This window comes from Accipiter gentilis, chromosome 25, assembly GCF_929443795.1.
Source record: "Accipiter gentilis chromosome 25, bAccGen1.1, whole genome shotgun sequence".
Taxonomy (NCBI): Eukaryota; Metazoa; Chordata; class Aves; order Accipitriformes; family Accipitridae; genus Astur; species Astur gentilis.
Window position 1 is genome coordinate 14,212,872 of NC_064904.1, and position 144,179 is coordinate 14,357,050.

General features: G+C 41.0%; 1 protein-coding gene across 1 annotated transcript; it reads right to left on the bottom strand.

The window, feature by feature from the left end:
- Window positions 1-326: 326 nt before the first annotated feature.
- NUDT14 (nudix hydrolase 14) lies at window positions 327-62,186 on the bottom strand. The gene is made up of 5 exons (XM_049828867.1): window positions 62,001-62,186; window positions 32,528-32,571; window positions 17,429-17,493; window positions 12,597-12,837; window positions 327-701 (listed from the first exon to the last, which is right to left on the bottom strand). Exons 1-5 carry the CDS (start codon window positions 62,079-62,081, stop codon window positions 461-463), a joined length of 672 nt encoding a protein of 223 aa, XP_049684824.1. The 5' UTR covers window positions 62,082-62,186; the 3' UTR covers window positions 327-460.
- Between the last annotated feature and the right edge of the window lie 81,993 nt (window positions 62,187-144,179).

Below are 144,179 nucleotides of genomic sequence, written 5' to 3' on the forward strand. Positions count from 1 at the left end.
ATAGTTAGGGTATCTGCGACTATTGCAGTTTGCTGCACACACACCACCCCCCCCCCCCCCCCCCGCCCCCGAAAAATAAAAATCAGAAACTACAGTAAATACACAGCTGCCAGTAAGTACAGACCACAGTGACAGGCTCGTATAGCAGCTGCACTGAGGTCCTGAGCAACTCTTCAAAATAGTGGTAGAGCAGTGTCATGAAAAGGGAGAACTGGACACATTTAGTCTGCCTTTGTGCAAAAATCAACATTTGCCTTTCAGACGCAAATACTGCCCCCAGTGAAGCCAGTGTTTTGCTAATGATGGAAACTGGCTCAGGATGTTAATTCAGATTTTACTTCCAAATTTATTTCAAGAAAGATTTGCTCTGTGAAAAGTTGATTGAGGCAGGCAGATTTGCAGTTTCCTGCATCCACAGAATCAGCAGGAGAGCTTTTCTTAAAATCATGGTGCTTTGATTTTATTTTTTTGGTAGCTTAGGTGCTATGTTGTTTTGAAACCACATGAAGCTGAAGATGACACCCATCGTCTTCGGGAGAGTCTCATCATAAGCAAACTTCATGGAGTCTTCTAAAGGTATTTCTACAACTTCAATCAGCTCTCCTTCTTCAGGCTGGCCACCTCCTTCGCCAGTTCTCATCTGGTCTGTTACTTCTACATAAAATAACGTCTGCCTAGAACCTGTCACACCAACTCCAGACCTGGAAAAAGGCAGAGAAGAAACTTTGTTTTAGATAAAAAGAAGGTAGCTAGGAACTAAGAATGGAAACCTGTGTCCTTCACGTGTGTCACTAAGCAGCATCAAAATCCATGTTGCTACTCTCTGCTAATGCCATTTAGAACCTATAAATGCAAGTTCATTAATACGGAAATTGACTGTAACTTTCACACAGAAAGCCCAACACTTTTGAATACAGTTGCATATGAAATGGATCTGTCTTCAAATATATTCTGCAACTGTGGAAAAAATGTTAGTTTGGGAGAAAATAAAAAAGTAGGTTTTGAATTGGTGAACTGTTGTTCTACATATACCGAAGTCAACAGAAGTTCTTCCAACTGACCTTAGTGAGAACTGGACTTACAGAGATTTACAAACAACAGAATGAAGCTCCTCAGTGTATCTGTGTGCTATCATGCTACATTTGTTTGCTTGTTTTTACACAAATATTTAGATTCTTTACTCTTAAGAAGATTATGTCCATTCACAGCTGGAGTCCTCTACTCATGAACTGGATAGGTACAAGAACAGAAAGGCAGCCTGAGAGTCTCTATCCCTCCTGAACTTTAGCCTTGACCCAAATGGACCACTGTAAGCACGCATGTATCTCAAGTAATTCAGTCTCCCTGCTAAATTTGCTACAGTGGATTTAGTTGAGGATATTTCAGATTATGTCGTCTTTCTTCAGCTAGACTGCTTGCTGTGTATTATACTTCTTATTTGTTAATCCTCTATTCCCTTAGGACTATTTCATTTAGGTATTATTAAATAAGGGATAAGGACATAATCCACTCATTTGGTCCTTCCAAGAAAATACTCACATCGTAATCGCAACTTCTTCATTTCACATGATTACAAGTGACTTTTCACATTGAATCTGGACCCAAAGTCCACTGAAACTATGAATGAGGCATTAGGGCAAGCTGAAAAATTAGCTTCCATATTATTATACATACAGAGGATTCTAAGATTTGTAGCACTGTTATGATCTTAGTAGATCCATACTTACCCACTCATTAGTCAACTAAATCTTTCAATTAATCCAGCATACATCACACCCCATAGCAGGAATTAATAATTTGTCTCTCAATTTTCTAAGAATACTGGCAATTATTTTGTTTGAAGAATTAATAATGATTATTGAAGTTGGTTTCTTACACCAATATACACTCTTTTTTTAAACACAGAAAAGGGAGCGAACATGTGAGTTCTTTTCCTAAAATTACTTCTGATACGTTCTGTGACTTTGGACAAGATGTTTCATCCCTCCAGGATCATTCCTGTATATCTAAGAAGAGAAACTTAAGCATCTTTGGCACTTCCAGGAACTTTGAAGGCTGCTATGCGATTTCTTTCATTCTGGGCTCATCCCTCTATTTCAGTGCCAGTAGTGGTGTTTTTGATACTCGTTTTAACCAACAAAATGTGACGTACTAGGAGGCAGCAAAAGGCCAGAATAAGAGTTTCCCCTCTCTATTCCACTTTCAGCAAAGTACATGAGCTCCTTCCTCAGTCAATCTGATTCAGTATTTACTTTCCCTAAGGACTTCTTTTCTGCAACCACTGTCCTTGGTATTTGTACGCTATTCTGACGACCATCAGAGATAGTTTGCCACTAAAAGAGCCATCCAGGGCTGACAATCACCCACAGACTGTCCATGCCACGGGCACCAGATCAAATGTCTTCTCAGGATTCCTTGTGCCACACTCCCTTTTCCCTTCTCTGCTGGGAAGAGTAATGCCGTTCGCCAGCCGTGCTGCCATTCATCTCACCTCAGCTGAAGATCCAACCAGCCGACAGCACAACACAAATGCAGCCTTTGAAAGCGGCAGGAGTTGCGCACTGGGCCCAGCATGCTGGCTTAATCATTCTGATCTCATTATAAAAGTAAGGTAGATTCATCTTTCATCGAGTTGCTATCAGCAACCAGCTTGCAAAAGTTGGAATGTCATTTTTTATGCTCGTGCTATCAGTGCCCTTTCTGCCATGAGGATGGTGGCACACTTTACTAGATTCCCTTTGTGTTAAAATACAATATATTTTTCTTGGTATTATCACGCAATAATATATAATGTTAAAAAGCAACGCTGGAAATGAAATACCGATTAAGAGCAAAGAGATCTATTTCACAATCCATCACAGCTGGCTATTTAAGCTCTAGTCATTCAGTGAACAGTCTCCCTCAGCTTAGTCACCTGGATATCTGTCACTGACCCGTGTGCTACCCACCCCTCACTGTTGTACCCATGTCCGTTGGAAGGAGCCTCACTGACAGAATGTATTTGTGATGGAATAGTAGACTCCTTGTTCAGTTTTTGTTCCCCCTTTTCCTTCTTCTTTTCTTGTGTGAGGAGGCAGAAAGGATTTTATTATTTTATCAACTAGAGATGCAGATCTGTTTTTCTCTGTAAATAGTGATTGCTTGTTCTTCAATTGTTTCTGCAAGAATTGCATTTTTAGTAATTAAATAAATATAGGAAGCCTGGGGTTCAGGGATTGTTTTTTGGTAATTGATAATAAGAATTAAAAACCCACGTTAATTAATACTGTAAAAATTGTAAGACAAAGAATGCAGCTCGCTAGTCTCCACAGGTACCATGAAAAAACACAAGACTATGCGTAATATATTTAATGTTCTGTTATTTCTGGTAAGTGTCAAGTTTGAGCTTCATCTGGGGTGCCCCACCTGGAGGATGGAAATGATCCTAAATTGGGTATACCCCAAAACCATATCCACTTGATATTATGTAAAGATTATATACAAAAACATAGAGCCTTTATTTAAGAAGCCCTTCTATAAGAACATTCTGGCTTGATTATTTACAGCATAATCTCCTTCTATACCACCTGTGACCATTTACTTATGAGTTAGCTGCAGTTGTGGAAATCATAGGAGTTCACTTTCCACACATCTTTTCTTTAAAGTAAAGGAAAACTGCTTTCCCAAGGTGCTACACTGCAAGATTCAGTTTCATGCCGCTGTAGCTCAAATAGCATAGAGTGATTTCAATATGCTGATATTTCATTGTATTTACTCATATGATACTTCTAATAAATCAGTGTTTCTCTTCTTACAAACTAAATACATGAAGAGTGGCTACTACACTGAATATACTTTAAAAAATGAAAGCACTGGATATCAATGTCTTTCCTTTGTTACGACATCCAAATTTATGATATTTCTTCACGTATACCAGCATGTAATTTGCCACGGAAACCAACAAAAAATTTGCAACAATGCATATTCAAAGGAGGACATACCCACATATTCATTCTTTCTTATTTGATTACCTAACTTATCTTTCTCTAGTGCAACTCTGCCATGAGTTGTTCATTAAAAACTAATAAAAACTTCCAAATGACCTATAAATAAAATCAAAGAGAGCTGGTATTAATACTCATGTTGTTCTATTCTCCTCTTTCCTCCCCCCCCAGCAAACTGAACATTTATAAGACTACTTAGAATCCCCTCACTGTTTATTGTCTACCTAAATGTCCATTTCAAAAAGGTTCAGAAAGAATTTGAAAGATACAGGAATATACTTTAATTCATAAAAAAGGCAAGATTCTTACCTTTCTTAATTTGATCTTTCTCTAAATGCTCTGGCTGACTATGCCAGTTGATCATTTTTGCATGGATCCACCTGGAATGCCCTTTACTAAATTAAACATTCTCCAAAATTGCTACCGCTGTCTTTCACAACATTTCCAGGCTCTTAGATATTAATGTATCCTGCCTCTCTTTAGAAAATTGCCCCAAAATCAATGCTATTGACATTGCATTTGTCTTAGTACTTTTGATTTTTATAGAAATCAAAAGTTAGCAGGTTCGTTGCTTTGAAGCTCTTCTGAGCTTCCATCTGGTTGAAGTAATAAGGTGATTTAACACATACCCTTGGAAAATGTGTATACATTTCAGTGATTTGGGGTACTGGGGCTGGAGGAGGAAGAGAGCAGAGAGGGAGAAGGTAGGTCTCACTGGTAAATAGGCAGCTATTATGCTTTCAGTATGCTTTCAGGTTTATCTGTTGCTAGGACCTTCCTATGCTTTTGCACACTTACTTGCACTTTCCGAGTATGTTTAAGGACTTTTGCTATGGCTTTAATCACAGTTATATTCCTTTTTCTGCTACCTTCTCCCTCTATGCCAAGTCTGTGACATATGCTTTTCCTTGCCCTAGTATTTCGCATTACAAATAAAATGCTTTTGCCGTAGTCTGAAATGAGTCACCTATTAACAGATTACAGCTATATTCATTAGCTTTTCATCTGTGGAAATCGCAGGGGTCAGCACACCCGAACTGCAAGTGATGAGTTTCACCCTGGGAAAACCACCTTCCTGATAAAGGTGTCTCCCCTTCCCAGTACAAGAGAGGCTTGGTTTGGGGGAGGACAAGCAGCACCGGCCCACGGTGAGACTTCAGGCTTCAGTCTCACTCCACGGGTTTAGCACCATGCTGCCCAGACCAGGCATTTCATGGCTCTTACTGACCCAGACCTACTAAGCCTGGCTTGACCTAGCTGAGCGTTCCAGATGTATTTTGATGTGTCTGTAAGGTGCTTGACTCCTATTTACCACTGTGGGACAAATGCAAATGATCTATACAAAACACAGCTCTGTTTTCACAAGGATCAGTTTCCTCTGAGAGGTTTATAGCTGTTTCAATTAACAGCTACATGGCTGACAAATACTTTGTCAAATCATTAGGGCTTAAGCTCACAAACCCTGTAACTTCAACAGAGAGGTATTTTTAAAATCAAAAGTCTATTAGGACTAAACTTTTAGCGTTGCTTCAGAGAGAGTTAGAAACCTCCATTACCTTTGACAACAGCAAGTCTAAGAATGTGAGCACGTCAAAGTAAGGATACCAAAGTGGTATGGTTTTCATCACAATAGTAACTTAAATATAAGTTTAACACATCAAAACAAGATAGTATGCTGCATTCCCATATTTCATTTTAAAGAAAACATTGAAACACTCTGATTAAATCATGCTAAGGCTTTCAAAGCTGTGGGAAACACACTTGTAGGCAACAGCATAGCAGAAAAGCAGTTTCTGCAGAGTGACTGCAAAGTGCTTCTCTTCACCTCCTGCCCAGGGGTGGGACTGGCTGGCAGAATGAGGCTGTAACTACAACATTTTCTATCTACTTCCTTCTTAGACCAGGGAAAACACGAGAGAGAGAGAGAGAGAGAGAGAGAGAGAGAGAGAGAGAGAGAGAGATTGTCACTCCAATTTGTTTTGGAAACATGGCAATAGCAGCTATCACAAAGCCTTTGTTTAGCTCTTCCCTTTTATTAAATGCATGAGGAAATATATAGCTGATGAAATAGAGCTCACAAAATGGCACTTTTCATTTGTCATATCTAAGTTCATAAACATAAAGATACATTAAATTTTTTATCACGAGTGGATAACAGTATCTTACTGCTTTAAAAAAAAAGAAAAAAGTTTAGTAGTGCCTAAAAGCAACAAGTGAGATTGAGTCCACTTTATACGTTTGCTGATGTTCAGTAACAGTGAGTTTCTTCTTCAAACTGAGTGTGTGAGCACGTGTGCATGTATGCAGGCGTGCACATTTATAAGCACATAGGTCGGAATTCAAAGCACATACTCAAGATTAGCTTTGCTGCCTTCTCATGTCTGGATGCTCACCTATGCCAACCAATTATTACATTCATGATTATTACATTCATAAATATTACATTTTTAATTTGAAGGAACAAACTTGTATGAGAAAACAAACAATTTCTTATACTCTACTCCTCTGCTGCAATGTGGGGAACAAATAAATTGACTTACCATTGTGAAGACTTACAAGTTTAACTCAGTTTTCTGATAGACAGCAATTAAAAGCTAAATTTCCCATAGTTTCTTAATATTTAACAAACATAAAATCTATAAACAATCAACATTTACCTGTTCCTATCAACACAGAAATACATTTTTTGGTTTTAATCTGACATAGTTAATCTGAAAATTCCTAAATGCAATGTACCCTTTTATAAGATGTAAGCCATCTGGATGCAGAATTTGGGTATATAGTATATACATAATTCATGTTTACAAATAAATGCAACACAAATCTCTGTTATTTATACTGAAATCAAGATCTATTTAGGCATGCAACATGTAAACTGATGAACAGTGACATGCAGTTCCTATTGTCACTTCTTAGGACCTTTGTACAGTTCTGACATTATAAGCAGCAGGTGCAGGAAAAAAGCAGAGAAGTAATTAACATAAAATTATATTACATTATGCCATCACCCAACAGGTGTACTAGCAGGTGATCTTTCTAATTATAACACACTCCAACATTTTCAAGGCTATTATTCTTTCTACATAATAACCTGTGAATACAAACCATTTTTACCTCATTGCACAGAGACTAATAGCCATAGCACGGTAATTGGAACATCCAATATTAATTCTGTGAATGCTCTTCTTTGTTGTATACTTTTGGAAAAAAATCAAATGTAGGAAGATTAAAGTAAGTACCTATGTTAATATAGTTAGGCCCTTAAACTAATCCATCTGATTTTTTTGCAGCGGGGCTAAGAACCTGCAGCTCCTATTGTATCCAGTTGATAGCCTAGAGTTTATTACAACCCTGGGAGAAAATAAGATGGAATGAAGGGAAAAGGAATTTGAACCAGAAGCTCTGGTTCAACTTTATCCTGATGCTCTGAGGTGTTATTTGAGTCCAACTAATTTTATATATATTCTTCAAGAAGATCAACATTTTCAAGAACTAGAAGAAAATACTGTAAGTTGCAATGGCAATGATAACATCTTTAACACAACAACAACAACAAATCTCCCCGCCCCTGTCTTTTAAGGAAACAAGTCTCAAGGAGGATAGCTGGAAGTACTTCAACCTAAGAAACAAACTCGCAGCTGAATTTCACATGGGATTCAAACTGAAAACTGCTGGGATACCATGACAGATAGAAAAATTGTTATATCTAATACATGAATAAGTCCAAAGTCATTCACTTACAAAATTTTGCATTTAGAGAAAAAACATCCCCAAACTGGAGGGAAGCTCACACATTTCTTTCAGAGCTTTTAAAAATGAACAATTTAACTGCCAACCATTTTCATGAAGCCTCAGTTTACAACTGTACTACTATAGTATTAGCTTCATTTTGTTATTGAGCTAAATGGTTCCTTTATACCCATCGCATCTACCACTATGCTATTTTTGACTGAGGCCATACGTATAGTTGACGAGAACTCAACATACCAGTAGGCACCAAAACTTTCAAGAAGCCTCCAAAAATGGATTAGCTGCTGCCAGAATAAAGAACAAACTTTTTGTAATACCAAAACAAGGTTACTTATTGTACGCAAGCACAAAAATAGCAATTTGTGTAGCCCCGATGAGAAGAGGAAACTCACCACACAGGTTGCAAACAATACAGATTTTTTTTTCAGAATGATTCCTGCCTCTATCTACATAGCAAAACGAACCACTTAACATTTAAATTCACCTTCTGGCTGGCATTTTACTATGGTAGGAACAGATACTTCTGATTCTTCAAAGTGTGATTCCTCTGACCTCCTCCAGTCAAGTCCCTCTTAATATGTTTGTCTTTCTCGTTATCTACCCCCAATTCAGTCTCCTTCATTCACCCATGCCTTACTGTCCTCCTGCTGCTTGGAACAGCTTGTTCCAAAGACTCTCACTCAACTAGCATAGTTCCCAACTCCTGGCTTCTTTCCTGGTTTTTCATTGACTCCAAAGCTACTCTGTGGATCATTCAAGGTAAGTAAGTCTGAGATCTGCTTAATGCAGTGCCTGACTTCTACCTGATGAGTATCATGTCACAGGAGCTTTGACACAGCTTAAGAAGGGGGTCCAACAGCTTACTTGTATGTGCTTTTGAAATATCTGTAGTAGTATTGTAGTTAACCTTTTCCAGTTAGCTGAGAAACATAAAAAAAAATTCTCCCCAAAGCCACTGCTCCAAGCCCTGATAATAAATGAGAAAAAAAAAAAAGCTGTCTTCAGATTACCTCCAATCTTTACTGCTTCCAGTGCTTGAGAACAGAGCAAAGTTCTGCTTGGTTACAGTCTAAGTACTTTCCTCATTTTGTTAAAGAGAATTCTTCTCCACCACAATGAACATACTTTCCCCAAGTCCATCTAGTTCTCAGCCCATGTTTTTTCTCTCCGCTGTTCTTTCATCTCTTCTTCCTCTTTTTCTTCTCAAGGGTTTTCTATTCCATTTTTCCCCCTAGGCTAAGTTCCCCCTATGCGTTGTCCATGCCCTCCCCTCTTAATCCATTAGCCACAGAACTGTATTGACCTGCCTAGCCAAAACCATTTCTCCCTTTAAATTTGATGTATCTTCTGCTTTTCATGTCCTTCTGTCAGGTCTAGCTCTAGTCCTGCTTTTATTCCAGTCAGGCAATTTTCCTCTCATAACCATGATTCCAGAAAGGGGTGTCATTGGGAATAGAAGACAACTTCTTGCTTTCAGACCAAAGGGTATGATGACGCAGAAACCCATATTTGTACGAAAGCCTTTTCACCATGCACACAACTCTGTGCGTTTTTATCTACAAAAAATCTAATAGACTTAACTCAGTAATTATTAATGACAGTTATCTAAATATTTTAAGGCGGTTTTATTTGCATCAAGAAAGGAAAAACAGCTAACGTTTGTCAGGAATATACCAAGTGCGGTCAAACAAATATCAGCTGTAATAGAGTAAGAGGTCTTGTGGATCGGGGCAGCAACACAAATGATATAACTTCTGTTCATCAAGGCTTTGAACGCTATCTAATGTGGCAGTTTCATTAAGAAGTTAGGAGATTATGATATACTTAGAAATCAAGGAAACTGTGAAATAGGTGAAAAACTAGTATGAGAATGATACTCATGGAATGGATATCACTGTCAAATTGGAAATACAAACGAAATAGGATTCCACTGGGGACCATCCTCCATTCAATATAATTCAATATTTTGTTTTAGAACTTGTATGTTGAAATACAGACTGCAGGTAGCAAAGCTGAGATAGATTATTTATAAGAAGCTAGAGATGAATATTAAAATTCAAAATCATCCCAACAACTTGGAGAAATGGTCTAAAAAAATAGGATGCAATTCAGTAAAGGCAAGTTCAAAGCTCTGTGTTCAGGCAGCAATAATGAACAGCACAAATACAGACAGGAGGTGAATGACAGTGCAGTACTGCTGCAGAAAACAGTTTTGAGACAGGGGAAGTATTGTGGACCGTAAGTCAACAACATAATGCCGCTGCAAAAAAGGCAGTCATACTATAGCATATAAACAAAATCATCTGCAAGACGAGGGAAATAATGCTTCCACTCTATCTGACACTGGTAAAGCCACCACAAAAATACTGTGCTCCACTTCAGGCACTATGTTGTTAAGAAGTACGCAGACCAGATGGAGAGAAAGCAGAGGACAGAAGAAGGAATGATCAGACATCTAGAAAACATGGTCTAAAGAAAAAGCTTAAATCAACTACGACAGTTTTGCATAGGCAAAAATAAAATAAAGGGGAGACATGTTCAAACGTATACATGTAAGGAGCAGAAGTACTTCATGTCCACTGGGAACAGGGTAGTAAGTCTCAGACTTGAAGTACTGAAAGGGAAATTTAGGCAAGACAGAAGGAAAAACTTGCTCATGGTACAGATAGTTAAGACACTTCAGATAGAATGCTGAAACCCTCCAAGAGAGGCTGTGAAATGACCAGATTTTAGAGAAAGCACAGATGCACATTTTTCAGAAGTGATTTAAATCCAGCTGAGCCTGATCTTTGGAAGAGGAGCAATCTAGAGGAGATCCTCCCAAATTTCCTTCCAATTCTGTTTTCTAAGGCTTCTTTCTGACCTGATGCACTGGATCAATAAATAATATAGAGCAACTATTACACAGATCACTGGGATTGCAGGTAACAGTAGAAGTGCATGATATATTGTAATTATTTACGGCATGCATATGCATTAATGTAACGCTTTATGTCAATGCTCTGTATTGACAGTCACAGCAGGAAAACAGCAGCATAAACCATTTGGAAAAACCTGTTACACTTAGAAAAAGGCCAGAAATTCTTATATTTAATATAGCGATTACAGAAAAAATGTCCTTCGCAGACCATAGGGGAACTAATTACTTCCTGTCTTTGCATTAAATCCTCAAGGATCAGACAGATATGCCAGTCTTTGGCTGAAGGAAGAAGAACAGGACACTCCTAGTAGGAAGACCATAACATTTAGAATAAAATTGTAATATGGAGCACAGGAAGTCCAACAAAAGAAACTAAAATACCATCTTTGAGGCTTCAATCTTTCATATTAATCTAAAGAAGTAAATACTATACAGGCCCTTCTGACTTCAGCACGGATCTCAATGGGCAGAAATCTGTGCCCACATAGACAAAGCAGGATCGGGGGGGTAATATATTAAGTGGCTTTTGCATTGGTCTCAACTGTATACTCTCCTCACAAGTCAATGCAATTAAAAAAAAAAAAAAGGCAACTGAAAGAACAACCAGGTGTAAGATACAAAGACACTCATCAACCAAAAAAGATAAGGTGTTTTAGCCAAGTGTAAATCGTTACTATTAAGTCAAACTTCTACACTGAAGCTACAAACTTCTACAGCTACAGAAATTATATTCTACTTTTCCTATTTTGTGTTGGTATACGCATACATGTGTATATACATGTATGTATATACATGTATGTATGTATATACATGTATGTATGTATCTGCATGCTATAGTGTGCCCGTGTCACCCAATCTATGAAATTCTACAGCCAGCTTTTGCTCATAAATCTAGAAGGCACTTTTTCTTTCAGTAGAACAAACCCTTAATCTAGTTTCAAGGAGTTGTAAAAGACAGCTCCTGTGATTCACCCCCTCCCCTCAACAGAAGCACTGCTTGTTAATCCAGCAGGAAATAACATTTGCCAGGATTGACAGCTGTGGATTTGTATTCAATTCCCAAATTAAAAACCAATGACAGGGCCTAGTTCAATGGCGATATCAAGCAAAATACAGAAAGTAAAAAACCTGCTGCTTTCTCTGTAAAATACAAACATACATACATTTTGGATGACAATACTAAAAGCTGGGACGGAGATATAATGGGGTTAAAGCTGTGTGCAAAATTTCCTCTGAGGGTTTTTGGTTTTGTTTTTTTTTTTCCCTACAACAACTCACATTTTGTATTCTTCCTCTTACATATTAAGTTTTCCTCTTACTCCTCATAATTGTTTTAAAACATGTTAAAATCTGTTTCAATAACTATTTGAAACCCTGCAAAAAATATAATGTAAAAATTTTCATAGTGAAATCAGCAAAACCTTCATATATAACATTCATTATTGTCAAATTCAAAGAAGGCTTCATTACAACCCAAATGTTATGAAGAGATCTAATGGCACAGGTTCTCATGCTTCTGCAAAATTTTGTTAATGGTAAATCAGAGTCCATCTTGGGCAGCTTCTATTGTTAATCAGAATAGTAAGAATCAGAGACGGAAAACGCCTGACACAGTAAAGACAGGCTGTTTTCTAGTGCTGTTACAAACTCCTCTGAAGGGCCCAATGCAACTTTTCCCAGTTCTAATAGTCTTTGGAATAAATCACAATAGTATCATTCTTACTGGGAATTCAATCCCGTAATTATGAGTTTATAATTCCTTAAGTCTCTGTAAATACTCCTCTCACTTGCTGAAAATTACACATTTCATATACTTTCAGATGTTCATGTTCCTCCAACACGCTGCTTTAATAAGGGAAAAGGGACCATAAATTTACATTCAAGCCACTTCAGCAATCTGTGAAACAACAAAATGCAAAGTGTTTTAACTTACTGCTATTTACCTGTAAGAAGTGATCCTCCGTAGGTCTGTGACGGGAACACGATAGCCACACTCTTCTAAGACTTCCCCGCATGCAATTTCTTCTAAAGAAAGGTCTGGTTTGTCTACAATGCCAGCACAGAGTTCATAGGTCACTCCTACCACCGCAGGTAAGGGATCCTCTAGACGAGAGAAGCTTTCCTCCTTCTCCTGATTCTGAAACACTTCAGGATGATGCCTTTCTACTTCACACATGTATACAGCTTAAAAAAAAAACAAACCACAAAAGAAACAAGGGGGGGATGAGGGGGTGGGAGGGTGTTAGCGTGTTCGTTCAATCATATGAAAGAGAAAGAAAGATGGTGCACAAATTTTGCCTGGAAATTTATAACCATCAGAGTACTTGAGAGTAACAAGGAATTCAGTCGTGTCATCTGTTAAAATTATGACACACTGAAATTGGAATTTTAGAGAACATTGCCATTTCTGTAAAATTATTCTTTAAGTCTATTTGTGCTTACATCATCTGGAATTAATTCACGCACACCTTAAAATAAATAAAAACTAAAAAAGGAAGCAGTTCATCCAAGAAGTCTAAGTACCAGAAGCACCATACAGCTTCCATTTGTTGGGCAATGTGGCTATCAGGATTTAATTTAAACTATGCAGTTATCTTGCAGGAAAGTTGGGTTGCACATTATGTACCATGTGCACAACGATGAGTCTTTCAGCCTGTCAACTCAGCTGTTATTTAGAAAGGGTATGAAAAGCATGTATGTTTGTTTGAAAAAAAATAAATCCTCTTTTGAACATATAGTTCCTTGCACAGATTCCTGTGTGGAGTCTGAAAAAGACTTCTTGAATTAATCTACAAACAGCTGCCACTGTAATGCTCTCCTAAAGAAAGTGCAAATGCCAGATTTTAGTCCTTATTTAAGCAAAACCTCTCACTGATGTCAACAGAAATTTTTTCTGAGTGAGAACTGCAGGACTGGATGTTACAAAGAATCCACTACTGACAATTCTAGATCATTTTAACTTTAACTTACAGGTATAATCCCACTTGTTTCTTTGAAATTTCCTCATGTCTATCCCCTTGCTTTTCATGAAAGGTTACCATAAGGTTGTTATAAAACAACCTGAATAAAACTATTTTAAAATTTGAACTTATTTTTAATCCATTAAAATATTCTACATGCATATTTCATATACACGTAACATGGTTTCAAATGAGCTTATCTTTTATATCCCATTCTAAATCTTGCAGAACTGGTACATAAAAAAGCTCAAGTTTAATGGACAACCTTTTGTTCTTCCAGTTACTGGATTTAGCTTATTGTTTCTTAAAGCTGTGATATACAAGCTCTCTAGAGAAATGTTGTTGCATAGAAGTAAAGTACCACAGTGACTTCTCAAGCACATGGTCTCTGAGGAAGAGTCTACACCCCAGAAATCTGTGCCTAGGCTCCTTCTGCAATGCTTCTTGTGACACCTCAGAAATGTAGTATAGCAAGATCAGCACTTGAAAGGGAGATGTCTAGATCAGTCTATTGTCCAAAACCTAATCTTTCTCCAGAATTTAAAACTTTCAAAGCTGTTTGTAGTAGGTGCATCTAGGCCTTTGAGAGTCAAACAGTTAAGGAAAGGAGGCACCACTTCTGACTTGAAAGACATGACTAGAGCTCAGTTTTCTTTTTAAAATGTAGCATGAAGGCAGCAAAAAAAATATTCCATGCAGACTTTGAGGGACAGATCCTTGAAGGGTGCCTATTGTCCTTATTCCAAAAGCTTCTAAAAGCTATGACAATTATCCTAAATGGCAACTACCTCCAAGATCTTTCTGATGAGCCAAATACTCTTCAGGTTTTATTGCCTTTTTAGTATTGACATCCATATCAGTAAATACAAAAAGGAACAACACATGCATCCTACTAAAGGACTTGGCATCAAAACAGGATGCAGGTAAGAGTGTAGGGTACAGAAACGTGATTAAAATAACTCTCTGTTACAAGTCTGTTAAATCACCGAAACCCATCCTGTCATTCCAGCAGGCACCTGCTGTTCTCCTTCTCCCTCAGCACAACTGGGCTCCACTTAGATCAAAACCTACGCTCCCAGAAGGACCTAATCCAGCAGTCCACTTCAGAGCCAAGACCTGCAATATGCCAACACTTAAAGCCCAGTAACAGGTTTTCTCTGTAGATAAGGAAGAAGCGGTACCAGCCACTTCTGTAAGAGAGTCCGAGTATTAGAGCATTCACCAAGGAGTCAGAGCATGAATTCAGTATCACCAGGCTCGCCAAGGTTCAAACTCAATTAATCTCTCATAGATAAGCAAAGCCTAGGAAACCAAGCTGCCTGCTAATATCAGGGAACAGAGGAGTCCCCCATAGCTCTCCTGAAGGTGCAAAGTTGACTGCACAAGTGATGTGCCAAGGGAGATAAAGTACTGGATGGAAAACTAGTCTGTGACCTATTGGCTAGGGCACACTTTTTGGAGGAAAACCTGTGACTCTCCTCTTCCTCATCACAGGTTGTCAGCTTATCGCAAATGCACAAAGAATCTGGAGAGCAGAAACTAGAAGCGAGCTCAGCTCCCAGCACAGTCACCCACCCACTAGTCCCATGTTTGACTGCTCTCTTGTCTTCTGATGGCTTATGCTACTTTGGTCAGAAACTGTCACTTCATCATTACTGGGCAGTCTCCTCCATCATCAGATGGACGTATCCAATGAGCAGCAGCACAGTGAGGACTCAGACAACCATCTAGTGCTCATTAAACATCTTGAGTAATTATCTCGGAACCACTCAGCTATAAGAAGTCTCAGAGTGGAAACTCCAGTAGAACTGACGTACTTGCCTTCCTTTCTGCAAAGCTGGGACAAAGGGTAGATGGCTCAACCAAAGGCATCAAACAAGATCATAACTGTTGTCAAAGCGGCCTTGTTAGATGACTCTAACAAGTCATAATAACATATTATAACAATAATATTATAACAATAATAACGTATTATTTTATTGTATTTGAAAATGTGTGGTCAACTGACTACCAAAATGAGCATTGCCCAAGACCTTTGCCAATCAGTCACGGGCGAGGAACTACCATGGAAACTACTGAGATATATGCGTAACTTTTTTCTCTCTGCTCCCTCCAAATATGTGATTTGATGATCAAAACTATCTAGGTCCACAGTACACTGAAAAATACGGTCCTGTCTGCCTCGCCCCGGTTGTGTGCTCCTGCCACCCCTCAAGCCAGCACGAACTCTTTCAGGCCAGTCCGTTAAGCTGGCTAAGCCTCAAAATTTTCTGTCTGCAGCCATGTAAGACCTCTGCTGCGCCTGCATAAGGGCTGGGGCTGCCAAAGGGAATGGGGTGGGAATGTACATACAGGGAGGGATGACTGCCTTTACAAGCAGCGCAGACTTCAGTGGGAAAACCCGATCGTGACACCACACCCTACGGAAAGGCAAGCGCATATGTCAACCAGCACATGTGCAGGGGACTTGCCTGGTGAGTGAGTGGCAGCTGTTTGCTCACAAGGAATGAGCTATCGCCTTCCTGGTGGGACCCCGATAGGAGCTAGCAATGAGTAAAGTCTCAGCCTTTAATTTTGCTTTGTGGAACAGGCACCAAGGCAGACCATAAGCATGAAATGCAAATATAAATACAGTGATGTGAGTAATGTCAGGGCATGGTTGCGATCACCGAACTGCTATGGGGTGTCTGACTGACCCCTGTCCCTAAGGTCAGGTTTCTGAGCAGCTCCAGCCTGTGGAACAGTTTAAATCCAAGAACAGTCCAGTCTTTTGAGGCAGATTTGAGACTTCCATATGGATGATGTAATGAACACGTCACTGTGCAGTACATATACATATATATATATGCACATATATGAAGGCTTCTGCCTAAGATTGCGTCAGAGAGAGCAACAGCTATATGAGCCATTTTATTCGGCTGGCAAATAAAAGACATTGCTTTATTGATAAAACAAATAAACAAACACTTTTTATAAACACTCTCTTTATAATAGTCAATATAGTGCTTCATGAGAAGTATGCACTGTCAGTATAACAGTGCTGCACAACACTGAACAGCCTGTCAATCACTGCCAGTAAGAAAGGACAGCATGACACCACCCTAGAAAGTTTCCTATAAAGTCTACCATGAACAGTCTTGAAATGGTCTCTTAGCAACCGTCAGTGAAATATCTTGTGATTTGTTTTAATTAACACGCAGAGAATATGCTTTTCATTTTTAACTTTCAGAAAGTAAATATTGCTCTGAATCAAAATAACTGATACAAAAAATCAGAAAAAAAAATAGTATATTAACCTAAATTTATAATAATAACTGGTAAAATGAAGCTGTCCAAATACTGATGAAAAAGCATACAGTCCTGAATTTCCCTCATTTTAAATTCCCAAGTATACAATGCACAAAAACACATTTTAAAAAAAAAAAAAAAAGGAATATTTAAGACCAAAAAAAAAAAAAGAAACATTGTGCTTCTGCGCAGAAGCTGCCTAGTATGTACTAGATAGGTCAAGAAGGAACTTCAAATAAAAGCAATCTACTGCATGATCATTGTAGAGCTGTTTGCAATTTCATCCAAAAGAGGACAATGACTAGCCCAAAAGCAGTATGTAAGGCTACCCTGATCATTCATTTCATCTGTAATGGAAATTTCCCTGGTTACAAATTCTGACCAACTGAAAAGGGTGGGCTATCATACAAAGAAACAGAATATAGAACAAAGATTTTATCACCACAGATGTACCAACTTTTAACAGCTAAACCCTTAAAAGCTTGATTCACTAGAGAGCAAAAGTAAATCTAAAAAAAGAGGATTACCTGGGCGGAACTGCTTCACCACAACAAAGCACTGCCGAGAAGTATTAAAGATCAGGACTGACACACTGAGGAAGAAGATAAAAAACAAAAGATCAATGTTTTATGAAGGATTACTGCAGAACTATTAAACTTACAGCTTGTGAATTTAATTTTAACTACATAAATACATAGAAGATTTATTACTAAAGCCACAATGCAACAAGATCCTTGTCCAAAATCCATCAAGAATGACAGATAACGGGTTGTGTTCACAAAGCTCATGAGAATTTATCCAAAATTAAGCCACTTTTGTCTCCTGCCATGCAAAGTAAGCCACCAACCAGTTCCTTCTCCCCAACAGAAAAAAAGAGAAGTCCAACTCTAGGAACATTGCTACTAGATAGTAATAACAAGAAAAAAAAAAAATCCTTAAAAATGAAAACATTTTCTTCCCTTATATCAGTCCCAGATTAGGATAGTCTAACTCTTAGGCACAGTCTAGTCTCATTCAGAGCCAGAGACTTCTATATATGCACAGAGCATCTCCTATCTGTGGCTACTTGCTGAGTGTGGGCCTTAGAACAGACACTACCAAACCCCAATTTTGTCCAAACTTAAACCAGCAGCAGTTTTAAGTGCTACCACATTCAACAGTTTAAAAGTCACACTTTAATCTTTCCCCATTCCCTTTGGTTGTTTGAAATACATGTCACAGGGAAACCTGACTGGCTGAGTATTTGGAGATGCTCTGAAAATGTGGAGTACTGATGTTCTCTGCTCACTTAAATAACTCTCAGGTCTTACTAGTTAAAAAAAATGCAGACAAAAGTCTCTCTCCTTAGTTGATAGCCTATTAAACCCTGCAAAAACAAGTGTATATTTTGCTCATTACCATGGTAGCATTCTTTCATTTGTTATGCCTCACCGTATGCAGTTGGAAAGTTAATTCATTATTCTATGAATTCTACAATAGATTAGACTAACAATGGCATATTTACAGAGTTGAGTCAAACTTTCAACTTTCCTTGTAAAAGAGCTGTATATTTATTTTCACTATTTGATTTAATAATGAGGTCTCAAGCTGCCAGAGAAACTGTGATTTTATGATTATTAAAAATAATGTTAATGTTTACTATACTAATATATAAAAACCAACACAGAAGGGAGAAGTCCAGATATTAACATTTATATTCATGGTTGCTATTCTCAAAGACCCGTACGGCATATCGATGACTTCCTGCCCCAGGAAATGTCCTTTGCAGGCAATTTTAAAGCAAAGGTTGTAGCCTTCAAAGAGGCTAGAGAAGAATATTCACTCTGTTTACTGGCATGGGCGTTCTTTTTGACCTAACACTAGAATATCTGGGAGTTATGGTGTAGTTTGCTATAAGAAATGAAATTAAACCACAGTCTACAATGTTTTTAAGTTTACTTAAGTATTATTCTTTGATCTCCCCCCCCCCCCCGCTCCCCCTTTGCATGACTGTTCCTCTCCCCAAAGTGATACTGTCTGAGGGTAGACACTGCACTAAATAAAAGGGGAAAATGAAATACTGCTACTGAACCTTTTGGGTTTTGTCCATGGGTCTAAGGATCCGCACTGCCTGAAATTGGAGACAACAGCAGTCTAAAGCTGAGGTTAAAGAGAACAGTAGAGACTTCCTGAAGCATATGGTTGCCCTTTAACTTTCTTTACATCCACCACCCTAGGCCCAATCTTTCACTTGGCTTGCCTTCTTCAGCATGTCTCATTAAATAACTCATACCGACTCATTAAAAATGGCTCAGCTATTAGACATTATTTTTTCCTAAGAGTCAATCACTTGAAATTTTTATGGAACAGATGGGAAAATTAAAAACAATCTGTCAGAATTAAGGAACAAGATCAAATTAAGCTGGAAAGGAGTAGCAGCAAGTTATTACAATTGTCTGCTTCTCACACCATCTTGAGATGAGAGGGTACAGAAATGGCACAAATCTGTAGAATTTTCTATTTAATTACATCTAATTTTCTGAGAGACTGACAAACAATTTTGAACATAAATTTACATTTTTTAACAAACCACAACACACAAGTTCTAATATTTCTCGTCAGAGTTGGAGAGTCATGGAGGAGAAAGTTCAGAATTACACCTTCTTAGGAAGAATGTGACATTACGAATGCCATTTGGTATTTCTTGTTCCACAAGAAACAATATAACACGAAATATTTCCACAGGTCACTAGGCCTGGAACTTCTGAACACCCATTTGAAGCTGCATTCAGTACCGTTATTTGAGTATTACGGAAAGTTAGGGCAAGACTGTTCAATTGATCTAAGTCGAAGATCCCCTCAGCCACTGCTTTCCATGGGTTTCCTTATTGCTGCAACGACCCAGATATGTGGGTTCAGCTGTTTGGTCTGGCCTATAAGATAAGGGGAGTATTTATCGTCTGGAGTTTTAAATCACCATACAAAGAATTCACTACAAAATTATCTCGAGATTACTCTTTTTACAGATGATATGGGCTACCAAAAAGGACTACTACAAAAACAGAGGTGCTAATACATCTTTCAGTGGTATCCTACCACAGGATATTACAAACATAGTTGATGTTTCAAGGCAATTCCCCTTAAAACGTTACCATCAATCCTATTTTAGAATATCATATATGCATCTATAAACTTTAAAGTGCTCAATAAAGAATAAACATATAGAATAAAAAATTAAAACATTCACAATGACATTTGGGAACATTTCCACAAATAAAGGATACAGAAGATAAACGAGGCCCAAGATGTGCATTATCAGAGAAAAATCACACAGAACACTAGAAGAGAAAAAAAGCCCAGCCAAATTTCCTTAAAAAGGCAGGAATCCTAGACAAGAATTTACTCTGAAATGGACATCAGAGGTCCTAACGTAGCAACAGCCTTCATTTGCCCATGTCCCAAAGAGAAGCACAAGACCACTTTTTTGTGTTTTTTTTTTACGGAGGAAAAGAATACTCGGATATAAAAGGATCATGGTTGATCCAAAACTTGCCTCCGTACCTTAAAAACAAGCTATAACACATCTGCACAAATGAAACACTGTCTCAGCCAGCCTTTTCATTTTGGGTGGCAGATTATTACTTTTTACCATATTCCACAGTTGTCCATCTTTGCTGGCTATTCCTCCAGCAGCTGACACTCAGGGAAATTGCTGGGGTAAAAGGAGAGGTCATTAATGCAAACGCAATGCCACTGAGCCACAGACCTGCACCTGGGACTCAACGAGCACGCAACACAACTACTGCACGCAGGTATCGCGTTCGGTACCTGCCGCTGCCAGCGGGCTTGCCGCCTCTGTAGGCAAGAGGTGTCTGAGAAGAAAACTCTTTGAAACGTGCTGTACGCGTCATTCCGGAGCTCTAATTTGCTTCTGTAAGACACAGATGACCTTGGACTAATGAAGGAGACTTGGCTCCTCTGCACTGCATCTGTTGGTGGCTGCTTTAGGGACTACGACCGAACAGAAAGGCAACACATAAAGAGATGACACAGGTTTGTACAGCGTCTTCCAGTGCTGGTGAAGACCACAGCCCTGCTCAGCCTTCAGCCCAACCCTGCCTTGGCTTCCCCCTGCAGTAGCTCCTGCTCACTTTATACATACAATAAATCACTACTCTCAATTACAGGAGGCTTTTTTCCAAAGAAAGCATGCATGTAAACAGGTAACTGTGCAATAATGTAGGATACTGTTCTTTCTATAAATATAGGAACAATAAGGGTAGCCTTAAAATATTTTAAGAAAGATATATATCTAAAATGTCAGCAAGACATATCTACAAAGACCAGCTAACGTGTACTTGAGCTTTTATTGTACTTAAGCTTGCAGTTAAAGTGTGCCTGGTCTTGGTATCTAACACAATGTTTTCTTAAAGGGATTCCAACTATTCAGTCAAGGATCTCACGTAGCATTTAACCATTTAAGCTTCAAAGAAAACCCTGACTGAAATAGTAAGTATTAGGATTCTCTAATGGATATTTGGCTTCCCTAAAATGTCTAAGTCAATGTGCAGAAATTACATACAACTGACCCATGGACATCCACAACACAGGAGTCCAGAATCTTAATTTCTCCTCCACCTTTAAGACTCTCATTGAAAGAGAAGATATCCACCTGAATACAACCTTTACAGTGGAAAACATATCTTATAAGAGTTTAGAAAATTGCTCTGTTGTGTGCCATTGGCCTAGAAAACTATTTCCAAATTTTTTCTGTCCCTCAACATAGCACAGCTCTGTATTTATTGAACCCATGGTTACTGATGCTTTATGACATTCCAGCAGCGCAGACATTTATATGGAAATAATACTACAACTTCACGCACCCAAACCTGAGAAAGGAAGGTGGTGTTCCTAGGAGCAATGTAAAAAACGCAGTATTTGACCACAGCAGTTACGAGGTAGGGGACAGATGAAAACTGACATCCTGTTAAAATGTGCACACACATATGGTCGGACGGAAAGTTAATTCTTTTGAAATACATCCTAGCAATTAAGATCAGCAAATGAGCTTTGCCAAAGATACAAGAACATGTACTTCTAGAGCTCCAATATTGAAGGAAGGTTTGGCGGGAGAGGAGGGATTTTTTTGTTGTTGTTGTTGGAGGGGTTTTTTTTTACTGTTTGTTGTTGGCTTTTTTTTAGGTAGAAATGTAATTTCACCTTGTCATCGGTTTGGTAATCTTCTATCTTGATGATTTGCCAGTTGTTGACCTGGGCTACAGTTAATCCACAAGCAACTGCTAAGACTTACTAATTGCTTTTCAGGAGACAAACTTTTAAAATCCTTTAATAAATAAAGATTGATTCAACCTTTCATTATTCTTAGATGTGACCTTAATGAATAATTTACAAATGTGAACTTGCAAAACTAAAAAATATTTTTAAAAAATCATAGTATAGTAGTAGCAAAGAAAAGGACAAGATTCTCTTGTGTTCTTGTGAATGAAATAAGACTCTCAAGGCTGAAGATGAGGATTTTTAATGATAATCTTGTACTAATACTATAGTATGCTAAGTAATTGATGAGGTAATATGGGCAAAGAAACCAACCTTTCTTTAATCATTGTAAGAGCAACTCAGGATCCCCTTGTGTCTAACATGGGTATGTGTATGTCACACACAAATTGTGATCAAAATTGAATAATGGAAGATAAAGCACCTAAAAAAATAGACTGACGTTAACATTGAAAGCCAGGGGTTCCCAGCCACCTCCACCTCAGCCACTTCCACCAACTTTTAAAGGCTAAAGATTATGTCTAAATTAGTTGAAAGTTCGTAATATTGTTTGCGCTGCTTACAAACAATAATCTCAGCTCCACAGTGGAGACTTGAGGAAGTAATGCTATTTGATTTAAAAAAAATGCAACAAAAAACCAAAACAAAACACTAAAACCCCCACAACACCATCAGAGCCTGTGGTAATTCAGTTACCATTCTCAAAGAAGACAATGAAAAAAGAATGGCAGATTCCAAAAAAGAAACACAAAGATGGCATGCAGGAATAAAAGCAAGTAATTGATTTAATCAGTCCCCTTGACTCTGAACAGATATTTGGCATTAAAAATCCCTTTGATACAATCAGAAGAAAATAATCAAATGTAGTATGCAACCACAGAAGTATTTAGAGATTTATTCATCTCAGCCAGAGAGCATGTGAATATAAACCATACATGTAATATTTTTGCCTGTAGGGCTCATAAGGGAGAAAATGTCAAGACTTAACAAATTGTACTACAAGAAAAGTTAGTAAGAAAATAAATAAATCATTTAGAAGTCCTGTAATTATTTTAGCTTTAAAGTATAAATTTTTCTTCTTGAAGTTTTAAGAATTTGGTTTCTTTGTTCATACAGCATTGACAAATTGATCTTTCATATTGTTTTCCATGTCAAGACTAGAATACCATCTAGTCTTTTTAAAATACCATGTTTGAGAAACACCCCAGATCAGGATTAAAGCATGTTAGTGAATAAGTGTCCTTTTTCTTGTTCAAATCAGAAGCGACTGCGCTTTCAATTTTAAAGTGATAATCAAAAAACCTAACAATCAAAAGTAATTCTTTGGGAGGATTCATCCTTCAGGATGGCCTACTTCATCTTAAGTTACTTCAAAATTATTTTTGGTGACCATGAGAAAGAATTGCAGGTAGCCCCTGTGTCACTTTTGTGTTCAAATTAACCATCCATTTCACAGTTGGACACATCCCTGAAAACTTCTAATGTGGTATCTAAAGTGCTGTCATCTTCCTTTTATCAGAGCAGCACCCAGTATCTTAAGCCAGAGAAAACAGTCCCTTCGTTTTCAGAACAGACATGTAATAAAGCTGTACCCTTTGATTATTCTCCAGTGCAATTCCTTTACTTTCCCAGAGCTTTAACTATAATGCAGATAGTCCTGAGATTAAATGTGTGTGCTTGCACAATCTTTACTGGTTCATTTAAGTCTTCCTTCAAAGCATTTTACATTTTTCAAAGGCCAACACCAATCCAATTGGCTGCTTAAAATGCAGCCTATTACAAAAGCAAAGCTATAAGCTCCTGACAAAAACATTCAGCCTTTCATACTAATCACAGATAAAGTGGATTTGGCAAAAAATAATTAGAGACGTCTAGAAGACTTCTGTATTCTGATGAAATTTGAATGCTTTCTCCAATACAACGTAAATATATAACACTAAGTAAAACCAGAATAAAGTGGTAAGACACGTATGCTTAAGAAAATAAACATTACTTTGGAGAAAATCAAAAGGAAGATTGGTTTCAATAAACTGAACTGCAGCAGGAAGTTGTTCGTGACACCATAAAGCAGGAAGCATATGTTTGGTTAATCATCGGACCGGTGGAAGAATGAATTAAGAAGTGTTTAAAAATCCATATACATGCACTTTTAAAACATAATCTCTATCTACTTGTAAAGTAGTAATTTGCACCCAACTAAATAATATGATGCAGGACAACTCCTTTGGAATAAACAATCCTCCCAGCACCCTGTTTTCATATAACAAAGAAAAAAATAGAAAGTAAATTCAACTGCAAAATAAATGAGACATCAAAGCACGTTGCTCTCAATAACATTCTTTAAGTGTCATATCTTGGCCTGTATCCCAGGATACCCTTGGAAATGACACATTGCATCTCAATGGGATTCTTTCAACAAAATATTTTAATAAATAAATTCAGGTTTTATGCTAACTTATTTGATTAAATAAAGCATTATGTGGGCATTATGTGCAACAGATGTTGGAGCCTGATGGGCTTTTGTTCCGATTTCTAATTATTTGTGAAACTGCCATTTATAAATGCTATCACATAAGACAACCAATAAATAATCCATCTAAAAGGCATAAGTATGACTCCATTCTGAAATGGCAAAAATCAAAGTTTTAAAACAGTATCAGGTTTCAAGGACAGCTCACAAAATAAAAAGCTTGAGTGTTCTGCCCTAGCTAAAGTAAGGGATAAACCAGGAATTTTGTTTCTTACATACCAAAACCAGCAATTTTGTTTCTTACCTACCAAAACCAAAATATGAAGGGAGTAACATAATCTTTTGCAAGGTATTAAATGTATAGTCTCACTACCCTTAGTGAGAAACATAGACCGAGAAACTGGCAGTTGTTCACATTTTACCTAATTTTCCCATTTCTAGAATAACAATTTCAATAGTTTCCTCTTTTCCAAGAGATATTTTCAGATAAAATTCTAAAACTACAGGCACGCCAATTATAGAACATTTCCCAGCTTTCCTAAGATTATTTCTACCAATCCCAAATGTAGGCCATGACCATGCTACTGGCTCTAGACCATGTAAAAACCTTTGGCACTCTTCAGACAGAACCGGTTTATTTCAAAACCACCTAAAAGCAGAGCGAAGACTCTTCCTGATTTCAGTGACTGTAGGAGAATAATCATATCCACTTATTTTGCATATTATTGCAAATACTAAAAAATGAAATCCCTAAAGTTGTAAAAACAAGATGACTTGAATCTGCACACCAGAAACCTGTATTTAGAAATTTATGGCTAGCCAGCCAAAACTCTTGTGTAACTCCTTAGTTTTAAGAGTTTTTTATGGATTCCGTTCTTAAAATTAGGCAAATATTTAACTTCCTAATGAAGCAAATGCCCTCAATAAAGATTTTATTGCCATTTTACCCTATTTCAGTGATACGGCAGAGAAGAACTTATACACTATACAGTGCTTTCATATCACATACTCAAAAAGGTGAAATGAGAATCTGAAAATTTGGCTTTTGATTTTGTGTTTGTCTCTGATAACTTTACAGCAAATACATTTATTTTTGCCTTGTTGCTATGATTTTGTTTAGATCGGATCCTAAGGTAACAACATAATAAGACATCTTAAAAGACAGTAAATATGCCTGCAGAATTCCTGGCACGTAAGCAGAGGATCTGTCAAGTCTTCACTTAAAAAAAAACCCCAAAATGAAAAACAAAAAAACACAAGCATTAAGTGCATTTTATTTGCAAATATCATATGCAAACAAATCGTGTAATTACTTGGGTTGAAGGAAACTAATAGGCTACTATGTTTTTTTCCTTCTAATACCAGGAAAAAATATCATTATCCTGATAGCATCCTTGATAGACAGATATCAAGTTTAGACCTGAGTGTTTTCAATGACAGTGATTGCAAAATGTGCCCTCCTAGACTATGTTATTGCCTATTGCTAAAAACAGTTTCTTGGTGTTTAATTTAAAAAATACTTTCCACATGAGACACCATTTTGTCATTGATTACTGATGAAATTAAATTATTCTGGCCTGCTTCATAACATTCCTTTACAGTTTTGTGATAAGTAGTAATTTTTCTCTTCAGTTGTGTTATCCTTTGCATGAACATGCCCAGCCATCATTACCTTCTCTCAGCTATTATTTCCCTAAACTTCTCATCATTTTTGTTGTTTGTTGAACTACATCCAGTTTATTTTAAATGGTGCATTATCTTCTGCACTATCTTTGAAGATAGTCAGGAAAATTCCACACCACTGACACCCCGGAGGAGACATTACAAAGAGAGACAAGGTTTACAGCACAACAGCACATCGTTGCACATAAAAGGCACATGCCACCCAAGAAAGATATTTTTTTTTTACCTATAAGTATGTTAAAAAGCTGTATTTTACCCATTTTAAAGCTACTGTGATAATTCTTGCACAAAGGAGGCATCTGAGTTAAATTTCATGGTGTCTTATAATACACTAGGACATAAACCAGAAAAATACATACAAGATTAAGTTTCCATAAAGCCCAAACGATCTGGCATATGAAACAGGAGAAGGAATTTAATCCACTCCTATAATGTGGTCAGGGCACATGACTTCCACCCTGTCTCCATAGCTGCCTGCTACAGCCACGGAGCCAGAAGAGCGACCCCGGCTCCTCCAGGCCACCGGCGTGGCTCTGGTGACCATCACCTGGCTGGCTCCGGTGGCCGGGGCCGGGATGCGGCAGGCTCCTGATGCAGCTGGCCAGCACAGCATCCCTCCCTACCTCCCGTGCAGGCGCGCTCCCCAACTTCAGCAGCAAGCAGAAGCCCGCACTTGGCCAGGTCACTTCAGAGCACAGGGTGACTGGTTGGTTGACTATATTCCCCTTCCCGTTCCGAGACACGTTCATTTTTCACTTGCCTCGAGAACCTCTTTCTGTTTACCCCCAGCGCTGGTGCCTGCAGGAGACAACATGGCAAAGAGCAGATTGCCTTGGTTTCTTTCATCCTGCAAACTCCCTTCTGACGCAAAACTACGCTTTTCAGTTGTCTTTGTAATAGATAAAGTAATAAAGCCTCTTTTCTGAGCAAACTATTAAATTAAATTCGGAATTAATTTGTTCTAAATGTGGAATAAATTAATCTCTTTACTTAAAAGAAGCCAGTCTTACAAGGCAGGAATATTATTTCCTCCTCTTTTTAGAGAGATAAGAAAAGACTCTAAGTTTTTTCCATTAAGAATTTTTAAGTCGGGAACTGTTACTGAGCCACTGTGACATGTCTTTGTAGGTAAAAACATGGCATAAAAAGGGTACAGCGCACATGCAGAGTTGTAAGTTTTTTAGTCCAAATGCCTTTTCCTTGTCACATGATATTTTCAGAGTTGAGAGGAACTCATGTAACAAACTTGCATGAAATTCAGTCTCTCAAATTTGTCTTCCTTTAAATGTAGTGTACTTTACAGTGAATTTTTCTTAACTTTAAATAGAGAAGTAGCCATAATTTTGCTTTATATCCATTCACAGTGCAATTGGAAAGCTGTCCTTTTACTTGTCAACTAGCAAAAGGTACGGTTACGTTCCTGTTCTTGAACGTTATTACTCAAAGCACAAAAGCCAGCACATGACTGTACACTGACCTTCATCTGTTCCCAAATTATGTCTTTTAAAAGCCTTGAATCTGTTTAAGTGGAGTTGCTGAAACCTGAAACGAACCTGGTCTATTGCTTTATAAAGTAGATGAATATAAAACTTAAGTATTACATTTCAGGCTATTACTGTACTAAATATAGCAAAATTAGGATGAGGGAGAATATAACTGGAACATAAGTCTGGTTTTAGAGAATTATTTTTTGTTACAGGCATTGATGATTACTTTGTAATATTTGGTACGTTTCTATTTCTGACAGAAAATCACCATAAATTTGCAGAAGGAAAATGTCCTTCTGATCAAGTCTTTTATTTTTAAAAGCAGTGACCTAATAAAAAAATCAACAACTCCTCCCCCTGCAAATCACACCACCACAAATTGCTAACTAGTTCCAACAGATCAAAGCCTAAGAAGCATCTTGAAATACACCTTGCATTTAATTTTTTGTTGCTTGCACTTCGCTTGATTTTCATAAGGATATGTTTAATAATGAGCAAACGTATCAGCTGAGTATTCGGAGGAAAAGTAAACTTAGAAAAGCAAGCAGTGAATAAAATAACTGCAGAAAGCATCCTTTGCTGTGTGTCACTGCCTAACACAACAGGCCAGAATTATGTAATACTTAAAAGCACGACCTCAATAAACTTGCTCAATAATTGCAATTGAAAAGAGGTAATGAAGGATTTTTATTTTTCTTCATTCATTTTTAGTAATCTCCACTGTTGTTTCTAATAACATGATAAAACCTTGCAATGAGCTCTGATAATGTTCATCTGCATGTTTCAAAGAAAGATTAACCTGAATGTTACCCCGAAGGACAAGAATGATAGCAAAAGCATTCTTTTCCAATAGAAAAATGACTCGTAAGTTGACAGATTTCTTGACAAGTTTACAAATTTTTTACAGTTGTCAGATAAGAACAGTAACATCCATTAAGTACTTAATCCACTTATAAAATTGTAGAAACCTTCAGGTTGTAAGAGACTTTTGGAGATCATCTGATCCAACCTCCTGCTCAGAATCAGGCTAACTTCTAAGTTAGGTCTGGTTTCTCAGGGCCTTGTCCAGTCAAGGTTTGAATTTCTGCAAGGATGGAGGTTCCTCAGCCTCTCTGGGCAAAGCGTTTCAGGACTTAACTACTTTCCATGGGTGTGTCTTTGTGTCCTGGGTCTTCTTTCTGTTACAATTTCAACCTAAATATGGTAAGAAATGCTGCTTCTTTTGTCTATACTGACGCTCAGTTGACTTTTGACAGCACAGGTTTTGAAGGTTTGCCGTGGTAACAGTTTATTGTATGACCAGTAATAATTTTGCACAAAACTTTTTTTTTTTGGTCTTTAAATGGCATGGAGGGTTGTTTTAGGGTGGTTTCGAGGATTCCTGAGAAGCTAAACACACACACACACTGACTATCAGGCAAAAAGCAAGCATTTTATTAACTACACACATGCGTTACGCTAAGGGTATCTTACAAAGCAAAAAAAACTATTAACATACTGACCCAAGGACTGTGTGTGTTTACCTTCTCAGGAATCTGCGAAACCACCCTAAAACAGAGGGATTGAGAGTAAGCAATTATTTGTTCAGCATAAATTAAAAACTATGTAAAGCAGAGGTGACTCCAGCACTGACACTCTAGTTCTGAATTGTCTTGATCTTAAGTAAGCTCAGGAGCCACACACTGTAGGCTCAAGCCCAGATCTGCAATAACTAAGAAGAAAGAAAACAAACAAAAAAGTAGTATCTAATAAAAATTCTGTGATTTCAGCTTGTGCTAGCATTATACCCTCTTGCATATGGCTAAATGATCTTGTCCTACTGCAATATATAGTGAGATTTTAAAAGGCGACTCACACTTAAGGCAAACAAAATGACTACTGCAGTCCTCATGTTTTTTGTCTTTGTATAATTTAATCAGCTGTTCATCTGAACAGTTGAAAAGGATAAATTTATACAAAAATAACTTCATCTCTCTTGCTAAACATTTTCCTGTACCAAGAGTATATTCTAATACAAATCTATTGAATATTCGTTTATGTTGACCTCTTTTGGAATGAGAAAGAACACTGGGGTCCCAAAGGAACCCAGCATACAAACTCTCAGTTCACTGCCATACAGCAAGGAAGTCAGTCTTAAGCACATGTTTACTTGTGCTGCTGAAAGAGGATGACAGATGAAGACATGAGTTAGGCTCAATGGCTGGTTTTATATGATTAGCACAGTTGTGGGTTTTTTTTTTTATTCAGCATCATTAAATTCATTATACCTATCAATTACATGGAAATATATAATACATGTATGTGTACTTACAGATCTGGCATTCCAATGTGTATGTTCAATTTGGGTAAACAGCCTTATTAAAAAAACTTGGAGCATTTAACAGTGTTACAGCATTTTCAGAAGTAAAGTAAGTTTTGGATACTTTTGAAAAAGTATTACGGAAGAGGGATCTTAATTATGGAAAACACCTACAATCTTCCTGAAGAAGACATACACACTAGGAAATCCTGACCAACAGGACATGTGTCCCAGAACCCCCTCCTCTTCTTCAAGATTTTATCCTTCATTGAGAGTAATGAACCTCTAAGAGCCTTCAAAGTATGAAGTCCTCTACAATCTTGAGCAACTAGACAACATGACTTTTCCATATAAGTAGCATCACCTACTAAAATACAGTAAACTGTAGGGCTTTAATGCATTATAAGGCGTTTTGAACCTGACTAATTTATTTGATAATAATTGGCTTCATATTCACAAATAGAGTTTATGTAAACCCATAGATTTCCTACATAGAAAGTTCACATTATTACTTTTGGTGTCAGAAGTTTCATTGAATTTACTTGTGAAAGAGCGTTACACATTCTACAGTTCAACAGTAGTCACTAAAAAGTTAGGATGGCAGCTGTTGTACATCTGAAGCTAACAAATGTTATGTGACCAGAGATGACTGGCATGACATGTGGCCGTAGCCTTTTTATACAGTTATGTTCTCAACTATTTTAAAAATGTCCACAAAAGTTCTTCAGAAATACTGTTCCCAAGAAGTTCATGGAAAACTGATCCTTTAATATTTACTCCACTCAGTTAGTTGGATATATTCACACATTATCACAGAGCAATAAACTACAGTTTAAACAAAAATAGTAATACATATTATTCATCTGGAAGTCATGTTCTCAGCACTGTGACTTGAGGCTGGATTCACTTACTTGAAAGTACAGGGCATATATTAAATTTCCAGCAATCAATTATCATTTCAGCCTTTGTATCTGCAATCATAAATTCAGGCACATGCCCATATGGATAGACAAAGTGCAAAGACAGAACTGTCTTCCAGGCAAATTCCAAAAGCAAGTGTGAAGTTCAGTATTGAAATATCACTCCCTTTTCTGTCCTCACTCTCAAGCAGTACAGGCATTTTTAATCTATCTAATATTTTCCCAGTCTTCCTGGAACTTTTACCTTCATAATCTTTATATTGATAAAAAGTGTTGCTGTCACTTTATGTCCATCCCAGGTACCCCCCCGCAAAAGACTCACTGTAAGGATTTAGGGGGTTCCAACAGAGAAGAATTTCCAAAAATGCTATTGATTTTGCCTACTTATTTCACACACAAGAAGAATACAACTCTCAACATGGTTCTGGTTGTAATCACAATTTCTTTTGCCATTAGTGTTTTGCTACATTTTTTACATTTAATAGATTTAGAAAAGCTTTTTCTAGGGAAATGTTGTTACCTTTGCTTTTTATTTTTATCTTATAATACCTGAATTTTCAGTGACTAGATAAAACATTTATACTTTAAAAAAAGACATATGAATATTTTAGCATTTCATAATTCTGAGAGTGGGTCTGTTTCTTATAATTTTGCATGAACGGATATTTGAAGTCAGGAGTTAACTGCTTTTCTTCCCTGATAAGGGAAATACAATTGGAAAGACAGAACAAAGTTGCTGGCCATCCATTTCTTCCTGTGTGCTTAGGAGAGGGTTTTGGTGTAGCGAATGGAGGGCCTGAAAGGTTTCAGGCATTTATGAAGTTACTTGAATTAGGCTTTGCCTAAAACATCCATATATAGCAGCGATGGAGAGGATTAAAATAAAAAAGTTAGCATTATACTAGGATTTACTCAAACATAAAACAGAATCTATACCTTATTCCAAGTAATGGCCAGTGAAAAAAATCAGACAGTATCACCATAACTTTAGATTGCTTTTTAACAGTCTTTATATAAAGGCAATATCTGGTATTGTATATTCACAGGTGAGAGAGTATGGTCACCTACTTGGCACTAGACCACTTAATGGCACAAATAACAACAGGGTTAAGTATGTGGGGGCCACAGTCCTTCCTTCAGGTGATACATGCACACTCAGAAAACTTCATGCAATTCAAACTTTCAGTTCCATCTTCTATGTAATCATTAAAATGTACAATATAACATGTGCCAAAACTCTAATATTTGAAAAGTCAAGCACAGATAAAACTTTCTGAAAACATAATAAACCACGAGGAGATTTAAAAATTTCTGCTAACTCTGTCTAAAATAGTAGAGAACTACCTGGAAGTATTATACAAGAAGTGAAAACTGAACAGCAAATTGGAGGAAAAAGAAGTGACTCCGCATCAACAAGATGTGACCAATGGAAGAGAATACAGTATGAAATACAACATAAACACAAAAGGAAATAACATGATTCCACCTGTTACCTGTCATGTGTCCTCATAAAATCCCAGAACTTCTTAGTGCCATTCTAGGGGAAAAAAATAAATAAATGCATCAGTAAAATTAATTCAAAGTGAAAAATGACTATAATGAAATTTAACAAAATTTAACAGGCATTTCTTTGAAAACTTGGTATAGCTGGTTTTATTTATGAGACCATTATTCTGGATTTTGGTAGTAAGTATTATAGATACTGAGCCCTGTTTAATGACAGTTCAAAATCTTAGATCCACAATACTATGCTGACAACTAACTTAAAGAGTATGGTAGTCTTCGGGCCAGATTTTGGCCACAGTATCAACGTCAGATACCCAATCTAATCATTCAGGTGCTAGGAAGCTATAAGCAGCTAAGTTCTAACCAGTAAAATAACTCATAGATCTATGTTCTTCCATGTCCAGAAATGTTCTTATCTTAGGAGGACAGCTCAGCACTTACCTCCTAACTAAATTCATTGGGGATCCAGGAACAAGACATCCGTCCCTCTAACCCCTTACAAGGCCCAAAATAGTAGTTTTGTCCATGATATGCCTAACATGAAGAGATCGCACTCCATTCTACACAACAGCTGTTACTCTGCGCTGCTTGTGGTGGTGAGGATATTGTCTAACAGTAGGCTTGAAGTCACAGCACTCACCCAAGAACTGGGAGACATAAAATGGATTATTTTTCTCAAGTTGGGCCAGTTTCTGTCCTCTGCTATCTTAAAAAGAATGACATCCACTACAGCACAGTTGAAGCTGATCCCTGAAAGTAAGCATTCTTCCAGTTATAATCAACATGTACACAGTTGCTTACATTTATATTCTATCTTCTATAATCACCTATACCAATTTATGCACACCAGTTAACAGACACATGTATATAATTCTTTACCCTGCTGATTAGAAAGGTGATGGTATTTTTCAGCCGAAATACAACTCAAGAGATTTCACTCCTAGGTTGGTTTTAAGTCTATATAAGGAATCAGTATGCAATCAGAGGAAATGCTTTTGGTTGATACCTTTCTCTTATTAGCAAGGCAAAAACTAGACTTGCTGAAAACCTTCATACCTAAATTATGCTTAATGTGAAAAGCAGCACAAGCTCTCTATTATAAAGTATGGTTAAATGGATAATCAAACACTGACCAACTGGTTAATGATTTAAAGCAGGTACAGCGAAAGAAGAATCAAGTTCAGTTGGTGGGTAAAGGTGCCAACCAATATAGACAGGCCCTTCAGCTCTATTACAGATGTCATGGCTACCAAGTACACAACAGCTGGTCAGGATTAGATAACAAGCACTCTGGTTCAGAGAGTAAGCTCCTGAGCTTTATGAGTTTACCAAGCTTTTTGGAAGAGTGACTGTTTGCTTGCTAGCTGGGTTTTTCTTCATTCCCACAACTCTAATTATAAACAGTTGTTCACCTCAAGAGAAACTCTAGTGTACTCACTCTTCCACTGGTGTCGGTGCATACCTTCTGTTAGGACTGACAGGAATCAAACGTGTGCATTAGAAGAGAAGTTCTGACATTGTTTAAATGCAATATAATGTTGAAAGAGGAATAAAGACAGCAAATTCTCAGTGTGAACTGAAATACTAAAGCTGCTGTTTGTCAACCTGGGTGTATATCCAATCCGTTCCACCTGGTGAGAGATAGAGGAACAACTTTGAAAGGACTATGAAAAAACACACAGTTGCAACACGTGAACCTAACAGCATAGGCTATATTATGTGGTAAGATAATGTAAGGTATTAAATGTGTAACATGTGCTCAATCCTTTTGTAGGTTTATTTCCACCTGTAAGACGTGTGTTTGTGGGATTTTCTCATTTGCAGATTGCTGTGCAATTTTCCATTTGACATGAGTGAGTTGGGAAACTGTGGATCAATGATAATGTCTTCTGCATGTACCTTCATATTGCTTTTGCAGTTTCAACCTTCCCCTGCCCCAAATGGTAAGATGCGCTACCATCATCCATTCTACCTTTGTAGTGTCCACTTGGGAGAAATGCAGGTGTCCAGCTGATGGAGAAGACAAAAAAGGCTGAATCAAGGCTCTCCTTGCATTAATTTAGGCTATTAGTCCTGTGATACTACTTCCTAACGTATGATCACAGCAAAAATCTTCCTGGCTCTTTCCTCCTGCCATCATTTTGCAAATTATAGAACCTGATTGCTTTGGAGCACTTATGAAAGGGTTTCAAATAGCTGAGGAAAATTACACCCTAGAGAGTCATCCTCATCCAGATGGGATACATCAGATTTGAATGACCTCTTCTCAAGGATGAGCTCCATTAGCATTAACAGAACCTACCTCACAGACATGCATGTAATTTTTAACAGAAAGTAAAAAAAAGGAACTAAAAAGAAATTAATCAGAAAATAAAACCTATATTTTCTATTTTCCAAGTGGCTGGACAGCACATAAAGCGCTTTCCCTAAAACATGATTTGATTAGTTTAAGACCCAAATTCAAAACCAGCCACAGGCTAAACTAATTTCAGTCTGTCCATTTAAGATGTTGGTTATCATCATATACTCTGACTGGACAATGTTTCTCAAGCTATTTTCTGCCTATATTTGAATAAAAAATTATTTCATATGATCAACCTGCACCTGTCCAAATAAATAAATCAATAAACAAATGAAACATTCCAACATCTCATTGTTTACAGTGGCAGAAACTCAAATGAGCCCCATTCATGCCCTATTGTCCAAGTCAAATGTAATTTGAACCCAACCGTATGGAGTTGAGTTTCTATTGTACCCAATGCGCAGTTCTTTCCCAACAGTCTAGTATGAAGGTTGCTAATTATTAATAGCATGTAAACAGTTACCAATGGTTCTTATGCTGCTTTACATACTTCACAGAACATTAATCCTAACCAATTTCTAACCAACTATATCAAGCTGTATGTAATATCTCTATCTTCTCTTTAAGACAAAAATATTAATTGCTGAAACTGATCAAGATTCATGCTTTTAAAAGCCAAGTAGCCACGATTACTTGTTAAACTGTTCCATTCCCTATATCCTGGCCTTTGACAATGCTCTCCTATCACCACAGTTACAGATAGTTGGAAAGAATTAAAGGTACCAAAGGTCAACATCACTCCCAAAAAAGAGAAGTATCTTTGTGAAATACAAAAGCTCTCTCAAACTCTTAACACTCTTCATTTTAATAAACATATATATTTGCATTATTATAAAATAGTCCATTCTCTAGTGTCTAATAAGGAACAATCAAAGTATCTCTCAATGAAGTGAGAGAAATAAGTATAATTGATCGCTGGGAGGCCTAAACACTGACAATGGGAAGGAGAAAGAAGTGTGGCTTTACATTTGAGAAAGATTTTAAAAAATTATTCTTCAAATAGGAAATGTGTCCTGTGATGTTTTATAAAGACAAACATGTCAAAAGTTATTTTATGTTAATTTTTATCTGTTCAGAACAGCAGTTAGGATACTGCAACAACCTTGTATAACACATACTTGATTTGGTAAATCTTTAATCAGAAAGTAATCACACTCTAGTTCTGTGCTCAGTGATCAGGTTCTGCGATGTTGCAATGCTGAACTAGTACATATAGTATGTGTAAATTAATAAAGCTGTATTCCAAGAGAGGCAGCGTGTGGGACAACTTCGTTTCATATTACACAGAATACAGACTACTTACATAAGCAAAAATTGCATAAGAAAGCCGTATCAGGTCAGATGAGATGTCCATCCTGCCTAGTATCCTGTCTCTAACAGCAAAAGGAAAATTTAAGAACAGAGGAAGCATACAGCAATGCTTCCCAAGAATACTCTTCCGAGCCTCTGACAAAAGACAGCTGAAGGGTGTCAAAAGACAATCCCTCAAAAAGCCATCCAAATTAAACACAGTCCTCCCCCAACCCCAAAAAGCAAGTACAAATAGACATTTCTATACCATCTCAATGTGCAAGAGTATGTCATAAGTCCTGCTCATCTTGTCTATAAGACTGACCTGATAATGGTATTGACAACTTAGAACTACAACAGTATGTTACCAGCTTGACAGTCTGCACAAGCAAAACTCAATCCCTTTTGGTTCAAGTGATTCCAGGACAACCATGCATTGCAAAGAGTTCTCTGCTAGACAAGTGTTGACAGTGGATGCAAGTTCAGCAGATGTGACTCCTACCAGCAAAGAGCTGTTTATGATGCCACCCATACTTGATCTCAACATTCTCAGTCCTGCTTCCATCGTTGAAATCTTTTTCCTAAGACTCTTCCTGCACCTGCTCATTGCCATAATTACAGGCAGAAGCCTGTTCACACCGTCTGTTATGGACAAGTTGGACTTGTCTGCAGCCTGTAATCAAAATACCATTCTTTTTCCCACCTACACTCTCTGTCTCTGGCTAAAATGCCTTAAGAATCACTGCACCAGGGATATTGCTGTCCTCTGCTTTCTTCCACTATCTTAGGCAATATAATGTCTGAAAACCATGTCAAATTGCTGTCAGGATACCTATGGAAAGGATAACTTTTGCTTATGAGATAAACTTACCTAAGACTTAGCCCAGGCTAGCCAATCAAGAAGATAAAAAGAACAGCTTATGCTAACGATGTAGGAAGAAACATTCACTGGCGCTGATCTTATGGTGATACTGGGTGTGCTCCACATGTGACAGACACCGGACATGCTCTGAAACAAGTCGCCTGGGAGTTTCCTTCTACTCTTCATTTGCAGCAACTTGAATGACTTTCTCCCTCTTTTCTCTGAGGGCAGCACCCATACATGGTCTGCCACCTGAGAAGCTCTTGAACCAGCTCATACGTCAGGTAAATGTGTCCCCACATGTACCAATACTCAGTCTTACACTGATACCATCCTGGGTCTTCAAAAAACCCCCAAACCAAACAAACCACACACCCCCTCAGTCTGGCTGTGGTCTCTACTGTTGAGTACAGCCCTGCTGGGACTCACAACAATTTCTCTGTAGATGCAGCTTTTTCAAATGGATGGAATAAATACTTAAACACAATTTTAGAGAGACAGATGTAGGCTTTTCCTCAAGGACCATCTCCAAGGTCTCTCCCAAAGAACGGGCTCTGTTTAGAAATAACAGAAGTGAATTAGAGCTGTGGTGCCCCAGTTATAAATAAGAAGACCTGCACCCTTCCAATGCTACTGAGTTTCGAGATGAGGAAGAGAAAGGGATAGTGCTGCAGCAGACCATGCCATGCAGCTAAAGGTAACCTCGGTACAGTGCCACACTAAGGGCTGACATAGCAGGAGTCTGTAAAATCATGGAAGACATGGAGATGGTGAATGTGAAACAATTATTCACTGTTTCTCATAAAACAGAAGCACTATGTCATAGTTGGCTACCTGAGGAGAAAGGCTACGTCTTATATGAGTACTGATCTATCTCCTTTCAAGGAACCAGTGCTGAAGTCTAGCAGCTGCACAGAGAAGTTTGCCTTGCTTGTTTTATGTATAAAACAATTAACTGATAGCTTCTGAAACACCTACATGCAAACTGTATTACATGTATGTTTTAAACATGCATAATTAAAGTTTCATACTTCTTAGATTTTATTATAAGTTTTATTCTGAGAGTAAACTGAAAACATGTTGGTATAACAGGTGCAAGAACTCTCACAAAACCACTTTAAATGCTTCCTTTATGTAATAATTTCTTCAGAACATCACGCAAGGGTGTCTAAAATAAATCCTCAACACACAGTTTTACAGTAACAGATTTCCTGCAGTTACTCTGTTGAGGAGTTCAGACCATTCAACAAATCAAAATTTATGTTCGATTTGCACTGATTTAAATGACTTCTTGTAATGAGCTCTGGACAGATAGCACATGCCTGAAGCGGAAACGATCTTTACCCAAAATCTACTTAAAGCTTCTCCTATCTTATTTGCCTTATTTAAGTATTTAATAATTTAAAAAGTGACTGAATTAAAGCACTGCCCCATGCCATCTCCAATGTTTATCCACAGAAAACTTCTGCTTGGACAGACAAAGCCAAAGTGGCCGAACTGTAGAGTCACACCAAAACCACCTCAGTAAACAGGGTTCATACCTTCTATTACAGATTTTTAAGGACACTGGTTAACAGGCTGCACAGGCAGATCACTTAAAATGCTGGAGATATATGCCCCAAATAAGAAATTAACTTCACATATGCCACTAAAAGAGAAAAAAAAAACTGTCCGTGACAATGATTAACTTCTTACTGTTTACATTACAGGAGAGACAACATGACGTTTGGTGACCCATTGTGATAGGCACTAAACATATGTAGTGGGAACAGTTCCTGTTCAATGATCTTACAATTCAGTTAGAGCCCAGACAAAAGTTGGTGTAAACAAACAGAGGCAGTTAAGGAAAAATGACAAATACATTATGGTATAGATAAGCTACATGCACAAGTTACGAGGGTTAAAATGACAAACAACAGTCATGATCCCCTAGCCTCTACCAGTTGGACTGGGTTTAAAGCAGTCATCCAAGAAGCAAATGTTCCATGTTTGTGTAAAAATCGAACTCGAGAAGTTGAAGCAATTATAACATAAAAATAACTCTGTCCTCATTGCTCCATTTACTCTGTTTCCACACTCCTAAGACACAAAAGCAGTTAATGTCCTTAATGCAAAGGGATTATGACCATTCTTGATGCAATAAAATAACAACACTATAGGTAAAGAAAAACAGATAAGAGAATTAATTGGCAAATAACGGTCTTAAACCAGAGTCAGCAAAGCCAAGCAAGTGTGCGGCCCCTGTTTAATGATTTACATGTAACAAAACAGTAAAAGTCCCTAGGGGAATAATCAGATTTTGTTTTTTCTGTTCTCAAAAATTTTTTTTAAAGCTATAACAGTACGTTTTTCCTTAAAAAAATGTGTAAAACTTGCTTTGCTATTGCACTCATTTTCACATTCAACCAATCTTCTATAAATTCATCTACACAGTTTAATATCAAAGTGCACAGCAATGCCTCTATCTGGAAATTCACCACTCATTCTCTTGTTGAGTTGTCTACTTGTTGCCGAGAACCACATGGCAAGAGAACACCAAACTTGCCACTTATTAGATTGGTTTTCATCAGGTTAATCCAGATGAGCAGCATGCTTGAGGAATCAAGTAACTGATTCATGAAGACCGACAAAAATCTGCACCAACGCAGCCAGCTCCTACAACCTCCTGCCACCTTTATTTCCTTTAGTGGTCTTAGCTTAATGCTTTTCAGTCATATTCACCTTTTTATGACCAATAAAAGCTGCCAAGAGGTAAACTCACAGTAAAACCAACTCAGTAATTCAGTACTTCTTGATTTATAAAATACATGCTCCTACAATGGGAAAATATGCCCTGAAGATGTGCATTAGCTGCTGCTTCTCCTTGAGTCACAGTTCTTAGGCTAAACAAAGTGGACTTCCCCACCTAGCAATACAGGAGACACTGGATGCTAAAAGTTAAGCCCTCATCCCTCTGTAAATTAACCTTTCCCTTCCTTTCTCCACCTGCTACAGAAGAAGTGCTCCTATCAGTTGAGATTTCCTTGTTACATTTCTTTTTTCATCTTAATGGAATCTGATGTCACAGCTGTAGCAGTTTTCAGTAGAAACATATGAGGATTTATCATCTAATATAAACCATTTCTTGCCAGCTGAATTACTAATGCTATAACTCTTTGTTATGTATAATCAATACCTAATGTTTCCAGTGTCCACAATGATGTGCCCACAGAAACTGTACTTCCAGGACAAACTCAGGACTGAATACTTTATGCTTTTCACTTTCCCATCAAACAATTAGTGACTGTATTGGGTTTGTGTGGCAAGGTTTTGGTAGCAGGGGGGTTACAGGGGTGGCTTCTGTGAGAAGCTGCTGGAAGTTTCCCCTGTGTCCGACAGAGCCAATACCAGCCAGCTCTAGGATGGACCCACTGCCGGCCAAGGCTGAGCCCATCAGCGATAGAGGTAGCACCACTGGGATAACATATTTGAGAAGGAAAAAAAGTTGTGGCGGGCACAGAAATGGCAGCTGGAGAGAGGAGTGAGAACATGTAAGAGAAAGAACCCTGCAGACCCCAAGGTCAGTGCAGAAGGAGGGGGAGGAGGTGCCCCAGGTGCCGGAGCACAGATTCCCCTGCAGCCCGTGGGGAAGACCCTGGTGAGGCAGGCTGTCCCCCTGCAGCCCAGGGAGGTCCACGGTGGAGCAGACATCCACCTGCAGCTCGGGGAGGACCCCACGCTGATGCAGATGGATGCCTGAAGGAGGCTGTGACCCCGTGGGAAGCCCGTGCTGAAGCAGGCTCCTGGCAGGACCCTGTGGATCTGTGGAGAGAGGAGCCCACGCTGGAGCAGGTTTTCTGGCAGGACTTGTGACCCCGTGGGGGACCCACGCTGGAGCAGTCTGTGCCTGAAGGACTGCAGTCTGGGGAAGGGACCCATGCTGGAGCAGGGGAAGAGTGAGGAGTCCTCCCCCTGAGGAGGAAGAAGAGGCAGAGACAACGTGTGATGAACTGACCCCAAGCCCCATTCCCCATCCCCCTGCACTGCTGGGTGGAAGAGGTAAAGAAAACCGGCAGTTGAGCCTGGGAAGAAGGGAGGGGTGGGGGGAAGGTGTTTTTAAGATTTGGTTTTATTTCTCACCACCCTACTCTGATTTGATTGGTAATAAATTAAACTAATTTCCCCAAGTTGAGTCTGTTTTGCCCGTGACAGTAATTGGTGAGTGATCTCCCCATCCCTATCTCGACCCACAAGCCTTTTGTTATATTTTCTCTCCCCTGTCCAGCTGAGGAGGGGAGTGACAGAGCGGCTTTGGTGGGCACCTGGCATCCAGCCAGGGTCAACCCACCACAGTGAACAAATTACCTTGCACTGTCTGAATATTTTTCATAGTATTTTCAGCACTATGCCATTCACACAAATTATGTAAATAAATAAAAAAAATAAACCACCAGCTTTGACCCCCAAAAATCCATAGTTTGAGATTTTTTTAAAGAAATAAAGTGTTAATACTCAACATGATAGTGTGGAACCTGTATGAAGAACAGAAATAAAGCAGAGAAAGGTAACTAAAGCAAGTTTGGACTTGTGAAGTTTTCCAAATGAGAATAAAATAAAATACCTGTTCCATACCCTTTAAACGTTTCATTGCTTCCTGTTGAATATTTTTATTGGATTAATAAGTTAGTGAGGTGTTTTTTGTTTATAGAAGCTAGACAGCTGCCATGCTGTATCTAAAAATCTTCCTCCACAAAAAAAACAGTGCAAAGGAAGAGTCAAAAATTCAAGGACAATTAATATTCAACTTTTTCATCTAAAAGAAAAGCCGGGTCCTGAACAGACTATTTTGCATATGAAATCTGTTTGAAATAATGACTTATCCTAGGTTTTTTGTCTTGTTTTTTGTCTCCTTTAAAGGTTTGATTTGTCATGAGCAGGGAGAAAGCTGTCTTCTTTTTATATAATTAGAAGTTTCATAGAAAGTATTACATATCTTTCAAAATGAAAGGAAGCACTTTTAGCTGGCAAAACCCCATGCAACTCAATTGAAAAAAAAAAAACACCGAAACCCCAATAAATTAATTCTAATTTGCATTAGTTGAGTGCCGGGCCCTTTTTTTTTCCTTTTGAATGTATACATCAGTATTAGGGAACTGTCTTATGCTTGGCTACCATATTACATAACTAGTAATTTAAATGCAAAGTGTTGGTGTTAAACTGACTCAGTCCTAGGGTGCAGTCCTGTAACACTGTAAGTCAATTTAAATTCAGGCTGCCCCTTTTTCTGCCCCAGCTGCACATGTCTGTTCTACCCCTACCCCATCATTGACATCTGCATAACTACACAGAAAGCTGGTTCTGGGAACTGATCCGATTTAAAAAAAAAAAAAAAAAAAGTGTTCCACAATAAAAACTGGTGAAAAAAATGATTTTTAGTAGTCAACATGAACGTAATGCCATTATACACATACCAAGTTTTCACCAATGACTATTAAACAGAACAGCCTTGGTCTATTCAAAATTACTCCAAGAGGATAGAGATGTATCTGATAAGGAGCATTCTAGAGAAAGACATATGCACACAAAAAAGCCTGAATTACAATTTCAGTCCACACCCACTAATCCATTCCATCAGACTGCACACGCTGGAGTAAATGAAGCCTCATCTTCAAAAGCAATTTGCAGAATTACTTGCTGATGTTGAAGAACTACTTCAAAGGAGTTTAAGTGTTATGGAATTTTACTGTTTTTTAAACAAGCCACTGTTTAAGCTCAGGAGGAAGGGGGGGTAAGTGTTTGTTTTTTAAACAAAGCTTGTAAGATTTCATTACTAAACTACCCAGAATGTTTATTTTAAAAGCATCATGATTACAAATAATGGCATTTTCCAGTTTTTAACTTACCCCTATTCAAATGTTTCAGTTAGAAATGACTGGTTTTAGTGCTTTTGTGGAATCTGCATCCAAAAATACACAAACTGATGACTTTTCAACATTAAAAATGAACATTTTATCTTAAGTACAATACTACTGCTGCTAATGGGCTTTAATTAACAATATTAACAATTTCAGAAGTAAGATTAAGCTAGCAAAGTTCATGGGGACAAATCACGCTATACACTAAAGAATACCACGGCAGCTCCAGCTGACACAGCGGTTCTGAGCAGGGCAGAGCAAAGCAAAGTTGCTGCAGTCTCCACTACACTCATTTTATGCATATGGATCTTGAACAAGAGACAGAGGTGCTCAGCTCTATGTGATAGCAAACTGTTTGAAGCATGGACTGGACTTCTTATCTGAAATTAGCTGGAAGACACAAAGTTACTTCTCAAAGAAATCATAATGTATACCAGTGGAGACCACACCAGGGATACCTCAAGAGACATAAAACCTAAGGTCATAGACTGTAATTTTTACAACCCGTATCAATTTTCTCTTCAAAGTGAGCGTTATTCTGGTAGGAGTTTGTAATGAAACTGCAAACAGATGGTTATGGCAATAGAGTTTACTGTTCAAAGGTGCAATTTTTTCACACTTTAGGAGGTAAAATAAACAATGGAGAATGCATTAATTTATTCAACTGTTAATGCAATACTGGGCCAAGCCACTTTGTTCATTTTATGTACATCAACTGCCAGAACAATTACAACTAAGATACTTGATGTGTAAGTAAACTTTCTCATATAATCCTCTGGAAGTTTACTTTTCAGGTCACAGTTTGTTTTTTGTGTGTACTTTTCAACAATGGAGTTGTTACAGTTTAGCTTGGCATTCAGCTATCAGTAAGATCACTTACCTTTGAATGAAATTTATAAAACATGAGAATTAAGCATATATAAGTACACTAAATTAAGTCAAATCTCCTTTCTTGCCTTGTTTTTCTGTTTTTAGTACACATCATTAGTAAGAACAATTGCATATACATATCAAACACACTTTATTCCAAGGCAAATACGTAGTAACATACTGATATCTATACTACAAAGAATAAGGATATGGTGCTTGCATTAAGAAACACGATATGCACAAAGGTCAAATTTATGACTTTTCTCACATCATTTTACTGCCAGGTCAGCATATAATTTAAGGTTAGAAGTTGAGATACAGATGGGGCTTTCCTAGTACTAAGTTAACTCCAATTCTGTCGAAAGGAACTGACTGCTAGTAGGTAAGAGTTTTCAGACTCTAGAGTTGTCGTATATAAATGACTAAATTTAAAGCAAGTATTAAACTGCTCTTTTACTTAAATTCCTGACACATTATTGAATTTTGCTGCATGTATTTTCCCATTTTCACTAAACTGTGTTTTCCCTTTGAAGTCTATGACACACTTTATTTTGCAGGGATAAAAGGAACATACACTTTCCATATTTACAAAATTACTAACACTACTTTTTCCACAAAGTTATATTAAAACATGAAATCTGAAACTTTGACTGGACATAGTATAAGGAATATATTCCTAATAATGAAAGATGTTTTAACAGAGATAATATTCACAATCTGTGCATTCAGCTGATGTGACAGCAAAATACTTTTCTGTAAATAATTACTGTACTTTCAAACAGTTGTATTACACATCTCACAGAGCCACTTATATCCATACTTGCTGAAAACCCGCACAGCAAAGGCTATTTTTGTAATCTTTTCCCTATATTTTTTGGTTACTGTTGAAAGAAAAAATCTCACACAATTTGCAATAACTATTGATCTGCAAAATTACTATCAAAAGGACAAAAACTTGGGAAATTTAAATGACTGATTTATTTTGCCATACTTTCTGCTTAATCTGACCTAAATCAGCACTTCCATCAAAACGGTATCATCCTCCCTTTCCCTGCTTTCTGCACGGTGTCCTGCGTGCAAACAGCAAAAACATTTCTGCAACTACACACTAAGCCACACTAAAGATGTCACCTAGTGCCTAAACCAGCTCAGCACAAAAAAGCCAGTCACATTGCCAGTCACGTTGCCACTGCATAAAGGTATGTGCCACACAAAAGAGGGGACAACTGTACCTGTAATTTCACGTCTCACATTCTACAATTCTGATCTGCCAAATAATTAAGGACATACTAGACTTGATTATGTTCAAGGGGATTAATACATATATCTTTGATGAAGATCAGAAGCTAGAAGCAATTGAGACAATTGTCCTGGGTAAAACACAATCAGAAATTGTACCGTTTTGTCTTCTGAATTCTTTATCAGGGCAAGCAAAAGTGATACTAACATTAAAAGCACATCTCTGTGGAAAAGAAGCATGGAGTATTTTTTTTTCAATTTATTGTACACATTACACATCCAGTGAGCATTAAGGAAAATGAAAGATAAAACTCCCTGAACAACCTAAGAGGCTGAGAAACACAGATCCAGGAGGCGCATCTGCTGGCTCCAGCTCAGAGAGTAAAAGCCAAGGAAACACCTCAGCCAGAGAGCTGCTGAGAACTCCTAGGTGTTCTGGGTTTCATTTCTTTTTCTGGAGTTTTCCCTATTTGTATAACTTGTTACATATTCATTTAGTTAGAAACAAACAAACAAACAAACAAACATGGCCTTTGTAGTTAGTAATAAATGAATCTGGGGAATGAGACATGGATTCGTATCCCTCCTCCTATTTATAATAATTCATGAACAACTCCAAAAGACAAGATTTAAGAAAGCACTTTGTAGCATTCAATAACCTTCACTTTTAAGGCACTCATTAGAAAGATGGATGATCTGAATTTAGACTTTACTCTGAACCACTGTCATTTCAGGCAAACACCAGAACTCCCAAATAACATCTAAACACCTTCACTGAATAATGTATATTCTGTGGTGGGATTTAAACTGCAATATTTGTCCTAAGATTACAAAACTATTTCTGCTCTGCTACCCGATGGAGCCTTAGTGAAATTCAGTGAGACTGATTCCTGCAAACTCCTTTGGAAAATGGCACTTAGACTCCTAAGTCACTAAAGATAACATCTTCCAAACTGCTAAATTTTATTGGTTTAAAACTTTTTTAAAGAGACCAAAAGAATGAAAAACCTCTCCAGGAAACCTGTTTTAATCTTTTCTGGTCCACTGGCAGCTGATTCTTTTGACCACAGAGTTATCAAGATAAAGGGCCTGACTGTGAAATTTCAGGCTAGTGTTATTTAATGACAGGCAGGGGAATTAATTCTGCACTTGCCTTAACATACGCAGATCAATTATGTCTGTAGTAGCTATTTCAAGACAGAGGGAGATTGAGTACAAAGTACCCATTTTGAGTCCAAGATGTCACAGTAGATGAGAAATCTTACTTGATATTCTTGAACTCCTTCCTGTACTCCTCTTGTGTGCTCATTAGTCAAAATACTCTTTCAACCCCTTAGGAAGAGGACTCTCCAAATTATACATACTGGACAAACACTGCTTTGGTCCAGATCACATTCCCACAACTCGTGATTGCCCTGACCACTGACTGGTACAGCACCCCAAAGAATTTGGGACTGCTGAAGACAACCTCATGTAGAATCTCTGACTCAGAGAGACATTCAGCCCACTGACTTCGCCAGGATTTAGGGCTCCCACCTCATCTCTGCAGGCACAGCAGGGAGAGAAGCAAACACAAGTATAGTAAGTAGAAGGAGAAAATGAATGTTAAAATCATCAGTCCCAAGGCAACCACTACGCCTACAAGCATAATTTCTTCTTTGCTACCCTAGGTCATGACCCTCATCTAAAAGAGGAAGGAAAGAAACTGTCCTTTCATCATTAATTTCACTATGCCATTCAGGAAAACAACACTGACAATACCATAAAACCACAGTTTAAGTTGCCACTGGTATTTCAGCCAAATGCTAATCACCACCATCAATTGTCTAATATTTCTCATTACCTCTTTATTCATTCTAACAAATTCTACTGCAACTTATACAGGGTCTGATTAAAATCTTCTCTGGTTGACAAAGAGCCAGCAGAAAAAAAACCTATTCCCCTTCTACCACAGTACTGGACCACTCCATATTTAGATACATAGTAAAGCTGCATTCAAAAACTATGCAGTTGATGAATGCTGTTCTAATTTCAGAAACAAAAACTACTGACTATGTCACCTGAAGCAGAACACTGGTAAGAAAAAGCCTGTGTATAAACTGTCGTATCATTAAAATTGGATTCAAAAAAAAAAACACAACACAGAAAACAATCTGCCATGCATAACTTCAAAGTTACTTGGTTTTGCAAATGCACCTGTAAAGCAATAGTGGGGATCACATAAGTATGATTTTAAAGAGTAATTAACAAATCTATTCATTTATTTATAACTTATGAAGGACAAAATATTTCTGATGCAGTATTCAAATCAATGCAGGAACAATATAGCTCAATGAACTGTACATCTTGCATCACACACCAGTCTGGCATGCGCCAACAAAAAAACACCATTAACAGGATTGACCAAGGTTAGCAAGCAGCACTTGGGAGATCCCAAGTTTCAACACAGCTGGGAACAAAGCCAGGTGCAGCACCACGGTGTCTCCAAGGTGAAGTAAGAGCAGAGAAGGAGCCTCCTATACACCAAGTCTCATAGGAAGTTAGGGTTACCGCTTACTGCGAGTGTTTTCATAGGCAAGGTCTGGGGATTTTTAGCATGTCTCCTCAGCAGTACTGAATACTGTAAGCATGTTAAAACTGTTTATTGCCATTTCTGTTGGCTCTTTCAGCAGAATACCAAGACACTTTAAGCTCTAAGACTTCATCCTGAGCATGCAATGGCATAAGCCCAGCATATACAGAAGAGCCTAAAATCTTAGTCAAAGAATGAAGGTCACAAATTCACTCCACAGACTCAGCAGGGCTGCTCTGAGAATGAAGAATTAACTTCCACAAGTACTACAGACAATTACACACCTTCCCTTGCAAGAGCAAGACACACTTCTCTGACTGAAAAAAATACAAAACATAGCACTGCAGAAAGTTGTTTCTTTTCTCTTTCATCCTCTCCCCAAGGCACAACTGTTAGGTGTGGTTTGTCATCCCACTTAAAGGAGTACTGGAAGGCATGCCACTGCTCTATCATAAGGGCCGCAGAAGAATGTACAGACAGAGGCGAGGGAATACACAATGCCAACTGGCATTCACCTGGGGTTTTTTTGAGAAATACTTCAAAAGAAATATTCCAACAGTTTTTCCGTTTAGTGAAATAGTTTCCCTGACTAGCTTTTTTCAGCCCCTGGGTGTGATGAAATCTCTACTCTCCCACCCCCCAACATAATTCTTACACTTAAATCTTGACATTCATATTATTACTTTTACAAATTAATCTTTCTCTATGGACTATACCATAATGCTCTAGGGAGGCTCATACGTTCCTGTGAGTCTTGTGAGAGCTCTGCCAAGAGGTTTTAACTCCTAGACAGATCAAAGAGAAAGTAACGAGATAAAAAGAAACAGGGTTCTCCAGACTGACAGGTCAACCATCTCTCCTCAACAAGAGAAAAAGGATGGTTTACAGAAACAAATAGGGAGACAATCAGGTTTCAAATTTGACGGAACTATCCCATAAAGTACTATAGTAGTCATTTCTGTACTAATGATTACTGATTGGTTTCACTGAATAGGAGGCCAACAATCTCACGTTATTCTTTAATTTATATGAGTGGTACACATCAGATGAGTTACAGATCAAATTTTAGGCCGTACAAACTGCAGTGCTCTGGAAATGTAACTCAAAAGAGCAACACAAGCGTTGCAGACAAAGCAAGCCAGAAACTGCCTACCTATGTCCAATGTTTTGAAGTGTCAGAAATGTTAAAACACTGAAAGCAGAGTGCTAAGTGCAGACCTACATAGGAAATTCTAAGACAGATTCGCCAAAAGACTTGATAGCCATCTTCTCTTCTAATCCTGCTGCTTCAAAAGCTCAACAAGCTTAAATGATCAAATAATAACAAAGGTATGTCTTAAAGCCAAAACAAAAATTAGTGAAGCCAACAGTTATAGTTTATTTCAGCAGTTCAAGATAAGAATATATACAAAAGCTATATAGGTTCATATCCTAAATAAATTTTTAAATTATTTACAACGTTATACTCAATATACAAATTTACCCATTTCCCCTATTTTTTCTACATCTTGACATCTAGCTCAGTTTGTCAGAATATGTAATTCCTGGTCAAAAAGCACTGAACTGCTGCAACTCCCATCACTTTATTTTCTAATTAGAAGAAAATCTGTTAGCCAAATGGCTTTAGAGTTTGCCTAAACTGGCATTAAGCAGAAACAATGCAAGTGAGAGCAGCGAAAATACCATTGCATTCAGCAAGGTTGGAATTTCAAAAGTTTATAAAAATACATACTAAGGATCTTAGTGTCTGGCCTTTCCTAGTCCAGACCCATTATATGCTAGAGCCTTTTTATGCAGTAAAACAAAAATACTATATCCATTCCAAGTTCACAAATAACTATTATAGCTAACTAAAACATCAGCTAAAATGACAAATATAATTGAAAATAATCCTTAAAATAATAACACCAAGTTATCAAATTCTGTGTAGTTGATTGCCTACATTCCTATGAAATATTTGTACTCCTAATTTAAATGACTTTGTACGTCATTAAAATCTTACAGAGTCAGTCAAATAATGTTATGCTTTTTGATGATATATACCTTTTCAAAGCATATCATCTGCAGAAAATCCAGTAATTACAGTCATCACATATTAGACTCTTGGCAAAAACAATTTTCTACATTAAGAATCAAATCTAGAGTCAGAATCATGCATGGATGTAGCTGTTTAATTCCAGAAAGAACTCACTAGTTAAAACTTTGATTACATTACAACATTGAACATTTCTGAAATCTTAAGATGGATACTGAATAATGCACAGTGTGCTTTATCAGCTTGCTGAGGAATTCTTCTAGTCTTTTAAAACAATTGTTTGTATTTGCTTACTAAATATGCACCTTGATCATATGCAGCATGACATATCAGAACAAGCATTTGGCTTAAAAGAATGAAGCTCAAAGTCTCAGTGGAAATGTTTTCTATGCATACATTTTTTTTTCACCTTTTTTTTTTTTTTCTTTTTAATTAGATCTACACACAACTCTAAAAAACACACTATTTATTGTCTGGGAGGACTGTAGAGGGAAAAGAAGGTGGGGACAGGAGAGGGAAGTGAGAGGATCAGCTTCCAGAAGAAAACACTCACGCACTTACTAGATGATACACAAATGCACTCTGCACACACTGAACACATGAAACTTATCTTATATGCTGCAACACAAAGAAAGATAACTATTTCAGAAATATGTAAGAATTTGAAGCACTAGGTAGTTAAAAACACCAGAAGAAGGCATGCCTAAATAGAGGGGAAATAAAATTAAAAAGCAAGTAACGACCACCTGCATTTTTAAGCTTGTGTACTTTTCCCTCTGTACATTAGGAAAAAAACCCCTCCTGGAAAAAAAAAAAAACTTGCTCACATGCACACACACAGAGGGTCACAAAAGCTATGAAGGAGATACTTAACACAGGTTCCTGCACAGATGACAAGCCATTAAACTTTCACCTTTAGGTAGTTATGATGATCTGATGTCTCTTTTATGATATCTCCCATTTTTTTTAATTAAAATCTACAATGTGTTTAACAAGCAATTCTTCTATCAATCTTTGATGTGTTTTACTTATAAAGCAATGACAGTTTTCAGTTCAGTCTCCTTAAAGTTCCAGAGAAACCATTTTCCACTCACTTGCTTTGAAAGCCATTAAAACAACTTGATGAAGAACAGCAGCAGGGGGCTAATAGAAGCCAAGGCTTAGTAACAATCTTTAGGTTTTTCTCCTAAGACTTTCTCACAGACCTTCCTCACAAAGATCCTCAGGGCTTTTCATCCTCTCCTTTCTCCCACCCCCCCAAAAATCAGTTCAAAGTGACAGATGCAACTAGCACCAGGTTTTGCTATTTTCTTAATTTCACTTTTACCTCTCAATTTTTATAGACTCCACTGAAATCTGATTCCTATAGCAGTGGTGATCTCCTCATCATCCTCCTGTCGGGAAAAAGTGCTACACAGAAAGATTCAAGAAGTAACTTAGAAACATCTTCTAATCTGTCATCTATTCTGAAGAGACCACTGGTACAGAGAAATGTACCTGTTGCTTAAAAGTCAATACAAGTGGCATTCAATTAATTGGATTAATTAGTGATTTATATATGTAGTTCTGTGTTTTACTGCAGTATTCCTGAAACCTTCCTAATGACAGTGACCCTGTAGCAGTTTAAATCTTGGGATATAAAGTAAAGAACTATGCAAGCCAACTGCAAATAATCTTCAACAACTCTTTAAAAATGGGAACTGCCTCTATAAGTTCTTTGATTACAGTTTCATGCAAATGTAGAAATCAAAGTTTTATGGAAAACAGAAGTATTAGCATAGTACTTATGCTGATCAGAATAACTAAAGCATACTTTTTAATCTATGTTTTGCTGTGCTCACCACCATTTTAGTTATTATTATGGCCACTGGAAGGACAATCTTTGTTGATCACTAATTTTGGGGAACTTCTGGAACTCCAGAGCTCTATGGACTCTTCAATTGCTGTATTCAAGTGATGCCGCTGTGGTCAAAATACTGCACATGGCATTTCAGCTACATGAACAGCTACTTCCCTGAAGTAGGGCTATAGGACATAGCTGTTCATCCCAGATTCTAGTTACAATCCCTTGTTCTTTTAAAAACTAGAGCTACAGTTGCAGTACATGTGGCTAGGAACAAACAGGGACTAAAGGAGTCAGATACATGTCTCCTCATCTTGAGGACAGGGGCAGCACATATGAGAGATTCAAGGTCAGGAAAGACAGATGGTGGGCATTTCCATTATAGCTAAGTCACCTCTTGTCCTTACACCACTGAGCTTTATGTTTTCCGATTGGTGACTCTCACGGTTTGTGTTTCTACTTTATTTTAGCAAGCTCGTATTTGTAAAACAAACTGGGAGAATACACTGTGGAATAAACTTCTAGATGTCTGAGAACAAACCTTATTGATACTTTCTCAGAGCAACACCAACAATCATACTTTCTGCATCTCCCCCTTCTGTTAAAGTAATACACTGTTAAAATGTTAATGTGAGATCTGTTTTCTAAATGAGATTTCCTTGGGGAAAAAAAAAAAAACAAAAACAAAACACATAAGAAATTCTAAGTCAGTGAACTGACATACAGTCCTGTCAGTAAAGACACAAAAAGCTTCTGCTGGCTTTCCGAGATAATCATATCATAAATATTGGAAAAGGATCCATCAAGAATATAACCTAAGGAAGTCTGAGAAGCACAGAAACAATATCCTAAGGAACAGGAACAGTTATGTACAATTTTCTGCAAGCATACGATCACTTCACAGAATTGAAAAAATACAAGGCTGGAAGGACCTCACAAGATCACTAGTACAACTCTTAATGGTGGCAGGATCAAACATATGTTATGTGAGTGCTATATAATACATGCCAGATCCAGAGTATGTGTCTAAGCATTATCCTGCCAGAGCCTCCATTCAGGCTGCTCCATCCTTCAAATTATTCTACCATTTGTGCAATCTTGGGTTTAAAAAAATACTTGCAATACTATATATGTAATAGCACTGTAAGACTGTTATGCTACAAGTACATGACCTAGAGTTCATCATGAATGCTACTGCAGAATAACCATTTAATTAAAATTACCATTAGCATTACTTCTTTCTGTATTAGTTTTCAAGTATTAATGCTTACTTCTCCAGGAGGGCAAACTTTTCTTTTCTCATATTTTCTATTTTCAGAGAAAGAACATCTCTCACCTTTAGGAGTTTAGCCTCATTTCCCTATAATGTATTCATCACCGCTCAGCACATCTGTCCCAGCAAATCCCATTTCCTGTTCTATTCATGAGGCTCAGCAACCTGGAGCTTTAGTGATTGCCGCCACACTTTTCCCATGGCCTTCTCACCTCTCACCCCCCCCCACGCACCCCGCTCCCATTGTTTATCATCTGTTCTCCCCTGCTGCAAACTGCTGTCAGATGTTCACTTATCCCTAATCTTACTCACTGCCTTTGATATTCTTTCTAATCCAACAACCTGTCAACTGGGGCATCAGCCCATGTCCAGACCAGCTGCTCTGTCACAGGCCGTAAGATTCCCTCTCAGCTCCAAGAGGTATTTAAAGGATTTTGACACAGCAACCGCAACGTGAAACAAATAATTAATGCTGTTTTGATCAGTGATCAGGGCTTTAGTGTGACATGAGCTGACCACTAAGAAAAACTGAGCTTTACTTTGTTTAAACTTCAGTAAACTTTAGTGTTACTGTATTAACAAGATTTTGATCTATGTCTGAAGGACAGTACCAAAAAGCTAAGTTCTTTAACTTGTTTTAGTTAAAAATTATGAAGAATAATTAATCTGAATGCAAGTCAGAGGGGCACTTAACTTTATATGCCTGCTGTGTAAAACATGCTTATTTATGCAACATCAACTTGTGTAGAGTTTTCAAAGCACGGGACCTGACCTTTTATGAGTTACAGCTGAAAATACAAATGTATTTTAAATATGGCACCAGCTGAGATAAAATTGTGATTTAAAACACACTTGTATTTTCCGGAGTATAACAAAGCGTTGTTTCAGCCCATATGGACCATCAAAACCAGACATTTTAAAGAATATTCCCATTTACAGAAAATGTCTAATTTCCATAATATTCAGATTTGCTATAAACACTTAAAATGCTACAGGGTTCATCTGCTTTAAAACATACCAAATACACATAATGTCATAGCTGAAATTATGATTCAGATGACAGATTTTTTTGTACTGGGAAAAAGAAGGTTCTGCTATTTAAGCAAACATATGTATTTTGATCCAAACTGAAAAACAAATAAAGCACTTAGTTGTTGAAGAACATGAACACTATTTTGTTTCTCAGATCTAACTGCAATTACTACAAAAAAGATGGTACCAAACAAGTCAGAAAAGCCTACTTTATACCCTTCAGTAGTAGTATTTCACACACACAAAAATATAATAAAATCTCAGTGATGGGATTTTGTAACATGGTTCATTCACTTAGAACTAAACCACTTTCATTCTTAGGGCTTGTCTACACCAGGGCATCAAGAAAATGAATCTGAAATAAGTACCTTGATGAACTTCTGCTAAACTCCATTAAACCCCCTGTGTGGACACAGTCATTCAGTTTAGTTTACTGCTCCCTTAGGGCATGCACTGGAAAGTTAACATGGATTAAGGTAGGGTATGAATTCAAAGTGCAATCATACTTTGAAAATGGTTTAACGTAAACAGAACCAGACTCTTTGTTGTAGAATGAGACATGGAGCAATCAGGAAAGTCCTGTGTAGACAAGCCTTTGCAGATGAGGCTACTGGAGTGGTATTGTCAAAGCCAATGGTTTTCAACCTCTTCATCTGCAGACCTGGAAACATCTTCCAGTGAAGTTGCAGACCTTGGTAGCACATTAAAATCTGCTGATAATTGATGGGCTTTTCTTAGTTGACTCACATGGATGACCTACAAGCCCCCAATAAGCTATGTATCAGAACTTGAAAAATACTGGTTTAAGCTAACTACAACTTATGTACCTCCTCCTAATAGTCAGTCTTAATTTCATAGCTATTGCACGGTAACCCAAGCAGTCTAGTTACTGATGACTTTAAATGAGATTTTAATGTTCATTTATGCAGGTGTAGACACATTTCAGCCCTGTGCAAGGATGCCACAAAAGATGCTTTGATAGAGCCTTATTCTTTCCAATAAGTGACATTTGCTGTCATAAGTTTATTAAATCATAATATGACTGACCTAGAAATATTAAAATTTGACACTGACAACTAGTTTTCATGCATTTACTTCAAAGAACCCTACATTCACTTGTCAAAGCATGCTGGATAAAGAAATTAAGACTAATACAACATAATATTCACTGAAACAAAAACAACTACTAGAGTTCTTTTCAACTACTACTCTTATTAACTAATTCTTCTCATTTCCCCCTTTAGTAATTCATAAATATCTCATACAAAAATAACTTGTACAAATTTCCAGAGTTGAATTCAAGGTGTATGGCAGAGCCAGAAGCAGATACACGTAGATTCCTTAATTTCTTTTCTTAAACCTGGGCTCTAATTGCAAAGAACACTGTTTCTCTCAAAGGAAATTATGTTCCCTCGGTATTTAACTCCCTAATGCTGTCACTGCAAAAACCTCACGTTTCTTTTCTGTCACCCATACAAAAGAATTATACTGCACTTCAACCATAATTCCCAGTTAACACAGCAGCAGTCAGGTCAGTCAGATCAAAAATCTGTCTTATCCAGGATCCTACCTCTGACAGAAGCCAAGATGCCTAAGGAAAACTATATTGTTAAAATACTCTCAAGCCTCCTGCAATTTGCAGCTCAGGGACTTCCTGAACTAGAAGCATTATGTTTGCATTTAAGATTAATACTATATACTGACAACAAACTTCACAAGCTGAAGAAAATTAGACAAATTTTGCAGCAAAAATGGCATCTCCTTTTATTGCACTACTGCTTTGAAAAAATGAACTGCAAATAAATGTATTACTCAGTAGCATATTTCCTACTACTGGAGCCTTTTGAAGATTAAACAGAAGACTTACTTGTTTGAACAGGTAACTTAAAAATCTGTTTACTCCCTCAACAGCATCATTTTTAACTGTCAAAATGGAAAAGAATGTTTTATGTTTATAAAAAAGCAGACGGAAGTTCCAGAGAACATTTCAGGCAGCTAGGCATGTTCATGTTCTTATTACCATATAAAAAAAATTTCTGAATGTAAAATCAGATTGTTAATATTATTGTAACACTGCACTGCTTTGCTTTTTTCATCTTCTAAGTTTTCATGACATTAATGATACAGGCCTCACTTCTTTCTGCATGCATACATATTTTAATCTCTTGACATCTCCAAGACAGTTAAATTGTAAGGCAGAGAAACAGAGTGGTTGCTCATGGTCACAAAAGAAAGCAGTAGCAAATCTAAGATTAGAAATAAGAAATGCCTTCTTCACTGATGAATTGCGCACTACTCCCGAAGTACATTTTCTACCCATTATAAAGTTCATGATGTGTTAAAATCTACAATAGTCTTGAAAATTACTTTAGAATGACTGTAAAACTCAAGGAGATTATAATCGAATTAACCTGAACACTGAATGAAAACATCATGCATTAAAATGAAATTGAAGGGAGCATTTTTCATGTTTAATTTCAAAATTAATGATTCTAAACATTAAATCAATAGAGGATATGTGATGCTCAGGCACTGGACTACTCTGAAGTGTGGAAGGAATGTGAAGCTCACAAAAGAGCAAATAGTTCCAATTTACCACTACTGACTTTATGGTTCAGTCAATATGCATGGAGTTTTTGAGGTTTATCCCACATCATTGAAACAGATGCCCATTTACCATTCCACACATTCGAATACAAACTCACATACATACTGGGAAAATTACTGACAGTTGATATTAGCAGCAAACTTCTGAAAGTTCCTGGGCAGAATGCACATATATGTTTATACAATGCAAGGAAACAGTGGCAAGAGCTCCCTTGCCAGAACAACCTTTAAAAACAAAGCTATAGGAGTCTGGGCTAGATCCAGATATATGAGCTCTGGGCAAAAGTTTCTGTTGCAGCTCAAGATATATTGCTCCAGCTAGATGCTTCCCCCCAGCTGATGCTCTGCCACCCCTTGAAGGATACTGTCCCTAGCACAGAGGTCACCAAAGTGAACTGCAAAGGCAATTCACTTAGTTCTATGCTAAGCTCAGTAATTTAGTTTGAAGGGCTGATGGAGGCGGGTTTGAACTGGAATGGCAGAGTAAGAGCTGGCATAAAACTGCTTTCCTTTCTGCTGATTCTCAGAGGGTAATAACTGCTAGCATGGGGACAAACACTTGCATGCAGTAACTTCTTAAATTACTACAAGATTCACCAGAGCTCTGTCTGTCAAAGCCCTGTGTTAAGAGTCCAAAACCAACATGCAGAACCACTGAAATCCCTGCTCAGGTACTGACTGAGAAGACTACATTGAATCCAAATTCCCAATTGGATACTTTATACTGCCTAAAATCCTAACAGCTCTGCTCAACTGTTAGAGACTACTTCATGACTTGGTCTCAGCAGAATTCTTAAACTTGGTATTTTTTTTGTCTAATATATAGGCCAGTGCCTGGCTAACACACACAAAAGAGATCTTGAAGATTTACACACAAATGTGCTTCCCAGCAGTGAGCACACTCTCCTGTGATGTGGGAAGCAATATTAATTGAAGCAAGATCTTGCAGCCTGACTCTACCACATCCCAGGGAAATGCCCTAGCCCTTGGGCATTCAGTTAATCTCTCATTAGCCATCCCTATGGTCTCCTGAATAAATTATTTATGAAAGGCAGAAAAACTTCAATAGGAAAAAGTGAAAAGAGATTTACCATGGAGTTCCTGGTAAAGAAGCTAATTCTTCAGGAGGTGATACATGTTTAAAAAAAAAAAAAAAAAAGCCCCTTTAGACAACAAATCAATTTGCACTTTAGGGGCAAGTACACATTAAAACTAGCCAGATGCTATCCTATATGGGAGATAAATTAATTCTCTTCTTTCAGTACCAAGCAGAACAAAAATACATAAACAGGGTTCCTACTGACAAAATGAAGAAGATACTCATCAGGCTACATGAGGTACCTTGTCCATCTCTTGCCCTCAGGCCACTCCACTTAAAATAACATAGCTTACTTGACTGAGGTGCCCATCTTGAGGAAGGGCTGACAGCTGAAAATCCCAAGCAGAAAGTGAGGTCCATTTTGAGGAGCTGTCAGATGCCTATTTTGAAGAACATAGTTTTAAACTGTACCTTACCCCTCCCCATTGGCCCTAACCAAATCTGCCTACAGCTTGCTGAATTCCATGACTCCCTTACTGCACTTCCGTTTCTACCTTTGCACTATACAAAGACAGAACAAATAATTTTAAAAAGTGGTTGGTACAGTGATTTGTCTGGAGAGCCAGGCTATTCCCCATAGCTTGGATGCCTAACACTAAGCTGCACATTGCCTGAACCCGCACAGTTCAAAAGCTAGAATTCTTTCAGAAGGGTGTACACTTAATTTTACACTCTATAGGAAACATTCAGAGCTCATCACTTCCATTTAAAATATGAGTGGGCAGAGGAAGAGGAAGATGAAAGACCTTATATGAAAAGATCTCATGACCCTGTATTGGAAGAGCAGATCCACCATGGGCATAAATTGCTTTAACTTCAGGAACTCCTATGACTTATGACAATCCTCACTACAGCTAAATAGCCAGAAACCAACATTTTTCTCAAGGTCTTTTGGGAGAGTATTTGTATATGTAACCAAATATAACAGGTTCAATCCAACAGACGACTCAAGCTCTTACGACACAGGAAAACTTAAGACTCAAGCACAAACCTAGAAAGACACTGATGGAGTTTTCTCTAACATGATAGTAACCACCTGACTTGATTCTAAGTGCATACAACTCTGTTCCTGCATGTGCCCACAACTCCCTGTATGAACATCCAGGAAAATACTCAGCTCGCCAAAACACTAATCCAGTCTTTGGGCCTACAGTTTTGAATGTGTGTTAAGTGCCCAGATCAACAGGTAGGAGACCATCTGAGTCTTTGGCTCCACTCTTGATCAGGTGTGACCACAATCTTCTTCACATGCATAACCTATGTGGGCTTACAACAGTATTCACTCAGCATTTTGTTTAGATTTTACCACCCCCCCTCCACCCACCCAGTGGATCCCTTTGCTGATGTCCTGCAGTTTTCTGGTGGTCTGTAAACCTGCTGGAAGAACAGTGGTTTACAACTCAGCAGGGTACGAGTTGAATGGATAAAATCTGACTAGTAGGGTAAACTGTGATACAAATCAATTGTATCTATGTTTAATTGCTGAAGACTTAACTGGTTTAGCTTCAGTGATGGGATCAAAACTACCTCCAAACAAGTAGCATAATTTTTAGATTAAATGTCTTAGAATCAATGCTGTAATGTATGTGTTCATGATTAAATGTCTAGGAATCAATGCTGTAACGTTAACTGTTCATGAATGCTTAGAAATAATCTTAAAATCACATTGTATGTGAAAAATTCTTTCAATTTCTTGTTTGTACAGAAAAGCAATAGTTATAAAAACCCAAACTAATAAAATAAAAAACTCTCATTCTATATACATCCTTGGACAGAGGAGTTATGTTGAAATATCAGTGTCTGTTTTAGGAATGTATCTGTTTGAAAATAGTTTCAAAATCTCAATCTTCAAGGCCCAAATTATTCTTCATCAATATTAAATAAACACAAAAATACGCATCAATGAATCTTCTTCAGACTGCAGTGAATTATAAGGGGCATGTAATAGCTTCACAAAAATACCTGTAAGACTGCCCCAAGCCTTCCAATTACAGCATGATGCCACATACTGCATAAAGTAAGTATCCAAACTGATCTCAGTTTTCACAGTGCAACAAATGCCATTATTTAAATTTTCCTCATTCAGAATAATCTGTTATTCAGAAAGACTTTTTTATTAGATTTGGGTTAAGTTCAGCAAGCACATGCAGGGAATTCGTGGAAGGGGGAAACTAATTTAAGATACAGCACCAATTAGGAACTGAAAACAAGAAAAGTTTCTTTTTCCAGCTAGTGAATAAAAAAATGTTGGACAAGGGGAAGACCTCCTCAGCATAAAACCATTAAGATCAAGGGCTAGATTTTGGAAATAATTTTCAGTGTTAGATGAGTGTGGAATTTTCAAAAATTCTTAAGCAGATCCGACACCTAACTCCCTTAGATTTTAGACACTTAACCATTTAGGTATTTAATGGGGTTTTAAGCAGGCCTAAATGCCTTTGAAACAATTAGTTAAATGACTACAAATATTTAGTATTTCCTCTGGTTAGTAAGTCAGGTTTTAAATGCAAAATGTGTTTTCAGTAAATGTAGGGCTTGTCCCTCAGGTCAGGTGCAGGCAGTTGTGCGCTTGTTGAGCTTATGCACTTAGTAGGCCTGACCCAAGCCAGCTTCTGTACAGATGCCATATAAACTACATTTTCACGTTCATTTTAAGACAGTGCTGCAGCCAAGAGAAACAATCTCTGCCCTCAAGCAGCCCCCAAACACTCATCCCTAACCACCATATTACCACCTCCCCTCTGCTAGCATAAGCATTTGAACTGAGGGACTTTCTTTAGGTGAAAAGTAACTCCTTTTTTGGCCAGATTATGTTTGACCTGGACTAGATCCCTGACCCAGCTCACTATCTTGCTGCACAAACACTTGTGCAAGAAGAGAAAGTAGCAAGATGTGCAGAAAGGGCAAGTCTACTTCTTTTGGTGGCAATGCTGGTATCTTGTCAAATCACAGCACGTGACCAAACACATCCTTATTTCTTCTTTACCATACTCATCACATTTAAGGCACTTGTATTCAATTAAAAGTAATTTTGTAATACTGTTTTGTACATTTTAATTAAATCCCATTTTTCGTGCAAATAGAGCATGACTCAGAAATGAAAATGAAATTAAGAAGCAAGACTTGTCACCTATAAACTAAGCCAGAAAAAATTCAGAACATGAAAGAATGTTCTTCCGGTTTTCTTCTGATACCTATAAAGAAATAATTAATTCAGTGTAAAGCTTTCAGCTGTTCATGAATCAAAATGTTTTACTTTTCCCAACCAATTAAAAGAGAGCTTTCTTCAGGAAAATCATGTACAAAATGTATCAAAAAAGGTAAAAAAATCAATTCATCTGTTTCGATGCAAGCTATTTCAACCCTTGCTTTTCCTCTTCTGTATCTTATCTCACTGTTGGACTTACACCTCCTCCATATACATTCCCTCTTCTGCCTTTTCAACTGATGCGTTTAGAAGCAAAGCAAAGAAGGAATAAGAGAAGATGTGGTCTGCCGCATGCATTTCTAGGGCTGTCCAAATTCTTCTGTATTTCCATTTCCACCCCTCTGCCTGGGTAGAAGCTCACCTCGGACCAGCCAATACTGCATCATCAGCTAGAAAAACAAACACTTTTGTGCATGACCTCACTCGCAGAAAACCTTCAAGGAACGTGCAGCACTTTATGCTGCGAGAAGCGACTTTCCTTTCACGCCTTGCATTCCTGCCACTGTTGGAGGTACCAGTTCTCAGGGATGCTGTGGAAGGTGACTCACGTTGATACAAACATGACAAGGAAAGGGATTTCTTTCCCTGCTTCCCACTTGCCAGCACCGAGGCTGGCCTGGCAGAGCAGCGGCCTAACTCGTCAATAGAAGTTAACATGCCGCGCTGAGGGCTGGCCAGCAACGGGCTCTATCTGCAAACTCTCAGCACCAAAGCAAGGCCCAGATCAAGAGACCCCCCGCTCAAAGGTGAACTGAAACACCAGAACGGGGTTAAGGAGCCAGCCCCGGACTCCGGTGAGCTAGCGGGCGCCCGGGGGCACGGCGCACCCATGGAGGAGCTGGAGTTGCTGGCACACCCCAAGGCAGTCCCCTCCACAGGCACCGATCTTTCGAGCTACCTCCGCTGTCCACCCCGCCGGCCAGGGAAGGCTGCGGCGGGCGGGCAGGGGCAGAGCAGCCGCCTGCGGGGCGGTGCCGGGCGGTGCGGGGCGGGAGGGCGCCATCAGGCTGAGGCGCACCCTCCTCCGGCGACACCGCCGCTGTCCCAAAATGGCGGAGGCGGGGGGGTGGGGGTGGGGGGGGTGACAGGACACCAGAGGGACCTGCGGGCCGGCCAGCCCTTCTCCTTCGGCCTCCCGCCTCTGCGCTCCGCGACTAGGCGGGAGAGGGCCCGGCCGCGGCGGAGGGAAGGGGCGGGGGGACGGGACGGGATGGCCCGGCCGTGAGGGAAGGGGCTGGGCGGGCGCCAAGGGGCGAGCCGCCGGCGCCACTCACCTGCCGGTAACAGAGGCGGAAAGGCCGCAGGTAGAGGGAGGAGGTGCAGGGTTTGAGCGCCAGCTCCTCGATGGCCTCCATCCCTGCCGGGGGCAGCGGCCGCCAGAAAGCGGAGGAGGAGAAGGAGGAGGAGGAAGGGGAGAGGCGTGCGCAGCCGCTGGCGGCCGGGCCGAGGGCGGCGGGCAGGGCCGACCCCGGCCGGGCAGGGCCCAGCCGAGCCGGGCAGGGCGCGGTGCGGCCGCGGTGCGGGCAGAGCCCGCGGCAGGGCGGCTGCCGGCTGCAGCGCAGGGCCGGTTCCCCGGCGCGGTACGGAGCCCGGCAGCTCCCTCCCTTGCAGGCCGGCCGGGGCTGCGGCGGCCTCCTGCCCGGTTCCCTCTGAGGGGAGCCGAAATGCGGGGTTTCACCCCCAAAACGGGGACGCGGCAGCAGCACACGGGGGGCTTGTCGCCTCTGCTCTGCAAAAACCCCTGTTTGTGATGCTGTTTTCTCAAAAGGTTGGCGAATGTTTTCCGGGGCCGGTTGATTTCCACACGTTACACCAAAATTCATGGGGTGTTCCTGCACTAAACAGAAACCAGGTCTCCTCCTCTGAAGACTTGATGTAACCTGGTGCTGAATTTTGCCACGGGTCATCCCGATCCTGGACATACGTAAGGTTTTGCAGGATGAGGACCTTGCTGTGACAAGCACGATCTCTTAGGTCTGCCTGCGTGATGTTTTCATGTCAAAATGGGAGTTGTATGAGTGGTGTGGAAAATGCAGGTACAAATACAGATTCATTGGTAACCTGCAATGCATCATTCAATGCTTCTCAGATGTTCCCTCTCAGGGTCAGCTTCCCATTGCAGCCATGCACCCAGCCCACGGCAGAAGAATAAATGCAGCTTCATTAGACTCATCTGGCTGTTTTCAGTGGCAAAAGTTACAAAATCATTACCCCCTCCCCTTTTACTATATTTTTTTAAACAAGTCAGTATTAGATTTAGCAACTTCCTGATTTTCATAGAAGTTTGATCATCATTACGCAACATTGGCTTAATTTCTCTTGGTGTTTTAATATTCCTGACAGTGATTTTCTAGATGTATGAGCAACAGAGCTCACAATTTGTCATGGGTATTATATCTCTGATTTGTGTTCACTTTCCATGAAGATGTTCCAGTGTACAGCTATTTTAGTTACTATATAAATAAGTTCATTGATATATCAACTGCACAGAGAATAATCTGAAATTTCTTGCTTCTGTTTCTTTTTTCCTCTTCTAATCTACTTCCACTGCATCACTAAGAAAGTTTATTATCTTGTCATGTGATAGTAAGAATCTCAGCAGTATGGCTAGAAAGAAAAGATCCGGCATTTACTAAACTCACAAGTAAATGAGGCAGCACTTACATTGCAGAACGCTATCAGTTCTGATAACGCAAGTGACAAAAAAATGTTTGGTGGCACTGAAAAGTATGGGTTTAGAAGTATATTTGCAAAGCTATCATAACATAGGCAACTAAATGTATTTTTTTAGCTGACTTCGAAAATACCTGTGTAACTCCATTTGCATCATTGGTTATATGCCTATATTTCTCTTTTTTTCAGAATGATCTTGAGGTCATTTAGAGCTCCTGGGAACTTAAGCTGTATTTTTCTATTAAATTATTTCAGTCTTCCAAGTCCAATTCAAGTATAAACACAGTTTCCATGCACAGCAAGTTTACAGTATCTCTGTTTGGTTATGTTAAAAGTTACCAGGTACCCAGATCGGTTCAGCCAGTTAGATTGCCCTCTTCAATAAACATTCTGACACCACTTTAAGGTTTTGAGTGTGTGTGTGTTTTGGGGAACGTGTCATAGCATGTGATAGATTGCTTATTCCATTCTTAGTCTTAGGTGGGAAGCTTTGGGGGTTGTGATGTGTCGCAGACCTGATCTTGCTAACATACCTGGAACAGTTGAGCGCAGTGTCGCAGCAAAACACATTTCAGGGTGCTCTATTCTTACAATTGCAATTGAAAGTTATAGACTTCTTTATCGGAAAATGTTCTTTGTAATTATGCTGGCTGAACTAAGGATTTAACAGGCTGAAATTGAGGAGCTGCATTAGCGTTACTGTTTTACAGGTGAAATCTGAGTGAGAAAATAAATGGGAAAAATATGTCCCGTGTAGTGGGACTAGCATTGAGCAGCTGGACCTGAATTTCATGACAATTCTTCATTAAGGCCTGGATACCCCATGCAGCAAGTGGCTTTGCCTTTGCTAGTCCAGGAATACTCCTGGGAAGGAAACGCCCCTCAGCTCCCACTTAGTCCAATGGACAATAACGAAGGGGAAGAACTTACTTTTGGATGGGTGAGATGCACTCCTGCTTTCCTGTTCCCCCGCACCGCTTTTGTGCCTTGCCTATGCTGACTGGTGCAGTGACTCTGACCTGGCTGTAAATGCACTGGCTTCACAGCAAGAAGTACGAGAGGATACAATGCAGAGATGCTACTCAGCAGCTTGGCTCGGGGGTCACGAGAGCTCTGTTCACCCATAAAGTCCCACCAGGGCAGACGTGTCTACCATGCACTCACCACTTCTGCTGGAGTAACTTGATTCCGAAGGACATTGAGAGACCAGGCGTGTTAGCTCAGGCAGAGCACTGCCCCATATGGATTTATAGCCTCAGATAATGATCAGCTAGCAGATCTCTGAACTACTCTGTTGTGTGTTACTTCACATCCCTGTGTGTCAGCTCCTTTTTTCAAGAAGAAGTGCTAGTGGTGGTGTTCCTCCAGAAACTTGTGAAAATAGATTTTCATAATTCCAAGGTGCTCAAGTACTGCATTGATGTCTATTAGCTTCAGTGAGATGGTTCCAATATTTAAGTTTAAGGCCATGTTTAACTGCTTGCAAAATCTTTTGGTTTCAATTAGCAGTACTTCATAAAGTATTGTCTACGTTTCTATGATACTGTCCCTAGATCACCAGTTCCCAGTCTTCTTGCATCCCAAACTTCTTACATCCTGGATTACTTTCCACCATCACAGTTTCTTTGCAGAGTACTATCCAGGTTTACCATTACACTCCTAATTGAAATAGCTGCCAATGATGGGCTTCAATAAACGCGCTACCTTGTGCCATCACATCTTCCTTGTTAAGTATTATTGTTAATTTGACTCCCCAAAAAGCAGGAGGGTGTCAGAATGACACATTAAACACATTCTTTCAGTACATTAAACACATTCTTTTATCTTCCTTAGAAGTGCCTTCTGTATTACATGTTGTCTTCTTGCCTTTTAAAATAACAGATATAGGATTGTAAATGTTATCATGAGTGGTTTCTTCATGGTTTCTTTAGTTTCCTGGAGCTGCTGGTCTTGTGTTGTAAAATACTAAAATCTAGATGTTTCTCCTGCACAGGCTCTGATGGGTCTGAGAACGGTTTGTGTAACAGTATGACAAGCAGCCTAGTAAAGAAAAGCAAAAAACGTGAGTAAAAGTTTGTTTCTTTCCTGGAAAGAAAGATCAGCAGAGTAGGTCAACAGGCAGAGAGAAAAAAAGAGAAGTGTCCTGTCTGGAGCTGAAGAGTCTTAAGGGAGGATCCACTGGGATTTCTTATAAAAAATGAAATGTTAACATTAGTGTTAAAAAGGAATTCTTTCCGCAGGGTAACGTTCTTTGTTTAACAGACTTCTCTTTCCTTCAAAGCACTGTTTGCTCTCTGTTTCTTTGTGAGTAACTTTTATTACCAGCAAAACATCCAAACAATTTTTTTTGTTGTTCTTTTAAAAAAAAACCCTTGAGCTTGAAGTTTCCGCTGACACAGTCCTTCCCTTCCCCTTAAACACAGGCAGACACATAGTCCTTGGGCATGTACTTTGCGAAGGGTCAGGTTGCATCCTCATTAGCAGTTTGTTTTATTGCTGTTTGCTTTGGGACACAACAGGGAATGTTTCCCCTGCAAGCCTGGCACTACTGCCCTTCTCCTGCTCGTGGTGGCTCCGGGAGCCAAGCACACCCTCTCGCCTCCACCTGCGTGCACAGGTACGGGTGTGCAGGGAGTCAGGGCAGACCTTCACTACCTGCCCCAACCCATCTGTTCAGGCAGCAGCCCCACTATTTACCGTGGGTGGGCACCCAGGAATGTCCCTTGCAGTGCTTCCCTCTTCCTGCTGGAGCTTAGCAAAGTGCCTGAGCTGCTGGGTCCGTTCATGCACAGTTAGGCAGCACATTTTCCATAGCGATTTTTGTGTGCGTTTGTGCGTGTGCTTTTAAATTCAGTCAATCCTTACCAGGCTCGCTTTGCTCTTTGACATGCCATTTCTCATGAACATAAATCATCAAGTCCTGAGCCTTTCTTATCTCCAGAGAAGTCCTTCATGTATTGCAGAGTATCATTACTTTCTTATATTTCTTCTGATATTTGCGAGTGCTGTAGTTACTGAGATACTGTAAGTACGAAAGCCTCAGCAACTAGAGGCACGTTGACTTGCAATTTTCAGCTTTCATTTTTAAAAAACCCATTTTTAACCTTCATGATTGCAGGAAAAAAGTCAGTAAATGTAAACTATGGCAAACCTTGTGAGCTGTTAAGCACAGGTCCCGTGCCGAGGCGATGCCACTCATACAGTAGAAAGGCTTTGATTTTGGGGTGACAGATAACCTGAATCCCCAGCTCTGGGCAGCAGAAAGCCAGCAGAGGCTGCTGAAGCCAAGGGGTCCTAGCTGACCCAGGATCCAGCTGTGTGCCTGGCTCAGCTCCATCCAGCAGCAGACAGCTGGGATGCCCGCAGAGCCATTGTGTTCTGCCTTGAAACTGCTCCCAGAACTTCCTTCTCAGCTCCCTGGGCCACGTGCAGTTTTTGTTAAGGTCACACAAGGGTATCAGGAAGGTTGGACACCTTTGCTGTAAAGGCTTAGTGAGATAGATGGATGAAAATGTCCAAAATTTGGTATATTTTGTAATCTCACGTTAGGAATCTTTGTGGTTGGCAGCATGCAAACTTGTCCTCTTCATGTGGGCCATCCTTGCATTGCCACAGAGATGTTACTTTTGAGCACCTTTCTGGGGATCAGATGCAGGTTCTTTCCGTAATGAAGTGGCTGTTGTGAAGTTTGCCTTCTAAAGTTTACCCCTTAGGCTCCTGCAGAAAAGCAAGCCTGAAGCTGCCAATATCTGGCTTTTAATTATTCAGTTCTGGGGCATAACCACACTGGTTACATTCATGAAAGTCAGGAATCGTGCTTATGCAATTCTTCTGGCATTGTAAATAGAGCCCTAGAGAAATTTGTTTTTATTTTAGTAGTAATGTTTCTGAGAGATGACTATTTTTTAAAGATAATTTACATTTCTATTACAAAATATAAAATTAGTGGTCCGCACTGTAGTACATAACATTATGTTCCAACAATTTTATTCACCATCACTTGGTTCAGAGCTGCTTTAATCACATGAATAGCCTCAACCTGAAGAAGTTGGAGTAATTATTCATGTATGGTTTTGCAGAATTTGGTTCATAAGGACTAACAGCACGAGCAAGATGGGAATGGTGTGTGGTATTGCTGATGTTCACCACGCCAAGTTAGAGGAATATTTCAGTTTGTTTCCCTTCAATGTTTTCATTAGCTCCTCCTTGTTTTCAGAAAAACAAAGTGTGTCTCTTTTAATGAGAAAGGACCATCTTGGTCTTTACTTTGCAAAGTCAAGTACCGTCTCGTGGCTGTAGTGGAAAACTCACCTGTGTCTGGTAGAATAGTGTTGTTTCCCAGAAGAGCTGAAATTTATCCATCTCCCTTGTGAAATGGAGGGCTGATACAAAGCTCTTTTTTTCAGTGCATATCATCATTAAAATCCTTGAACTAAATAGGGTAAGAAAAAAATAATTGAGATATATTCAGTATAAATATAGATATGGATATCATGACATGTAAAATCAATGTCTCTAAAAATAGTGGAGGAAAAAAAGCTCTTCAACATAAATATGTAACTAATATGTCAATTAGGCAGTTCATAAGATATTCATAATATAATATGACAAGTTGCAATATGGTATAAAGTAGAGAGAGAGAGGTGAGAACATGGGAAGTAAATTCTGATTTCTGGCTTTTCAGCTGGGGGAAGAACAAACACAGTCTGTGAAAAAAATAAGAAACAATATGCATGCAAAATTTAGATACTTTTAAATTATTTTAATTACTGTCCAACAAATGTTGCCTATGGCTAACAGAGTGAAAATTATTACAGGGAATACTTTGATTTTTCAATAAGCTCCTCTCTAATGAGGGAAAAAAGAAAATGATAACACCTTGTTTTCTGCATTACAGTACCATAAATATACAGCTACAATCTGGGTCTCATTAGGCTAGAAACTGTTCGAATACAGGTAGAAAAATGGTGTCTTTCCCAAAAGAGCTGCAAACTAATCATACAAAGGAACAAGACTAACATACGGTAATAAGGAACACCTGAAGGAGACTAAAGGAATAAGAAGAATCTGCTTTTGTTTGCCCCATATGTATGCAATAGAGCTGGAAGGAAAAAAGTATTTTGATTTCTCAGGGAACCTTGACGTTCCAATGGTTTGAAATTGTCTATAAAAAGGACTGGAGCCTGAGTTGTTGGATACTTGAATGTTGGCCATGGCTCTAGCCATGACCCTGGTATCTCTGAGCTCTCCAATCACCATGACACTGTGCTATGCCTGGTAGCCTGCCCTGGACTGTAGGCATTATAAGCCCAAGGGTCCTTAATCTTCAGGCAGTTTGCCTAGCAAGATTTGTTGAAGCTGTGGGAGCTGGAAGCCCTGGTCCTCAGGAGACTACCAGCTGGGCTGCTCAGAAGCCGGGGCTGGCATAGCTCCAGTGGAAGCTTGCCTGTTTTCCAAAGGAATTTAATTGAATACTCGTCTGTATGAAATGTTTCTGTTTGGTAAATTGAGACATTCCAAAGAAAAAAAACAGTCAGAGGGGTTTTTTCCACCAGATGTAGGGAGCAGGTACCTGGCTTCTATTTTGACATATTTAAATATAAATACATGTATATGTGATTTATGAGATAGAAAGGTAAGGAGACACAACTGGCCATTTCCCTGACTCTTCTTCAACAGGCATACAGCATTATTTTCGTATTTATTTGTATTGCAGCAGTGCTTAGGAATCCAGAACTTTATTGTGCTCATTGGTATCAAAACACAGAACAAAACAGCCTAAGTGCTTTTGTGAGATTCTTGTGGTTAGAAGTGAGTTGGAGGAGAGCTCTGAGGAAGGACAGGGTAAGCTCTCCACACCTTAGTTCAAGGGAGTGTAACTTTTCATCAAAGAGCATGTGTGATTGAAGGACAGCATGGAGAATGGAGCCTGGGAGCGCTACGGCAGTGCGGGACGTGGGCTGGAGATATGGGGCAGCAGGATTTCATTATAGGAGGGTTGAAGTCAGGAAGCAATATAGGGGTCATACCGATTGAGTTGACGTGATTTAGCAAGTAACCTGCAAGCAGTTGAGCTGAGTGTTTAGAGCTCTCTGGAAAGTTAGGGTTCGGGTTTTTAAGAGATTGGGTAACCATAAGAATCAAGGTTCTGCAAAATAAAATCCTAGGCGTCTTACACTGGACTCTCAAAACTGTTGGCATTCACATTGCCTACCTTTTGAGTGCTTGACTTTGAAACCTTGTCAGTTTTATTTTTTTTTTAATAAATCTTCCACATATTTAGACATTTTCAATTCTTTGGTTATAGTTCAGCAAAAAACCCAAAACCCCACAAAAATCAACCCTTGGCTATTTGTGAACCATCTTGCCGGATTTATTGTTTTGCATTGTATTCTTGGAGTCTGTAGAGAGGGTTTCCAGAGCATTTCAACTGGAGATTTGGGCATTAGTATCCTCCCAGTAAAACTGAGCCCAGGGATATCCAAGCCTAATCTCTGTCGATCTCCTGGAACAGCCTATTTTCACTTTACTTTTACAATGCTCCCTCTCTTAATGCCTCTTCCTTGCCTGCAGCCACTTCATTAGAAAGCCTGCAGAATGGAAGAGGCGGATGTATTTAATGTCGCTAGGTGTCAAGACCAAAGGAAAGACACTTTGTTTGGCTGCCTGCTTGTGCAGAAGGATGTTGCACCTCAGCTGAACAAGATGGACAAGGCATGGGGCATTAGGATCTGAAGTTGGTTTGTGCTGTGCAAGGGGTATCATTGCTTTTAAATTGATGGGGAGCTATTTGCTGCATTGCTTTTTTGCTGTGAGTAGATCTGAGATTGCCATAACTAAGCAGACTGTATGAAGAAAATGCCCTTCTTCATCAAGAACAGGAATTATATATTGTTTCAACCATAGTGCTCTACAGTAACTACTACGGTTTTCTACTTGGTATTTTAAAGATACACAGTCCTTGTATGCTAATATATCTGCATGAGAGATTGTCGAGACTTAGAGCCAATCTTTGGCAGAAACAATAGAACAGACCCACAAACAGGTGGTTCTCATCACTGGATGCATAATGCTGTATGTATGTATTTTAGCCTTTTGCCTAACGCCCTGATCCTGTAGAGAATGCAGTTCTCTCTGGACATAGATGTGGATGCATTTGCTGGAAAAGTTAACTAAGTACTTCCTTCACTGAGGCATCCTGCTTGGTACCTGTATAAGTATCTCTAGGCAATCAGGTAAACCAATAGCACATAATCTGTCATTGCTAAGGACAGCATTGCTGTTTTGTGTACCTAGGAAAGGAAAATAGATGTAGAGTGAATGTGGATGTTCTGTTCTTCATTCATGTGTGACCAAATTGTAATCTCTTTCAGTCTGCTGTAAATCCAAAAAAACCAACTGAAGTCAATGCAGTTCCTGGGGATTTGTGCTACTGTAAATGAGAAAAGAATGGAGAGTTTTTTCTCCCTCTCTCTCATAAGAGTGAGAAGAAAAGCTAGAATGTCAGCCTGGCTATACTTCTTTGCTTTGCTCATGTTGTCATAAAATGGACGTCATTTAAACCATCTTTTTTTATATATATATTTGGAATATAACAGAAGGAGAGCCTTGATGGTTTCTTATTTTACAAGACTATAAACATTAAAAGTCATTTTTCTTTTACACATGAGTTAGGAAGCATAATTTACTTGAAAGGACCCTATTATATACTCAGTACTGTATTTGTTTATCTAATTGAATAGAAGAGCATTTACTGCAGTTTCAAAGTTAAGCCAATAAACATTTGTCTTTGTATTGTGTCAGTGATGTTTGACAATTGGATTGGGCAACACCCATTTTAACTTGGGTTTATTTTATAGTATTGATGAAGCAAAACTCCCAAGTACATTTTCAGTCCCTTGCTTGCACTGTTGCCACAAGTTGGATATTTGGCAAAAGATGCTTAAAACCTTTCTTATAAGTTGCCTGTGTTATTCCCATTGTCCTTGTTTCCAACCCCACAGGGTCACCTCAAAACTTTACATTTTGCTTCACATATCCCTGGATACATTCTGTGTGCAACAAGGCATAGAAAAATGAGCAGTAGGATTTTAAATGGACTGACATGTATAATTCCTGTTAAAATCAAGAGGAAAGCAGTGGAAAACAAACGGAACCTTTTTATCTTAAGTGCCATGCTCACACCAAAACATCTGTCCATCCGCTCTGCCTACTTCAAATCCAGGAACACCATGTTTATAGGAGTGCTTAAAAAGCCTTTATTTTCACTGTCAGTTAGATGATGCTGTTGGGATTCCTAGACATAAAAAATATTTAAGATTGCTGTATTTTATTTTATTTTTTTTTACCCTATAAATGGCATTCTGGATTGTGCTGCCTGTATCAAATAGCTCCTGGGAACATCCCTCCTAATCAGTTCCTTTTGGGAGCAGGATCATCGTGCTCGTTCTGAAGCTGCGCCAGTGCCTGCAGTGCATGGGGACTACAGATGAGATCTTTGTTACAGAAGCATGGGATCAATTCACCATTCCAGGCCATGTAGTAAGTGCATTCCTGACTGAATGTTAACATCGTTTTTATTTTCCTCGGACAGCATTGCACTTTGTCTCCTCGCTGAAAGAGCTATGTTCATTAGATACAGGAAGTCCTGCTAAACATCCATAACGTTACATTAACAGCTGCTGGTAGATCTTTGAATGCCCAATGATCAGGGGAGAGTTTGCAAGAGATTTGGTGCTTCTTTGCTATGATTGTTTTCTTCAGCGTGCTTCAGAATCTAAACTTCTGCAAAAAAAAAAGGGCAGTTAATCCTTAAGGTTGCAAGGAAAACTTTTAAAACGTGCACCAGATGGAAATCAATGTAGTAGTGTCTGCAAGCAGACAGATATGCTGAGAAGCAGTCTGAAGGCTGGTAGTATTTGGATTAAAGGAAAAAGAGCTGCGAAGCAGTCATGCAACTTAGATATCATCAATACAGTACAGGGAATCTGCAAGTCTGCAGTGAGCCCTGACTCATTTTACATTGTTGACAGGTTTGTTTTTGCTGGTGGCTCAAGAGAAACCCAATTTTCTCTCCTGTTGATTTTTACTCCCTCTGTTTTGTATAGACAGCTTCCATTACTTCCTTTGGCAGTGCACACAGATAGCTGACTCAGTAATGGAGCTGAATGGAAAAAAAGATTTCTAGTCTATAAAAAATAAGTTTATATTTCTCCACTTGTTTTCTGCATTTCCCAAGCAGGGACAACAGACTGCTAAATGAAAACTGTTTTAAAAGCTCTGGGTGGAAAAAAAACATTTTCTCACAACAAGATAAAAAGAGAAAAGAACACGACTAATGAATGATGAGATGTTTGATTTGAACTGTTTTGATCTAAATGAAACTCTTGTGTAGGAGTTGATAAGCTTGGTGGCTGCTGTATGTGTAGTGATGTGTTCAGGAATCTGTCCTTCTGGGTGCCAGTGGGTTACTCCTTTGCCCCAGCTTGGGATCTCTCACACATCTCTGTGGGTGAGATTTAGCAGGATTTCTACACATTATTCTCCAGAATAATCTGCTGTTCCTGTCAGTAGGAGTGCTGCATATCCAGCTCCAGTCCAGCCTATGGGACAAACTCTCTGCTGACATAGTGTTGCTGGTTTTGGTAGAGGAAAATTAATCCTACATCCTCCTGGATGTCACTTCTGAAATGGTAAAAAAAATCCTAAGGTGGTTTACGGTGTTTGGGAGGAAAAGTACATATTAAATCACATCTCGTATCTTTGAATCCAGATGAATTCCCAATGTCAGCAGTGAACAGGGGTTGTGGCTTCAGGGAGCTGGATATTCCATGGGCCACAGAGGTGATGTGGGCCAAAAGTACATGAAAGCACCTTCACTCCTGGTCTCTCCAACAGAGGAAAATGCCCATAACCATAACAACCTACTTGGGAGTGAGAGCTCTGCCAAATGAATAGTGCAGAGCTGGTAGCAACTGATGGCTAAAACAGGTAGGCAGCTGGTATCAGTATGAGCAGTGCCCACAGAGGGGAACTGCCCTAAAAGATAGCAAAGGTAAAACAGAGGGATAATCAAAGAAATCTCCATCTGATAGGTGTGGATGTTTGCATGCAGCACCTTGCAACACACCTAGGTGCCTGTCAGCTCTAGGTTGTTGATGCTCTTAGTATCGCACATGCAAGACCATACATGGTACCATTTGCTTTAATAGTAGTAATTAGTGGGCCACTAGAATGAACAAGGATTTTATGAAAATGAGGACTGATCCATTCATGGATGGCTCTGGGACAAAGATTGAATCCCATGCTTGTCACCTGTCAATGACCCCTCAAGACGTACATTGTCCAGTATATGTTTTGCCAGATATTGCTGCAAGATCCTTACAACAGACCATTTATTTTTGTGCATTAGCTACATTGCACAAGTAGCCTGGGCCTCAAAAGCAGCTCCATGCTGTCAGTAATACCTGCTGTATTCTCTAGTGCAAGCAGGCAGAAGAGCACGTGCCAGCTTCTGCTCACAAAAAAATTTGCAGAATCTTTGTGTGCCTCATTTTTGCCTAATTCACCCTTGCAGGGAGATGCTGCATGGCATTGCAATAACAAGAATTAGCAGTAGAAAGCTACAGTGAGGCAAGTTTAAATGAGAAATAAGACGTGTGTTTCCAACAGTGGGGATCATTTACCACTGGAGCAGAAGTTCCAAGGGAAACCATCTCTTGATGGCTGATAGTTAATATGATATTTTTTCGTAGTTTGTAGACAAGCTGAGAAATTCCACCAAATTTCAGCTGTTATGGGCTGCGTGAAGCAAGGCAAGTAGGGATTTATCTGGGGAGAAGTGCATGGCAGAAAACACATTGGTTCCAGTCCTCCACTACCTCCTGTCTCTCCTGTGTTCCCAGCAGAGAGTCTCAGAAGGACAACCTGCAGTGCTGCGGTCTTTTGTGCCTGCAGCTCGGTGACAAGTTTCATGTTTCTGTCTCTTCACCCTTCCTCTTACCCTTTCCTGCCTTGATTTTGGGGAGTTAAGTGCTGCTGGAAGAAAAGGGTGGGAGATCTGGCCTTCAAGGAGATGAATCTTAGAACAGAACAGGAGTCTTCAGGCTGTTATTTCTACCTGGTCACAGGTAATAAAGTAAGTCTCTGCTGTTATCAGATGCTACATCCAGACAGGACAAGATGCTTGAAGCCCTCAAGTGTTGTTAGTATCTGCTGTCAGCCAACAACATAAAAAATGCAGCACTTGAGCCCACAAGTCCTGGAGATTGGCCGTGATATAATGAGGATTCAAAATAAGCATTTCAGTTTTCATGCACTATGAGTCTTTAAGGCTTTTGTGTTTTTCTGCACAAACTTGGAGGCTTGAAATGAATTATTTAGGTGAAAGTTGAGTCTTTCTTGTGATGATGATTTCTTGTCTTCATATACTTAGACACCCAGTACTGTAGGATAAAGAAACGTATCAGAAGACTTGCGATGATATCCTTAAAACTGGCAACACTGGATGCTATCATGCCAGAGAATGGGACTGTTGTGAGACTGAAGATGAAGTCCTGGTTTTAGTTGCAGAAGTGATTTTAACAGGCGCCCACATGTGTTTAATAAAACCGGATTTCCACCTTTCCAACTGCAGTTTTAGTCATAGCAGTATATTTTACAGTTCCTACTCAAGCCAAGCTGTATGTGATAGTAATGGCAATGTTGTTGAAGCAGTGAGAGTGGAATCAAACACCATCGCAATCGATCTCACGCTTCTCAGCTAGCAAACTGAGCAGGAAAGTGTTAAATCTCCTCCAGCAATGCTGTAATGGGAGACCTCCAGCCATCTTTACCTCCTAAGTCACTTGCAAACCAAGTAAAGAAGTAGATACTCTAAATTGGTCATCTGCTTTATTCTGGAAGATTTTTATTAAAATGAAAAGTGTTGTCTATTTCTTCTCCCAGACAGAAAACAAACATTGGCATCTAGAGTGGTGGAAGACAAATACTTGGTGCTGGGCAACTTGATTAAAGTATATTCCTTGTAATGAGCGGTGCCTCCCTTATCCTGCCATTGTGTTCAGACAAAAAAAAAAGAAGGGCCTGCCCTTTCCCATTGTATAGTCACATTTTCCAAGTTCAGCCAAAATGAGTTTTATAAAAAGCTCTAAAAAAAAAAAAGAAAGAAAGATTAATTTTGTCTTTTAGTAAACCACTGAGGCAACTCTTAAACAAAAGCAATCTTGTGCATCTTGTATATAGGAAAACTGTTGAGGTTAGTACTCTATCATCTAACCAACCAGGGGAGGAATATAGTACTGATAAAAATGGTCATGGGATAAATGTTATCTGCTTAAAGATTTGCTACTAAAATTGAAGCTGAATTTTACTTAAAACACTGGGGAAAGTAATAGAGGAAGAAGTGATTTGCAGCAGAAGACTGTGTTTGTACTGTTATATTTTTATTACTGCTATCACCAATACCAACATCTACATTTATCTACCAGTGTACATTAAACCAGCAATCCACTAATATATTAACAGACATTATTAGCTGTAACAGCCCAATTCAGTCAGCTTTAATGGGAGAATCACAGAGTCTCTGCATCATGTTTGCAATTACCCAGAGACAGTTGCTTGTGGGCATTCACCTGTGTGCAAACTGGGCAGGAAAAATTAAAATTCTGCATCGTATGCTTACATTTTGGACACATTAAAAAGAAGCTGTAGTCAGTAGACAGATACAAGTATACTAAAAAAAAAAAACCAACCAAAGAAAACCTGAGTCTTAGACTAAGCCATGTCCTCAGTTCTGTTTTGTGGAACTTTTATTTGTTTTAAAGACTCAGCATGGATTTTCCTCAGTGTCTTTATATGCTGAGTTTTACTGTACTGCTTCCACCACCACCAGACTTGGTAAACAAGGACATGCCCAGGGAAAAACAGACATGGTTAGAAAGATCTGTGTTGCCAGCCAAAATCTGGTTAGGTTAGTGCGGGCTTCTAGCAGCCAAAATAAAACAGTTGTGCAGGGCCAAGAATTTTGAGATAGAGAGGGCTGGAGGAATTCTAAATATGCTACAGAAGTGGAAGCAACGGGACTTGGCAAAGTCCTTGATCTAGTTAGAGAAACAATGTGTCTCACTAGCCAAACAACAGGGTGGTGTCGAAAGAGAGAGTGAGATGGCAAAACCCTTGGGCAGAGAAAACAGAGGATATCCAGGAAGGGGTGTTTGAGACCTGGGTCTGGATGGAGATTAAAAGTTAGCTCTAATGAAATTCCCATTTGCTCAGATTTTTGGTTCAGTAAATATAAATTCCTGACCTAAAATTCTTCTTTAGTATGATCAAGGGATCTGTACTGACCAAAAAATCCTGAGAGATCCAACAAAAACACAGCATTCTTGAGATATACATAGATAAATATAACATGTATACTTCTATCCGTACTTACATATATGTGTGTTAAATAGAGATGGTTTTGACATAATAGTTTAAATAATAGAGACAAATATTTCATACCAGAATAGTATTAAACAGTTACAGTGAAGAATCTAATTTCCTTGTGCTTACCTTTAGTTCTGTATTAAAACATTTGTTTCTAGGTTTTCTTCTTTTCCTTCCGTATTTTAGGGATAATTACATTCCCTGTAGCTGCTTCACTAATCGAAAGAAATTTATTTGTGGAACCTGCATCGGAGAGGCTTAACATATAAATGCTTGTGCCTGTTTGGCAAGAGAATTAGCAAAGTGATGAGGATATTTTTATAGTCACTAATGACACACTAATGTGTATTGATTGAGAGGAAAGCACTGTACATACCAATTTCTCAGCACAGAAGAAAGATGCACTCAGCCAACATGACATTTTTGCTGTATGATTTTCTTTGTTTTTAGCACCAAGTTCAATATAAAAGGCAGGTACTTTCAGTTAATTAAAATTACACATTTTATCCAGGAACACATCAATAGATAGGTGTGTAAAAGGTAGAGATTTTATCTCACTCAAAGAGAACATGGGTTTGGTTGACTGTTACTCTTTGAATTTGTGTTTGTGGCTTATTACCATTGTAATCAACAAAATATAAATCTCCTTCTAAGCACTCGCTTGAGCCTGACAGCTCTGAGGGAGCATTTTACAGAGGACCCCTCCATCCGAGCCCCCGGACTGCTCAGGGTCTTTTTTCTTCTTGCATTGGAGCAGTCAGAGCTCACAGATTTAGCATCGGGGTGAGTCAGCATAAAATAACCCTGCGTCGCTCTGCTGGCATCTGGCATCCAGAGCCTGGGTTGCCGTAGCAGAAGAGATGCACTTGCCCCTGCAGGGCCTGGAGCCCGCCGAAGGGTGGAGACACGGCTTGTGCCAAAATATGCAAAGAATGGAAATGAAGATTCTCCTAACCCTATACAGCATGCATTTTTTAAAAACGCCTAGATCTCTCATCAAAGTAAAATGTAATTAGGGATATTATTGCATGCCTTCTTAATTGGAACAGCTTGTGACAGAGAAGTATTTGGGAAGATTTCAACTTGACAACAAAGTGCAAGCATGGCGCGTGCTCTGCTTGCTTGGAAATGCCACCTGGCAAATCCACGTGCAATGGAGCAGCTGAATGGCAAGGGTCAGTGGGACTGCCCGGTGCCTAAAGTGATTCACGTGCAGGAGAGTTAGCTCAGAGTTTGTGCTGTAGTCACAATCAGACACTGTTAAGGTTCCTCTGGACTAGTAAATGAGAGTATATCGCTTCCCTGTGAGCAGTAGTGAACACGTTAACGAGTCATGTAATTGTAAGTGAAAGCTTTTCTCCAGAAGTATAAAGGAATGATCAGAATTTTGTCCTGTCTTGCAGTTATTGTCCCAAACTCGAAGCCAGTCATGTCAACAAAAGAATGAACAAGTGTGCAGTCAGTCCAGAAAATTTTATTCCCATAATACCCAGCCATGAGAGTGAGACACTAGCAAATGGATGGGAGGAATTCCCATAGACAGAGCAGTGGAGAGTGACCAGCAGCATAGATGGGATTCAGGCACAGTTATGGAGGGATTGACACCAAGGGGGTAAAAGATGCCTTCATTCTTCTGGTGCGATGGCTTTGCACTGCGGTGGCCAGAGGAATAATACCCCAGGGGACTACTCACCCAGACAATCTGGCTACAGGCCAGGTATTAATTTCTCTGGGTTCCTGTCTGGGAGCAGGGAGAGTGAAGAAAAGTGTTAGAAATTGAAAGAAGATGATGTTAACAATGTCTACCACAGGGTTTGTTCTTAGGCAGTATACTGCTCGCACAGCCCCGTAGTAAATGTTGAAACAAGTTTGTTATATTTTATTTGTACTACTACTAATTTTTGTATGATTAATAAAATATTCTTCTTTTTTTTTTCTTTAATACATTTCTTGGTGGAAGAGGAGTGTAGCTGGAAAGATTTATTTTAATGCACTGCAATGAGAAGAGCTGTTGCCTGACATTCAATAGTTAAGTTATGAAGTATCGGACACTGGAGTAATAAAAACCTGCTTGCTTTGATCTTGTAGTTAAAAAATGATTAAAGTATAGAATTGCGTGTGCTGACATTAGACCTCCACCCACAGAGAGATTTAAAGCTGTTGGGGGAAAAAGGAAAGTTGAAAGACAGCTTAAATATAATAATTCAGAAATTGAGCTGCTTTGTTATTTCAAAGATGGTCAGAGTAAAAGGGATTTTTCATACCCAGTTTGCTATACTTTGTCTAAGAATGTTATCCCAAGACGTATCCTCTTGCATACAACCAAAGAACTGTAAATTGCTAAGAGGTAGTGTATCAGTGAGCTGTGTTTCCATATTTTCTGTTGAACTGAACTCGGTGAATTTACAGCCTTGAGTATTCCCCTCTTGCCCGCTTGGTACCATCACACTGCTTGGGGTGACCCTTCCTCTCCCTTCTGCTTGTGTGCTGCAGAAAGACCGAAGTATTTAGTAATGTGGTTTGCAGGGATGAAAAGTTTTCTTCTTTTAATTGTATGCATATTGTCATCTCCCAGGCACATGAAATTACCTGGTGGAATTGCAATTATGAACTTATTACTGGTTTATCTACTTGTTAAAGACTACAGAGGCTTGTTGAGTTGGGTTTCTGCCTCTGCCATGTAACTGCTCCAGTGAAGGCACACCCTTACACCCACACACAAACCTGATTTAAGTCAGTAGGAAGCCTTTGGTTTTGCATAATCATTTTGTAGCCAGTATAGAAGACTTAAGAAAATTTATTAGCTGATGCTTGCAGGATTACATCTGCCTTGCCAGGCTTCTTAATTTTTTTTGTAGCAACGGCTTTGCTAGTGCAACGTCAATATTTGATATTGGAGTGTCCTTGATTATATTAGATAATTTTGATTCTCTGTCCAATTACAGATCCTTAGCATTTTGTCAAACATTCTGCAACAAAAGGAAAGACTTTTATGATAAAAAAAACACAGTAGGTTCATTGGAAATGACCCTGGTGATCAGACAGAACATTAGATCAAGGACAGTTAATTGGGTTTCATTTGCGCTGCATTCATTACTATAGACATGATGATCCTGATCAGAAATTCCAGTTTGACTCATGTTAATGTTGCTGTTCTCTGAGAATAAAGACCTAGGAAACACACCATGTCATCTCTGAGACATGAGATGTACTAGAACAAGAAAACTAAGGCTCAGCTTTCTGGAGTCAGCTTACATTTACACAGGAATCAACGATTTTGCATTTGAATTGAAGCCCATGTTGGCAATGCCCTGCTGTTCTTCTACTGTATTCTTTATCAAATGTTCATTGCTGAAGCACACACTTCAGAAAACATGTTGATTTTAGGGATTAGCAGGATTTTTGAAACACACTGTTTTGATACACGTTGCCCTTCTCAATATCAAAATTTAAACACCGTGAGTCTGGCTGCTAGGGTGGACAAGAAGCTCATTTTGTCCTTCCAACCAGCAGGGATCCACTTGCCATTTGAAGAAGTCCTAGACTGCTGCAGGACAAGCTCCTGAGGCACTAGCATTGCCCGTTTGGAAAGCCACGCTCATCTTCCCCATGTGGACAAGGGAACCTTCGAACCACATAGTTTTTCCCATGTTGTTTCCTGGAAGGGTCGTTTCTGTCCTGATCATCTGCAAAGCACACTGAGATCCACAGAGGGAAGCCACTTCAGATGAGAAAAATAGTGTTAAACTCTCAGATTCTTCTGTCTGAATATTTGTTTCCTGGACAATTTTGAATTTTCATTCCTCCATGAGATGGAAAGTGCTCCCAGAGACAACAACCTGGCATGATGAGACAGGGTTTGCCTCTTGGAAGTGCGTTCTCCAGCATCTCAGTCCCTCTGGGGCATTAGTTCTTTGGGGCCTCGACAGACTGGTTTAGGATGTTGCTTAACCTTAAGGTAGTCTTAACAACAAGTGGAAGGAGAAGCATAAAAGCATGATGTAATAGGGGATGTAGTGGAAGTGCATAACGCATGGATTAGGTTTAAATGGGGCAAAAAGTGACAGTTCCACAGGAAACATGGCAAAGGAGATCTCCATGTCTTGGCCAGCTTCATCTGCACTGACAAATGTTATCTGGCTATAAGGATATGTCCACTGGGAAATGAGCACTCACACACAGAGCTGTGAAAGAGAGGTGCCCCGTCAGATTCGTGAAGAACAGGACATCACATGCCTTTGGGTTCCTCTGAAAATGGATAACACGAGGTGTTTATGGTTCATTTCAGAGGGCTAAGGTTTCACTTGGGGTTTTACCACAGCATGATGGAAATGGACATGTTTTAAATGGTCAAATCCTCTATGCCAAACATAAATAAATAATGCTTTCAAGTTAATATAGCAAAGAACATTTTGAAATTCACATCTATAGAAATAAGCCCTCTAGCTAATAGTAAATGACTATTTATAATTGCCTGTTGGGATGCCTGACATCAGATGGTTGTACTAGTAACATGAGAACGGTATCTGACAGGTTGGGAAAAACACATGGCAGGAGATGGGAATATTGATTTGTAGGCAAAATTTGGAAGGAAGGGGAGGGAGAGAACGGCCAAGAATGTGCTTTACTTTTTAAGAAAGTGACATTGCTACCACCAAAACAAAAACCTGAGAAAGAAAGCACATTCCAAAATGATATCATCACATTCCTTCTATACGGACAAACATGCAGCACTGTAGCTGCTGTTTCCTGCGTTTGTGATTTCCATCAAAGAGTTTCAGCGAGAGATGTTTTCAAATAGGAAGAGAAATTCAGTTTCAATGTCTTTAGGAGCCTCTTGGCAAAGTCAGACCTTCTCTCTGAGGCCAAGACTGGCTTAAATAACAGTGTCTTGGTTTGATAATACACCAGTTTGTAAATTTATGATGTAAGTAGAAAGTAGGTTTTCCTCTCTTCAGTGACACTTTATAGAGAATATCCATATATTCTGAGCACCAGCTCTAATTTCTGTTGGATGCTTGAGGCTGAGCCATAGATCCAACATGAGATTTTTATTTGTATTGTACTGAAACAGAATCTGCAAAATGGTTTCCAGATTTCCAAGTGGATAGGAGGCCTGTGAGGCTTAAGAGGATTTGTGTTAAGGTGACTCACTGAGCGTAGCAAACCACTGCAATACCTGACGAGGGATGTGGTGATTCTCCATCATCAGGAGACTGGAGCAAGCCATAGTTTCTAACCACCAACAACCACAAATTGAGACCACAGGGTTGTGCAGGAGCTTCTGCATGAATTTCTCTGCCCTGGGTTACGCCAAAGGTCAGACTATCAGATCACGAGATCATGACAGCCTCTCCGGCCTTAAAACCTGTATGATTACAAATCTGTGAATTGCAATCATTGTCCAGATTTATTCTTCTACTGCTCGAGAAGGCATTCAAGCCTGGGGAGCTATGAATGCACAGGCTGCCACAGCCAGCAATCAGCATGGGGCTTTGCCTGTGCTGTACCATTTAAGATTGGGAGAAAGGGAAGAGGGGACAGATTCAGGTTCATATGGAAGCAGTTCACAGACTAGCAAATATATCTTGTAACAGCAATGCAAGCAGAGTCTCACTGTGACTACGAGGCAGGTGACTTGCTGAGTTCCATTCTGGTATAACTCAGTGGTTTTCCACAAAGTTGCCCCTGCTGTGACTGAAGGGAGAACAAATTCAGACCTGATGAATTAAGAAAAGGCTGAGATTCCTAGGCTTTTTCAGAGTACAGACTGCAAAAACATGGGTCTATGTATGTTATTGACAGTGTGTTATTCTGAATTCTGTTATTATAAATAACACAGAATATTATTCAGAAACCCTGTATTTTATCATCAACTGAGTGATGAACTCCTGGTAGATTTCCTTAATTATTTCCTCATATTCCTACCTTCTATCATTAGCATCCTAAAATCAGCATTCAGGCACTGCCACTAACCTCTTGTGTGATTTCTGACAACCTACTTCTTTCCTTTCCTTTCTGTTTCTATTATCTTTGCCATACCACATCTCTCACTGATTTCAAATGCAAGTCCAGAGAGGCAGAGTCTGCCTCTGTAAGTATGAAGAGCTCTTGTTTTCAGTCAGGGTTGCAGTGCAAACAATAATAAGAAATAATATTTATTAAAAAAAGGACAGACATTTACCCAATCCTTGACTCAGGCCAGTAGCTCAATCCTCATACCAAAGAGGTCTGTTTTGCACAAGTGATGCCAAATTATGGCATCTTCACTCACACCATGGTCACTGTAAAATCTCACTTGGCTTCAAGAGAACTTTTTGGGTGAGGAACTACCTACCACAGGAGAAACTTGATGGTCCAGCAGAAAGAATTGCCATTGCAAAACTGTGTACCTCATAGCCTTTTCCAAACCATTCCCCTGCTAATTGCAACTTAATTCCAGATCCTATTCTGCTTTTATATAGTGTGTGGTCCTCCTCCATCCTGCTGCCCCCAGACTGACAGCTGTTCCTTCTGTCCTTGAGGCAGTAAGGGAAACGTATGACTGGCATGTAACTCTTCCTCTCCTCAAAGCAAATGACAAGGTTATATGGCAGTTGCATGTTTCCATTGTTATCCTTTTGTTTGAAGAAATAGGAGTTGCACCTGACTAAGTCTGCAGAGGCATTCAGTTCAACAAAGATGTTTTATTTTAGCAACTGTTTAATGAAGAGGAAACCAATAGACAATCTTCTCTTCCTCCGGGCGAGGAAAGCATTGACAAATGCTATATTTAGTTATGAACTATGCAACCTGCAGAAGGATTTCATCCAACTTATCAGGAAACGAATCCCCCTTCATTTCTAACAGCATGAACTTCAGGGAATGTGAGCAGCTCATACTGCACTGGAAACTCGTGTTCCTAAATGCCTTTGTGTTAAAACAAAAAAAAAACAACTGGGAAAAAAAGTGCATTTTTTTAGGCAAGCAAGTTTTCTATCTAGGTCATAATTTGGGATACACCTGCTAACATGGGAAGGCAAGGTATCTTTTTGCTCTTGTTCCTCTCAATGTTAAGATAGCCTAGGGGCAGTGATGGCTGAACTGGACTGGATGTGGGACGCTGCACAAGGAATGGCAAGTTGGATGGAGCTCCATCTCCAGGACTGAGTATTGGTCTCAGTTGTGCCAGACAGCCCCCCTGAGCTGCAGGACTTTGGTGTATTTATTGCTCCTGCTGATTCATAAGACACTTGAGAAGACAACTGGTTCCTCATATCCCAACACAAGTTGCCAAGGCTGGGTAGTATAGCTGTAAACTGAACTAATTAAAGGTATTTTTTTTGGATGTGACAGGAAAAGGCTGATAACATCAAACTGTAATGGAGAGAGATGGGAGAATTTCCCTGAGGTACATGCTTTGCTGCTGAGAAAGCAGAGCCTGGCAGATGGAGGAAGATGGAACTGATTTCCAATTTAGCCTTCTATTAATGTTTTATCATTTTAAATTTAGCAGAGTAGTTCACTTTTCTGTGATCTTTGCAGGACTCCTATTTCCTTTCTGTGGACTGCTAAAAGGAATTTTGTAAAAAATATCTATATATACACATTTCAGAAGTCTCTCCTGTCCAAAAGAACAAGAGAGTCCCAGTACAAATTCCACAGCAACTGCCCTTCCTACCAAACGAGGCTCAACATCCTCACTCTGTCAAAACTTCCTCTGAACTCTGTGGCTTAGATCCAGGTCTGGCTGGGTCCAGCTTTTCAGGTACAGACGGGTAAGAGAGAGCAGAGACACAAGTTGTGCTTCCTCTCTTAAGCTGGGGGAGCAATTAGGCTCTTGGCGGAGAAGGGGTGAGAGATGCAGTGCGAGTCCTTTCCTCCCTGCTCTGCGTGGGCTTGAGCTATAGCTATAGGCTGTAAGATTTTATCCAGTGCACTCTTATGGCACATGGGGAGTGCTCTGGCATCAAGCCATCGAGGCATGTTGATGGCATCCTGGGATATCTCTTTAGAGAAATGCAGGAAAATAAAATCCACCTGCTCTGGACACCAGGGACCATCTGAGAGATGGGTGCTGGTTCATTCTGCATAAAAAAGGTATGCAGACTGCACAGCATGAATTGCCTTCTGCCTCTCTTTCCACCGATTATAATTGAAAATATGTCACGTAGAGAGCTGGCTTGGACTCAGCAACCTGAGATTTAGGCAGATAAAGTTGGGCAAAAAGCATTCAGCTCAAAGGACCAAGGTGGGAACAACAGGTGATTCCTCTTGGGGCATGTTTCATCCTATGCTTGAAGTCAGTGCCTCAGGCTTAATCCCTGGGAGCATCCCCATTGCTTTCATACTGCCAGTCCCTATATAGGTTGAGGGGCCATTGGATGAGAGTTAGTACATGCTTACAAGTTAATTGGGGTTTTGGTTTTACTGACATGAATCTAGAGCAGCTCTTCCAAAGCCAACAGCAGTTGCTCTCTGTCCATGCTGCTGACACTCGGAAACCAGTGAATGAAAGAAACAGTGTGAATTTGGGAGCTTCAATTAGCAGTTCCCAAAATGATGAGAACCTATGAGGTAGCGTGTCAGCTGAAAGCAAGCAGGAGGAAACCCGAAATATAAGTATGATTCTGTAAGAAATCAATAAGAAAAACAGACTGGGGAGGGAATTTTGCCCAGCAGGGTGTCCCCAGCAGGAAGGGAATCTTTATTTGGAGAAACATGACTTCATTGTGTCAATTGTAGCACTTTTTCTTATCTTGTGCTGTTGCACAAAGAAGAGAGGCGTCTGCAAGAAGGCCTAATATTCTGGTGCTAATTTAGATGTGACTGAATGTACAAACACAATCATTTTAGAGCTGGGGTAAAGTACTGCTGGCGATTTAGCGCTGCATATCTCAGGGTCTCAGTCTGCTCGGGACCGGCTTCCTGCCGCTATCCGCCATTATGTATCAGCAGGAAATTACACTTTTATGAGTGATTTACCTTTAAACAAACACTACTACACAAACAATATGGTATTGAATTTGGTGGTTTGCCTTTTAAATATTACAGTGAAAGACTGTAACAGCTGTCTAAGCTGATAACTACTACCTAGGATAAGAATATTGTTGACTGAGTTATTAGTCAATTGTTTAACTAAATCTAGCTGCATCTCTCTTTTAACTGTGTGACACTTACAGTTTCTTTAAACAATATAGTTCCTTGAAACACGCATATAACTGGTTCCTTGGGTGGGAACTTTGTGGATGAAGAATTGTTTCGGAGATCGGATCACACTTTTAATTTTAATGTTCTTATTTTTGTTTTTATTTATTTATTTTTCTTAGCTGATTTCTGGAGGGGATAGTCAGAAGTGAATTTCCATGTGGCTTTCTAAGTTCAGCAGATGAGCCGCAACCACAACTTGTGGCTAAAGATGACTAAACTGCACAGCTGGATGAATTTTGGCAGAGAAGGATTGAGACAATGTAATGAATCTACTGCACATCTACTGCTGTGACTTTTGTAAGAAGGTTTATCCTAAGATGGGAGTTCATTCTGTGAGGTGCTGAAGGCCTGCAGCCTTGGAGGAGACTCTCAAGTCATTGCAAAATAGGACACAGCATGTGTGGAGGAGGTTGACCTTGCAAAATTCTTATTCTGTTTTTGAACAATTAGGACTAACTTCAAGCCCAGCTGAGACTTCCAGACTTCGAGGCTCCAGAGTTTGGACTGGATCCAAGGCTCAGTGAAGTCACCTGGAGATTTTCCATTGACTTCATTATACTTTGGACCAGGCTCTTTGAAAGGCTATTCCCATGAACTCAAATGCCTAAAGCCAAACACGGCTTTACACAATTGAAAATCACCTGCTTTGTATGTTTTCAAAGGCAGCTCCACCACTCAGTAGTAACAATATAGAATTGGGTTGAAAGGGTGAAAATAGATGTGGATGTGGAGTGACTCTCCAAAAAGCCCATGGCAATGCTCCAGTGTTGCAGCACTGAAAATGAGAATTTTTAATGCAGACTTTTTAATGATCATTCCTGAATTAGATTTAAAGGAAAAAAAGTCATGTCAATATTGCAGAACTAGAGCTCTCTTCATGTTTTATGTATTTGAACAATGCTTTGAAATGAGAAATATCTTAATGCTTCAAGGCATTCCTTTTGTTGAATCAGTTCTACTACCATTTTAAAGCCAATTTGTTGCTATCGACTCTAGTGATATTCCAGAATTGATCTATACCAACAGTCAATTTTCATCAAATCACACCTGGATTGGTTTGGCCATTGCATGAACATTCAGTGCTATGCTTCAGAGACAAGCTGTTCTCCACAGTTTTGCATCTGGCAATGGTCTAGTTCCAGAGAGCCAGACTCATCCCTGAATTCATGTACAATCTACAAATAAAGGCAATCTCTTTTGACCCTCCATTCGTTTTTTGAAAGCACAGTTCCACTTTGCCTAGAAGTGCTCTTTGTAACAGAAACCCTGACTTTTTAGGTCAAGCCGGTATCACTGTCTTTATGTTTTTTCTTTCAAACAAGGTCAGATTTGAAAATTCTTTGGTATTTGTGCATAAAATATGTGGGTCCTGATGTCAGTGCCCAAAAGCTTAGAGCAGTAGGCCCTTCTTTTTCATATTACGTGGATGAAAAGGAAGAAAAGAAAGCTTACAGAGGCTTTATATAGCCTTATAAGCCTCATGATCTACTTCTATTGCTTATTTCCTGCCCACGTCTAAGTTTTCAAAGGCTCCTTTCTTTGTTAGAGGACTAATTATTTTGGCTAGTAGGCCAAAGCATAGATGCATATTGGATTAACAATGCCCATTAACTCTCCCTCAGCAGGTGGAAGATTTGATTCTGATCGGCTTGATGCTGGCGTAAAGGAAGAGTCGCATCCTGGAACCAAATGGATACGCCACGGTACAAAGGAGGATGAGATCAGAAGCAAGCTCTATTACTGCTATGAGCAGCTCCCTGCTGATGCAGCCATCCTTGCAAGAATCAGAGAGATACGGTTGACTTTTCAGCTTCTCATGTATTTTGGAGCACAAGAGCTACTGGTCAGAGAGAAAATAAATGCTCTCTTTTCAAGCTGGTTTCCTTTTTTTGTTGTTGTTTTTTGTTTTGAGTCCATACCAAAGTGGGAAGAACTGCAGGTGATGAGGAGTTTGAGGTTCTTAAAAGCACCAAAATGGCAGAACAGTCATGCGTACAAACAGAATGGGGCATTTCTCTGTAAAACAAGTTGTCAAAAGCACTGCCTTTGAATGCGGAACAATAAAATAATCTTTTCAAACAGTTTAATGGCCAGGATGAATGAAAGAATCTGTGTATGCTTTACAAACGGCCTGATTACTGCCAGCTCACATGCTTGCTCTGCAGTTGTAGTACATTAGAATTTGAAGTAGGATGTTGTTAGCAACTCTTTGCGTGGGGTGGAATTTGAATCAAAAGCTATAAATGACCTGTGACAGCAAAAATGAAAGTGCAATTGCTTTCTCACATGACCTGTTTCTTTTAGTGTCATTAAACTTAATCAATGATTAACCTTTGGTTTAACAGTGCTTGTCATTTCATAGCAAATCAAGTAGAAAAAATGTTGTCTACCTGAATAATTCCCTAGAAAATGTCTCTGAGGTACATTAATAGTTTGAAAGGTGAGAGGCTGGCCTAAATTTGAAGTGCAAAATCACTGAGTGCAATTGAGGGAATAAGAAACATCTGACCGTTTGACTTGTAGAAATCCTGTATGCAGGATTTTAGGAAGATCTGGTGTCTCCTTGCACAAGCAGGGCAGCCTTCAACTCACTAATAACACATGAGAAATAGTAATGAATGATCTCACAGAGCCTTCATCTCATTTATGTTGTTTTTGCATAATAACTTTATGTAGTAAATATATACAAACAATGTGTCCTAATCCAAGATTGTCTGGATATGGTTGTGTTTTTTGATCTTCATTGAGATCAAATGAGTTACGTTACTTTACACTGAATTAAGTTCTAGCTGGAATGAATTTCCTTTTGGCAACCAATTAGGATGTTTAAAGAATTTACTTTCATTTCTTGATCTCAAAAGTATTTGTGGACAGTTCACATGGACTATGTATTACTGTGCCTAACTGCTATCAGCCTGTATAATTATCTCATTTGCATATGCTAACAAGGTACATTATAGGTATAGTGTTTTCACATGCCTTTTATCCAATTAGCTCATTGTACCCACCAGTCTTGTGTTCTCCCCTCTGCCACCAAATTAATAAGAGTTGTGAATTGAAAATGGTTTCATTCATATGGTGTGTCTGTGCAGACAGACTTCACTCAGAAGAAATGTGGCTTCTGCTGTTCACAATCTTTATTTATTCATTACACATGCAGGGAGGGTCTGTAGGGCTCCCAGATAAGCTGGGGAGCTTGATGTGGTAGATGCTATCCAAATTCAGAATTTCACAAATATTTGTGTGCTAGAAAAATCAAACTCCCAGAATGACTTCTTGTCTTCATCAACCACCTTTTGTCTGAGGGCACATGGAATGATTAACCTTTGCTTGCTTTTATTCATTTTGTTTTCAAAAGGAAAAGTTGCACGTAGTGAGGTTCTCTTTCCTCTTTTTTCCTATATCCAAATGGTCCAATGCACTTTGGTTTGTATTACTACTTCAATCCCATTGAACTGGAATTTATTCAGGTGATACAGCCATGCTCATGTGCCTTCGTGCGCAAAATCATACCCAGCTACATTTATTTTAAAAGAAGAGGATTTGGATGTAGATTTGCACCAGGAGGATAAAAATATTAAGTGAATTTTCTTCCTAAAATATTGGGACAAAATATGTATGATCCTGCACAAGGGTCATGGTGACATCATTACCCTGTTAATATTGTTGCAACATGATGACCAGCTACTTACCTAGTAGCCTTGTTCACAACAGTTTGCCATACCAGCATGCCTCAGAACTTGCACATTTGCATTTTCATGTGTACCTGCTGTAGACCAGCTAGATTTCATTTCACACTACCCAACTTCCATTTCAACTGCTGGTGGCCAGCATCAGTTAGTATTTTCGTCATGATCAGTGGAGTCAGAGCAGTGTCAGGAAAGTATAAAGGAGAACAAGGTTAGGCTCGTTATCCCCAGTGCTCTTTTGTATCTTACCCTTTTTAAAATCAGGAATATTCCCAAGGAAAATTGTAGTGTCAGTTTTCTTTGCGAAGGAAGGGTGAATTACACTGAAGGGTTCTCAGAACTGGCTGCTCTTGTCAGCCTATTCAAACGATCTAAACCATCAAGTAGGGGAGATGTTGAATAAAAGTCCTATATTTTGAAAAGCCAGTATGGAGCACTTTAGGAACAACACATATTTTATTGTCATGCGATAAAAAACTCACTAATCTCATTAACTCAATGATAGCCTAATTAGTCAATGGAAAAATGAAAAGGAGGGAAAAAATGGGGGCAACAGCAAGGCAATAGTATGCAGGCAAGAGGGAAATGAGTTAAAAGAAGCATGGAGAATATGGTTTTCAGTTACTCTGTTTTCTTCTTTTCCCTTCTTTCTCTCTTGTCCATGTCACTCCAAGGAAAGCAGCTGGCATCTGTAGCCTGTTGTGCAGATGGGTTGAGAGGAGCACATATTCCACTACGTGTCTGGCATGCTTCAGAAGTGGCTGGTGACTGGTTGTGTATTTGCCAGCAGCTAACGATTAGGGAGGCTTGCTGTAGCCATGGATGTCTGGCAGCACACGGGGTCAGAGAGACCGAGGGTACGAGGAAACATCAGATTAATACCTCTTGAAGCACTGACCACATATGCTGCCACTTGGTTGACACAGCCTGCAGGGTGAGCAGGTTCCTTAATGGGAGTTGTCAGTTTTATAGGAGTCCTAAGTTTCCATTTTTATTCCTAGGCATATGCACTGTACGTGTACCTTATGAGAAGTGCTTGGCCTAAACAACTCGCAGCTTAAATAGGTAGGAGCAGGAAAGGATGGGAGAAGGAAGATTAAGTTCCCCATTCCACAGAGAAGGAACTGAAACCCGGAGAAATAATGTTTGACAACACGTGAGAGTCATGACAGTGGTGAGAACTAAATCCTATTATTTCAAATCCTTGTTGAGGGTCATAGTTTCAGAATAATTCTTTGCCTGTATGTACAAGGCATACATCTGACTCTAAGCCACTCGACCCTTTCCTCCAATAAAGCAGGGCGCTACTCACCTTGAGCATAGGTCAGATGCAAACCTCACCGGGATTTTGTGCCTCTCCCCCCAGTTTCCACTGTAGCATCCCTGTCATCATCACTCTGCAACACAGCTGAGACACAGTTCTTACTGTTTGCAGGAGGCACAGCAGCTGCCTATCCCTTCCACTGGGCTTCTCCCTGCCCATCCAGCCTCGTGTAGGACCAGGAGAGAAAACGAGGCACAGATGGGCAGATGGCAAACACCACCGCGAGGATCCTGACGTGGCCAGAGGGGCATTCCTGCACAGAGCCAGCGGCTGGCGGGCAGCTTTGCCACGGTCCTTGCCATGCAGGTGGGAGCGTGGCATGGCTCAGGGGCTCTCTGGAGCCACTCACTCTTTTCTCTGGAACAGTACCAGCACAAAGCTGCAGCAACACGCTGGTGATTCAGGCCCAGCACGAACGACGGGACTGGACTAGTAACTTTGCTGCATGCCAAGAGGGACTCTGCCAGAAAATTCACCGCCAGCAGCATATTTGCACCACGTTCAGATTTACAGACACCTTTCCAAACCAAATATATCTGTTTAGAATGAAATTCAGTTCTTTTGAAGCCGTGTCAGGCTCTGCTGATAGGAGGTGTTTATAGAAAGTCACCAGCTCTCTGGTGTTGAGCTCTCCAGCATCAAATCAAATCTCTGCATTTCTCATCACAAAATTAAGAGCCTTCTTGAACCTACACTCAGGAATTAAATTTATGGTGATCCTCAGGAGAGGCTAAAGCAGAATATCTTCCTCTTTTCACCCAGCATTGGCTGATATTTCTTATTATATGTTTTATGCACTTCCACTACTGTGGCCCTGGTGAGTTGATCTGGTCATTGGTCACTTAACCCCCCTCTGGCCTCAGTTTCCCATCAGACAATCCCAATGGCAGCTTCTGCCCAACCATTAGGCTGTGATAGAAGACCCATGGGCTCTGACAGGACCTCAACCAGCATCAAGTTACTGGAAACCAAAGACCTTTCTTCTGACCCACCTGCACACCTCCTCTGTACTGACACTGCTCCCAGATGACCCAGGAACTGAAGGAGGGTTTTGAACACCGATGACTAAAGCAGCGTGGGCAGGTGGGTGTCCATGCTCTTCACGCAGAACTGAAGTGCCCAGGTGGTGAAGACTGGGTGTCTGGCTCTACCCTTGCAAAGGCAAGGAGACCATTGTGGCAGCACACCTTCCTGAGCAAGAACCAGGACCAACCTCTTGCACTACAGTGCAAGCAGAGGAATGAACTCAAACACTTGCATGAACAGAAGTAAAATGGGTGGCAGGGAATCAAAGCGGTCAGGATATCTGGTCAGTGTAGACTGCCTTTCTCGGCAGTGGGACCAACTATGTGCATCAGGCATTGTACCTAAATCTTTGGTCGGTTTTTATACATTATTCATTTGTTATAAATTGCTATTGTATACCTTGCAACCCCCTGTCAGCTGCCACTGGCAGCAGTAGAGATGGGTTTAAATGCCTAGTAATTTCATTAAGGATGATGGCTACCACGAGCATGAGCCCTAGCCTGGAGGCCTAGGAAAACCAGTGCCTTCACCAGGCGCTTTTATTAGACAAAGCTTCCCACAGACAAAGCTTGAGTTAGTGTATGAGGAAAGAAAAGGAAACGAAAAGCTGGCATAGCCTCAACTTGGAAAAACTGACACTCAGACAGCAGTCCCCAGGGAAAAATATCCTAATTTGGGGGAGCAGGAGGAATCGCTGGGGATTGTTTGGTGCAGGGTCGGGAACGTGGCCAGGCCAGTTCCGAGGCCGTGGTGAGAGCAGCTGGACAGGCGATGCGGAGGCGGGGGCTCCACGTGGACGTCGGATGTGGCCTGTGGGTCTTGGCGTCCTGGAAGAGCAAGTCTGGTCGATCCAAGCAGTAACACAGAAGGAAGTGGTGCGAGGGATTTGCTTCAGACTTGCTTTCTCCCTCGCAGAAGTAAACTATTCAACCCTGTGCCTTCCAGCCCCCGGGGGGGAACATGCCACCCAGTTTGAGAATAGGCACATTAATAAACCAACAATATCTGCATCTGCATCTAGGCTGCTAAGTGAGATTCACTGTTTCCCACCCCCAGCAGCATCTTGGCAGTAGTTTTTGAGCTCAGTTCTCCACCTGTAGTTTGAACATCCCATACAGTGGTGTTCATTCAGCGCCTGTTCCTCTTTCACCGCTCCTGTTGACTGGCAATGGGGAAGTTCAGGTGATCTCCAGCCTTTCAGGGAAGCAATGCCTCTCCTGCTTTCACTGGTTAATTCAGCCAAGGTGATTCTGGCTTGCTGCTGGAAATCCTCGCTGGATTTTCTCAGCTGAGCTGCAGTCCTTCGCTGCTTCAATAAAAGCTCTCCACTGGCCATTAATTTGACACCAATGTTTCCTTCTGAGGTTGCTGTCAGGTTCGTCATGGTCTCACGGCCTGATCTCTGTGGAGTCTTCCAGGCGGCCCTGATGGCACACTGGTCCAAGTAGAGTCTCTGCTTCCCCAAGATGCCTTCCTGCCACCTCTCTTCCTCTGTTTGGTCTGAGCTCCAGCTTCACACAACAGTGTTTAGTACCTTCGGATTCATTATTTAGCTACATTTTGGGCAAAACACTCTAAATATTAATGCAAACAAGGCCTGTCTCTTTTAACTGTTTCCCTCTGCTTGCTGATAGAAACAAGAGGAGAGCTCTTCCCTGGGGACAGTATGCCCATCTGGAGTATTCAGGCTTTTAGGAGCCGCTTTTCATCCTCTTCCCTGGCACTTGCTTTTTGCAGGGCTGGGCTGCATGTTCACAGGTATATGACATTACCGCTAACACTGCAACAAGCTGGCATTCATCAAGCATCTTGGATGAAGGCTGTCTTTAAAAAGGCAGGTAGGGGCCTGTGCCATGGGAAAAATGACCAGGTTTTCTCATCACTCATATGGAGTTATCTGGACACATGGCTACCTTTCATCACTTATGCTGATGCCAAAAAAGGGATTATAAAGCCAACATGCCTGTTGAAATGTCTGTGTGTACTAAGCTGTCATGGACTTGTTTTGGGTCAAAATAACACGTGTACTCAATTTCATTGTTTTTAACTCCCCCCCCCCCCCTTTTTTTTTTTTCACTGTCCTAATTTTCTTGTGAGATTGTGAATGAAGAAGACACAACTCCTCCACAGAAAATATAGGTAATATTGCCACTAACCAACACTGCTTCTTGAAAGCCATGCATAAGCCAAAACATGCTGTAATGGTAAAAATAAATACAAATATCTAGGTCATTTTTCTCATAAGAACTAAACACTTCAGGAAATACAAACACACCTACAGCCTCCTTATCATCACTATCTGTACCACAAACATAAAACCAGAAGAGTAGCCATAGCAGGTCACACCAAGGTCCATCTAGCCTGGCAGATGCCTTGGGAAGAGTAAGGAAAGGGCAAACCTATAAGATATGTTCCCCTGATACTCTTCCAGCATCCAGCTATTCTCAGGTCAGGAACTCTCTGAGCTAGGTGCGGTTTCTGTACGTTTAGTAGCCTCAGTGCATTTCTCTACGGTGAACTTGTCCAGTCACCGCTTGAACCCTTATTAACTTTTGTCATCCACAGTATCTTCTGGCAAGCAATTCCATAGATCTGCTATCTATCGCATGCAAAACTACCACTTCTTGTTTGTTTTGAACCCAGTTCACGTACAGCAAAAAATAATGGACAATCCATCCCTACCCCCTTTTCTGTGATTATATTAAGCAATCATGCAAATTAACACCAATGGCATTATTCAGATTTGGCTTTACATCATTTGTGAATCTATGCAGACATATTCTAGGCCAGCAAATGCTTGTCTTCTACAGAACTTGCATGGAAAATGCACAATACCCTTAATAGCTAATAAAAGAATGCATTCAAAAGATTTTCTGGCCTATACAAATAACTCCGACCATTAGAACAAGATGTAGTTGGTTTTTCACTGCATGGCATTAATGGAGTTACACTTGGAGAAACTGTGTAAAGCTCTATGGATTGGAAAGGAAGTAGTTTCCATTAAAATCCTGTGTAAAAGAAAAGAAGTATGGTGCAGCACTGGACAATGTAGTTTTCAAAAGTATGCTTCAAGAGACAGAAAAGAAAAACTATATTAATTTAAAAAATGTAATTGTTCTAGGATGTAACATTAGTCCTTCCAGTTTTTCCTGATGGCAGTGAGTGATACGGCTGTGCTTTGCTCCCCAGTGAGTCAGTGGTGTGCACGACCCCCCAAGAGCTATGTGTTTTCATTTATCACTGTGCAGCGTTTGGATCCCCTTCTTGTGTGCTTCCCTCCGCTACTGCCATTTGTGTCATTCCAACTGAGGCTTTTTTAACTGGGTTGCTGACAAGCAGCAGCAAAGCAGTGAGGCCCTCAGAGAAGGGAGCCAGCATCTCCTGTGACTCCGAGAGGAGATCTGCAAAGAATTGCAAGGAGGATGCCAAGCCATCCGGCCCTGGGAGAGTCACTATGGCAAGGGAGGAACAAGGGAGGAGAAAAGTAGAGAGCTTGCCACCTTTCCCTGCAGGACTCATGCAAAGTGCTGATAATGTGTGTTTTATTCATTCCTCGCCTTTGTTCTCTAACCATCTCTTGAGAGACATTTCAAAGAAAGGGAGGCGAGGAAGAGACTAAAAGTCTCCTTTTAGATTGAGGAATGCAGGCTCCACCCTTGCTCCCAGCTCCATCCTTTTTGTGCTGCTGCAGCTGGGGAGTCTCCCTTGAGGCTCTAACTTAAACCTGGGGCTGGTCCTAGGCCAAATGGTCCAAGGATCAGGGGAGCCATTTTCTTCCCCAAGCTCAGGGCTGGCCTTTCATTACAGCGCAAGGAGCTGGCGAGGGGGGTGTCAAAGATCCCTCCGAAAAGAAGAGGACTCCATTCTTTGCACCATAGGGGAGCTGTAAAGATGCAGGTGTGATGGGAAATAACCAGATGAATGTCAGCCTCCCGAACACACACAGGAGGAGCGACCCGGCTTTATTTCTGTGCACAAAAGCACGGGGCTACCGCGGGAACGCTCTGTCCTGTTTTCAAGTCTGCACTTCAGAAAAGATGTTGACAGGTTGGAAAGGCATCAGGGAAAGGTACATGGCAATCTGAGATCTGGAAAACTTTACAGTAGGAGACTGAGACCTCAGTGGAATTCATCTGTTTGAAAGAAGGCTAAGGGGTGACTTGCTTGCGGTCTACAAGTATAAGCATGGGGAAAATGGAACAGATGTTTCAAGCAGAAAATAAACCCATAATAAAATCAAGTGGTTGGTTGTTGATGCTAGACACATCCAGAACAGAAGTCAAGTAAAAAAATTACAGGTAATTAACCACTACTTACTAGAGTAAAGTTGAATTCTCAGTTTCTCTTTAAATCAAGGGTGGATGACTTCCCAAAATCTCCTGTGCAACGTCTGAAGATGGAGAAGAGCTCATGGGAGATGATTTTATATCAGGGTTGTACAGCAGGTCAGATGATCATCATGAAAAATCCCATGACAAAACTGAATGTACAGCAGACTTGATCTTCCATGCCAATCCCCTTTAGTCCTTGCTCTGACAAGTCCTGTGTCACCCTGGGTGTCACCCTGGGTGCACTGTGAAATCCATATGGTCTATATTCATATTGTGTTTATATACCCCAGAGAAATGAACGAGAGAAATGTTTCCATACTGGGTAGTCAGAATTAACTCTCACTGGGATTACAGCATTCAACATCAGAAACTGAGATAAAGAATAAAAAACCACCCTCCCTTTTTTTCCCCACAATATGTCTGCTATCAAAAGTAACCAATCTGCTAGCAATGATATTAAAATATATCGCTATTTTGAGAAAATGTTGTATTGCTTTTGGTTATAGTGGGTACGTTCACCTAAACCCAGTGTGATCTGGCCTACTGGGAGAGTTAGAAATACAATTGTGTCTGGGCACTTGAGCTCTGGGGAGATCCACTGTGCTACCTGGAGGCTTTGGCACTGTTTGGATTTAGAGCTCCATAAGTCTAAATATATTTTTTAAAAAAAGACTTAACGTGTGTGAGTTCACACGTGTGCGTCTGAGAAGGAAGAAAGGAACTCACTGGGTATTTGACTTAAAATGGTTTCTGGGTGAATGTTCACACATCCATTCTGCAGTGACCTCTGCTGGCAAGGGCAGGGCCCATAATCTTCCTTCAACCCCGCGATGTTGAGGGCATCTGCAAGCATATTTTATGAGCACCTTATCTGAACCTATCGCGTTACGCTCGGTGTCGTTAGCGCAGGGCAACACAGTTAAGGTTATGGAGCTGTCATACAAATGCAAAAAATGCCACGGGGCATATGAAGGTGGTAGTTAAACAGAGATAGTCAAATCTGATTAATAGCAACCATAAAGGAATGTCAACATACGCCAGTCTCGATGATTAAAAAAGCAGGTAGCTGGAAATTAGCAATTGTTACAGGTAGCTTAAGGATATTGCTATTTTTTTCACCTTTTGACACATCCCTACGGGCATGTGTCTGCCAGTGAAGTCATTGAGATATTTCTCCAGTGCGTAAGGAATTGCTGTCACGCAGCAACTCATAAAAGGTGCCCCTTGCTCTTCTGGAGGGATCTGTGCTTTTAATGGCAGAGAGTCTCTGTTGCTATAAATCAGATTACTGCAATTTTCTTCATTGCTTGCTTACCCCGACAGAGAATCTGGCTCCAGATCTTTACATTGCAGTTGTCCAAGAGCACCAACCAACACTGGGTTAGTTTTTGGCCCTTAGACAAATCCCCAGTGTTCACTGTTGCAACTTGCCTTCTTGTATCTGATTCTTTTTTTTTTTTTTTTTTTTATAGCTTGTTTTTCTTTCTGTGATCACCATTTGTTTGCCATTTCAGAAATGCTTTGTTTGCAGCCCTACCTGTAATCTATAAAGCTGTATTTCCTTGCAGAATGCAGAGAGGAGCAGTGTTTCTAGGTACTGTCCTCAACTTGAATGCAGGTGGAAATGTTAAAGACTCGGCTGCCTGCCTGTCCTGAGCTCTACCATCCTCACCGTCACTGTCTAAATATGCATGGCTAGTCCTAACTGTGAACGGGAACTCAGAGCCAGAGCACAAACAGAGCAAAGAGAGCAAAATTAGCTTAGAAATTAACATGCAACGTGTGCCCTGAGCTTAGGCTATGTGTCGGTGCTCTCTGAGAGCAGCCAGGGACTGGTGTCTGTGGAAGAAGATAATAACAGGGCGGCAGATAGTGGTATTTCTCCAGGCTGCTCTGCTAACTACCAGTGACTAATCTGACCCAGGTGTGGCGACTGGTAACGTATAAGGTGTTGATGAGGAATTACCCATTTTCCAACATTTCTATCTATCATGCAAGTGACAGCCCTCAGCTTTTGGGGACATCCTGGTCTAGAAGTAGGAGGCTGCAAGAGCCCTTCTTCAGAGGGCTTCCCCTCCCTGGGCCAGTTTTTCCCCATCTCTTTGGGCAAGTGGAGGCAGGATGCATTCCCTCTCCTGCAGCGGATGAGGCTCATGTGTAATGGCCTTCCCTAAGCAAAATGTACATGGCCAAGTGCTGAAAGGCAATGTAAATGAAGAGGGAGGCCCTGTGACTCCACCATGCCTTGGCCGGGGTGGTGGAAAGCACCAGCAGACAGCTGGAGGTCTGACGTGTGCTGGAGGTCTTCCCATGGCGAAGCCCTTCAGGAAAACTCAGTTTTGTCCCTCCGTGGCAGAACGCCCCACCACCTCCAAACTGCTCCATGGGGACTGCCGGGAAGAAGTGGCACATCAAAGTGTGAGCATCGCAATTGCCCCATGTGCTCCTCGTTAGACAATTCCCTGGACATTCTGGTCAGGGCCAAGCCACCATACCCCCTGTACCGGGAACAGGACCTCAGTCCAGCAGCCTTGCCGCATTCTCCCCCTTGTAGGTGACTCACAGCATATTATCTGTATGGCTGACAGTCTCAGTTAGTTAATGTGGCTCTCCAGGGGTTCGGAGAAGACTCACAGCTCTTCAGGTCTCTTCCTGTGAACTCCTGGGACTCTATGAACTTACCCTGTTAGAGCCAAGATGCAGGGGAATCTCATAAATCTTCTCCAGCCCTACTGTATGTTGTTTAGTGCATATTATCACATTCGACATCTCTAGTTACAGTAATCACTTTTAAAAATGTACTTCTGCGATGTCAGTAATTAATCAAATGCCTTTGTTTTATTAGCCATAATAATATCTTTGGTTTCATGTTCTTAGGTGTTCCTCTTTATAAACTTCTCTTATGATGAGTGTCTCCTCCTTAGCACTCAGTCACTCCAGATGCTTTAACGTTGCTGATAAGGTGTTTAATGGAAAGACGATGAAATATTTTTTTCTCGTATCAGACTGGGATCTAAAAGAGTTGAGATCAGCATCAGGCCTGCTTTGCAACTGCAAATATTGGCTCTGCTCTTTGAGCCCTGTAGCTCCTGACTGACTCCAGAGAGCTGTTAGCCAATGCTCAGTCTCCAAACCCTCTGCACTGCAGAGCTTCTTCTGCAGCTCCCATCCCAACCCATGCCCCTGTCCCACACCTCGTGTGAGGTCTCTTGCTGACTTAATAGGAAATAAGATCAGTCCCCAGAGGCAAGGAAAACTCCTGACAGTCTGTAAAGGAAAAAGTAATGAGCGAACAGACAGTGTGGATTTTGGTAAAAGTGGAAGAAAAAAACAAAGGATGTCCAAACCCAACAGTGTATCTGTATTAATTAGAGGGTAACAAAGGTGAAGATACATCTGCAATACATGTCATTACATATTTCCCCCACTGAGAGCTGGTGTGTTGGGACTTCATCTGTCACAGCAATGTTCACTGAAGCAATGTACACCAAGCTGACCGGTGAAGCCTGGTTATTCTGTATCTCTGACTTCGTAATTTGTGCCGCTAAGTCTATTACTGTACACTTCGGTGTAGAACAGCTGTAGAACAGGGACTTTCTTTTCTTCTCCTTTTCTTTTTCCCCTGGGATAATTCCTTTTTTATTTTTTAAATCAAGCAAAAGAAATTAATTCTGGCTAACTTCTGGGAGTAAAATAATTGTATAAAGTCATTGGCAAACAATCTCTGCCCAAACACGCATGCAGAAAGCAAGTTCTCACAATTATAGTTAATGCAAAATGAAGTAGGATTATAGAGGCCTCCAGCATGATTTCTAGTATGATAATGATGAGAAGAGAAGATTAGGCTTATCACAGACAAAGCTTGTAGTGCTGAGATTTTTAGTAATTCAAAAACAGCCGCACCGCTAAAATACACTTAACTTTCTTATCTGCCCCAAGATGTTCACAAATACTGTAGCTCTGCAAAGTAAGGCAAAGGAGGGCTTTTCTGCACAATTTTATGCCCTGATACAACAAAATGCTGAAGCGCAGGCATAATTTCCAGCACATGGAGCAGCTCCACGGGCTCCTCTGGGAAGTGCCATGTGCCTAGAGGTGCACAGGTGCTGCTCATTACCTGGGTGCGCAAGTGGTTTGGGTTTTGGGGGTTTTTTTGGAATGAGGCCTTATCTGAACCTCCTGCAGCTCTGCGCATCTGCCATGGGAAGGTCGGGAAGTCTCGGAGAAGAGCCTGGCAGGAGCCCAGAGCAATACTCGCCCCCTCTTTTGTTTAGTGAGGACCTGCAGCGCAAAACCCAGGGCTGTTATGCCCTGATAGAAGGTGAAGTCAGCGGAAAGTGTTTAAGTGCTGGGCATGGCATGGATCCAAAATCCCTTACAGATCCCTATCCCACCCTGTGTGGCACAGGTTGGAGATGGGGCAGGTCTCAGAAGAAATGGATCTGAGTGCGATTTCCTACAGCCTGATGAGGTCTTGCCAGAGTGATGTAGCCAGATCTGGTCTGGACACAGGCCCAGGGTCCTTTTTAGTTCTTGTCCTTGTCATCTCTTTTCCTTTGCAGCTACGTCAGGACCCTTGACCTCCTAGTATGAAGTTCTTCAGCTCTGGGCATTGTGTCTGAAAATTTATGCCCCTTTGACTTGATCCCAATGAGGGTCTGCCCCCACTGTCAGAGACAATCCTCTCTTCGGCATAACCTGAATAACACATGATGGTGGGACTTGAAGAAATACAGCCTCCAAGCAGCCATCATCTGAATTAGCACAGCTGGAAAAGAGCCAGGCTGCAGGAACAGCAGTGCTGAGTCAGACCGAGGGGTCACCTAGACCATATCCTGTCTCTGACCAGCCCGTAGCGGATGCTCAGCAAAAAAGCACAAGAGCAGGGCAAGTACAGCAATATTTCCTCCACTTCATCCTTCCAGTTTCTGGCAATCTGGAGTTTAGGGACTTCCTGAGCCAGGGCTGTATCTTCATCTCTGTGGTCTAGGAGCCTTTGATGGACTTTCCTTTCAAGAATTTTCTAATTGCTTTTTGAACCCATTTATACTTTTGGCCTCCACGACATCCTGCGGCAACGGGTGTCACAATGTGGATAGGCATTGGGTGTGTTTGCTTTAAACCTGACACTTAATCACGTAAAGACTCCCCAGTCTTTGCACTAGGAGACACATTTTTATCACATTCTCCAGGCCATTCCTGATTTCACATACCTCTCTCATCTGCTGTCCCAGTGGTCTCTTTTCCGGCTGAACAGTCCCAGCCCATATGATACTTCTTTATTTTGAAGGCTTTCCGTAGCTTTGATCATCCCTGTTGATCTCCTGTGAACCTTTCTGGTCCTACTCTGTTTTTCCTGCCTGCAGTGGTAAAGAGGGCACATGCCATCAACGTACACAGCAACACAGGGATGAGGACAGGCGTCTTTTTGTTTTCTCAGTTTCTTTCCTAATAGTTCCTTATGTTCAGTTTTTCTTTCTGAGTGCTGCTGGACCCTGAGTTACATACTTAACGGCAGTGTCCACAGTGATTGCAGGGTGTCTTTCCTGAGTGGTAGTAGCTAATGTAATGTCCATTACTATATAGACAGTTAGGGTGGGGTTTTTTTCCCTGCAAGCATGAGTTTGCATTTGTTATCATGAAAATTTTATTTGCTATTTTATCATTTGCTAATGTGAGATTGCAGTCACTGGTACAGTGAGCTTTTTTGTGACTCTTCACAACCAGCATTAGTCATTTTAATGTTCACAGTTAGCATTAGCTTTTTAGTAACCTGGGCAAGATTAATACAAGGCAAATACTTAAGAGTGTCATCTCTAAGGGTAGTTTTGGACACAAGCCATCAGGCTTTGGGTTTAGTGCCTGTATGGTGCTCTTCTCTGAACCAAAGACATGTTGGACATCTCAAAAGGAGAGATGACATGAACAGATTCCCTCATTTCTTGAATTACAAACACCAGTTCTTACCTCATCATACTACAGGGAGTACAGAGTTGAAATGCCTGATTAGTGAGATGAGTGTAATGCACACGCTTGGGGCTATTCCAGGCACTGGAGCTAATCCAGGCTGTGGGGTACAGTGATGGGCCTGGAGCTATGCAGGCTGCAGATTGGATTCCAGGTTGCAATTAAGCTATTGATTTGCTTTATGAAGCTTTAAATATCCCAGGACACTTAACGTTTTGAAGGCACACCTCTTTTGATGTTGGTCTGTGACAGTGGCAAAAAATGTGCAGGTGTAACCTTGAAGCCCACAGGTTACTTGTTGGTTCTGTCTCATCCCATAAGCTGGGATCTTCTTTCCTCTGTACAGTTTGACTCTGTAAATCCTAGCAGTGCTTTGGAGGACCCATTGATCAACCGCTACATTGGGAAGTAGGGACGCAGTGAGGCTGCGGCTGATTTTTGAGGTTTACATTTGATCATGACTGGCCATTGCAGGGTGGGAAGAAGTCGGCTTTCCTTGCGACAGATGCTGGGGAAGCAGAGCCAGGATAGGTTGTTTCCGATGGGAGCTCATCGTATGAAATAAATAAGGGGAAAGTGAGAGTGAAAGACACATTGTATAAGATGTACAACTGGCGAGAAGCCAGCATAAATATTCATTGAGTATGTTAATTAGCAACTATTGCTGTTACTCATTAACTAATTTATTCAACAAATAGCATTCAGGCCACTCTAGAACACTGCATACTGTTACTGCTAAAAGGGATATCAGTTTCCCTGGCTGTCACCTGGAGACATTGATACTCCCCCATCTTTGCAAGTACTTTGATATGTGGAGATGAAAACTGCTGCAGAGGGCCAATGGAGCACAGTGTATTACTTATAGAGTAGGAGAAGTCCAATCTTATTCCCAGCAACATGCATAAGAGATTTAATTCATTAGTTCAACCTCAATTGGAGAAGAGTGGCAAGTCTATGACAAGATTTCTGTTTGGATGACAGCAATAGTGTGTAGGTTGCAGAGTCTGCAAAGGAATGGATGGGCTCCTCTGTGAGATGACTTTTTTAAAAAGAGAGGAAACAAAGGTAGAATAAAAACTCAGAATAGGGTGTTTCCACCAAATCTGGTAGGACCTGCCTGTCAAAATTACAGCTGACAGCTAAGAGTTGCAGAAGAGGTTGACATTACTGAGTGGCTGGATGATAAAGCAGAAAATGAAATTCAGTGTTGGAAAGTGCAAAGTAATGCACTTCAGAGAAAAACAATCTGAATATTGCATATGTAATGAGGGCTTCTAATATACCTATTATCAATCAGGAAAGGGAAACTGGAGCCACTGGGGACAGTCCTGTGAAACTATCACACCACCAGTGCTCAGTAGTGATCAAAAAGGGAAATGAGATGTTAGTAATTATTGGAAAAAGAATACAGAAAAGAAAAGAAACTAGTATTAAGCCATTACTTGAATCCAAGTACATTTAAATGGTCTGGTCCCCCCATCTCAGAAGCACAGAGCAGAACAAGACTAAATCTGTAACTGTGATAGAATAGGGTATGATAGTTATGGAGGGATAACTTCTATGCAAAGACCGAACAAGCAGACTGGAATATTCCTTACGGAAAAAAGCAATGATGAAAGGAAACATCTGAGAAAAATGTTTTAAATCCCAAATGGCATAGAAAAGGTAAATAAAGACAGCTGTTCTTACAATAGAAGAACGGAGAAACATGCAAAGAAATGATCAAGCAGCAAACTCAAACAAGAAGAAATACTGTTTCATACCACATCTAATGGTTTTGTGGAACTCCTTGCCCAGGGTGTTACGGAGGCCAAGAATATAACTGGTTTCAGAAAAGGAATAGAAACATTTATGATGAAAAATTCCTGTAGTGTCTGTTGGACGAAAAGACTCAGGAAGTTGTTGATTGCCAAAAGCTGAGGGGAGGCTCTGCCCACAGGAGGATTACTGTAACGTGCCCTGCTTTGGACTCTCGCTACAAACCTGCTGCAGGCCACTGTCAGAGACCGGGTCCTGGGGCACCCGGACTCACGGGTGACCTTGTGTAAGAATTTTTATGTTGATGCTCTGCAGTGAGGATTGAGATCCCTTTGAGGTCTCTTCCACCTCATCTTCTCTAATTAGACACTGGAGAAGAGCCAAAGGATGAAGAATCCTGATCTATCTATCTACCTACCCACCTACCTACTTATGTATCCAGATAACGTGTGTCATTTAGCAATGGCTTAAGCTTCACAGTATATTTTGCAGTACTTAAGACAAATGTACCTTGACACACAATTGTGCTGCCAGTGGTATGCTGTCACGTACAGCAGATGTGGATTGCACCGAGGTACTAACTACTCGCCCAGATAAGTAGTGGGCTGATCCTTACGGCATGCTCCCACAGCACTGTCTCCGTAGCAAGGTACTCAGGCAGCAGCAGCGTGCTAGTAAGTTCAGGTATGGCAGCAGCATCCCCAGGCGCTGGGCGGTGACTGCCTGCACTCGCAAACTGTCAGAGCATCCCTGACATGAATTTAGCCCATTCTAACTCTGTTCCTGGGCACAGTACTTAGACCAGTCCAAGGACCATTTCCAGTAAGTGGTTACCACGTGAACACTTTTAACTAAGAGGTTCGCTAGCACGGGCACTGCCTTTTCCATGCCAACTGGCTGCAGTGCCCAGGAACACTGGCTGGGCATGTTTCATTTACCAGTGTACATGTAGCTTCTGTGTCTGGATCCAGTTACAGGATTACGTCCGCAAGGACAGGGGAGATGAATTTGTGAATCAAAGCGGTGCAAATTTGTTGCCTATGAAGGGCAACATTTTCATGTAAGGCTGAAGGAAGAGAGACTACTCAAAGAAAACTCCAAAGATTCTTATCTCAGCTGTAAGAAATGTGCACATTTTGGAACTACATCACTGAAGATAGCAGGATGCTGAGCTGGCAAGTAAAGGAGGTGGAACAGAGACTCAAGGACTCTGAACCTCAAGGGGGAATGGCTTGGAGGAAAATCCTAACAAAAAAAAAGAAAAAGAAATAAAGGAGCAAACGAAAATATAGCTGACATTTATGCAGTACCCGAGACAATGACCTGCTAGCAGAGCTTCTTAGAATTTCAATAAAATATAAGGTGAAGTAGCAATTAACTAAAATGACAATCCAAGTCCAGCCCCTACAACAAGTTGCAGTATGTAGAGAAATATGTATGAAATTCTTTGATGGGGGTTTAAAGTATGAGATAAAAGTGGCGTTGAGAAAACAGTATTCTCTCTCCTATCTGGTCCATCATCACCAATGACTGTAAGTCGGTCGTGCCTAGCATTTGGTACTGCTTTTTTTTAAGGTGGTTGAGACTGAGGGAGAAAATGTAAATGCATGCTGTTCCCAAAGTGTTGATTGCATTTTATAAAAGCATGAAAAATATCAGTGAGTTGCCATTACTCATGCTCAAGCTGACAAAATGCACTGCATGAAAAGATAATAGCTGGCCCTCTTCCTCTATTAGCAGGTTGCGATGACATAAACTTAGACTTTCAGAGGAGCTTGGAGCTTTTCTTCCTAGTCTGTACTATGCTCTAACTTTGGGGCAGGTAAATCTGCAGCAAGCTTTATGTACAAAGCTGTCATGTTTTCTGGTGTGGGGCAATGAGGGCAGTGGGATGGATCCGGCACGCTGGTTAATGTGGCAAAGGAGGCACCGTGTTTGATGGAGTAGAGCCAGGAGACCTGGGAGGACACTGGAGCAGGACTGGAGGGGCAGAAGCTGGGCCAGCAACACTCAGGCTTTGCTCTAAGAGATCCTCTGGGCTCCACTTCAGGAAAACTCCCCCTTGCTTTCCTATTTTAATTTGCTCGCAAATTGTTTTCTCATACCACACAGGCTCTTTATTATTACTATTATTGACAATATTTTCCAGGTTTATTTTAAATTTGGTGCAGTGGCTCACACCCAGCAGGGCTCTCTTTAATGCAATGAAGAGTCTTCTCTCTTTGGATAAAGTCCTCATGGGAGAAGAAGATTTTAAAGTAGCCCAGGGAGGCGGGGGGAAAGGGATTGTTTTCTTTCAAAGAGCAACATGTATCTATGAATCAAAAAGGTTTCTGCAGCCTACGCTTAAAAACCCCGGAGAGTCCCTCGCAGGGAAGATATCACCTCGGGGAGAGTCCATCCCTCCCTCCCGGCAACCCCCACACAGGCTGGCTCGGCTTGCAGATGAAGTTTACCTCCGCGTTCGAATAGCTGCAAGCCCTGGCTCCAAACCCACCCAGGCTCTCTCGCCTCCTGTGGGAAACTGCCCCCCAGCTCGGCTCCCCGGATGCGGGCACTGGCTTCCCCCACAGTGGGAAAGGGGGATGCCAAAGCCCCTGGGCGAGCGAGCGTCTGGAGGGTGCCCATTATCCAAGCCCAGGCCCCCATCCATCATGCGGTCAATGTGGTGAAGTCTCACTCTTGGGGCTGGAGAAAGAAGAGAGGTGGGTGGTTCGCGTCCGAGCGGTTTCCAGGGATATCACAAATCCTAGGGGATCCTCGGAAAGTCAGGCCCAGCCACAGGGGCTGGACACCCCACGCCTCCCCCCTGGTCCCCAGAAGACAGCCTGGAGACGGCACAGGAGATGTGGTGGGGCTCCAGTCTTTTCTGGCTTTTCCAAACTGTCTTTGGAGGGCTGTCCTGGGGATAGAACCACTTGGTGGCCCTGCCTTGGCCCATCCAGCCTGGCATCCCGTAGAGGCACCATCTGCAGGCAGTGTCTTCACTAAGGTCCAGAAGGAAATAGTCAGGAAGCATGGGATCACATTTACCTCTCTTCTCTTGGGATGCTCCCTTTGAGGCACTACTTTCACAGGTGAATCCAGGCCACATAATTTCATAACCACATTTGTAACAGAGGTAAGGGAGATGAACGCTCTTACCATTCTCCTGAGGGAGATGTATTTCAAATAGTGGCAAATACTGTAGTTTCTAGATGATGTCTATCTCTATAGCGTATCCTTCCTCCATCTAGTTACCGGAATAAAACGTATCCTTTAGTAGCACTGAATATAAAAAGCAGCCCCATTTTCACTCAAAGACAGTGATGTGGTTGTCTGTTTCATCTAGTGTAATGTATGAAGACTTTCTAATGTCCCACAAGGGACATCTTTTTAAAGCAGCCTGTCAGCTTTACACTTTAATCCATTAGGCTACAAAATACAGAAAAAATGAACAGAAAAATATCTCTTTTAAGCTACTGTTGCTTAACCTGTTTCAGTATTTACATATTTCACAGCAGACAAAAATGGTCTTGCTCATTAGCAAGGAGTTTGGTTTGTGCCATCTTTATTTTCCTCACAGCTTTGTTGGGACCTAATTGCCCATCAGCAATGCACTGGAGGAGATAATGTCACTTCGTATGAATTAGCTACAAGGCACATCTTGGATTTCCAAATGCTTGCATGTATTGTTCCATTCACAGTATATGGTGTCCCACTCCCTTTTGAATGAGGACAAATATTTTTACATATGCAGGTCATCAGATATCTCAAGCCCATTCTATTTTGACTAGATACTGAAGGACCATACTCAGAAACCAGTCACATGGATTCCCCCTCCTGCCTCATTGTCCACACTTCTTGACAATCAGTCAGTTGTCCTTCTTGGCTTTTTTTGCTTCGGGCAGCTGAGTAAAGCCACATGCTCTCTGGATAATCAAACAGCTGATCCTCGAAGCGTGCATTGCCAGTCGTGACTCAGTAGATATGGAGACACTGTCGCTAGCTGGCCTTATGATATGCTCCTCGTGGCTACTGAATAGGCAATAGCACAAAGGGATGAGGAAAGACATTCAGGGCACATGCACAAACCAAAAGTATGGCATGGCAAAGCTTATCTTTGTTTATAAGGGACGCGTAGCCTTCGGCCGGGTCTGTTACACCCGGATGTCGCATCCTTGAATACAGTAGGCCTGCACCTACGCATTTCACCCACAGATCCAGCTCTTCTACATCCTCTCATTCAAATGCTTATCTTTTGCAGAGGAAACTTGCTGGAGATCCATTGCCCACACTAAGGACAGAAAACATGCACAGAGACCCCATTCTTCCCTTTAATGAGATGCCATCTCCATTTAACTAGTTTCTGGCAGAATTTTCAAGCGTTGCAGATCTCACATTCCAATTACATCAGTCGGTATTTTGCTCTTTGGCAAAGGCCACCAACTTCAGCAGCTTGCTGCATTCACTAACAGTAGCAGAGATTACCTACGAAACAGGGCGACAGGCCTAAATAAGCAAGTTACATGCAAGAAGCCAGATCCTTGGCCCAGCTGGGGCTGCTTTGCCCAGCTCCAGCAGCACAAAGCTGTCACCAAGCCAGCCCAAACAGCTGTTGGAGGATTCCCTTGGCGCAAAAGAATTCCTGAATGGCAAAGAGCCACTAAAGCAACTCCTACACAATCTCACTCACTGGTCCCCAGAAATCCCTGACAGCTGGGACAGCACAATGGGGCCAGAAGCACCTGTTACCATTCAGAGCAGCCTAAAGGCTGCTCTATAGGGCAATGAATGGCAAAACGAGCACCGAGCATCTTTGGGAGCGCACAGAGGCCTGCCTTTATCACCTCGCATCCACAGCCGGAGGTGCACCGTGGGAATATTTTTTCAAGGCACTGCTATAGTAGAGTCAGAAACTCAAGGCGCTCCGTGCGTGCCCGTGCTTTCTGATGTTTGTATTTGTGGAGACTCGGAGCGAGGGAAGAAGGAAATCTGGGTCCTTGCAAGGGGAAGGAGCCTGGAAGCAGAGCCAGGTTTCACAGCTTGGCCCTTCTCAGTATGGAACCACTGGAAACCTCAGATGTGAGCCTCCTTCCAGGAATTTGGAGCCATCTACTCAGAAAGCAAATATTGCAGCTTGGCACCTTATTTAGTCTGGCATTTCAGGTGAAACCTAGGGTTTTCTTTCAACCTTCAGTCCCAGCCAGGCCTGCCAGAACCTTTCCCTTCATCTTGCTTGCCCTTGTGGTCAGCTCCCCTTGCCAGTTCCCTGTTGTCACTACCCCAAAGAGTCATCTCGCTCCCAGCTCTCCTCTCAGACTAATACAACCCCCTTTTTATTCAGTGCCTATCTGCCACAAGGTTCCTCACTGATGCTTTTAGGCATTCTGCTCTACTCAGATTTTGGGTCTGACATCTAGGCTTCATTAATCCTTTGGCACATGGGAACTGACGAGTCCCTTAGAAAGACGGAGTTACCCCAGAAGAGGATGCTAGTTCCTCCAAACGGCCATAAAAGGCTCTGTGTTGTAGTATGCTTCTAGAGGTGTAAAGCAGAATGAAGCCCCTGATTACGCTCAGGTTTAGGGTCTAACTTTTAGGCCAATTTATCTTTTTTTCTCAGGATGAAATTATGTCTGAATTTCTAAAATAAAATCTGTATGAATGGTGCATAATGAGAAACAAAGGAATAATTTATTATTTTTATTTCATCACACAGAACGAATGCCAAATAAATAAATAAAAAATTTCCAGCTCTGTTAATAATCCTTTCCTAGTGCTCATCATGGGATTCATCCCCAGCCCTAGACGTACTTCACTCAAATGACCAGTATCAGCATCAAGGTTTCATGCAGCATCTGAATGGAGCATTGTTTCTGTGCTGTGCTCTTAACACGCTCTTGCTCTTATTAATTGGGTACTTAATAAGAATTTGTGAGGAATCCACCTTTCATATACTGCCAATGTGAAAGGGATTAATATTGAAGAGATCTAACAAAGGACACAAAGACAGGCCCTGACCCGGAGACCTCCTAATCAAGGATTTAGACAATACACAACAGGTGAATACCCCGGTAGGATAAATGGAGACAGGAAGGAGGAATGGAAGACAAGTGCATTTGCCTAAGCTAATAATCACAGTGATCTCAAGAGTCACAGGTGGTCACTAGCTGAACCCATGATTCAACAGCCAAAAAAGTTTAGTCCAAAAGCTTACAAGATGAATGTGCTCTATGTAAGCACAATTCAAAGCATTTTAAAGCCACTGGAAAGACTCCCATTAATGAGACCTGAGGAGCTGAAATATTTACCTCTTGGTTTTAATCATTATTGGATGCAAAATTTGTGGATGCAATAAAGGCAGTGGTTTTATGGCATGTTCTAATCCCTCCGTAACTATTCTCAGCAAATACCTGTGTATTCCTCAGGTGATAAATTGCCTGCCTCTTTCCCTCTGAACCACACAGGCTAGTGCCCTTCTGGACTCCATTTTTAGTAGCAATCCCTTCTGACACCCACAAGTCACAGGCAACAACTGTCTTACATCTCAAGCAATATTACTTCCTGATGTATTAGCTGAATTCATAGCAATAGTTTTCAACCTGCACCTAGTTTTGAAGATTGGTACTTTCTGAAGTTCAGTGGTTTGCTTAAAAGCTTGTCTAACCCTCCCAAGCACAACAGCTATTCCTTCTCCCTACAAATTTTGACCTTCCCAACTACTAACTGGATGCTCAGAAATTGCAGATTTTTGCCTTTTCTGGAAAACTTGTTCCAAATGCAAAGAAACCTAGCATTTTAATTCATCAAGTCAATGATTTTTCCATTGCAGCTCAGAAGAGAGTCAATCAGAATAATGCAGCTGGGATCAGGTAAGCATGCAATCAGGGAGAGATCAGAAAAGGTGGGGGAGAACAAACAATACTCTGTTTAAAAAGAAAAAAATTACTCTAAATTGCTGATGAAAAACCACTCATTCCAACAAGGATATGTCACCAAGATGTCACAAGATGAGGTAAGAAATGATAGTTGTGACCAGCAGACCTCTGGTTTTGCAGTCAAGGAAGAGTTTGCAAACATCTTTGTTTTGGACAGGTTATATACTCCCTCAACATGCACCAGAGGGGCATTGCTGCCAGAGAATAAAACTCTGAAAGTCCTCAACAATTTTGTGTAATACTGTAGTAGATATGGCAACAGTAACCAAACGCAAAGCCAGTGGAAACAGACTCACAGTTCATGTGGGCACTGCAAAGAGTTGCTGGTATAGCCACATCAGGCAGTGCATAGAGATGTCCCTTCCTCACACAGGTCTTACAAACAAAATCCCTTGCTTTGCTCTTCTGGGATAACACATTTGCCTCTGGGCTGAGGGTGGAGGTGAAACAAGTCACACTGCCAAAAGCGCAGTTTTCCTGATATAAGCTACATTCACAATAAGGCGTTTTGCTGGTGGAGAATACTGTTAAAGCTGTATTGGCAGAGTAGAGGGATGTGGACCTGATCCGAGAGAAGCTGGCAGGTTTGCATACTGTGTATTATCCCTTTCCAACCTTCTCTTCTGAATAAAAAATGGTGTGGAATCTAATTTCCTCTCTGAATAAAACATGAATATAGATAAGACAAAGTAAGGACCCAAAGACCACAGCAGCATACTTTCTTGTTCTTCTTACTATTCAACATCATGGCAGCTCACATATAGAGCAGCTCTAGAAACCATCTGTCATTGAGCAGCTCTTTATTCAAATGAAATCAACTGTGAAGTAATCATGGTTCTCATTTTTATTATCTCTCCTTACAGTGAACTTGATTAAAATCCAGCGCACGGTATGCAAACAGGCTGTTGTAAATTTGTACTCTCACAAAAGGGGAAAGAAAGTGATCTGCCCACGTGCCTAGAACTTTGTCATTATACATGGGGACAAAAAAAGGAAGGGGCACACTGGGTTGCATAAACAAGTTTGTCCGGACACAAACTGTCCTAGCCCTATTCAAAGGCCACGTCTGCTGCATGACACCATCAGAGGGGCCGAGGATAAGCTAATTTTACTAGCACGTATAAAAGGCTTGGGCATGTTCTGAATAAACTAGATAGCCTGGCTTCAGCAGCACGTGCTTTAAAGTCTTTTGCCCAGGAGGATGATTTGAGCTTCTGAGGAATGAACTCAAAACAGACGTGATTCTCCTTTCACTTCTGGTGGTGTAAATGGGGAGTGATTCCATTGTATGGCTGGTATGAATGAGACTGGGAAACAGTCCCAATCAGTCAATCATTCTCTGCTTTGTCTATTCATTAAACCCCTCTTCTCCTCTGCACAGATGGCCAATGTACTATTGTACTCTAAGAACTGGCCAAGTTAAAAAAAACAACGAAAAAGAATATGCCTGACAAGTCAGCAATAAATGTTTGTTTTTCCAAAAAAAGGGCATATTAGCCTGCTTCTACAGATAAGGCTTAAGCTATACATACACACATATATGTAAGTAGATACAGATATATATACACATAGATATGCAGAATATATATAACATAGATACACACAAACATATGTGTGTATGTATATATATATATCTCACTCCAACGCCCACAGATTTCCCAGCACAAGGCAAAAGGTGTGATTTTTTAAAACCACGGTAGCTAGCGCAGTGTTAACAAACCTATCTTTGTGCCTTGGAAAAGGCACAGCCAGAGAAGGAGGCTGCAAGCGACATGAATTTGGTAGAGCAGCATTTTGCAGCCGTGCCATCTAAAACCAGGAGAATGTCCAGGAGTAAAGCCATGAAGTATGCAGGCTGCGCCGCAGCTCCTGGGACTGCTGGCTGCAGGCAGCAAGCATTGGACTGGAAAGGTGGAGGTTGGAGGACAAGAATAAGGGGACAGGCAGGCGGCATGCAATTTAATACCTGCCAGTCTCCTGGGGTATAACCGGAGAAGAGATGGTGTCTGTCACCCCACAGTGCCCAGCCAGTCTATGTGACCCATGAGACAGGGTCTGTGGAAGACTGGGCATTAAATCCAGCTGTCCTTAGCCCTAGAGTGTTCAAGTATCAAACCTCTGTACCTTCTTCTAGCAAAATCCTGTAAAATAATTACCTGGGATTAATACTTACACAGGTCTCAGTTCACCCCAATGTCTAAGGAATTATACCAGGGATGACTTTCCCACATTTCCCTGTGACATGCTACAGAACTCAATCCCTGCTGAAATCTTAGAGCTCTGGCTAGTCACAGGGACCCAGAACACATTTGGCAGTTATAACATTCACACAGTGCGTGCTCATGTTTGCCAAAGTGTTTTACAGTACTCCCATCATAGCATACTGCTGAAAGGGTGATCCTAGTCACCCTCTGAGTGCTATAGTCTGAGCAAATGCACCCATCAACTGCACCCAGCCAGTGGCTTCTTATTAGTTGGCATACAGAAATTCATCGACAAACTTCTTGGACAGCTTGAGTCATGGCAATGGTGTGCATAAGCCCACGTGCAGATAGACTATACCTAGGCTGTTCGGCAGGCACTAGCCACATAGATGGATCTGAGTTTTTTAAAGCACTCTTTGGGGCAAAATTTGCTTGTGATAAGAAAGACTAGGGTTTGTTGCTCAAGTAAATCTCTCAGGTCAATTGTGTTTTGTGCCAAACCCTGCCCAGGTCTGTCCTGGGTAGCTCCCAGGAACAGATACTCGGTCTGTAGTGTCCTCAACTCAGCTAATCTGCTGCTGCCCAGACTGAGGATGTCTGTAGGGACTGGACGTGGACGTATCTTCCTAACCTGCTTGCTTCTTGCCTTGGCACCTAAGGACTGATAGTCACAAGAAGCTAGGCACAAGTCGTGCATCAGTTAAGATGTTTCTCATCTCATACTGAGAAGACCATATTTTGAAAGATTTGGAGTCTGTGTAGGTGTCAGAATGGTTCCTCCGTCAACAGTTCCTTTGCAGAGAACACAGGCTGAACCTGGTGCATCACTGAAGCAACTATGCATGTAACAGATGCACACAGGGAATAGAGTGGTTTAAGCTGCCTGACTAGCCTCTGCTCTCCACGCAGGGCACCTGGTACAGGTGTCCCTGCCTAAATCATGAGCTGCAAGTTATGGGGAACTTTCCTCCCTCCCTCCAGGGCCCTTGATGCCCTGTAGTCATAATTCACTGAGGATGGATTTCAGAGCCTTATCGTACTCAGAAGAATATCAGGACTGATAAAGACTGGACAGCTTCATGTTAACTAATGAGTTTTCAAGCCATTTTTGTCTGGAAATTTTGAAATACTCTTTGTGAAAAATAAGCATAGAGAGCATTGCTTACAGATAACAGGATGTTCATGGTAGCTCTGGTATACGTCATTGTTTCCTGCGCAAACAAAATGGTGCTATAGTTCTTCAATGAGGAAAATTATGCCAATAAAGAGAAAAGAAAGGAAAATCTGAGAGAGCATGGGGCACCTCTGAGTATACAGGATGCAGCTGCAAGAAGAGCAAAATGTCTGTTTTGTCTGTGATAGGTAGGAACTCAAATATGCAGCACCCAAGAAATAAAGGGGTTTACCCAGGCAATAAACAGAAGATGGTGATTACTTTGGAGCTGCATACAAATGCTGAGATTCCTTGGCAATGATTTCGTACCTTTTCCTGAGGCATGCTCTGCTGGTACATAAAAACAGTATCTTCCCGTGTCCCACAGGGATTTATGTTTTTGTTAGTCACTCGAGGTGGGGCTGTGGGCAGGGTCAGGCAATGCACCTAGAGGTGAAAATGTGGGAGCAGCTCTCCCTCCCGCTTCTTTTCTGGGGGTTTCATTTGCTGCGTTTTTAATAATGAAAACTAAACCAAAACAAGAATGCAGCATCTGAAATGTTTAGAAAACACAGGGCCCCGCTTAGATGAAAGCAAACTGTGCTCCCTCATCAGGTAGATGGAAGTCTGCGCCCTCCTGTGTTTATCTGCTCCCTGCTAACCTCAATTCACCTTCATGGCATCCAGGGAATCTTTGCTACAGGGCTCATGTATCAAAGGCTTCAGCTTCTGAGCATCTCATTGCCCCGTGCTTCATCAGATTAAATTGTTGCACATCCTTACATTGATCCGGTGGGCTTTGGATGTGGGTCCTTTGTGCCTTTTCCAACGAGCACGTCATGACTTTTCTCAGGATTGCTACCTCATTTTGGACATGTATAGCCCACCCCTCATATAACCTTGTATTCTTTAAAAATACCAGCACTTGGAACCAAGTCCTAAGAGCTCTCCCTGCCCCCCACCCCCAAGATAACTTCACCCTTAGTTAACCCACCCAGATTGAGAGGCAGCAGAAGAGGGGTGCTGAGCTGTGTGGAGTTGGAGACAGTCAGGAACCAGAGAAAAGAGACTTTGGGGTTCTCCTCAGACTCTAAACAAATAACTCATTCTGCTGCTGAATGGCGGGGACTTTTAAACACGTAATCTAGAGGGTAATCTAAGGGCAAAACCACAGGAGGTTCAGATTTGTCCAAGCTAAGGACCAGCCCTGACTGGGTCAGACAGCTCTCTCAATGCGGGATATACATGGCTGCCACCCAGCACTTGGGAGAAGTCTTAATGTTGAACAGTCGAAGAAATAAGACATCTCTAAAAAAACAAGGTATAAAGCCTGGCTTCTTGCTTTAAGTACATATAATCTGGATGCAGTTATTGCTTGTGTAAAAGAGTGATTCACAGGGCTGGCATGAAGGTAAGCACAGCTCTAGGAAGCTCTTTGAAGGCCATCACTGCTAGCAAAGAACTTTTTTACTTCTGACTTGAAATGTCCTCTGCTGTCCCAGGCAAGGGCTTCTCTTCAGCAGACACCACCATTCCCAGTTAACTGAACAGTAGTTTTACAGTATGTGCAAACCAGAGTATCTCAAGGAAATTAAACATAAAACTGTATAAAATGACTTTTGAAATCCAACTTGTAGAATTTGCCTTTACACTGTATTTTATTTCAAAACAAACTTAATTCTCCCTTTGCTTCAGGCTGCATGTCTCCTTACTACACATTTTAAAGCTTAATCTCACATTCTTAATTTTCTTGAGTAATTATATGCATAGAGTCACCATATCTCCATAGTTTAGCACTGCAGTAATTATGATTATTTACAAGATCAACTGAAGATGACCTGACATGAAAAAAGCAGACCTGAAAAAAGGCTTACATGCCCCAAACCTTATCTTTGTTTTTTCACCCTTATCAGTTGGCTTAATAAAAAGATACTGTATTACCTTCCAAACAACTCGCTTGTTTATATCATTAGATCATCATGACTTCAGCAACTCTCACATCTTGTCTTCACCTTTGGAAAGAGAGACATCACACATGTTGCTGCCTATAGCTTCTGTACTAAAGCATTATCACTGTCTTTATGTCAGTCTAGCTATACAAGAAACTAATTGGAGCAGCTTTAGAGAGAATCATAGAACAACTTAGGTTGGAAGGGACCTCTCAGTGTCACCTGGTCCAACGCCCACTCACATCAGAGCCAACTTCAAAGTCAGATGCAACTTCAAAGTTAGATCAGGTTGCTCAGGGTCACATCCAGCTGAGTCTGGAGTATCTCCAAGGATGGAGACTCCACAACAGTCAATGATCTGAAGCACTCATTGCTCACTTGAAGTTGTGTGATACTTAAATACATCCCACCATGCAGCTATGTAGCAGTGAGCTAATGGGAGTTCATGTACTGGGCAATACAGTGCTAGTCCTTGGTCCTTCAGAGATGCTGCTGTTGCACATGCGCTCCTTCTTTTTCCTCATGAAAAAACAATTACCCTCATCACTGGAGTGACTAGTAAGGGCAATGCAACTTGCTGGTACTTTCATCTTCATCTTTGTTTCTCTTGGTTTCAGGAAATATTTCCTGCCAGTTTGTCTGAGCATTTATCATATTTCGATATTCTTTTTACCCAGAAAAAAAAGAAACCCCCCAAATCCCAATAAAACCTCAAACACTGGAGCTATAATTAAAAAAACTTATAAACTTCAAAATGAACCTGAGGCAAAATCAGAGAAAAAAAGTATGCTTAATCCAGAGACTGTTTGCCTGCCTTTGCTTGCCTCAAATTTTACCTGATCTTCATTGACCTAAAGAGACTTTTCAGCTATTCCACTGGCATGCTGCACATTTGTATTTAGAGCATTATCTGAGGTCCTGTGGACTCAGAGCTTTCTTTTTCACTCATCCACAATTGCTTTGTTTTGGTTTGAGACATCAGTAGGACGTTACTTGCAGACGCTGTAGTATCAAGTGAGTGGATAAGAAGCAGAAATGGTGGAAGTGATCAGGAGCAGCGTTGCAGAGAGATGATTTTGGCCAGGGGAAGGCGTTTACACATGATTTATAGGGGGAAAAGTGTGAAGCATTCAAGGGTGTGTCCTGTTCTAGAAGATCACTATTAAAGCAAATCCATATTTGTAAATGGAAATAATCAGATACATGTAAAACAGCACAGTTCACTCTTTCTAGCATTAATGCCATTAATAGTAAAATGAAAGCATATGTATTGTTCATAGTGCTTGCCAGTGTTTCAGTGTATTGATTTAGGTCTGTATAATATACTTCAGGAATAAAAAATCCAAAAAGTTTGCATCTAGTCAAAGTAAGAAATCTTTTGACAATATTCCTGATAGATTGTTGATTTCACCTAAATTAGTTCAGATTTTGCTGCAACAATTCTCCTACTAAAACATTCCAGGTTTTCAGACAGCAGCCCATATTTTCAAATAAAGGATTGACATTTTCCACTGAACATTGTGCTAAAAGCAATTTCTTTTCCACTTTTGTCAAACATTTCCAACAAAACATTACCAGTTTTCTGCTGACTTCTATTTGGCCCTGTCTTTGCAAGAACCAAAGCCCATTTTAAGGGATTTGGATAAGAGTCTAATACACTTGCAATTGCTTTACTCCCACTCAGGGGTCCTAATTCCTGTAGTCCAGATCTCTGGCCCTTCCTGATGAGTTGACTGTAACATGACTCATCTCCTTCTTGACCTACCCAGCTGTTCTTATTTCATTTCTCTTTGCTGGGTCAAAGACAATCAGATCATTTATTCAAACTTTCCAAAATGAAGGAAAACTAAAATTTTTAAAGGGCAACATATCATGACCAATTACCCAATTACAGTCTCCTACACAGATTTGTTGACCTGGATTTTGAGTAGGACTCAGTTATTTGATGTTGATTGATAACTTTTGTAGGTATTTGAATTAAGACAATATCAGAATAAGCATGACATATCTTGCTGATTTTGTAAGGTCAAGGAAAAACTTCCTCTGTGTAGCATTACGCTGGAGCTCAGTGTAATACAGTGACTTTTCATCTTTCTTTGAAAGACCAATTAGCAGCCACATCTAAAAACAGGCAACTGGCCCTACTGAGCCAAAGGTCTAGCTTTTTACTGCAGTTTCTTTATATATCACTACAGAAATATCAATATAGCTTAAGGGCAGCCATTCAGGTTTCTGTCTACCTGCAGATTCTTGTCATGTTCTCTTTTTGCCAGGTCTCTTGGAGGAATTTGTTATGGTAGGCATCACCCTTGTCTTGGGTGAAACAACATGAAGCAGAGATAACAGGATGGGAGAGTTAAGCTGGGCAGGAAAGAAGGATTAATGAGGGGAATGGAAACAGACTGGAAAGAGGAGATGATTTCTTTCAATATGTTGGCCAAGGCAGGCAACATTTTTTTTGTTTTTCTGTGGCTCAGTGTCAAAAACTTCACTATCAATGAGCAGACAGAAGAAACAATTTGCAAAACATGAACACCTCAGCTTTATGTGTCTGGCATAGATCTTCCTGAATTTTTTTCCATCTATGTTATTTTCCTCTTCAGTAATAAAAAACCAACCTAATGAAAGAGAAGTAACCCAGGACAAGATTGGTGTGATGTATCCACCAGTCCTTTCTTTGAAAGCAGAAACCTCTGCTTATTTGTTCTAGCACTTAAAAAAGGAAAGGAAAAAAAAAAAAAGAAAAGACAGACCTCGCTCATATGTGAAGTCAAGCAGGAGGCCAGCTTTTGCTTGCCTTACTCCCATGAATAAGCCAGCTGAACTTGCATATTTGGTGTGAACTTAAAGTGAGTGAAGCTCTGGAATGTACTCCTGATTTGCAAAGGGAAGTCAATCCCCAAAAGAAGCTTCACTTGGATCCAGGTGCCCCTCGTGTGTAAATACAGATGCAAAAGTGGTGGTAAGCAAGCCTCTTCTATTGTGTAAATTAGCTAGTTCTAAGGTGGGGATTTAAGGGGAACTTTGTCCTGCAGCGGATAAAAGCGAGTGAGCTCTTCAGTACAAAAAAAAAAAGAGTCAGAGAAAGAATGTGCAGCTAATCCAGATGAAAGACCTACAGGCAGTCTTTAAAAACATGTTCATACAACGGCCTGGGAAGTTTCCAAATGGATGCAACATCTTGAACATCTTTCACAGCTTTATATCTGCCTTCGGTATGGAAATGAGAGAAGGGAAATGCTGATAGGAGGGTTGAGAGGAATAAGTTGGGTACTTTGAAATGCAGTTGTTCTCTGGTGTTTGTTCCCCCCTCCCCTAAAGCCTCCCCCAGCAGTTTCTCATTTTTACAGAGATGAATCTGTGCCCTGCCAATTGTCTACCTCTGAAGGGCAGGACTAGTGACAGGTTTGCAGTCCTAGATCTCTTTTGAGATGTGAATTCTCAGCATCAAGGTCAAAAGCAGGGGTCATGATCCCTCGCCTGCCTATCTTTCACAGCGCTCCTGGCTACATGTACCTCTTTTTAGACATGGCAGATGGTGAAATACTGAAAGTACAAAGGATTACCCAATCCTATTCAATAGCTGAACTATTTGTGTATTATTGTTATTTTGGAGCGGGGGTGGCCTCGTGACATCCTCACTATGTCTTTCACTTTAAGCTGCCCTTAGATATGTTCGTTTGGAAGGCTAATGGGAAATGTAGTGTTCTTTGCCTTGTTTCAAAAGGCTGCAAACCATCCCCCAAATGCCTTTGCTGCAAATTTTTACATAAACAAAATCTATGACTGTTTACCACAAAGGCTATATTAGTACTAGTTTGAAATGAGCTGTGGATGTCCAGATCATTATTAATAATGTATCAGCCCATGTTTTCTTTAGGCCAAACCTCTGAAATCTGAATGAGGTCTTAAAACTCTACTTGAGACTAAAACTTCAGTGGAGTTCTTCAGAAACTAGAATTGTTTGAAAAACTGCTGTGCAGCTTTACTGTGGTACATCATATGTGAGCAAAGGGAATTAGAAAGTGAAAGGAGGAGGCTGTCTGTCTCATTCTGTTAGAGTGCTGATAATTTGCTTTTTCATATTTTAAAGTTTCTCAGTGATACCTGAACATAGAGTTCATTGCTGAACTCTGAATCTGAGAACAGAGAAGTTTCTTTAAACAAACCAGAAAATAACTTTACTAATTTCACTTATTTTCTAGAAGCCTTTAACAAGTACTATAGGAGGATACAGACTGAACTGCTACTGTGTCATTATCAGTTATGATGGAATACAGTTCTGAAACTTCTAAATCTTTCCTAACCACTCACAAGTGTCAAAACACTCTCTGTTTTCATCAGAACCGCGAAGGCTGTGATGGAGATGTGTGCAAATGAGGACATGCTGCCAGGCTATAGTTTGCCCTCCATGGCACCAGAAGGCCACGATTTATCCTGCCATTACAAGAAAAGGAAAAGATGGAGAAAAGGAGTTGGACTCCCATTTTATAGAGTCGCAGCCATGCTGCTTGTAAGCTGTTGTGCCTTCAGGAGGAAGAGGACAAACTCTGCTATCACTCTTACCAGAAAAATGAGAGCAACGTCTCAGCAGCCAGATGAAGAGGTACAACCACTGCTGGAGCAAACAGTGCAACCGCATCAGGCACGAGCCGTGAGGATGGAGTGGAGGGCAGAGATAAACACCAGCAAAGGGCTGAAGCAGGGGCTGCTAGCCCCAGGGTCTTGGCCACCCCTCTTCCCTTCCCCAGTCAGGAGCGGGTACGCTGCGCTCCCAAGGAAAGTGGGCACAACCTCGCGTGGGAAGGTACCACTCACAGGTGTTTTGTGGAAGTCGCAGAGCTGACGGCAATGTTGAAGCTAAGCACATGGTTCAATTATCTCGCTGACAAAGTTATAGCGTTGGCAGCTGGTGCAAAGGGAGGGAGCATTTGGGAGTACCCACAGCCAAGCCCTATTCTCACAGACACCAGGGTAAATCTGAAATGACTCCATAACTGGGTGAAGGTTTGACACCTTTATTAACCCTTTAGTCCCTGTTAGCAATCAGCTTGTGCAATGATGTATTTTGGGTGATATCCAGTACCGAGACATAGGCAAATCTGAGGGGTTTGCTTTTTTTTTCCTTCCACATGAACAGAAGGCTTTTGACTGTCATTAATGAGGATATGAAATGACAGTAACACAGCAGAGTGGAAGGTGGCAATTTCTTGGGCAATGGAAATGTCACCAGGAGTATGTTGGTTTGTGGGAAATTGTTCCATAATATAAGACCACACGAAAGGCTCTGGGGCTACCTTCAGTTGTCAAATTATGTTTGCTGTTAGCAGAAAGCTGCAGCAAATCTAAGACCATAATTTTGTGCTCGTGCAATGTTTTGAAAGCTCCACCTGAGCAATCAAAAATTTACTTCTGAATACCCACAAACTTATGCAATGCAAGTATTTTTTAGCATGCAAAACTAGTCACACTCAGCTGAATGCCGTGGTGCTCAACCTTAGTGGCATAAAAAGGGATTGTTCTGTTAAACTCAACAGAAGATACTGAAGCTCTGGTCCCATCCTACAACCTCTTGGAAATTTTGTCTCCATCACAGAGAATGTGAGAGAGCTGAATCCCCTCAGACCAGTGTTTTTCACACCATACTCTTATCCATGTGAATAGTCTAAGTTGCACTGACTGAATGCAAACCATGTATTCCCACACACACTAAACTTCTAGAAGGTAATAATAAAAGTATCTTTTTGCATCCCAGACCAGAATCAGGCCCAATGTATTTAAATAACCCTGGCTTTAACTTAAAGGTCAAAGGAAAATGAGTAATGAACTAATTCTTAAACAATGCAAAATTCAGAAATGTTTCTGGTGTGCAATGTATGTGGCTGTTATCCTCCTTGTGCCATTAGAGTTCATAAATACAATGTAAAGGAAATGTCCTTTCATCTAATATTAACAATCAGAATCTGAAAAAAAGACCATTGACCTTAACATGAACAGAATTCAAATGAGTAATAATTTCCTCCTATTTTAAAAAAGCTTTCAATAAATTTATTGTTTTTAGTTTTCATAGGGCTTGGCTGGTGTGCTGGGAACACTGCTATTTGCTTATCAAGCTTCTGCCCTTATATATTCCGAGTTAATGAAAAGCACTCTAGCCTGGTGCTGGCTGTGATAGGGCTGTGCTCATACATGCACTGTTGAAGGGTGGGTGGAATATTCTGTATTTTCTCATGCACTATATTTCATTGTGGATTTTTTTTTGTGTGGGTGAGGGGGGAAGTGGATTACAAAATTAGGACTTTATTTTAGTTGCAATGTAATTGCTTCAGCCTCCTTTAGATGTTTTTAATAACTTTAGAAGTAACAATGCACAAAAGCACAGGAAGCAATATGAGAAGCAAGCCCTTACCCAGCCTAGTTAAAATACTTTGGCCACAGTTTACAGAGTTGGGTGCACAACATTAGGCACCAAGACTTCATATGTGGATCCCTAGAGAGGCTCCTTCCACACCCGTAAGTCCAATTGCCTTAGTTCTGGCACCAGTTGCTCGGGGGATAAACCCGGAGGACTGAACACCTAGCAAAAAAGCACTCCATAGGATCAGTTTCTGCCATACATATCTCACGTTCTGATGTGTCTGGGTCTGGCCGTGGCTGCTGCCTAGGTTGTCCACTGGTCTGGTCCTGGCTGGCAGCACCTATAAACTGGAGTGGTTGTCCAGGTGAGCAGGAGATGCCCATGTAAATGATTTTGACCTAGCTCACAAGCATGCCTCAGCCAAAACAAGATCAGAATTTCTCCCATAGAGAGAGGAAAGCAGGGCCTCTTATTTATCTCTTTCCTTCTAGGAAGTGATTTCAAGGACAGAAATTACATATCCTTGGGCACAAAACAAATCTAGTTCTGTTCTTTCCGGTGCTGTGGGCAAGCCACTGCTTATCCCAGGGACGGAGTTTTATTCTGGTTTAACCTCATTAATTTAGTCACTGGAGTGCTGTAGAAAGGCTCTGCATAACTGATGAATTTCGGTTATTTTCATGAAATTGCTGCATCACTGAATATTGTGGTTGAGCCTATTGCAGCCTGGAAGTATCCTTGACACTTTCACTCTTCCTGCCCATATCGCTGTGAAATGCTACCCAAGGAAAATAAGCTGTTATTCTAGGCTCTGCTTGAGCACCAGAGTTTTGGAGGATGAATCTGGCCTTGGATCTGAAACTCTGTGCTGTGAAAAGAAAGGGAGAATCCTCAGATGGGGAAACAAAGAAACCAGGATGTTCTCACCTTAAAAAACATAAAGAGGGAGAGGAAACTGGGGCAGAAGAGAGAACCAGAAGGACAAGCTTTTATAGCAAAGGAGCTATTTTCACAGCTGAGGATCAGAGAAGCTGGCTGCATAGGATGGAGAAAAAAGTGAGATTGCCTTGATCCATGGGAGAAGCCATGAGCTACAGTGAGGGCCATCTCATGATCACTGACCAAAACCTACAGAAAGCTCAAGAGTGGTGAGGTCCAGCACAAGGCTCCATACTGCTCTTTGACCATTTCACCTCAATCTGTGTTTCTTGCACCGGTGAAAGAGAAGGATGACTACATTTAGCACCCTTTGTAAAGTCTGGAATATTCTGCACTTCACCATTTCTCTGAAGGAGTACGCTGTAACCTATAGTGCCTGAAAAGCTGGAGGTAGGGAAGTGTCACGCCTGCAAGGCTGGAGGTAGGGAAGTGTTTGATCAAGCAACTGGATGTCTACAAGGGTGTCCACACAAGGAACAGGACAGCTGAACTGTGAGGGCCCATTTCTAGGAAGGAGAGATGATCCAAATATGTTAAGTATGGAAGAAGCACCTAGTAAAGGAATAGCTTGGGAACGATCAGACTCAGGTATACGGAGGCACTTGAATTTAACAATTTGGAAGCCCAAAACGGCAGCCTGTTCCATGGGGAGCTGTGAGAGTTTTATGACTCTTGTTTGGTCTAATTGTGATGAACTCACTGCTTTCCACCCATAACTCTAACATGCATGACAGTTTGTGCAAAGGCTAGGTTTCACACATGAGGAAGACCAAGCTAAACCCAGATGTATTTATTTGTGCTGTAGCGGCACCTAAGGGCAGCCAAGAGCCTAAGTCAGTCTGTTACAGGTACCAGCACCTACCTAAAGAAAAAAAAAATCCTTTGCCTCTAAGACAAGTAGATGGAGTATAAAATGAAGATGTGGGGACAAGTGGTGGCTGACCTGAGCAAGGTGACACATGGGAAGTGGAAATGTACATTTACTTACTTGAGTAATCAGGGGTTTTTTTCTGCCTTGCACTTTTGCACTCATACTCGTGTCCAAAGCTGTCCATGGATACCAGACTACTTTAGTTTGTTTTTCAGACTGTGAATCAGATGTTACTTCAGAACTATCACAGAAGACAATCATTTTCCTGTGGTGAAATGGTTATTTGGGTGATCCAGCCTTTCAGAGGATACACCAGGCTAGCGTCTCCTCTGGGTGATCCAAAAATGCCAACAAAAATGGGATATTTACTGTGTGCGTTGAAAAGGCATTGGACAGCGAGCTCTTTTCTGACCTATGAGAAACATTGAGCTGGACAATAAAATGCTTCCCCACCATCTTCTATTGCTGTCACCTGTTCTTTCCATGAGAGACATGTGAGCTGGGACTAGTTTTGATGTAATCAATGCAGTTCCCTGAAACCCAGTTGAATTACTCTGATTAGCACCAGCCAAAGATCTGGGCCATGGACTTTCAGGGGAGCCTTCTTGTCTCAGAGCTATTGTTAATGCTTCCTGTTTATTGCAGTTCAGCACAAAGCCTTACAGGTCCTGTCCACATAACAAAACAACCACAGGAGCCGAACCACTTTTTAATAAAGGTCTCTTGCCAGCTTTTGCACGTTTCCCAAATCAATGACAAGAACTGAAAAACCTACAATGTGCCCAGTGCCGGCTTCCCCTCATTCCAGATATCTAAGTTTGATCACTTCACAGAGTGATTTTGAAGTAACCGTATCTTTCTGGATATGGTTTTTACCATGCAGAAGATTAGCTCTGGGGACTTACTTAACTATTTCTTTTGCTAAAGGCAGATCTAGGACAGTGGGTGGGTAATTTATCAGTACATCATGGAAGGAAATCTGGAGGGCTTGAGGTAGGAAATATGCATGTGTCTCAATGGACAGAACCACAGCCAGCAGCAGTCAGGTGTACACCTGAAGAAGGGAAGGAGCAGGCAAAACCAGAGGACTGAGAAGCACACAGTGCAGGGAACAGGGCTCTGCTGGATAAGTGGACTTTATCATACTTGAATTAGTGATGCCTCAGGGTCTGCAGGAAATACTTCCCTTACTCTGTTACTATTAGAGAGATATTTCCAAAGGTACAAGAGACAGCTGAGTGCCTCATGCCTATGATTACTCAGCAGGAACTCCTTGAACTACCATTGCACTGAATGTCATTTGGGCCTGAAAAGAAATATAGCCTAAGACCTGGTTCCAGTTTGTGGTGAAAGGCGCTCTTGATGATGGGCTAAAATCAGATTGAACAGCATCTCAAGACAGAAAATGAGAAAAACCCATTATTAGGGCTAGACAGTGCAGTAGTGCTGGTGGGAATGAAGTCACGAACTGCACCACCATTCCCCTTAGCCTCTTGGCAAAGCTGTAGCATATCCTGATTACTGACCTGTGGGAAGTGAGTAAGGCACATGGGAATGTGAATTGCCTGGCCAGGGTATATCTCTAGCCATAATACTGAACCTGTGACATGGACATGGACAAATGCTGAAACCAGGACAATTACCGAATAGGTAAAGACTACACCAATTTAGAATATCCCTGTACTATGAATGGCCAAGGGCTGGGATACCTGGGGGATCTCATAGTTACTTGACATGTTCCTATAGTCCTCTTCAGGCATTCACCGTTGGTCCCTTTTGGAAACAGTATACTGGACAACATGGACTATGAATCTAATCCAGTATGGCCATTCTTATAGTTAAGTGCAATTAAACATTATTGCACAACAAAGACGGATCAGCAGCTCCAGTTTGATACTAAAAAGCTGTGGCCTCTCCAAACACCTTCAAACTCTATGCAACATCAGCAAGGACAAACTGAGGGAAGCTGGAAGTAATTAATATTAGTTTTGCCATCCTGATGACCAAATAATCAGCAGTGCCACAGCACTTTCTTTTAGCATTTGACTTAAAAGTATATGGGGATTGTCATGTTTTGACAGGTTTGATGGGCTTTATTCTTTGGATGGTAAATCTACAGCTAACATGCAGAGGAGAAACTGATTTGGGTATGAACCCAGTTTCCAAAAAGGAAGATGCAGGACTGCAAGATCTCACCCACCTACGCAGACCCCAAAACTGTCGCAATGGCTTGTAATAGAGCCATCTACTGACTCGCAGCTATTATTACATTGGTATTGCCTGCTTCTGCTTCTGAGGAGTCCTCAGAGCCAGGCTGCATCCTGACTGTGCTAATGATCAAAATAATGATCCTATATAGAAGGCAGGCTTTTAATAGCAAAGCGCCTGCGAGTAACACAGTCATGGGAGTGGAAGCAGAGATGATTCCTTGGCCTGGAACAGAAGGTTGGCTATCATGGAGGCCAGATAGTGTGATAGCTCTGAACACTAGATGAAGAGCACAGCCGCGAGAATGGTGTTATTTGATGAGAGCTCAGAGCAGATGGGCAGTGTGGTTAATTAAAGGGCTAGGGATAATGTTTCCTAAATTAAAAAAAAAAAAAGAAAGTAGTTGGAAAACATTTTAAGAAAGCATAATCTGCATGTATGGGATCTCTCTGAAGGGAATAATTGAGATAGTGGAAAGTTTTAAAAGAAAAAAAGATCCAGTTTCTTTAAAATATTGGAATATTCTTTCAAATGAGGTAAGTATTTTTAAAATGGATTGTGATAAGCTTATGTTGGTGATTAGATGGTAAGGTTACCAGCAATGGCAAAGAAATGGAATAAGTAACATAGGAGGCCTGATTATTCCTATGTGCCTAACCTCCATTAATGTGAGGAAAGCTGATTCACATTACACCACCCACAGATCTGATCCAGGGAATTTGCTAGCCCAGAGATCTTAAGAGGCTGTTGAAGATCTCCTATGACATGTCTGAAAAGGGAAACAGCACATCTGATCTGGAATTTTTACTGTTGTTATTGAGCATTTACACTGCGGTGGTCCTCGGGGGTTTCGGCTCATTGTGATTCAGAGGTGCTCAATGTTGTACTAACAGCTCTCTTTCTTGTTCCTGCTGCTGCAACTTAATTTACTTCTCAGTCAGATAAAAGGTGCAAGCAGAGGTGGAGAGAATGTTTGTTATGGGAGCTTCTTTGATGCCATATTTTTATATGTATAACCTATGATTCAGATAACCTATATCTATCCTTTTAAAAGTACCATATCTTGAAAATTAATTTTCCCTCAGATACTTCTGGGCTGACTCACTCTCTCCTTCATGGGGTGGTTGCATAGCCCACAAATTGCCCAGGTCGTGGTGGAAACTACCTACTGAAGGAGTCTGGGGTGGGGAACAGGTCAGACATGAGTAATATTGGGATAATAGGAGAGAAGCAGCAGTTCATGTGAGAAGTGGAGGCTGGTGGGGTGTCAAGGAAAAAGGCTTTAGCTGAAATTTCCCCTTATAGTACTCACTATTTAACCCTCACTGTTCCTGAAATAATTACATTTTAGGCAGCTAAACCCCAGTTTGTACATGTGAAAACATAGTAGATTAAAGCAAAGCAAAACAAAGAGAAATACCAGAGACTTAGTTTTTCCATCTGTAATATGATGATAGTATCTATCCAGCTACGAAAAGAGCTAAAAGTGAATGTTGTCCGCAGAGTTGTTGGTAATGGTTAGGGTGAACTGGATTATACTGACTGATGTAGGGCTGCCTTTGAACAAAAGTGTTACAAAGAGTATTTAAGAGATCTGAAGGCTAACAATAGATTAATGGAGTTGTTAGAAGAAATGAAAAGGAAATTGAAGTATGAGTAATGCAAACAAATTTCTATGAAATAACAAACCCCCCCTGTTATGACCATTCTTCTTACCCGCTTTGGCAGTTAACACGTCAATTATGCTTTCTGTGTAGACTGTCAAGCATTTTTAAATTAACACAGAAGACATTTTATAAGCTCAATTTCATTTGATCTGATGTTTCCAGTTGGTAAAAATATTTTTCATGCACTGTATGATTGGCCTGTGGCACTTACTGTACCAGACATTCTTGAATCGAGAACTTGGCACAGTTAAGGCAATTAGGCATGTTTGAGTAAAAGAACAGTCCAGATTATATAAGACAGTTAGACTGGACCATGAACAACTGAAGAAAATCTGTGATTAAAATGAGAGTTTTGTTATAAAGACCGAAGTGTCAGAGTTTCTAACTGGAACTTTGGCTCCATTGAAAATGATTGAGGTTTTGCATTTCATTTGTGGCCCATGTGCCTAAATAGACTTCATCTGAGGTGTTATATTGGCCTAAAATTTGGGAGTTAAAACTGTGCACATGATATTATTTATTTAGATCTTTTAAATCTTAGTTTTAACAGGTCTAAGAAGGACAATCCATAATAAGTTCTGCAGTATAATGATGGTTAATTTAAAATTTGATAAGTTTGACTTGGCCTATTGGGAAGTGCTTCATACCTTTCTAATTCATGGGAATGATATGACATTCTTAGCACTTCCTCTGTCTCATTAAACCATGAGTTTAATTGTACATCACTGAGCTCTTGGAGAAAAATTGTATTAACTACCCCAGAAAAAAATAACTTCTTATTATGCCAGCTGCAGCTGCAGTAGATAGCAAAGCTATTATCAGGATATAACTGTCTTGCACTCATCCTTAGTCTTTAGGGCAAACACGGAAACATGGTGTATCTATGGAGAAAAAGTAATTGGAAATTGCAGACTGTAAAGAACCTCTACAGAAGAAACATAGCAGTCAGGAGATCCCAACAAGCCTCTGCAATGAACTCTGTCACACAGAATGAATAAAAAAAAGTTAAAAACTGGTTTTATGTATTTTTGTTTTTCCCTGAAATGAGCAGATAGATAAGTAAAAGAGATAGTATTCAGTTTTAAGCAGAAAGACCAGTTGTGGAAAGAGATTTCTAATAATGCTTTATATTCTGGTATGCCCTAACTTTACTGTCTTCTACAAGTTTACACAACTTTGCTTGGAACAAATGACTTCTCATCTCCTAACCCAGAGTAAGAAACTTGAGTGAAGTGATAGAAGAGCTATCACTGCTTGACTCCTCCTGATATAAACATGAAACAAATATCAGATTCCTCAGCAGTCCTTATTTTGGCTGCTGCCCAGAAGGTGTTGTTCTTTTTGGAACTTATGAAAGATGATAGGTTGACCCATGGAGGCAATCATACACTCTGTAGTAAAATCATGAAATGTATTTTGTGTGCACATTGTAAATGGAGATGGGTCAACTGGTCTGCCTGTAATGTGAACGTTGGCAAGCTCACCCTGCTGCAAGAATGGGAATAATGTGGCTTACAGCACCTCACGTCATTCATTTCAGTGGGGAGATCAAGTGTGCAGTCAACAGAGGCTTCTCCCAGCTCAAAATACCTATGTGCATAAACACACACACACACCAGCTAGAGCTGTATTGCATATGGACACAGGCACCTATATTAATGGAAAAATAATTCATCATTATATAAGGACCAGCTCAGCATACTCTTACAAGGCACAAAAAGGGCTTGCCTAATTATAAGAGTAATGGAGCACCATAAAAAGCACCCATGAAAACTTCTTCCAGTCTTCCTATCTATTAAACTAAAGGAAACACAACCCTGCAAACATTAACAAAAACAGATGAGACAGTCCCTAAAGCCTCCTGTCACTATCAGCTGAGACTCAGTGGCAGTATCCACAAACACTAAGTGAGCATTTGCTGGGGTTGTCATTCATACAGCATCCTTTGGAAGGAACAAGACAAAAAAAATATCAAAACACTCTTCCCCACGGAACTGCATGATCACCAGTCTTTCTTTCCTTAGTGAGCCAGAGGCTCACTAAGAGCCACATCCAACAAGGCAAGCAAATATTTGTTTATCTTGAAGCGTGTAAGTAGTACAAATGAAGTGAATGGGATTACTCACATGCTTAGAGTTAAACATGTGCTTTGCTGGATCAGAGCCACAGATCTCAGCAACTTGTTGGGCTGAGCTGTAAACATGGGCTACATAAAGATCACAGTTCTTTGTCCAGATATTGCAATAGTGGATTCCTTCTGCACTGAACATCTCTGGTTGTCAATTTCAATATATTATTTCACCTTGCGATTGAGTTTTTTGCTCTGTTATTCATGGCAGGTAAGACCCAATTACCTCCTAACGCGCATAATATGATACACCTCCAGACAAAAGATAATAATAAAAATTCATATTAAAGAGTACTTTCACTGTATTTTTAACTTCTTTGTCCACTCTTTCACTGCCTTAGCAAATAAGTGGCAGCCATTGAACTCAAAATAATGAGAGAATGCTTTATTCACTTGTTACCAGAGATAATCTTAAGGTTGTCAGAGACAGCAGAGAACTATTCTCCACAGTTTAGAAGTGCTCTTATCCAGACTCAACATTAACGATAAAAAGAGGTAGTAGACTGCCAAGTCCTCTAAGTGCAGAGCATGCACCACCATACACAAATGTTTTTGGAAAATGATATGGAAACTTTGACATGTCCTTTCAGTAAGTATTCTTTTTCAGCCAGTTTGCAGCAAAAACATCACATTTTTTCAGCTGGTGAAAAACTATTTTAAGAATGGAAAGAACAGTAGATATCCCACTTGTAAGAAGACGCCTCCCTATATAGAATGGGAAACATCGAGTTCAGAGAGTAACGCCACTAATGATCATGAACAACTAGAAAAACTGTATCACCCAATACAGTGGAAATGTATTCTTTGCATGACAGCACTTTACGTAGGCTGACCCATCCGTTACCCATCTTTCCTTTTATTTAGTCATACTGTTAGACAGTATTAGCAATGTGAATGAATCTCAGTTGTTTTAAATTCCTGAGCAGGAATATCAGGCATCGAACATTTGGCAGTGCTCATGTATGGCATGGGTAACGACTGTGTGCCGGTGCGTGGCATCTCACAGTGGTTCCTGTGGATTGTACTGCAGGGCGGTAGGTACCACAGGACTTGTGAAGGGGACCGTATTCCCTGCTTCTTGCCTGTAATCCTGCTCAGGTGTGGTTAACATGGCCTCAGTTGTATGATGTTAATGGAGCTATGTATGCTCTCTGCAGAGCAACTAGATCAGGCCCCACCTAGAGACTGCCTATGTATCAGCAATTAATTATACACTATTTTTGCTAAAACAGTTAACTCCAGTTGATGTAAATTTGCTAAATGTTCCAGTCGATCTAAAGCTACATTTCTCTAAAAAAGATACATACCTGAAAGTGTAACCAAGATGAGGTAAAGAGGACAAATCTCAGAAAATGTTAACTTACTGAAATTAACACATTCTTTGGAACACAGTTAAAAAACTAAAATGGAGGTGAAGTGTCTGTTCTACTCAAAAGTGCAGAGTAATTAATGGAAGAAACAGGACTCAGTACAACTACATCCTTGGTAGCTGAGTCTTACCACAAAGAAACCATCTCTGGCTCGGGAAGTACCTGAGCCATCCCAGGCAGGAGGGGAGTAGGACAGTCTCCAGGGAAGGATTGCTGCATGCTTGCTCTGTTTTTAGCTCTTCCCTAACCATTGTCTATTGAGTACCATAGGAGGAGGACACCAGGCAAGGCAGAGCTTTGGCTGGACATGGCAAGACTGCATTTATGCTTTTTCTGGTATGGTTATTTTAATTAGTCTAGAGGCAGATGTGCTGTAAAAGCCGGGAAGCAATGAAAAAGAACTGTAAAGCCCCAGGGAGATTTAGTTTGATGAAGTCACCAGGAATGAACTACAGAATTTTAACTTGGAAAATAAGTGTGTGTGTGTATCCATCTCCTTCAGTAGTCACAGCAAAATCAGTAAAATGCATCTGTTTATGTCCATGCTGCTGTTGGGTGAAATCTACATACTCTGCAATACTATGGGCTGTTGGTAGTGGTCATCAAGAAACATATATTTAGTCTTGTTCAGTAGTTTTTCTCCAGTGCAGACCATTTTCTTAAGGGCTGGGGAAGCTTCAGGTAGACTGAGGTCGCAGGAAAGCAGGATGTGATCCTGTGTAGCCTCTCCTCAGCGGAGATATCATTCAGGTCAGCCAGGAATACAGAAATGGCTGGTCATTCTAGCTTAGACAGAGAAACTAAGCTTGAGAAAAGTACCTGTGGAACATTTCTGGCTTCCTGATTGCTGGTCCATTCTGATGGTCAAAGCATAGTTCAAGGTTCACACATTTTGTTCATGTCTGTAATGACCTGAACTGTCATGGATGAGAAGGTGAGGGAACAGAAAGAAGATTAACAGGCAAAGAACTGGGGTAAGTGTTAGAAAAGAGCATGGGGCTGTTGTAGAGGGAAGGAATCAACAGGAATGCCTAGGAGGGTAGAGAAGATGGTGGGGCATAAAAGGTGAGTGACAGATGGAGAGGAAGATTTAAGAACTGTGGGTAATCTGAATTCCTCTCATCTCTGTATGTGCTGGGGTGCACAAAACCCTATACTTCTCATGCGGGACCCAGAGGAATGAGGTGTGTGGCGCAGTACTGGTGTCTTGGATTCATGTCTGTGAGGTGTTTGCATTCAGGTGAGATAACGGGGCCGCTGTGTACATCTTCAGCACTGTGAATGAACATGTGGAACCCTTCTCCCATGTACTTGGTGCACATTCTTGGACACTCTTTCCTACACCATCAAAGGTGGTTCGGTTTTGATGCTTTAGAGAAAGTCCTCTGCTCGCTGACTGAAAACATGGCCGCTCCTGCACTGGTGGCTCCAGGCAGAGGCCTGGTGGCAAACCTTGCCTTCTTTCCAGGGCTGCTGGCCTGGGGAGACCTCAGGGCCCCTCTGTGGGTGTGATTTGACACCATCGGTCCCCACAGTCCCCTGACAGCCATGGGGAAAGGGGAGGGCATGCAGAGCTGGGCGATCTTACCTGCCCTGGCGGCCCGCACCACAGGCCTTGCCGCCCGCCCTCACTCCCCAACCAATGCGTGGGGCCGCATCCTGTGACAGTAATGAGGCTGTTGGCAGGTAACAAAGGCACTAGCATTATTACTTGCCCTTTGCATAAACATGCAAAATTAAGGGCAATTATCTGTGGCGTGCAACGCAGGAGGCAATGTCTGATTAAAGTCTAAGGGAGGTGCCTACTTCTGGAGACACCCAGCCCTCCCATCAGGTCAGCCAGGGTTGTTCTCCCTCACCTCACCAGTGGGAGATGGGCATGGCGTCGTGGGCTGCTCACTGCAGAGCTGGGGGGGGGTCAGCGTTAGGGATGCCGCCTTAGTCATGTCCTGCAGGATCTGGGCATCCCCCTCGGCCTGGCTGCAGCCCAGCTCCTCTCCTACTCAGGGAGTTTTGGTGTCGTCAGCATGAGGTGGCCACTTCATGGGGTTGTTAGGTTTGGGTTTTTTTAAATCGCACCTTTTGACATGACTACCAGAAGTCTGTCCAGGTGCTGCTGCCATTGCTGGTGCTTGTCCTGGTGGGCAGGGCAGGAGGGGCTGTGGAAGTGAGGAGAAGCAGCATCAGCATGTAGGAATAGAAGCACTGCCTGTGCTCAGAGGGAGCCAGAAACATTTAAAGTGAGTCCTGGCCATGAACGCAGAACAAACAGCTAAGAAATGCTCTAGCTTCTCTCCTGCAGACCTACTGGATAGCACGGCTGCTCTGAAAAACAGCGTTCCTTCGCCAGCTGCAGTGAGGCCCAGGCGCTCTGAGGTACCGTTGGTGCGAGGTGCCAAAAGCATACTGATGCATCTGAGCACTTCCACTGCTCCTGCCAGCTGGCCACTCACTGGAGGAGAACCTCGCACACCAGCCTTTTTGTGGCCTGGTCCTGCATGCTGTTGTGAGCTCTTTAACCTCCCAGGCTTGCAGTGATTTTTGCAAGGAGGGACATATTCCCCCACTACTCCACTTTGTCCTTGCCAGGGCTGTCAGTGCTGTAAGCAGTGTGACAGGACCCCGGCTCTCGGGGGGTTTGATCCCACCTGACACATCCCACAAAGCTCTGCCTGGGACGGACACTCCTTTCACACAAACTTGGTGACAAACTTGGTAAGAAACCATCATGTATAGGTTTGCTTTCAGAAATGTGGTAATGAGCGACAGTTCTCTTTTTGTCTCAATGCTATTCTCCACCAAATGGTTGATGCAGCATTTAATGGAAGAGTAGCAGGTCACTTTATAAGAAGAAAATATTATAAATATATGCAAAGGATGTTGAAAATGGATGCCTTGATTGCAGAGCCATCTAGGCTCTGGTGTAATATGACAATATTGAGCAACCATTGCATAGACAATTGACCTGTTAATAAGCTGGCTAGCAGCATTTCTGCAGATGCTGGCAGGCCCTGACGGCAACCTTCATCACAAAACGTTTGCAACCGCAAAACAGATGCCTGGGTTTGAGTTGTGTCACAGTCACACATAGTAGCTTAAAAATGGACCTTTCATCCTCTTCTGAGGTGTGTGATTAGGAGGATACGTATCAGCACTACAGCCTTGGCAGCCCCTCTCCATTCGGAACAATTAACTGAGAAAACAAGACAGAAAATCAATACTGTTGAGGACTAATGAGCCAAAGCACGCACTTCAAGTGAAAATGTTTGCAGTTTTTCTTTAACGTGTCACGGAGCCTCATGTAAGATAGCTACGAAAGGGATGAGTGGCAGAAAGACATTCATCCTGCGCTATCCCCACTATCACAACAAAAGATAACACAATGAGGTGGTGTGATGGTCTGCTGCAAACCAACTCAGACACCGCGTGTTTTTTAAGTTGATATTAGAGTTAGGAATCGAATTTGGCTTATTCACCCTTTTTTTTTAATCTAGATTTCTTCTCGGGGAGCTTGTAGCTATTTTGCTATTATTTCTCCCTGCTGCATTTGGACTGTGATATGGGCTCTCCCAAACGGCAGAGTAGGCTGCCTGCATTGTCATCCTGCTCCTTTTCATGCATCGGTGTGTCTGCCTGGGAGAGCTGCACGTCCAGCTGTGCTGCCAGGGGAGACTCAGGACTTGCTGCACTGGTTTGATACAAAACATAGCGCACACACACGGATTTTTTTTTTATTTTTTTTTTTACCAGTTGCATAAGAAGTCCGGCTTGATCCCTGCAGCGCTGATCCTCCTCCTGAGATCCTTGCAATGCTGTAAACGGACCAGACGATGGCACTCCATCATCGCCTTTCCTTTCTTCCTGCTGCCACGGACACCTCTGCAGGATCAGCTCATTCCCAGAGCTCTGACCTTCTAACTTCCAGTTTCACTCTAGTAACGGCCGTTTTGCTCCCGTTCTCTCTTGAAACATTTGTCATGGACCTAAATAACTCCTTTCCATCTCTTGCATTGGGTGCCTGTCTCGCGTACAGATAGAGTCGTATTCCCTTCATTGCACCAGGCTGTACGAGGCAAAACGCTCAACCTCCCCTTAGAAGACAGACTTTCCTCTCCCCTCATTGCTGCATCTTTCCCAGTGCAATTCATCTGTCTTCAGCAGGGACTGTTGTGTACCACAGGGATGACGTTTTACCTTCACTGTACAACAGTTAGTATCTCTCCTGACACGGCTTAACACCACATTTTCTTTTTACACAGCTACATCGCGTTGGCAGCATATAGTCATCCCATAATCACCTCATATACACAGGTCTTTCTCTGCTTCACTCAATTCTAGCAGGAGTTCCCAGCTTATAGAAAAAGGTTTTGTCATCAGTTCCTTATTGCAAGACCCTGAACATTATAGTACCGAATTTCATCTTATTTATATTAATATCCAGCCCTCCAGCTCAGGCAGTTCTTCTACACTGCATCCCCAATTTTTTTCTCCATGGGTGATGCCTCCTACCTTTGTGTCATCAACAGATGACATTAATAATGCCCTTAATATTGATTTCAGATCACTAATGCAAACATTAATCATTACCACCTCTGATGATCTCCATTAAGAACTGTTCTTTGACATGGTATTTCCCACATTAACATCAGCCATTGATACATCCCCTTAGCCATCTCCTTATCCACCATACAATTTCCCACTGTTAGAGTCTCTTGTGGCTCGCTCCCAAATGAAATGAAGCCCAAACAGATGTGACCTGCCACCCCACTTTTGACTTAGGGCAATGTCAGGTGAGTTAGGCAGGATTCGGCAAATCCAGTCTCCACTTTAGTGTCTTTCATTATCCATTTCTTTGAAATTCCAGGAGGAGCATTCACAGGAGAGCCCTGGGCTGGGATTGCCCAAGACAAAATTGCTCCCAGAGTGAAGTTGCCCCCATGCTGTTCCTGGCTAGGCAATGGAAAAGAATGAACTCCACTAGTGCCCAGAATGGAGAAGACTGCACTCACACTCAGGTATCCAAGGCTGGTCCTCAACCATACCATTAGACTTTTCTGATTTATTTGGTGCTCCTTAAAAGGGTAGCTGGAAAACTAGCAGCATTGCTCCTCTGCTATGGTGGATGTGCATCTTCTCAGCTGCTGCAGGACTTCATGCCTCACACCTCTCTGCAGTAGGAGCAGAGGTCTTGGCTGTGAGGAGGTAATACTTGCTGGGTGCCCTACAGAGTAAGAGGCTTGATACGAGTTTAAGAGTGGCCAGCCCCACTCTAGAAAACCATTTTGCTTTCTGTGCAATTTCTCCTGTTAGCACCGTTGCCCTCCAAGCAGCACAGGTCAGAGCTCTGAAGAACTTTGCTGGGGAAGTGATGGTGGAGCAGTCAACCCTTCCCTCACAGCTCCATCCTGCTCTCCAGAGAGCGGGGGAATGCAGCAACCAGCAACTAATGTGCTGGGCCCTGTGTTGCCCTCACTGGCAGGGAAATCTCTTTGCTCCTGTACAACAGCCAGCTCACAGTCAGAGCTTCAGGAGTGATTACAGTATCGTGCACTAGTAAGAGTATTCAAGTCCTGCTTTATCACAAGGAAGGGGAAAGCAAGGCACGGTGACTTGCCTGAGGTCATCACACAAACGTAAGAATCAAAGCTATAGCCAATACTCCCTACAGCAAGCGTGGGAATGGCATGCTTCCTTCTCCTTCACCTTCTCGCTGCAACGAGAGGCCACCCAAGGGCTGCACTGTGACGTGTGGTTGGGTTGACTGCAGCTGAGTTACCCCAGCTGAGAGATGGGCCGTGACGCACACACAACCTGGCATGTTGCAGGCATACAAAGAAAGGAGTTGGCTTAGATTTTAAACTGTTGCTGGTATTTTAGACCAGTGTGCTTGAATCAAACTGGCAGGTTCTGCTTTGGGTTTTTCTAGACAGTAGGGAGCACACTTCTTTTATTTTTCAGCAGCTCTGCTGGACATATCCAATAAAATCCTCTGCATTTCAAAAGAGGCTGTAAATGAAATGCTTGTGATGTGGCTGTGCCAGCTAGACAGGGAGCTCACTGTGTGGAAAAACTTTATAGCTGCACTTCTGGTGGGGACTGGCTTGCAAGGATTTGTGGCAAAGCCTACATCATGGCCCAGGGACATGATGCCGATCCCCACATTCTGGGGCCACCGTTTAATTAAATATTGCACAGCTTAAAACCTTTATAGGACTTAATTTTTAGAATATGTAGAAATTTCTAGCTTAATGTACTTATGATTCAAATATATGCAGTTAATTGATGTTTCCTGTGGCTTCCAGATGGTCTAAAAGGAACATTTTATATTGCCCTGATTACTAACACAAGAAAGAGATTTTAGGAAGGAAATAGAGCACTTCAACCTGAGACAAGTATTTGCAATAAAGCTGACAAGGAGGTCACAGAGAAAAGGAAAGGACCGTCTGGGTGTTCTACTCTGCCATCAGGATGTCATTCTTGCCTTGGTCCCCTTCTTTAATGATTTTTAGTATAGGGAAAGACAGAGCCAGTTATAACTGATTTTATGTGTTTTTACCTGAAAGGAGAAGAAAACAACTGCTGCAGTGACTGAACTGCCTACATGGAAATTATGGTCAACTTAGGCATTCATTTCTCTATAAAGAAAAGAAACTTGGTGGAGGTGGCATTGATCCTACCGTTGTCTCCCATGGAGACAGCAAGAGCCTGGTCCATGCATCTTGAATGCAGCATGGTCAGGAGGAAATGCAGAACCTGCTCAGGAGCATCTCTGGGGCCCCAAAGTTTTGCCCTTTGGGCTGATACAGGTAGTAGTTTAGTATGGCCACTTTAGAAGAGTCCTTCCACAGAGTGTCTCCAGGGTGCTGTGCTATATTTTCAGGACATTGCAGTAGGTACTGATAGGTGGTCGTATGTCAGTTGAGAGGTATACTTCTCAGCCATCAATGCCTCTGGATTGGCCCTAGTGTTTTTTAGGATGGGGTAGTGTTACTTTACAGTCCTTGATTTGTCCCTTCCTATTGTATGTGGCAGGCAACAGATCTAGCCCTGTGTCACTTAAGCAGAAGCCATTGCAAAGACAAAAGTCCTGTGCTAAGCAAACTTCTTATTTACTTTTTCCCTTCAAAGGCTGAAATTATCAGTGACACAAGAAGCCCTCGATGGACAGGTGCCATCCCACATCACCAACACCTTGTCCCATTCATGTCCAGCCTACAGTGCTTTCCTCATCTTGTCTTCTGAGGTATTTTTTCTTCCCTCCTCCTTCCAGCCAGCCTGTGAGCTCATGGGCAGGCTCCATAACCTCAACCAAAGTGATGAAGCACCGGTGACTTCCTGCCCTTCTCCTGAGAGCTTGGTCAACTCCTTATGGATGACACATAACTTTTAACTGAGGTGATATCAGTTACTCTCCACTAATACACCAACTTAGTGAGCAAGTAATCATAGTGGGCCTGACTTTTTAAGCAATTAAATGACTAACTTTAGCTCTGAGTGAATACGGCAGGTTTTGTGCAAGCTCCATCTGTCAGAGAAGAGGTACAGTCAATGCAGTTTGAAATCACTGCTGAAGACACAACAAAGGGAAAAAATTAAATATTCTCAGAAAATTATTGGAAAATTCATTCACATGAATGAATGCTCTAGATGTTCTCCATGTCCTAGAAGTACTTGATTACGTAGTTGAGGAACAGAAATAGCGCTACCTGACCTACCTTTCCTATTAAGCAATTCAGTTTAAAGCTTGAGCCTGAGGTGTTAGGTAGTCTCAATGTACACATACTTTTAAAAGGTAAAAACATGTTCGGGAAACAGGGTCATGAAACGTAATTCAATCAACAAACCCCAGGAAACGCCAGCTATAGCACAGGTCCCCTAAGACAGAAAGAGGCCCAGTTCTTCCCCAGGCAAACGGTTTGCTGTGAGTATTTCACGCTGCGCTGTGCACAATGAATCACACAGCTTCTATACAAATCTGCACCCTGGGTCACCCAGTGGGGATTCCTTCCCTTCAGCCATTCAAGGCAAGATGCTATAATAAACCTTACTAATAATACTTCCCAGCTCTGCGGCAACTTTGTCTGCAAGCACTTTGCAGAGAACAAGAAAACCATTCATCTAGAGAAGGGTGCAAAAAGTTTGGACAAGACAGTTTGCTCAGCTCTTGTATGTCTTTGCTTGCTATCAAACTACCTTAAGGGGTTTAGTGGGTTTTTTTGATATTACGACCTAGTAAGAGCTTTTGGGAAAAACACAAGAATGTATTCAATAGGCAAAAAATCCTGTTTCTCCAAGGCATTCCTCATCTCGTCTGGAGTATTTTTGTAGGGCTTTAAACAGGGAAAACCATACACTCTAAAGCTCGCAAACATGTATGTATTTCCCTGATGATGCACACAAGGGCAGGAGTAGTTAGCATCTAAAAGTGGAAGTGTTTTTGCTGTGTACCCTTCAGGGCTCTGATCGTCTCCTGATACTTCAATTAATTCTGTTAGTAGGGATCAAGTGGAATTGGGGTTAGAAGGTATACCAGGTTGGAGCAAAGGTTTGCTATCTCTCCAGATCAGTTATTAAACCAGCCTTTTGGCAGCGGCCCATTTATTTGGCTTTCGCTCTTGCTTTTGACTGGAGGCCTGCTGGGAACGAGGGTGAAGACCCCTAACTTGTAATGTGGCAGCAAGTCCTATATGCCCCTTTAGTCCTGTCTGGCTGAGTGGGAGTTACGAAACGGATCTCCATTAAGATGTTTCTAATTGAATTGGTCTGTTAGAGGAAGGTGAGTTCTTCGCTGAAGCTTTTGGCCTCAGTCTCATTTGCTCCTTGCCCTCAATTCCCCCAGTCCCCTCGCACCAGGAGAAAGGCAGAGCACGGGGGTCAATTGCTGCCTACGCAGCCCCCTGCCCTGCTGCCCTGCAGCTCCCCGGCCCTCAGCAGCTCCTGACATGGACAGCCTCCTCCAGCTCACTGCTCTGGACGGGGGGGTGTCTGCTGGCAGAGCAGCTAAGGAGGAAAAGAGAAGGGAAGAGTTTTTTCTCCACTGAAGTTAGTGCACCAGGCAAGACGCTGCATTGGCCCAGCCAGGCAGAGCTGGGGGGGAGCCGTGTGCTTTGCCCCAGCATTACTGGACCTTGCCCAGCACGGGATTTCTTTTCACTGAGACTCTGGGGGAAAATTGTCTTGTAGAGCATCTTGCAGTGCTTTCCCTTTGTTTGTACCCAAATGCCTCTTATGACAATGTAAATCTGGAGCCAGTGCATTGACTTCAAAGGAACAACAGGCAGCCTTGTGTCAGCAGGTTTGCCTGAGAGCAAAATCAGGCCCTCAGGGCCCATACGAATTTGGGAATGGGTGAGGCTCCTGTGCTTTTACGAGCTGCATCACAAAAGCCGGGCCAGATTATCTGTCCTTTCTGTCCAGCTCTGGAGGAAATGGGGAACAGCTTGATCCTTTAGGGCTGACAAAACCCCTCAGCATGAGGCTGACCACAGAGAGCGAGTAGGTAAAGCCAGCTATTATGGCAGTCCCCAAAATAGAGTCTGAGGGGAGGGCATGTGGCCAGATGCTGCCAAGCCTTGCTTAGGCTGGGCCAAGAGGGCTGCAGCCAGTTGCTGTAGCCTAGAATAGAGCAGATACACTGGGGCTGCTACAGGGCTGCTTGGGAAGTACTGGGGGTACGGCACTGTATTTACACACTGGGCGGTAAGGATCACAAAGCTCAGATAGTCCAGTAGAGAATAAACTAGCCAAAGGTTGTGAAACTGGAGACAACAGAGTCCCCTCCTATTGGAAAGAAAGCTTGCCTTGTTTTCATTCTTATAATGAAGCACTGATTTTGCTAGGTACCAGCCACCTTGCCAGTTAGTCTGTTGTCCCTCTCTGCACCAAACTGGACACTTTACTGAGCAGCTGGGGGCCACATGACCCTGTAGGCTTGTGTTAGTAAAACACTTTCATAGCTTACCTTCAGATCCTCCACAGGCAGGAGGTATGACTGATGGGGAGTCAGTCAGCTACACCATGCCTCATTTGCCTCTTTGGATTAATAGCACTTTCCCTCCTCTTCAGCATTTCTTGGCAAATAAAAGCACTAAGGGACTCAAACATGCTCCAGATTACCCAGACTGGGACACAGCACACCACGTGTTTTCTTAAAGTAGTCTATCTCACCTTCCCTAGCTCTGTCCTGTCTCTATCTTCAGCCTTTTTTAGAGTAAGGTCACTTTATTTGTGAGGCTAACTTTGCATTTAGGCTAGTGCAATATTATTGGTATCACACTAATTTGTCTTCTTCTTGCTTTCTAATGCTGCAATATGGTGTGGTGCTGATCTCTGATTCTCTGTGCACACACCATTTTTTCAATCAGCTTAGAATGGACTTCCCCAGAAGCTGTTCTCTCTGCCACATGTAATACCAGCATGAACTGCACTGATTAAATAATCCTGCTGTTAGGTAACTTTTCCAAAGAAGTTCTTTCTGGCTTGAAGTGCATGTGTGCTTGAAATCGGTCCAAAGATGACAGTCCCAAGACTATGGGTTCAGCTGCCTTCCCCTGCTTGACTTGTACAAGCAGATCCCCGCTGGAATTTGGGTCCTTGCATAATACAGCAACAGCTGCTGCTGGCCTACAGCACCTTGTCCCACTACTTGCCATGGAGACCGTGTTCCCACTGGCCAAACCTTGCCGCACAGGGTCAAACATGGCCTTTCTGGTGGGTGGTTGGTAGAGGGAAGAGCAGGGACTGCCGCTGCCTTGTCTGTGGATTCTGGAAGTAGGAACTGGTACCTGATGAGACAGGGGGCTGGAAAGCGAACACAGGAATGGTTTGGGACGAAGTCCATCTATTTCTGTGAGCTCTTTCTGTGATGGGAACTCTCACTCCTATTACTGAATATCAGCAATGGCTCACATTTCTTCAGAAGTGTATATTAATTGGAGCTTTTAAGTCACCAGGAGCTCAGTTTTATTATAGCTGGACATGGTGGGCACCAAACTGATGGTCTGATTTTGCAAGATGGTCCCAGCCACGATGACTCTGCATATCAAGGACAAAAACGTGGCTGCAGCTAAAAGCTCTTTGGTGGGTTTGTTTTTTTTCCATTCCAGTTACATGAGTTAGGGCTGAGGTGACATAATTTTATTTAATCCTGGTTATTAGTCTCTGAAGTTTTCTTTAATTAAAGCCAGATCCTGATGCTGTTACTTCTGTTGAATCGACCTGGAGTCAGAGGGGGCGACACAGGGAGTAAAGAGTGACACAGCTTGAATCTGGTCTGTAGATTATGAATTCCTCAGGGGTTGCGAGTCTCATATCATTCACCTGTGAAGTGCTGTGGTGCTGTATAAACAATAAATAAATATAATTTTTCTTCTTCCTTTTTAATTTTTATTGTCTTACAGACTTGGATAAAGCAGCATTTCCCTGTGTTGTAAGAGCAATAATGTCCCAGACTCTCTAGGAGTTACACAGACAATATTATGCACCTGATTTAGCTAATTAACAAAGAAGAAGCCACGTTGTGAATGCAGTGTTTGCTTCCCACTGGCTTCTTACATGCTGTGCCTATCAAAAGAGAACAGCAAACATGTGTAGAGAAATGAAAGAAGCCTCTTTGATTGTGTGGACTTTCTAATAAGTGGCACTTTGCATTTTGTAGATCAAGGTCTGGAAATAACACTGGCAGTAATTATGCACATGTGGCATGTCACCTTGATGCACTGGTATGGAATTGAAGGGGAGAACAAATTTACATAACTAATCACTGACAAACAAGATAAAGTGATTGCTATTAGCAAGTTAACTTTTCTCTACAATTACCACCCTGTGCTATCTGAGATACCCCACCTAGTATCTCTGAAGAACAAGGAGGGCCTGCTGTGCTTCAGATATCACCACACTGCCTTTTTCGTGGCAAATCATAGAATATCCTGTTAATTTACTTTTCATCCTTGGCTGTGAAACTTGGAATCATCCCATGGGAAGAAGCAGAGAGAACAAGGCTGTCTCCCTCCGGCATACGTGTGGATGGAGATTACATACGAATATAAATTGCAAAACTTGGTGGATGGTCTTAAGAACTGGGCTCATTCAGAACACAACACATGGGGGACCCAAAACAACAGGTGATCACAAGTTTTACATGGGTTTTGAAACTGGATTATTTCATTCTTTTCAGGTTTCAAGGGGACACATTTCCATGCTTTCCTCTGTAGCTACTAAGCCTGGAAACACTGAGATTTTCCAGTCAGTAACTGGGATCCTAGCTGTTGAGGTGCTGGCATTAAATACTGAGAATCTTGTC

What these genes read in the sequence shown, in the direction of transcription:
- NUDT14 (XM_049828867.1), bottom strand. Translation starts at nt 62,081, where the DNA reads ATGGAGGCCATCGAGGAGCTGGCGCTCAAACCCTGCACCTCCTCCCTC. An exon ending in GGTGAAGCAGTTCCGCCCAG is followed by an intron (nt 12,838 to 17,428) that starts GTAATCCTCTTT and finishes TTTTTTTTTAAG; the next exon opens with CTGTATACATGTGTGAAGTA. An exon ending in CGGAGGATCACTTCTTACAG is followed by an intron (nt 702 to 12,596) that starts GTAAATAGCAGT and finishes GCCTTTTTCCAG; the next exon opens with GTCTGGAGTTGGTGTGACAG.